The 144,179-nt window shown below is 33.7% G+C and overlaps 1 protein-coding gene across 3 annotated transcripts; it reads right to left on the reverse strand.

Annotated features, from left to right (window-relative positions):
• Window positions 1–2,508: 2,508 nt before the first annotated feature.
• On the reverse strand, window positions 2,509–76,193 carry BCHE (butyrylcholinesterase). Of its 3 annotated transcripts, none has more exons than XM_036017636.1 (6): window positions 76,044–76,193; window positions 68,058–69,582; window positions 39,285–39,451; window positions 33,562–33,678; window positions 28,572–28,597; window positions 2,509–2,620 (listed from the first exon to the last, which is right to left on the reverse strand). In XM_036017636.1, exons 2-5 carry the CDS (start codon window positions 69,572–69,574, stop codon window positions 28,590–28,592), a joined length of 1,809 nt encoding a protein of 602 aa, XP_035873529.1. In that variant the 5' UTR covers window positions 69,575–69,582; window positions 76,044–76,193; the 3' UTR covers window positions 2,509–2,620; window positions 28,572–28,589. The 3 variants fall into 3 exon arrangements, with proteins under 3 accessions (XP_035873529.1, XP_035873528.1, XP_028361058.1); XM_036017635.1 differs by lacking the exon at window positions 2,509–2,620 and adding an exon at window positions 25,945–26,739; XM_028505257.2 differs by lacking the exons at window positions 2,509–2,620; window positions 28,572–28,597 and having other exon boundaries at window positions 33,554–33,678.
• Window positions 76,194–144,179: the final 67,986 nt, after the last annotated feature.

Genomic DNA, 144,179 nt, shown 5'->3' on the forward strand with positions numbered 1-144,179 from the left:
AAAAAATAAAAATAAAATCAATCATCTGTTAGTGTAGATGCTGGACAGTGGGCTTAAATCATGAACAGAGTATGATCTCTGTACTTTGGAGATCACAGAAATATTGCAGGCTTTGTGACAGAACAGAGGAATATTTGACTGTCTGGTATTGTCAGAGGAGGTTTCCTGGATGGGGAAATATCTAAGTTTGATTTTAAAAGAGGAATAAGAAATATCCAGATAGAAAAGAATGGACTTAAGTAAAACACATGCAGTTCTAGCTCTATGAAGCAACCTCAGTTTAACTAGTTGGGTTAACTGCCCTCTGTGAATCAGTATAACACAACCCCAAAGCAGGGATGGAATAGAAGATTGCTTCCTGATGGAACCCGTGCTCTCCAGCTCTATACAATTGAGTTGTGTGCTTGTCACATGCTGCACTTATTCTTAAATAACATGATTTTATAATTAATTGCATATTATATAAACAAATGTAGCAGAACAAAATAAAAATCTCTTATATAAAACATTATTGGAGCATTTTGAAAATAATTGATTCTCGAATACATTGCTGTCAATTTAGGTATAGGACAATGCTGAAAGAAATGGTGGAAAAAAAATGAAAGTAGTTACCCTAACAGTTTTTTTTAATGTTGTTCAGATACAGTTGTCTCCATTTTCCTGCCACCACTTTACCTCGGCTCACCCCCACCCAGCCCTCACACTCCATCCTTCACTCCTTTGGCTTTGTCCATGGGTCCATTATACATGTTCCTTGATGACCCTTTTCCTTCTTTCCCCAGTCATCTCCCTCCCTCCTCTCCACTGGTTACTATTAGTTTGTTCTCTATTTCAATGTCCCTGATTAGATTTTGCTTGCTTGTTTGCGTTGTTGATTAGGTTCCACTTGTAGGTGAGATCATACAGTATTTGTCTTTCACCACCTGGCTTATTTCACTTAGCATAATGTGCTCTAGGTCCATCCATGCTGTCATGAAGGGTGGGAACTCCTTCTTTCTTTCTGCTGTGTAGTATTCCATTATGTAAATGTACCATAGTTTTTTGATCCACTCTTTTACTGGTGGGCACTTAGGTTGCTTCTAGCAGTTGGCTGTTATAAATTGTGCTGCTGTGAATATTGGGATGCATAGATTCTTTAGAATTCGTATTTCAGGATTCTTAGGATATAATCCCAGCAATGGAATTGCCTGGTCAAAAGGCAGTTCCATTTTTAGTTTTCTGAAGACATTCCTTCCTGATTTCTACATTGGCTGCACCAGTCTGCATTCCCACCAACAATGTACTAGGGTTCTCTTTTCTCCACAACCTTGCCAGCACTTGTTGTTTGCTGACTTGTTTATGATAGCCACTGTCACTGGTGCGAAGTGGTATCTCATTGTGTTTTAATTTGCATGTCTCTGATGGCTAATGATGCTGAACATTCTTTCTTATGTCTCTGGGCCCTCTGTATGTCCTTCTTGGAGAAGTGTCGTTCAGGTCCTTTGCCAAACATTTTTCACTTTTTAAATTTGTTTTTGGAGAGGGAAAGGGAGGGAGAAAGAGTAGAGAAACATCAGCGCATGGTTGCCTCTCACATGCTCCTCACTGAGGACCTGGCCCACAACCCTGTCATGTGCTCATGTGCCCTGACTGGGAATCAAAACTGCAACCATTTGGTTCATAGGCCAGTACTCAATCCACTGAGCCTCACCAGCCAGGGCACAATTTTTTATTGGAGTATCTTCCTGGAGTGGAGTCCTTTGAATTCTTTATATATTTTTCAGATCAATTCCTTGTCTGAGATATCATTGGCAAGTATATTTTCCCATACAGCTGGTTCCCTTTTTGTTTTGCTGATGTTTTCCTTGGCTATGCAGTTTTTATTTTGATGAAGTCCCATGTGTTTATTTTTTCCTTTATGTCCCTTGCTCTAGGGGACATTTTGGTGATAACTTTTTTTTTTTAAATTCAGATTGCTTTTTAGTAGAGTCCTATGCTAATTCAAACATCCCAAATATAATTGTTTATGGATGTGTTTATTACAAATCATGGAACTGTAGTCAGTGGGCCCACAGTAAAGAAATACACTCAATTCCACATCAGAATATATATATTTTTAACTTATAGCACATTTTTAAACTTTAAATGTATTTTATTAATCATTGTCCACCTAGCATTTTTTTTCAATAAATTTACCATTATTCATTTTGATTTTTTTGGAAAAAAACTTTTTAAAAATCAGATAAAGTAACCAAAGTATGGCACCAAAAGCCATCGTTGTAGAATAAAATAAACATGACTTTTTTTTCTTTTTTAATAATTAGTGTATGTTCTCATTTGATTCTAAAACAAAATTCAAAGCTAGTTTTTAATTAAACACATTATCATGGAGAAAAAAGAATACCAAGAGAAGGAAGTTTTATTGTTTTTTTTTCAAAAGAGATACCATCAACTCCGTAGTAGACACAGAAAGTATACAAAATGTGAGAGTAATAAAACTTTTGCCATCGTGAACAAAAGAATGTTCTCTATTACCAGATCACTGAAAGAGTACTTATTCTTCCACTCAACTTATATGCCAAGCATTGCACAGGTTGCTCAGGGTATTCAAGAGGGGTTCCTCTCTTCTGGGAAGTAGGATCTGGTGGAGTCAAACAAGCAGAACATTATAATTCTGCATTCCAAGTAAGTTCTCCAGTTATAAATACTACATATGAGTATTAGATTACCATTTCTGTTTTAACAAATTACTACAAACTTGGTGGCTTAAAACAATACACATGTATGATCTTACCATCCAAAAATCCAGAAGTTCATAATGGGCAGAATTAAAAGATCTCTGTACCACTAATATCAAGGATCCATTAATCAACACATGATTATTAAGGACTTTCTATATTCAAGGCTCAATATATGATACTGTCAGTGTTCTTGTGTAATTTATAGCTCTTTAATAGATGAGGTAGACATTAATAAAATGATCCCCAAAATGTAACATTGCAGTTACAACAGAGTAAGACCCATGAAGATAAATTTTGTGAGAATAGGGGAAAAACCTATTACTGGGGACCAGGGAAGGTTTCCGTGAGGATTTAGAACAGGGAGGAGGGGCAGGGAGTGCATTTAACCCAGAGGACAAAACATGTAAAAGACCTGGCAGTAAAGATTGAGGTTCAGTTAAACAATTAAAGGAAGAAAAGTGTAGGTTTTTAAAAATATCTCTGTTCTTAACACTTTAAGGTATTTTGAGTAAGAATCTTGATCTGATTAGACTTGTTTTGTGAACTAACTTCACTAGTAGAGACAGGCAAAGGTGGACACAGAGGGACAGGTTAATAGAATTTCATTGTAATAGCCCAAATAGGAGATAAGAGTGTTTTGTTTTGTTTTGTTTTGTTTTTCAGGGATGAAAATGTGGAGAATAAAGAAAAATGGATGGAGTCTAGAGATCTGCAACAGGAAAGACCACGAAAACTGCTGGTGAATTTGAAAGATGAGATAAGATGAGCTATAAACAATGATTTCTAGTGTTCTATATGGGGAAAGTGAATATATGCTAATGCTGTGCAGGGTTAAGTACCACCTATGGAGAACTGAGTTTGTTGGGAGAGGATACAGAGTTACTTCTCAGATGTGTAGAAATAAAAATCAATTTTCTCTGAGTTATGATGCATTTCTGATTTGTGGGGTAGTAATCAAATCAAAAATAAAAGGATATCAGTAATGGCTTAGAACAGAGGATGTGAAGTGCCCATTTTTCTACTATTAAGTATGGTTTTATCGGGGGTGAGTTGAGGGGTGGTGGGGAGAACTTTACACACAATAGCATCTGGAAATTTCATGTTTATATAGCAGGAAATAGAAGTGTAGGGATTTTTCTACTTTCTGGTCTAACAGTACAGATTTAGAAGTGTGAAAGGAAGGTGGATTGCTAATACAATAAGTAAATTAGGAAATTTTGGGTTGAAATTGGAATATTAGATTAAAATTTCTACAGTAGAGTATATTAGTAGGGCAATATCAAGGTTTAAGTGTTGACCATGGAGATAAATTAGTTGCACTTATTGTTTGACATTGGCTCTTTTCCCAGCTGTGTGACTTTAGGCAGGTGACATAAATACCTTGCACTTATGTGTCTTATTAGAAATTAAGGATAACAATAGCTGTGTTGTAGGCTTATTGTGAGTATTAAATTGACTAATATATAACATATGTAGCAAGTACACAGTACATGAGTTCTGCGTGTTATTTTATTGTATATAGTATATGGATTTTTTCCATATTTTTACTATAATATCCCCTAAGTATAGAAACTTTTATCCACTTAGTAGAATGAAATGATACAACCAATTTTACTAGATATTTCCTGTGTAACTCTTTCTTCAAGGAATAAGAAAATAGTAATATTATTTTTCAACAACTTAATAGAAGTTTCTTTTCTTTTTTTATTGCTGTTCAATTCCAGATGTCCCCATTTCCCTCCCATTATTTTCCCCTGCCCTACCCACCCCACCTCCCACATTCTATCATCCCTCCCCCATTGTCTTTGTCCATGGGTCCTTTATACAAGTTCCTTGACTTGAACCTTCCCCTTATTCCTCCCATTAATGACCTCCCTCCTTCCCTCTGGTTACTGTTAGTTTTTTGTTTTTGTGTCTCTGGTTATATTTAGCTTGTTTGTTTGTTTTTTTGATTAGGTTCCACTTATAGGTGAGCTCATATGGTATTTATCTTTCACCACCTGGCTTATTTCACTTAGCATAATGCTCTTTGGCTCCATCCATGCTGTCACAAAGGGTATAAATTCCTTCTTTCTTTCTGCTGTGGAGTATCCCATTGTGTAAAGAATTATTCCAAATAAGGAAAAGCAAAGGCCTGCAACCAAGACTACTCCACCCAGCAAGGCTCTCATTTAAAATGGAAGGTGAAATAAGGAGTTTCCCAGACAAAAGAAGGTTAAAAGAACACAGCTCCACCAAACTGGCATTGTAAGACATACTAAAGGGACTGCTTTAATAGCAGCTCCTTAATTGCAATAGAATTCTAATGGCTACAAATAAAATGGTTACCTACTTGTTTGAAGCATGATTTAGTATATTTCCATAGGTACACTTTATGGTCTTATAACTCTTACACTTTCCTCCTTATTGTTATTGCAATTATTAAAATTTAGCTGCCACTGTACGTTTTCAGTATTAAAAACTCTTTTTTAAAGCAAGAGCACAATTAAGTTGAAATTAAGCCATTAAGCTGATATTAATCCTCTCCAGATATGAACAAGGCCCTCTGTAAATAAAAAAGGGAAGGAGAAATATCACTCTTGAAAAACTTACCACTTCCAAATTATCTGCTGCGTACGTTGTCTTATTTAACCATCATAAGATCCCTATAACTGAGGCATTACACTGAGAAAACAAATGCCTGGGGACAAAATGTATTTGTCCAATAGTATTTACATATCTGTTAAGTAGTGGGCACAGTATTCAAATTCAGGCATCTAACTGGTTTCGACATTTGATTTCATTTTTACTAGATTTGTCTTTATTTGTAGAAGAATTTGAGCTATCTGTAATGGGAGTTAGGTGTAATTTAGACAAGAGAAAATTATTTCATTTTATGAAAAATTTTCTAGTAGCATTCTGGATATCAGAAACTATTCTTCAGGGAAATAAAACACTCTGTGTTGGCAACACAGGAAATACACATCTGTAGATTTCATAGTAAGTGTCGCAGAAATTAGGAAAGTTGCAAATGATATTTTTAGAAGTGCACTTGTGGCAGATCAGATTCCTGAAGACTAAAAAACGGTTGTCATAACACACTTATCGAAAAAGCATTAAGGGATGACAAGTACAAGAACAGAAAATTGGTTAGCATAACATACATTATGGGGGAACTACATTAGAAAACCAAGTACAAAGAATAAATGCTTATAAAAGCATGCCACATTCAAAATGAAAAATAAAATTACTTCAGTATTGCCTCAACAACTTATTTCAGTTATCATTTCAGACACAACTTCCAATTACCTGTGGAATATCCACAAATATTTATATTTATAATAGTTTGCCACCTAAAACCATGCATTTATAATTTTCAATACAGCAAATATGTTCATGGCTCAAAATAAAGAAGCACATAAGGTATCAGTAGCACTCTCTCAACTAAATACATTAGCATGATTTTGTGTTTGCTCTTCTTACAAATATGCCTGCCAACCAGTTATCTAATAGGTAAATGTTAGTTGTATAGATTAATAGTTGCTGCATATCCAGCCATTCCAAATTCAATGGTTTAACAAAAAAAAATATTTTCATGCCACTGTGCCTTCTACATGTGGCAGGGAAGCTGTGCTTCGTGCTGTGGGTTTAGTTGGGCTTAGCCATAGAGCTCTACATTAGGTGTGTTCACCTTGGGGCCCAGGCTATGGAGGTAGCAGCTACCCACGCATGCTGGTTAATTTTAGGTGTCAACTAATCCCTGAGCCATGGGGTACCCAGATAGTCATTCAGTATTATTTGGGGAGTTTCAGATATCGTTAACATCTGAATCAAACACTGGGTAAAGAAAATTGTCTTCCCTAGTGCAGGTGGCCTTCATCCAATAAGCTGGACATCCAAATAGAACACAGGGTCACTCCCGCTCAGGTGAGGAGGAACTCCTTTTTTTGACTACCTTGATCTGTGACACGGATCTTTTCCTGCTTTAGAACTCCAACTGAAACATTAGCTTTTCTTGAGTTGTGAGCCTACTGGCTTGCTGACTGCAGGTGGGTAATCTCTCCTTATGAAAACAGCTTACTTAAGGCCTAAGCACAGAGCTTGCTTACTGGGACTTTCAGTTCTGTTTTATTAGCCAGAACAATTACATGTTCAAGCCTAGAATCAGGGGGAGAAAGGGACACTATGCTTATTACATGGCCTTGGTAAGGGGGAAAAGTGGCGCTATTTATTCATCATACCATTATTTTGTGATCAAAGGAAAAAAAGAAAAACATAGGTTTGTAATTGGCATAATTGTTATGAATTAATTAGACCAAAGTTTGTGTAGAAAAATAGAATATTACAAACAAGTCTGAGGTGGAAGAAAATGTATATTATACTGTACTTAAAAATGATAGTGTTAATGTAGTATAAAGACAGTAAAGATAGATAACCTACAAAAGAAAGTTTGGAAAAATTGGCAGAAAGGATGAAATGCTATCTTCTGAGTTAATTAAAATGTTATCATTAGCTTAAATGAAATAAGATGGCACCAGAGAGTTTTAAAGAGTAGGGAAAAAAGTGATCATATATGTTCAATTATGAATTACATCTGATTATGATAATTTAATCAATTTTACTCTCTTAAAGGATCATCTGTTGTTTAAGCCCTGGCTGGCGGCTGGCGTAGCTCAGTGGATTGAGCATGGGCTTCGAACCAAAGTGTCGCAGGTTCGATTCCCAGTCAGGGTACATGCCTAGGTTGCAGGCCATGACCCCCAGCAACCACACATTGATGTTTCTCTCTCTCTCTTTCTCCCTCCCTTCCCTCTCTAAAATAAATAAATAAATAAAATATTTTTTAAAAAGAATCATCTGTTATTTAATTATGGGTCACAGAGAAAATGTGTACTTAATTGTGAGGATGAATCTGATCATGGATCAGAGGATTTAAGTTCCGTATAGACAGAACAGGGGATAACCTACACTATACATTTCACAGACAAATAGAAATTACTTACCTAAAGTACATTATTTAATTTATTTATTAATTCTTATATTCCTCCATGCCCCTAACCCCAGTGTAGGTTACAAGAGGCAACACATGGTTCTTAATTTGCATTAAAGAGCAAAAGATACATAAAACTTTTAAATTGTTTTGTCAAGGTCATTTTTTCAGTGAATTTATCAAATCCTTCTTTTAAAGATCTTATTCTTACTTTTCAAGACTTATCTTCTGCTCTTTTTTCCTTTATGCAGCACGATCATTAGCTTCACAGACACTGTTTTGTTTTTTGTTATTTTTCCCACTGGAATTTGCATGCCAATTACCCTTTATATATTGTAAGTTGTTGGAAGACAGAGTCAGTAAATTACTTTTTTTTTTTTTAAAGAATTTTTTTTTAAGATTTTATTTATTTATTTTTAGGGAGGGAAGGGGGTTGAGAGAGAGAGAGAGAGAGAGAGAGAGAGAGAGAGAGAGAGAGATATCCATGTGCGGTTGCTGGGGGTTATGGCCTGCAACCCAGGAATGTACCCTAGCTGGGAATCGAACCTGGGACACTTTGGTTCCCAGCCCGTCCTCAATCCACTGAGCTACACCAGCCAGGGCAGTGAATTACTTTTTATCTTATCATTGCTCAATGAAATATGTGTCAAGCATATTTTTTTTCAGATACTAATGTAAACAACAAGGACAAAAAGAGATTGGATATAGTTTTGTCTTGATTCTAGTAGTACTGGCCCATAGCAAGTGCTAAATATATATGTCTTGGTTGCTATTATGTACCAAAAATAATTTTGAATAGTTTTCTTCAATTAGCTTTTTAATATTTAAAGCTTAGTTTGTGGCGATAAAACTTTATTCTTAGCCAAAAACATATTTGATGTTTTTTCTTATCAAAAAATATCTCTATAGTAAGCAGAAATTTTTCATCATGATTTTTATGCTCGGTGTCACATCAGTGAATATATTACATTATGGGGCAAAAATAAAGCTTTGCAGATGTAATTAAAGTTGCCAATTGATTGTATTTAAGATAGAAAGATTATCTTGGATTATTCAGGTTAACCCAAAGCAATCCCGTGAGGACTTAAAAGCAGAAGAGGAAGCCAGAGAGATGTGGATAAAGGGTCGATGAGAGATATGTGAAACATGAGAAGGCCTCCATCTGCTTTTGCTGACTTGAAGATGGAGGGAGCCACATGAAAAACATGAGTATTCCTCGTGGAGAAGTGTTCTGCCAATGACTAGTGATCTCAAGAAAGGACCCGAAGCTTAGATTGACTCACAGCTCTGCAGACACATTGATCTTGACCTTGTAAGATTCTGGGAAGAGAATCCACTTATGTTCTGCCAGACTTTTGACCTACCCAAACTTGAGATAATAAATAGGCATATTTGTAAGCTGCCACATATTTTGGTAATTTGTTATGCATTAATAGAAACCTACCGTATGATCTAAATCAATGTTCATTGCTATCATGGTTTGAGTCTCTGAGGTAAGATTTAAATATTGACATTTATCACATAAGATTGATAAATGTATTTAATTCTGTTTTTAATTTATTAATTATAATAATGATACTATATTTACTTTCAGTAAAAGCATAATCAGTGAATGAACAGTATATAAATTTATATATCTTTCTAAAGAGGACTTGTATTATAATAGAAAAAGGACTGGAACAACTACCTAAATAGTAGACTTTAAGTCCAGTAGTAGCCTGTGACACTGAACAAATCTTTTGTCTTCTCAGAATACTATATTTTTTATTTTAAAAATAGGGGTCATACTAGGTCTCTTCTCTACTCAACAGGATTGTAAAATTCTAATGTTATAGTATGTTACAAATGTGCTTTGTGAAGTATAAAACATAATGTAAATGTAACATAATTAAACTACAGCTAAGTAAAATATTAATGTTTATTATTTTCTTAGTTAATTAAAAATAGTTTCCATAATTCCATACTAATTATTTTTCATAATTAGATGTAGCTTTCTCAAAAAAATTAGATGGACTGATAGATGGTTTGGTGGATATTTTAAGGTGTATGTATTTAGAGTTTAGAAGATGTGTTGGAAGGAAGATTTAAAATGCATTTAGAAAACTCCTCTTTCTGCATAAATGATTTTAGAGGGTTAATACCATTGCAAATGTCTCACTCTTTAAATGTCACTGTATAATTTATGTACTTTTTTAAAGCAAAGTTGCTCAAGCAGCAAATTCAAAGTGACAAGGCTCTTTATATCATATATGCAGCATTATTAATTTTGCAGCATTTCAAGGAGATGCTAAAAATAGTATGTCATTAAACCACAAATGTACATAGTTTCCTAAGGTCTAAGTACTTACAAGTCTAAACTCACAAAGAAAAGATGAAAGCATTACAAAGTTCATAATATAAATAACAGAATGAGAAAAACATATATTGCCTTAGGCATTATAATTATTGATCAATAACTCCTTATCGGTTGTATATATTATTATCTAAATTTTAGAATTTCACATGTTTTCCTTTAATGTGGTAATTATTTTGTACACTGGGACCTTTCTGCTATTTTCTGGCAATCAAATTAACCTAGTGAATATATAACATAAACAATCTACATGTGAGAGTTTTCATTAGATCTTTATTAATACAGAATTTTAAACTTTTAAGATTTTTTCTTTTTCACTGGTTTTGAATATATTGCTATGATGTACTTTTAAAATATTTACTCTGAATGGGTTTGCTGAACTTCTTTTATCTGTGGTTTGTAGTTTTCATCAAAGGTAATCCTTGGCAGTGATTTCTCCCAATATTTTTTTCTTGTTGAGTTTTGTTTTCCTTGTGTGCCATTCTATTGCTGCATCTTCAACTGCACCGATTGCTCTGCACCGCTAAAAGTTCCATCGTCTTACTTTTTTAAATTGTTGGTCTTTTTGCTGTTTTTAAGTTCCCCTCTCACCATATTCATAGTTGTGTTTGTATTCTTGAGCATATGGGGCACGCACATTATTTCTATTTTAAGATACTTGTCTACTAATTCCTTCTTCTCTCTCATATCTGCATCTCTTTCATTTGATAAACTTGTCTGTTGGCTAGATGCCATATGTTTTTTCTTTCTTCTTTATTCACTTAGTAATTTTACATTGGATTCTGGATATTATGAATTCTATATTGTTGGGTGATGAATTTTGTTGTATTTCTCTAAACAGGTTTGGGCTTTTCTTTTTATGTGGGTAAATTAATTGCCATTGATGTGAGCCTTTTGGAATAGGTATTAAGCATTGTTAGGGTGGGTTCAGAGAAATCTCTGGTCTACAGCTGATTTGACCTAACTTCCAAAGTGATACTAATATGTAGACTGTCTGATGTCCCATAAATTTAAGTTTATTTCTCTTTTTAACAGTTTTTGAGCTCTACTTTTTGTTTAATTGATATTACCCCAGCTACTTCAGGGAATGTCACCACATTCTGGTAAAGACCAGTAAAATGGGAAATATTCAAAGAGACCTATCTGTAGTTCTCTGAAGCTCTCTGTGCCGTGGACTCCTCCCTGCTATCGTGCCTAATGCTTTTGAGCCTGCTTTGCATCCTTTATCTCTGACTTCTGGCTCTTCAACTCATTGAGATTGCTTGCCTTCGTTTGGTTTCTCTTTCCAGAACCACAACCTGGAAACTGCCCTCAGAAAGAACTGGTGACAATCCTAAGGCTGGCTTATTTTTTGCTTCTCTCCCAAAGATCACGGCCCTGTTCTAGTATTGTCTAATGTCTGAAACATATTATTTCATACACACACATGTGTATGTGCACACACACACATAAATAACAGCAGGGGTATTCTTATGGCAGTGCTTTATGGGAATACCCTTAAAGTCGTTTAAAAAATAATTTTCTTCTATCCTTCACTGAACATATCCAGAGATAATGGTATATTATAGGCATAGGACACCCAGTGCCCAGCTTTTTGCTTGAAAATACTATTATGCACCAACATGAACCAGCACCCTTGAGGGGTGTCTAGCCTTTTGGTGTCTCTGGGCCACACTAGAAGAAGAAGAGTTTTCTTGGCCCACACTTTAAATATACAAGCAGTATTGAAAACTGATGAGAAAAAAGTTTTAAATAAATTTATGATTTTGTGTAGGGCCACATTCATAGTCATCCTGGGCTGCATACGGTCTGCGAGCTATGGGTTAGACAGCTCTGCTTAGAGCGATGATGACTGATTTCAAATATGGGACAGGGAAAATAAAAGATGACTCTGGAAATTCTCATTACACTAGGAAGTAAAAATGCTAAACAGTAATGATAAAGCTGATATGATTATACTTAGATAAAGCAGACTTTATAACATGGGGTATCACCAGGTATAAAAACATTCATAAAGATAAATGTGTTAATTTAATAAGATTTAAAAATATTAAACTTGTATCTACCTAATAATAAAGTTCAACAAAACATGAAGTAATGATTTTCGGAACTAAAATGAAAACAAGTGAAATCCATCATTATTGTTGGACACAATGTATGATTTTAGTTTACATATATTTCTAGAACATTAAAGGCTAATCTCATCTAAAGAAAATCTCAATAGTGGCTGCTCTTGGTGGGACTTTGAAAATAAAAAGATTACGATATTCTGTCATGGTGATGAAAATACATTTTTTTCTTAATTGGGATAGTTGTTTAACAGGAGTCCCATTTTTTAAACATCTCAAGTCATACACTTAAATATGTGCATTTTATTCCATTGTAAATTCTCAGCAAAACCTTGTATCACTGCCCAGTGTTCTGCATAACGCTCTTTTGTCACTTACCACATTTAATATTGGACTTTCTATGTATTTGCATCTTACATTGGTATCTTGATACTCATCATTAATTCATTCCAGGACTCATAATGAGTTCTGTAAACCCACAAGTACTGAACAATGAAACATTTTCTCTTGCAGGATGGCATCATGACTCATACAAGTTCTAGCAAGTGCGATAAGTCCCAAGGAAAGACCCAGTGCTGAAACATTTTATTTTTCCTTTTCAAAATGCGATGAGTACAAGGTTTGATGGGTTTTGGTGCTGACAGTATCAAGGTATGACTGTATTTCCCTGTTGTGTTTGTGGGGTCTTGCCTGAGCTATTTATTTACCTTTGCCATTTATCTATCTATCTATCTATCTATTTATATTTTTAAAAGATTTTATTTATTCATTTTAGAGAGAGGAAGGGAGGAAGAAAGAGGAGAGAAATATCAGTGTGTGTTTGCCTCTTGCACGGCCTCCACTGAGGACCTGGGCCACAAACCAGGCCTGTGCCCTGGCTGGGAATAGAACCAGCGACCCTTTGATTGCCAGGCCAATTCAATCCACTGAGCCACACCAGCCAGGGACCTTTGCAATTTATTTACTTTGTCCAATTTAGATAATTAAAATATATCAGTTGAGAAAATAAAGATTAACTATAAATATTCTACCCAACATTTTAAGTTGGACTAACTTTGTTTTGTATTACATAGCAGGGACTGGGAAACAGTGCCCCACACAGCCCAGTTCACCCACTGCTTGACTTGGCATGGCCTACAAGCTCAGAATAGTGTGTCTGCATTGTAACTGGTTAGAGGAAAATAAAGAAGAAAATTGTGTATGGCAAATGAAATTTTATATGATATTCAAACTTCAGAATGAATAAAGATTCATTATAGCACAAGAAAGTAAAAGATGAAAAAAGATATACCATGCATATGCTGAGATGATAAAGCTGATAGGGCCTTAGGATTCAGGGCAAGGGGTAATGCCAGATATAAAGAAGGAAAATTCATAAAGGTAAAAGTTGAAAGTGTTATTGCCAGTGCTAAGATAGATTTCAGGAATCTGGTTTTAACAAGCTCTATGTAACAATACCTGCTGTAGGGTAATTGGAATAACAAAAATAAATTCTAATCATGAGCTACACAAATAATCAGCTATTTCATAAGATGCAAAGTAACAGATGGGGTCATGCAACAGATTTAATAAGAGGAGTGTAAATGATTATGTTGGCTACAGAAGACACAATTTAGAAAGCTGTGAGATAAGGAGATAACTGGTTTCTGCCTACACAGTTTCAGCAGCTTTGCAAAGATGAGATTTATAAATACTTTATAAATTAAAGAAATTGACTACAGCATTACTAAACTGAAAGTACCACCTACACCACTTGTACGGTTTTCTATTAATAGTGAGTGAAGCATTAGCTGCCAAGGCCTTGGAATAAATTATTATGGAATTAGAGCTTGCAGAAATGAGTTATTGCCTTTCATATGCACATTACTTGTAGCAAAAAAAAAATACCATATTTGGAGTCAATCTCTTGTAGAGTCCAAGAGCTACACAGTTACAGTGACATAGAGCTTAAACTTATAGCCTTATTAATGTTTTATAGAATTGGGGTGGGGAAGATAAAATGGATAATAATTTAAATGAAGATGAGGTGGTTCTTCAGTACATCTTGATTCTTTTTTGGTCTCTTAGCTACTTCTAAGAGTACAAGAAGGTACTTCTTGTTTTAAGAAACTCATTCTGTGACATTACTTATTAAGGAGGGAATACATTCAGCATTGATTACATGAAAGATTTTAGTTAGAAAATGTTGAGGTCCATGCTTAATAAATTGTGATCTACCTCATCTCTGCCATGTGGGTGAAAGCAGGTTTCATTTCAGGATCACCTATCCATAATTAATGCAGTGATTGTAACTCCTACTGGCAAATAACAAACCCACAGGGGATTTGCTTAATCAAAAAAGGAAAATTTATTAGCAGAGTACAATATACAAGTAATTCACAGTTTACAAGGACCTCATGTGCCCAGGCCTCAGGAAAAGAACCCGAACCACCACCATCATTGCCATTAGGGCTATCTGTCTCTTCCATGATTACTCTGGGTGGTTTTCTTGTTCAGTCTTGCTCCCGATAAACCAGCTCTCATAAATGATAATGCCTGCTTCCGGTTTTCACGTTTAGACTCTTCTATGGTAGAGAGATGCCATAACTAAGATTAAATGTCTAGAATCTTTGCTAAGGAACTGTTTGGCTCAGTTGGTGTCAGGTAGCACCTCTCCTATTCTAATCACAATGCGCCCACCCACAGCCCTGTCCAAAATGAGAAGTCTCACTGTCCTAATTGGACAAGTACTCACTAGTCAAACTGGAAACTAGAAAATACAGTACTAAGATCAAACTGATGAAATACCAGTTGTCTAAACACTACTCTCACCCATAAAACAAGAATGTTTTGCTTGTGTTGGTGACAACTTTATGGGGTTGTGGAGCAGAAAAATGAAATGACGTATGTTAGTGATATTGGTAATTTGTTTGGGCACCAATCATACAAAATTCCTCACTATATTTAAAGAATTTCTCCCTTTATGGTTCTTGTTGGGAAGGTAAGCATGCTGTACCCACTATAGGAGCTCAAAATACTAGATTCTCCTATTCTAAGACCTTCTGACTAGGCATGGACACATAACTGGGGTGGGGGGAGGGGGCGCACCCAGGGACATTCCACAGGGACTGTGCATCTCCATGGAGATTTTTATGTTGGGCCATGGCAGCTCAGGTAGTCATGTCAACTCACCCTCATCTTAGTCAGTGCCGATGGCGGAGCTGTGGTGCTATTCAGTGTTACATCGTGACCAGGTTTAACAATCCCCCTGACCAGGTTTAACAATCTTATTAGACCTTGGCTCTACTTACAAACCTGGCCTTCCAGCTCCTGGTGGTTTTGTTTTATTTTTTTCTCTCTATGCTCTTCAATTGAAATACATAAACTCAATATATTTTTCAATAAATTTATTTTCTGCATAGGCAGAAAAGATCTAGAGCCACTTGAATTGGTTTCCATTGCTTGCAACTTAGGACTCTAGTCAAAAATGAAAACTAGTAAGTAGTGAAAATGCTCATGAAATAAAATTCATTAATGTGGAAACTGATTTTTATTTAAATGCCTCAATCCACCAACTGAGAAAGCTGTTGAGAAAAAAACAGTAAGAAAAATAGCTCAATATGAGTCCATGTCCCTTTTTTATTATATATTTTTACTTTAGTTTATTTACAGTTTAACTTTAATAGTGGTTTCAGGTGTACATTGTAGTGGTTAGACAATCATAAACTTTACAAAGTGTTTCCTCTGATATTTCCAGTACAAACTGGCACCATATATAGTTATCACAATTTATTGACTATATTCCCCATGCTCTACTTTTTATCCTCATGACTATTTTGTAACTACTAATTTGTATTTCTTAATTCCTTTACTTCTTTCACCCAGACATCCAATGCCTCCCCCGCATCTGGCAGCCACCAGTTGGCTTTTTGTGTCTATAAGTCTGGTTTGATTTTTTTTGTTTATAGTGTTCCGTCGTTTCCACATATAATTAAATCATGTGGGGGCACATGCCCTTTTAAAATTAACACTTAGATACGTTTGTCAGAATTCATTAAAAAGACATTCAGTATTTACACATTGAATTGTATGTAAATTATACTTCAAAACAATAAGAAAAAAAACACTGGAAAATACTGAATGCTGATTAATATATATGCATAGTGAAGTATTTATGGGAATGTACTGATGTCTGTAACTTTATTTAAAATGCATCAGAAATAAGATAGATGAATCCATAATCAGAAAGTTAGGCAGATGAATGTAGATAAATAGATATACAATAAAGCTAATACAGCGTAATGTCAATTCCAGCAGAAACATAGTAAATACATGAATTTTAACTGTAAAATTCTTTCAGTTTTTCTGTGTGTTTTAATAATATGTTGGAATAATAATAATAATATGTTGGAATAATAACAAAATAATATGTTGGAATAATAACAAAAATCTAATGAATCAAGAATCAGCACTTCCTAAGATTAAGAATGCATTCTCAACTATTATTTTTTGCAGTTGAGAATCTAGATGAATCTCTATTTATACTGTTTTCATAATCATAATTTACATTGCTTTAACTCTTGTACTTTTGGAGTTTCTAAATGTAATGTATACCAACCTCACTGTTTACCATGGCTCATCTTAAATATTCACGTTTTTAATTTTGCAATAAATAGTTACGCATTTTAGAAATACAAAAAGAGCAAAATCTGAAAAATATAAATGATGTATATACTCACTAGTAAGAGATACTTGGTATATGTTCTTCTAGAATTTGCTCTAATAAATGCCCTGTTAAAATCTGGAGACCAGGTGGTAAGGGATAAGTACCATATGATCTCATCTTTAAGTGGAACCTAATCAACGAAATCAAACAAGCAAACAAAATATAACCAGAGAAATTGAAATTAAGAACAATCTGACTGTAACCACAGGGGAGGTGGGAGGGGATAAACATGGAGAAGGGGGCAAGAGTTTTCAGGAACATCTATAAAGGACATGTGGACAAAACCAAGGGGCGTGAAAGCAGTGGAGGGAGGTGGGGACAGCTGGAGTGGTGGGGAGTGCTGGGGGGTGAATGCAGACAACTGTACTTAAACAGCAAAAAATAATTAATTAAAACATTTGGAGAGGCTAAAGCAAGTATATAGGAAGCATGTAAAATATTATCTATGTCATTTAACAGATCTGGGCAGAAACACTGCTTTTTAAAATCCAAATTTGTCATTTTCTACCTGAACCTTATCATGACAGATAGTTGTTTTTATTCTTCAGATTTCTCATTTACCTATCCCATGGTTATTTTGTTTTATTGATTTCCTCAGCTTGCACAGTATTGTACAGATACTTCATAATACAATACTGGTTTATACTGTCTCAGTAGCTTAGGGACTGAAATATTTATCAAACACTGCTTAAATGGCACCATTATGAACAGTGCCAAAATAATATTGAGGAAATAAAATTTATTTTAAGACACATTAAACAGGTCATTGTCTTGAATGGTTAAGATAAGTAACTTCTGTGAGCCGCAGTTCTTGAAACTTTAAAAAAGTAAAGCTTGAAAGCTTTAAAAAAATAAAATAAAATGCTGTAGCACCTCACTGGGTGCAAATCACATGCTCTGTAAATATAAGTGATAATTGCTATTAGGATGTAACCTTTGATTTGCACTTGTTAATACACTGACACACAAAAGTGCTCAAAAACAATTTTGTGCTCAAAAGATGTTTCAGCATTTTCCAATAAATGTTTTGCACATCATTGATATTTCTATTAAGCTCCTTTTCATTGATAATCGTGTCCTATCTTCAGCTTAGATAATTACTGAACCCACAACCTCTGAATTTTTTGTCTCAGCAAATGAGATTTTGCTATTTAAGAATCTAAGAAAATGAACCTCACCTAATGTTCACAATTCTTTAGTAAGACATGATTTCTTTTTTCTTTTCTTTTTTTTTTTTTAACTTTAAACAGGACTAGTGACTCTGATACTCTATTTGTGAGTAATGGGTCATTAAAGTAAGTACAGGTTTTGTTCCTTATGTGTGTATGTGTGTGTGTGTGTGTGTATACATATATATGTATTTTTTCTTCTTGACTTCAAGCATTTCCATTTGTCATGTAACAGCAGTTACTCATCTATTCAAATCCTTTGTAAAATTCCCACTTTCCATCAATGCTTGCTGTATTTCTCAATCACAAACAAGAACAAATGATATGTTAATTTTGCTGTACCCCTTATCTAATGGAATTTCCCTTCCAACCCACCTTATGTGAGTCAATTGACATGAGGCAGGTACCAGCTTCACAGATGGATTACTAATGGCAACCACACAGTTGCTGAGTTTTGCAACACAGGTGCTTGGATTGGCTTTGTTTGCCTGCCAGCAATATGCAGATTTTTTGGCAGACCCCTTCGATTGTAAAACGAAGCAAAGACAGAGCACATACCCAGTCAATTGACACTCATTTTATTCTGCAATGGCACTACAAAGTTGAGTCAGGCTTGCTGCTATTATTACCTCTTAGTCTCTGACTCACTGTCATGTTCTTGACCCCTATGTGCAACTTGCAAGGAGACCATTTTGGTTTAATTACAAATGTGCAAATTTAGTATGGAGATAATGTGTTTCTTTATATAATATTTACTAACAACAAAGAAACTTGAAGACAGTATTTTTTCTTCCCAATTCATAATGAAATATTTTGACCATGTGTGTGTATGTGTATATAGAGAGTTTTTAAAAATAAAAAAGCATGTTTGCTATTAGTTTTCAAATTAAACTTTTGATTTTTAAAGCATACCTTTGTCCTTTGTACTTGAGAAAGAGTGATTGCTATTTATATGTATGTGGGTGGGCCTAAAAATACTGCTTGTGAGCTATTTTTCAGCATGAGTGCATATGAAAATTTGTCTGTAGTGAGAATTTATGCACTGGGCTGGTTTCCAGGAATACTAATATGAATTAGAGATAGCTCACCCTTGAGGAATTCATAGTAGAGTTGATGAGAATGTTAGTGTGACACTTTATATTAGAAAGTATAAATAAAGTGAAGTGATACTGCTAGGGCAAAGACACCTGTCTGTGATAAGGGTCAAGGAGAACTGTAGAAAAGACACTGACGCATACTTAGGGCCTATAGGATACATGGTACTTCACTAGGAAATTATGCAGGTGCCGGTAGTTCAGAGGAAAATGGAAGAGCAGGTTTGTTTTGAAAATGAGATTTCTGTATGTTAGAAAACTAGTCATACTAGAAATGAAGATCTAGGAATTTATCCTAAATATGGGATTTATTTAAACATAAGCTGGGTAAATTTTAATTATCTTTGGAACAGAGCACTTGAAGTACACCCTCAACTAATAAACATGTTCTGCGTCCTGAGTTTTCCCATCTCAGCTGCCCCATGTAACTGTACCACCATGTAATGAGTTAATTAGATCAAAAATCTTAGATTAATTGTCAAGTCTTTCTTTTTCTTCACACTCATATTCAATACATATAACACTTTGATCATTTCATCTTCAAAGCATATTCTATCTTCTTATTTGGATCTTCACTGTGATTATTCACCTTCATGCCACCGTCATCTCCTGTCTACTATTTTGAAAGCCTCTTTACTGGAGGCTTATCACAGCCTCCTTATACTGCCTTTCCCAGGAATCTACTTGCCACACAGCAATCACATGAACTTTTAAAATATAATTGAGAACCTGCCAGTCCTATGTTTCTTACCCTTCTAATAGCTCTTCACTGATTTAAGACAAAATGCAAATTCCTAATGCTCTTTTAAGACCCTACAAAATTCAACTTTATTTCCTGTGGTTCCTGCTATCCTTGCTAAGCTCCAATCTTTTTGTCAAACATAATAAGCTTATTTTTGCCTTGATGTTTTGGCACTAGCCTAGAATGCTCTTTCTTAGATTATTTGAATTGTGGACACCAAGAAAAATATTCATTTGCTGTGAACCTCAAAAGGAATTTATTTCTTGAGATGGACTCTCTATGGTCAATTAAGGACCCAGATTTTATAAATAATAAGAGCATAGTGGCTGTTTGCTTACAGGGGCTTCTCACAAACTCTGTATTCCAAGAAACTCAGACTGACCTCTCGCCTCCCACGCTATGCCCTGGTCAGTTGCGCCTGGCTGAATAAACTTTACAAGGGAGTTCCTGCTCCATCTAATCAGAACTGCTCCATGATGACCAGCCAGAAAGTGCACACATTTGGATACCTCATGTACATAAAATGGACCTAACTGGACCATGGGCAAGAACTTTTGCCTTGTTTTCACTTTGTCTTACAGAACACAATTTAGGGTGCTCACTGAGTCTGTGTCTCCTAGGCTATAGCTCCTTTTGCTCAAATAAGGGTTTTTCATTCTTTATTACAGTCTAAAATTAATTTTGGTTAACAACATGAAGGTCTTGTTCTTGTTATCTGCATCTCAGATTTAGGTCATGACCACTCAGCCTAGGTCATCCTCCAGGCATAGGTCATCACAGTGCTCCCTAAGTAAGACCTCTGGGTAGTTGGCAATGGGAATAAGGAATTCATGACAGAATATAAAATGATGTGCTACTTTCTTTATAGAGTATTTTTGCTGTGTAACAAAAATGTCAATGATAATGTCTAATATGTAAGAGTCATACTTGTTTTATTCATAAACTATACATGCCAATATGGTGGAAATTCTAGAAAGAAGTAGCTTTTTATCTTTGTGTGTGTGTTGTCTGTTGTTATTTTCTTAATTTATTTTTTATTTTATGTTTTCCCATCACAATTTATCCCCCATACCCTCTTCTACTTACACCCATCCCCTATCCCTATAATCATCATACTGTGGTCCATGTCCATGAGTTCTTTCTTCTTTTTTCTTTTCTTTCTCAATCCTTCCACCCCCACCAACTTCACCAACCCCCAGAGTTGTCAGCCTGCTATGGGCCTGCCTCTATTTTGCTTATTTAGAGTTCAGTTTATTCATTATTTCTACATGTGAGTGAAATCACAGGCTAGAAGTAGCTTTCTGTTGATCATAAATCAGTCCTGATTATCTGATAAAGACCTGTATGAACATGATGTTTTTCTATAAATTATGAATGCAGCTATTTTATTTATTTTTTAAATTGTATTTTTAATTAGAGTTGACATTCAATATTATTTAATATCAGTTTCAGTTGTACAGTATAGTGGTTAGACAATCATGTACTTTGCCAAAGTATTCCCCTTAGTATTTGCAGTACCTACCAGGCACCATACATAGTTATTGTAATTTCATTCACTCTATTCCCTGTGCTGTACTTTACATCCCTGTGACTCATCGTAACTACCAATTTGTAGTTCTCAATCCCTTCACTTTTTTCATGGGCATAATATTCTTACTTTCAATCCTTAGTTACCATCTTATTACATTTTATCAGCTGAAAAATGGAGGAAGGACGTGTGTCTGGGTAACATGAAGGTCAAGGGAATTCTGTTAGTGTGTAGTTACAGGACAAAAATGTCAGTGCTACTTTTCCTTTATCTTGTGAGAGGAAGAAAGGACAGAGGCTCGGCAGGTCCACATGCCCATTTTATCTATACCAACAGCCTAAAGTACAGATACACTCTGCAATTGATTGAAGTAAATTGTAAGTGCTTATTTGAACATTGCATTATGGAAATTAATGACTATAAATTGCATTTTCATTTAAGGAGTTTTAGTGTATTTTTTCCCCCGTAAAAGAATTAATGTCCTGGTTGAGATTCCAGAATTATGTGCCACAGAGCATGGAAGAGCCATTTTGGCCTGGAAATGTTAAGGGCAGGTGTGATCAGTTATCCATAGACATTGAAAAACTTTAATAAATCTCTTGCAAGTGCATAATTTTCAAAAGCACAGCCTTCGTGAATTAGTTAGCAGTAAAATGCTATTCCAAGCAGTTGAAAATATTAACATTATGGATGGAATTATATCTCATCATTCATTATATTTCTGAACAATTCCTGCCAAAAAACAACTGTGTTGGTATTCAGTTGTTGTTATTGAATATTTTCCTCCTGAGACTAATTAAACAACAGGTTTAGCTGCCACTTTAAAATTATGTTATTATTTGGTTCAAATAGGTGATATATGTACATGTTATAAAGTATAAAGGCACTCAAGTGTAGAACATGCAAAAAAATTCTCAGTTCCATATTTCTATCAAGCCATTTAGTTCTTCCTCAGAGTCATTCACTGTTATTCTTTTAAAGTGTGTTTCCAGAGATAATTGTTTTCATTTATTGATTTTTTTGGAGAGGAGGAAGTGAGAAACATTGATTTGTTGATCCACTGATTTGTGCATTCATTGGTTGATTCTTTTTTTTTTTTTAAGATTTTATTTGTTTATTTTTAGAGAGAAGAGAAGGGAAGGAGAAAGGGAGAGCAACAGCAATGTGTTGTTGCCTCTCGCACGCTCCTTGCTGGGGACCTGGCTGGCAACCCAGGAATGTGCACCGACTGGGAATCGACCACGACTCTTTGGTTCACAGGCCCATAGTCAATCCACTGAGCTACACCAGCCAGGCATTTGTTGATTCTTGTATATGCCCTGACCAGGGATCAAACTGACAGACTTGGAGTATCTGGACCTAACCAAATGAGCTACCTGGGCAGGGCCCAGAGATCATTGCTTTCAAACAAAAATCACAATACATCCATAATGTTATGCATGCTGACTTCTTCCAATTCAAAAAATTGGAGACTTTCCCTATCGACACATAAAGATTTACCTAATCTAACTGCTAAGTGGTATTCCATCTTATGAGTAAACCAAATTAGCTTCAATACTATCTTATTGCTAAACCCTTATGTTTGTTTGTTTTTTTCTAATCTTTATATACAGAAGAAATATTTTACAGTCTTGTTGAATTCCTAGGATATGCAAACTACTCTCACTCTTTCTTTCCAGAGAAATAGGGTCCTTTCTCAATTTATAGAGAAAAAAAAGTTGTATTTACCATACTTTTCCTTGATTTATAAAAAACTCTTCTGTCCTCTTATTTCAATTTTCACATTTAGTAAACTGATTGTATTAGATCTTAATCTTTTCTATTAATCTTTTTCTCATTTTTTGTACTTTCTTTAGTTTTATTTCATTTACTTTTCAATCCTATTGCTATTTTCACTGTGTTTTCAGCCAGGACAGCTCTCTTTTGTGTTGCTCCTAGTGTGGGATTTACACCTGAAAATTGTTTATCCCTCTTACTTTTTTCCTCTGATTTACTAACACATGTGCTGTCTTTCTCTGTTAAGTGCCACATCTTTTTAAAATTCTTGTATTTCTGCTGTGAAGTATTGGTCATACTATCTCTCATTTTATTAAGATTTAAACCCTGGCTGGCATAACTCAGTGGACTGAGTGCTGGCTGTGAACCAAAGTGCGGCAGGTTCAATTCCCTGTAAAGGAACATGCCTGGGTCACAGGCCATGACCCCCAGCAACCACACATTGATGTTTCTCTCTCTCTTTCTCCCTCCCTTCCCTCTCTAAAAATAAATAAATAAAATCTTCAAAAAAGATTTAAAAAATTTTTGTGGCAATTTTTTGTCATAATTTTATCTGCTCCACGAAATCATTTTTTTCCTTCTGAATGTTTTTGTCCATTCTTTATTTTTCTGTTTCCTTCTTTTTATTCCAGCGTTTCTCTGTAAATCTAGTGCTGGTTTCTTAGTTTCAATGAGTTGAATTCTGGGATCAATAATTTGCAGAAATTTTTTTGTGTAAGGCAGGAGTTTTTCTTAGGGCATTATTGAATTAGGGCATGATTTACTTAGTTTATTATTGAAGAAATATATTCAAAATATATATTTTTATATTCAAGGCATTTAAAATGTCTTAGCTTACTGACCCCTTCATGTTCATTTTGACCTTCATCAGCCAGGAGTATCTTAAAATAATCAAAAGAAGAGGTATTCGGTAAATTTAATGTCTGAGCAACAAGAATTTAATTTAACTTAGTTAGCAACATGATACCTCCTGGCTCTAATTAAACAGAGCTCAATAAAAAATGTTTTAAATTTTAAACAAATAATTATATAAAGTATATTTGAGAGTTATTGACCTATTATAAAGAAATAAAATCACCGGTAGAGTGTTACTCAAACTGGAAATATAATATTGTGAATTACTAAAATAAATTTAAAGCTTTTGTGGCTATTATCTGATGGTGTTAACATACATTTTTAAAAATATTTTTAAAGATTTTATTTATTTATTTTTAGAGATGGGGAAGGGAGGGAGAAAGAGAGGGAGAGAAACATCAATGTGTGGTTGCCTCTTGTGTGCCCTCTACTGGGGACCACACCTGGGACCCAGGCATGTGCCCCTACTGGGAACCAAACCAGCAACCCTTTGCTTCACAGTTTGGTGCTCAATCCACTGAGCCACATCAGCCAGAGCTTAATATACATTTTTGATTGTCTTTTTTTTATAGAACAAAAGTGTGATCAACAATTGATAATCATTGTATTGAAGTTACTTTTTCTGGGTAATGTACCTCTATGAGATTCTAATAAAAATTTATTACCACACTGATTTACCTATAGTTTTTGAGAATGTAGGTTTCTTTTTTTTCTTCATTTCAGCATAGGAATTTCAGCATTAGCATAATACATAACACCAACCTATACCTCCATATATTTTTAAGATTTTTAAAAATATTTACTCTTATACATCAGCATCATTTGGACTTTACCATTTAAAATAGTCATATTTCTATTACTAAGGACTGAGTTAAGCAAAGAGCATAACAGACCTTTGAAGGTAAATCCCAGTGTATCCAAGGGTCATGCAAGGTTGAAATAGTTTGAAACAAAACAAAGAAATAAAATGAAAAACAATATGTAAGAGTCACACTTGCTTTATTCAGAAACTACAGAAGCCAATATGGTGGAAATTCTAAGCAGAAGTAGCTTTATCTTTCTGTGTGTGTGTGAATTGCCCATTGTCATTGTTTTAAATACATATTTTTTTATTTTATTTGTGTTCCATCACAATTCATCCCTCTATATCCTCTTCTATATCTACCCACACCCCTCCCCCCATAATTACCACATCGTTATCCCTGCCTATGAGTTCTTCCTCTTTTATCTTTTTTGCTCAATCCCTTCACACCCTCAACCCCCCTCCAGAGCTGTCAGCCTATAAGTCTGTCACCATTTTGCTTATTAGTCCAGTTGGTTCATTAGGTTCCACATATGAATGAAATCATATGGAAGAAGTAGCTTTTTCTTGGTGAGAAATCAGTCTTGATTATCTGATAAAGAACTGGTTTGAACATGTAATTTTTAAAGAAATTTTGAATACCACTATTTTATTTATTTTTTTAATATCATTTTTAATCACTATTGACATTCAATATTATTTCATATCAATTTAAGGCATAAAACATAGTAGCTAGACAATCATACACTTTACAAAGTATTCTCCTTGATATCTCCAGTACATGGCTAAAGCAATTATGTCTATCACACCTACCTTGGAGAAGAAACCTTCTGGAACTCACATAAGTATCTTTTTTGTGACAAGGCCTTCCTTTAGAATTTCCTCATAGACCCTACCATATGGTGGATTTGCTCACTGATAGGTTAAAACTATATTAAATATAATCTGTTTCCTCTTCCTTTTCCTGTTTCTTAAGTGTTAGACCAGGAATTCCCACCTATTTCTGCCACAATTTGTCAACACTTATTCACATAACACTGTATTACCATAGGGCTATGGGAAAATAATTCATCTAAAAGAAATGAAAAAAATGATTATGTCCAAAGAATATTTGCTTTTGAAATTGTTAATGCATAAAAATAAGAAAATTTTAGAATATTTATGAATAATAAAAATTTATTTTGAAAGGTTAAAAGGAATTTTTGCATTTATGAAATTACATCAACCATAAAGAGAATAAGTTGAAATGAAAACTATCTGGGAGGCAAAACAAAAATTACTACCTTTAATAACAGTGGTAATAAAATAATAGATTAGCTATAGAAGGCAAATCAGAGAGGAAGAGCAAATATCAGAGGGGAAACATCCCAAGTGAGAGTATTTCTAAGGAAAGCAATAAAGAAAAATTAAAGAGAGACTAAATTGGGACAGTTTGATGTAATTAGACTCAAGAATAATAGGACCACAGGAGGAGAGAATAGAGTGGACAGAGAAAAAATAAGAAACATATATCTAAAAATTATCACAAAATGAAGATACATTTTAACTAGTAGGTTGAAATACCTTTGAAGATTTAAGGAATAATATGTTAGATAAATAATAATTCAATATATTTGGCAAAATTATACATGTATATGTGTGTGTGTTCATTTCAGTTTACTATGACTGCTGTAATACATTAACACAAACTTTATGACTTAAACAATTCAAATTTTTCCTCTCTCAGTTCTAGAAATTAGAAATTTGAAATAAGCTTCACTAAGTCATAACCAAGGTCTCATCAGGGCTACCTTTCCATCATTGGTGCCAGGGAAGAATTCATATTTTTGTCTCTTCTAGATTCTGGTATCTGCTGACATTCCTTAGCTTGTGGCTGAATCTCTCCAATTTCTGCCTCTGTGGTCACATTGCCTTCTTTCTCCTCTTCTGTGTTGTCAAGTCTCCCCCCGGTCTCTCTCTTATAAGAATACATGTGATAGCATTTAGTGCCCTCCTGGATACTCCAATAAACAACCCCTTCTCAAGATTTTGTAACTTAATCATTTCTGCAAAACTTTTTTACACACTACAAGGTAACGTTTACAATTTCCAGGATTAAGAAGTAGATGTCTTTTGAGGACCCATTACTTAGCCTTATGAGCTACATGTATGCATGCATGCATATGTAAATCTTATCAGTACCCAAAAAGAGATATGGATTGTATGCATGGAAACAAAACTCTACTTGTTTTTAGGTTTTTATTCTCCCGATAATTCAATACAGTTGAAGAAAAATATTTAAATGGTGATATTATAAATTTAGCTAAATATTTATTTATTTGCAAAGGCAACCAAAAGATTCACTTAGCCATAAAAACCTTGGTTTATTTTTCCTAAAGAAAACATTTTGCTGAATTATAGATAGAAGGGAGATGAGTCAAGGTTACAAACTTATGGAGAAGAGAGTTGTTTTATAAAAGTCTCGCAATAAGCACTATGGCTTAACAGAGACTTAAACATCAAATCAAGTCTCAGTGCTAGAGAGCAGGCTCTGCTCAGTCCAGATTTACACTCAATCTCTAGGTAATCTCCTCCAGTCCAGTGGCTTTGTATAACATCTTGATGCTGGAGACAACTCAATTTATATCTCTAATCTAGACATCGTCCTTCAACTCAACTCTCATTTAACAAAGAGTTTTTTTTCTCTTTCTTAGATATCTAATAGGCATCTGGAAGTTAACACACCCTCAAACAAACTCTTGTTTCTTTTTCTTTTTTTTTACTTTTTTTAAAATTTTAATTGTTGTTCAAATACAGCGTTCTGCCTTTTACTCCCATCCCAGCCCACCCTCCACTTGTTTCTTTATTTAGACCTTCTGGACCTACAACTTTCCCTTTCTTAGAATATGATAAGCCTATTTAACCAATTACTTAGGCAGAAAATATTTATTTATACCTCTAAATTAACAATTTTTAATTAACACATTGAATGAATAAATAAATTATGAATTAAAATTTCTCTCAGTAAATACCAGCACATATTTTAATATATATATGTTATGTAAGCATATACATTTTTATAGTAGACAAAAATTCACATATATGTAACTATATATCAAAAAACTTAAAAAGTTTTCTTGGTATGATTACAATTTTTAAAAATATTTTCTAACATTTATTTTGATGAACACACATCTTAAAAATTTGAACCAACACTATTAACTTTTTCTACAAATAAGTCAAAGAAAAAAAGAAATGATAATTAATTGGGATGTGGATATGAATCATCAAATTATTTTCAAGATGGAGGACCTCCTCAGGTACTTGTCTTCTTACATGGTACAAGTAGTTTATCTCTAAAGTTGCCTTTAACATCTGTTGAGTAGGAGTGTTTTATATGGGAAAATATCCCAAAATATTACACTCTTGAATTTCTTTAGGTGAGATTCAGGTAGATTTAAGAAAACTGATACCCCATGCATTGGATTGATATTAGCAATGTGATACTTTTCATCAGGACATTAATATACAATAATTTAAATATTTCTTCAAGGAATAGGGATAATTTAAAAAGTTGAAAATATGATTAAAAGACATCACAGAAATATCAGAATGTTTTCCAGGAATTGAAAAATATATATATGAAATAGAATTCCATATAATAGTGCTAGACAGTGATCAGGAAACTTAGGTGTTCTGGAATTTGACACAGTCCTTGGAAGCCTTACATCTACTCTAAGAGAAATAAATAGTTGCCTCTCTACTTGGCTTTAATGCCAGGGAAATTGAGAGAAAGGACATGGTACTTACTCTCCATCTTTGAAATCTTCAAAAATCTAAAAAGAAAGAAGGAATAGTAGGGTTCTGTTAGAATTTTCACTTAACATTTTGCACATGACTTCAAAGAGAAAACTCCAAGGGAGATTATTAAAATTTTATTGTTCATGGTTATGTGAAAATGTTAATTCACTTACCAAAGAGAATATTATACACACATTTGGTTTAAAATTGAAATGCTACAGCAGATGTTAGCATTTGAGTTTTTCACTCACTTATTACCTTGCACAAAGAAAGTAACTTCAAAATTACAATGTTGTAAAACAAAGGCACATTTCAACTAAAGAAAGCCAGAGAAATATCTTTAAGAACAGTGGGAAAGGAAGAGTCTTCTTGCGTGAAAAATGTTGTTTTGGGCTTGGGGCTACAGACTAAAGGCTCATTTCCATCGCTGTGAAAAAACCATAGCTAAACCAAGTTATGTTCCTTCCAAACTCATGTTTCTGGGAATCACATTTCCTAAGGTCTGTACCCAAAGGTCTAACAGTATAATGAAAATTTGCATTATACATATAAATGTAATCCTTTATATCACAAGGACTTCTAGACAACAGCACAAAAATCTGTAGCTATTACTTTGCATTAAAGAAAATTAAAGGAGAAGAGAAAAAGGAAAATAAAAGAAATATTATGTGAAAAATGAATTTGTTCCCAGCCATTCTATCAGGAAAACAATATCATCATGAAAAGTTAAATTTAATGTAGAAAGGAAGAAGAAAATATTCTGAAATATTAAGTAAATGGTAAAAATTAAAAATGTCAAAAACTTAGAACTGACACAAATATGCAAACTATTATCTGCTTAACTTCTTACAGGGGTGTTCAACCTTTTGATGTCTGTGGGTCATACAAAAAGGCAAGTTGTCTTAGGCCACACATTAAATATATTGTGACACGTAATCACAAAAATATCTCATAACATTTTAAGTAAATTTGCCATTTAGTGTTTGAACACATTCATAGCCATCCTGAGCCACATGTGGCCCCTGGGCCACCGGTTAGACACCCCTGGAAGATACTAGGGGAAAACCAACAAAAATAGGTATTCAATACCTCATAAATTCAAGTTCTGCCACCCTTTTCATTAGGTTGTTAAGAGAGTCATTGTTTCTGATGAATATCTGCTGCAATAAAAATATTTGCATTTTCCTAGTTAGAAAGTGGAAAATTGGTAGGATTATAATGGTTCCTAGGTCTTTTAAGAAGTCTTGGCTGTTGGTTTAAGCTGTTAAAGTAAAAATTTAGTGGACAAAGTCAATGGGAAGGGACGATTTTATTCAAGACTGCTGCAATAGAGGAGAGAAATTGAACTCCTCTGTAACAAAAAGCTGTGAGGGTGTTAAGTGCTAAGGTGAGTTAGTTAAAAATTTCTTGAGGACATTGGGAATGGGTTGACCAGTTGGTTGTGTTGAACACATTGAGTCATTATTGAATTTGCAAATGTTTTTTATCTATGATTAGGCCATCTGTGTTTGGTAATCGGCTCCCATCAAAGTTATGATCTTACCTTTCCACAGAGACTGGCAGATGAAGGCACTATCTTTTTAATCCCTAGTTTCAAAGCAATAGCTCCCAGGTCTTTGAGAAACACATGTCCTGTGTAGTAAATCTGACAAGAGGCTGGGAGATGTACCTACATCTCCAGGGGTAGAGAAAGAATTAACAATTGTCAGATTTCTAAAATAGGTCAGAGGCCTGCAGTCTGGAAGAAATCTGTCCAAAGTTTAGTCAAACTGAGGAGAACATAAGAGAAGGAAGGAATTCCTATCATTCATGACAGCATAGGTGGAACCGGAGAGCATTATGCTAGGTGAAGTGACCCAGGAGGTGAGGGACAAATACCGTATGATCTTACCTATAAGTTGAACCTAATCAACAAAACAAACATGCAAGCAAAATAGAAGCAGAGACATGGAAATAAAAAACAAATGGACAGCGACCAGAGGGAAGTGGGAGCGGGATAACAGGGGAAAGAAGGGAAAGAGTCAGGAAACTTGTATAAAGGACACATGGACAAAGACAAAAAGACAATGGTGGTGGAGGAAGGGTTGAATGTGGAGAGGGGAGGGGAGGGCAGGGGCAAGTAATGGGAGGAAATGAGGACAACTGTAACTGAACAACAATAAAACAGAAAACAGAAAAAACAAAAAAGGAGTATCTTGGTTAAGGCAATGACTGAATTTATAGTGCAGTTGAATTAGCTATATAAGTAATATTTATCTGGTGTTTTTCTTTTTTCTCCCCCTTGGTTAAACTTAGGTATAGCTATCTTAGGTAGATAATCCATGCACAGATAGATAGATAAGCAGCCAGACAGCCAGACAGACAGATCATTCATTCTCTTGGCATATTCATTTCAAAGATTTTTAAAATTCTTAACATTGTTAAATAAAAGTTTATAGTTTATTCTCCAGAGAATTATTTGTTAAGTATATTTTTTCCTCCCTGAACTGTTGAAGGAAATCTAAATAAATAAATAAATAAATAAATGCAAATTAAATGAGGGGTTTTTTTTTTTTGCTTAATCCTTTTACTTTTTTAACACAGCCCCATACCCCCTCTCCTAGGAGTGTTAGTCTGGTCTCTGTCTGCGACTCTGTTTCTATCTTGTTTGCTATTGTATTATGTTAATTAGATTCCACATGTGAGTGAAATCACATGGTACTTGTCATTCTCTGACTGGCTTACTTCGCTTACCATAATGCTCTCCAGGTCCACCTATGCTGATGCAAAGGGCGGAATTTCCTTTTTTATGGACTTGTGGTGTTGTGTAAATATATCAACATTCTTATCTACTCATCTACTGGTGGATACTTGGGCTGCTTTCAAATCTAGGCTATTATAAATAACACTGCAATGAATATAGGGGTGCATATACTCTTTCAAATTTGTGTTTTGGGTTTCTCTGTACATATTCTCAGGCTATATCTTACTTTAGTTTTTAATATGTGACATATGATTAGATAGCCATCATATAGTATAATGCATTCTCCTTATTTGAATATGGCAAAATCTCCTTTTTACTCCATCTTGGAATAATTCAGTGAAAGTTTTTATGGTGATCTTTTGCTGAACATTAATAGACTCCTATGTGTATAAATGCATGCATTTATGCATCTACCTCTGTGTGTGTGTTTGTGGTGGTCCTTTCTTTATTCTTTGACCTTCTGATGGTTCCACCAAGATTGTGTCTGTAAATAACCTATTGGTTTATCTTCACATTAAGTACATTCAATCAAAAACCTTGTATTTCGTTTATTTCTTACCATCTTAATTTTAAAACAAACTATAAAGAGAACATTTTTTAAAGATTTCATAAGACTACAACTACCACAGGAAATTTGCTGAGTTTGTCTTCTTCAGCAATGTTGGGAAGGTTCCATTTATTAGAATATTCTGTTAAAATGTCACAGTGGATTACATTAAGATTTATCCATGGAATTTATTTTCTGATTGATCATAAATTAATTACTTTACTTTTAAAAATTATACCTTTCCTCTTGATATTTCATATATTAAAGATTCCACATGAAGAGGAGGTTCAAGTGATTCTGAGAAGCATAGTGGATCCTGGAAGGACCCTGCAATGGCACCTGAAATCAAAGCCTGATAATGTACCTACCACTTGTGTATGTACGTTTTTCCCTTCATCTCAAAATGAGAAAGAACTAGAAAGCCAAAATGTCCATTTCTAGCAATACTGAAATGCTGTCAAAAGTGACTTGGCTTTTATACCAGCTCTCTCTAATCAGCTGAAGCTGATCAAGTACCATGAATTTTGAGTGAGGATGGCAGACTTGTACGAGCTCTAACTATAGTCACACAGGAAAAAAGAAAATGAGACTGACTTAAACAGTGTATGGACATGTAGACTCACTTTGTTACATCTTGAGTACTAGTTTTCAGTTCTTAATATAATCAACAAGTCTGCAGGTTTCTAAATCTTAACTTGTCCCCTTTAGTGAACTACAGTGAATTTATTCACTAGATATGATCTATTGCCATGCAAGTTAGTAAATGTAGTTTTGTAAATTTTAGGTTTTAAAAATAATATTACTTGTCTGTCAAAAGTATAAATATTTGTCTCTTAGAATTGAACAATGTTCTTATGAAAACTGAGCAATTGTTCCTAATATTTCTGGGTCTAGCCAAGTTTTCTATCCGAGATAGTACATGACTTCTGACTTTAGATTTCTGTTCATCTACTATTTTTTTTTTATTAGTTAGTTATAGGAAGAGCAATTTACATAAGCACATGTTTAGGGGAGGTCAAAGAGTGGGGAGTTGCAACAGGGCAAGAGTTGAAAGAATAAAGAATATAATTTGGTGACTCTAAGCATGTATGTATTTTAAAAAGTATAAAACTGATGTATATTGTTTTACATTTTTTCTCTTAGTAGCATCATTTTGTTTCTACCCAAGGGATCAGTCTTCTTATTTTAAGATTTGTTCTTGCTTTATGGTGAAAAAAGGGAAGCGCAAATATTCTGTTTCTTTTTGTAATTCACATTGACATTACATTCATAAATTAATTAGATGAAACAATATTGTAAATTATAGTATCCAATGTTTCAAGATCTAATCATTTAAAAAATACCCATCTATGAGTAGTAATTCAAATAAACATCCAACTAAAAAGAGAATAAAGATACTTTTTAGGAAATAAATGTTGAAGTTATTTGGGAAATAAAGACTTGAAGCTGTAAATCATTTTAATGTGAATATAATTAATTGCCAATTTTAAATTGTGAAATTTACTTAAATATGTTTTAGCTTTTTGGGTTTTGTAATGCTAGATAAAATGCTAAATGATAGATGTGAGAAGTCGATATTATCCTTGTGGCATTTTTGTTCAGCTATATAATAGCTTTCCTAGTAGGCATGTAAGAGAGCAACCAATATTTTTGCCTTGATTTACAGGAAAATGAACATTCTATAAAGGGTAAATATATTAATTAGAGACCTGTGCAACTTTCTTTCTTGCTTGTGTAATCGTTAAATTGATTTTTCCAGTCCACCATGTAATTGCTCCACCGATGGAATCCTGCTTTCCATTCTTGTTCTGCTTCATCAATATTTCCTTTAAAACATAGAATAAATTGAATTAATCTAAATTTAATTTTTCTTTATGTTAATTGTAAAATAATTTTTATAACAGATGCAACTTTTTTCAAGTACACTGCACAGCAATTTTTATTTTTCATTATTTATTATCAGCCTTTCTTACTACCTGAATAGCTTTTAGTAAATTGTATGTCATATAATAATGCACATAATGTATTTGTATTAAACATATATAAGGTACAAAAATGTATAATACATAAAATGCAAACATTGGTGTATAGATCATATGTTGAATTATATTGCATTGCATATATTTGTTTGTGTTTCTAAAAATATATATAATATTAATTTTCTTGATTACCCTGCTCATAACAAAAATTTTAATACAACTTACATAAGTAATTATAATTCAGAGTATTATTTCTGATGAAATATGTATATCACTATATATTTGCAGAGATAACTTTGCAATTGGCATTCTGTATCAATTTTGCACTCATCCAATATCCATATATTTTAATTCCAAACAACAATTAGTTGTTAAAAATAGTTTATTGAAACTAGTATTGGAAAGCCATTTATTAATTGCTTTGCAAATTAGAAAGACTACTAAAATAATCTCTGCATTCCAGTAATTTGCAAAGTACATGCATGTATCAAGGGAGAGAGCTGTTTTTGTCAAAAATAATGTGAGGCAATGAAGCAAAAATGGCCTATGTACAACAAAAATCTTGAAATCCTGACTTATTTGAAAGCACATATCTTGCATTAAAGAATAAAGTTTGTGAACAATAGAAACTTTTAAATTATAAACTTTTAAAATCATATATTTATACCCCAGATATAAATAGTCTAGAAGATGCTTTTCATTATTTAAATTAATAAGTGGTTTATACCTCTGTAGCTATCTTCCTTTGTAAACATTTAGGATGGCAAGCTAGACAATTTTAAAAGAAAATGTTACCTCTATTTTCTTAAAAATAAGACTTAGACTTTTTTAAATATATAATTTTCAGTGAGAAATTTTAAATAAATGATTATAAATTTTAAGGTATTAATTTAGAGAAGACAGTTTATATGTTATACTGAAATAAAATATACATAAAAGTACCTTTCTTTCATTTATACAATAATGAGGTGCATCCATTGATTCATTTTTAGTTTATATAAAAATCAAAATACTTAAAACATTTGTAGTGCCATCAAAATATTCTCTGTAATTTAGATTAAACTGAGGTTTGCAATGTTCATAATGTTTGCAAATATTCAAATATTTGAGAATTTATACAAAAATGTCCAATTTTTATGCAAAAATTACTTCTAAAGTTCAATGACTATAAAGACTCAAAAACATTAGATGTGAGAGAAAGATGTTTAATATCATAACCAAATTAGCCATTTTATATTATTTCTTATGATAACTATTATGTTTAAAATGCTATATGCATGGAAGAAGGACTAGAAAGTTCAGAAAGAACAAAGTATTTGATATAACAAATAAATTATTGGTAATTTAGCATTTAGATAATAAATTCAAATACTTAGAGAAATTGTCTCAGATATGATTTTCTTTTCTTATTGGGATAACTCCAAAACTATTAATTCATATACAAGCAAATTTATTTGCTTATGTGTCATAATCAAACCTCTGTGTGATATATTGTATTGACATACTTTATATTGTATAAATGCTCTGCAAACCTGACAATATTTTTCATTTGGAAGTACTGAACTTTGACTGAGATGATAAAATATAATTAATTTAAATATTTTTAACAGATTTCAGAGAAACTGAATATGCTGAAATAATATTTTGAGTCTCATGACATAAATCAAAACCAAAACTGAAAGTTTTTCTCCTCCCCTCACCTTCTCCAAAACGAGACTATTACTTAAATGTTCATAGATTTACCATCTGTGAGACATAGATTACAATGTACCAACAGCTCTAGCCAGTGTGGCTCAGTTGGTTGGAGTGTCTTCTCATGGGTCAAAAGGTCACAGGTTCATTTCAGGTCAGGGTACATGCTTAGGTTGCAGGTTTGGTCCCCAGCTGGGGTACATTTGAGGCAATTGATTGATGTTTCTCTCTCACATCATTATTTCTCTCTCTCCCTCTCTCTCTCTCTTTCTCTCTCTCTTTCTCTTCCTCTCTAAGCGTGTCCTCAAGTGAAAATATAAAAATAAAACAATCCCTCCAAAAAAAAAATATGCAAGGTACTACAGTGTGAAATAAAAAACATCAGTTTAGACTTTGTAGAGACATAGGTTGAAATTCCAGATTGACCACTTATTGTATAAGTGATAGAAAGAATTTTCAACTTAGGTCAATCCTTCCTCCCTACAGAAACAGTGATAAAAATAAAACCATATTTTGTCTTGTCAATTAAAAAAAGAGCAATATTTCAAAGGAGCTGATTCTATTTAGTCAAGCCTGACAAGTTAAAAAAAATAAATCAACACCAAGAGGTAAGTCAACCCAAAATTGTTAACAGAGTTCACATTTGAAGAAGAAATTAAATTTTTATTGAATTTTGTTGAGCATTATAAGAAGACTATTTTATGTATTTCGAGAGTTCACTGAAAATGTCTTCTGCTCCTCTTACTACTTGCTTATTTCCATATTTGTTGACAAATTATTATAATTACTGAGAAATGCATTTTCTTTATGCAGTATATCAGAATTTATTAGTTGTCCTGCTATAATTTTGATTATGTGATGATGTGAAATGAATTACATAAACTCAGGCTAGGCTTTGTAAAGATTTCATGTACTTACAAAGTGAAACAAAACTGGAACTTTATTTAATTATAGGTTACTCCCCATTTTTGGTGTTGTTGTTATAATGTTTTGTTTTGCTTTTAATGAGGGATAGAAAATCCAGAATTTGGAAACAGAAAACATTTTGATTCTTTCTCCAAATCAGTTTTTCACTTTCATTTTTGGTTTTCATTCTTGCTAAATGATTAGCAAACAGAAGTACATGATTCTTTTAAGTGACCAATCTGAGTAGTAACTCAGGTCTTAAATTTATATGTGGTCTTTTTTAGTTTTGACAGGTAACAATGTGTCATCATTTATTCAAAGGCCAAAGGAGCCATTGGATATAATATGTGAAACTCAGATGTTTTCTTTTCTTTTAAATAAATACACTCTTTTGCTTCTAGTGAAAAATGTTAATTTCTTATTGACATTGACTGGGTCATTTCTCCATTTTCCTCCCCCCCCCCAATGATTCTGAGATTTTATAGTTACATTTTTAATGAAAACTCTGAGTGTGATGACATTTGAAACAAATATTGTACATTTTATTTCTTGCAGGTGCACATAATAGCAGCATAGGCATGTGCTAATGTGTAGTTGGAAAGTTAAGTGCTAGAATTCATGTGTTTAAACAAGTTTTAGGGGTTGTTTTATTTGAGAACATTTATTGCTCACATGTAAACTACTACTTATAAAGCTTATTAAATTTTCATCTCAAGTGAGGTAAACATTATCACATTTCTCCTTTTAAAAAATGCAGTCTTGAATCATTCTTTGAAATTTTACTTGTAGAGCTTCATTTTTTTAAACAATATTTTCATTAAAGTTTCCACCCAGGTTATCTGAATAACTTCAATGTTCAAAACATCAAAAATTGAAATGTTTGAAGTTTTGCAACTTGAAAAATATAAAGTTTGATAAAAACATGCTTTTAATTTTCTAAACACCTTCATAAAATTATTTATAAAACCTAAAAACCTTTAATTTTACATTGTTTTTCTTTGTTTAAATGTAATTTTATTGTTAATGAATACATTGTTGATATTATAAAACCACATGCATTTACTTTAAAATTTATAAAATACGTTTAATGTATCTTTTTTGATGAATTATCTGAGATAAATAGTGCTGAGTTATTGTTATATTTTCAGGACACATGGGATTATTCCCAGAGCATGACAATAACCCAGAGCTAGCAGGACATTTCCCCACAGTGCTGCTCAAACTAAAAAGCTGTTCAGCACTGCATAAGAAGGAGCAGAAACTAGCTAAAATTTTCAATGTTTGTTTATTAAATCTACTTTATGGCAGTTTAATATTTAGAGATAGAGATTTTGAAGTACATCTGCAGAAACTGCTAATTCTTAAATTTCATTTCATCAACAAATAAATTGCAATAGACCATATGTGCCTGAACCAGAATGGCTCAGTTTGGCTTATAACAAATTAGTTAGTCATTTACAATCCCTCTAACCCCTCTCTTAATTTTTCTCAAATCATGACCTTCTCATTTAAAATATTTTAGGTAAAGATTGGGAATGTGTAGTGTGTGATATGTTAAATGGTACCTCTTCTCTTGTCAGATTAAACATGTTACTTCATTGTTATTCACACCCAGAGGACACAAGGGCATCACTGTGTCTCAGCCAAGGGGTGTGGAGCCCATCTCTGGATATACACTATGTCACAGAACATTTGGTAATATGCAGAATGCTGGTATATAAGAAACATTTCCCAAACAGATGGAGCACATAATTATAATTTTGGTGAATAATGTGTGATAATCAGAAGGCATATTAAATAATAAAATATAGCTCGGAGGTTCCCCCATTTGCCTGAAACTAACCCCTTCCCTCTCTAAGGGGGAGGGGTTAGTTTCTAATAAGAAACTAAACATATCTATTAATTTATGATATTTTATATATAGTCTGAAAATTACAGTGTTACGATAAACAGAATGATAAAGTGTAAAGGAAGTGGCCAGCAATATGTCTAAGGTTGAAAGTCAATTACTTTTATTTGAAAAAAAATAGGTAGAAATTGCCTGGAAGAGTCACATGTATTGTAAAACAACTGGTCATTTTAAACCCAGGCATTGAATTGGATGTGTACACTATTTTTTTTTACTATCACAAAAAAATGTGATTATTCACATTGGATGTTCAAGTTGATTTAAATAATTTTTCACTAATAAATTTTCAAATAATATGATAATTTGAACCAATTTTCTTAGTATTTCCCTACATAAGTCTAGGAAACCACTCCTTGAAGATTAGTTAACTAAATTACTATCCATTTACTGCATTATGCAATATATGTACATGTTCTTAGATAAATATCTCCAAGTTCTGAATACATTTAGAAATATCTGCATTGTTTTAAATGTAAATTTTAGAGTTTTTCTCTTTTAGAAATTAAAAGTTCCACTATTTATCAATAAATTTGTTTTTATCGCTCTCTGAGTATAAATTATACTTTGTTCTAGTTGTAGTTATAGATATTATTTAGTTTATGTATTTGTTTATTCATTATCCATTAATTAATTTCACAAAAAAATGGCTGAATGGCCAACAGTACCCTATTTTAGTTCCACAACTGTTTTATGTTCTTCTAGGGAAAATTTTATATTTTAGGTTTATTTGTTTAACTACAAAAATGCTACTTATGTAGTAAGCCTTCAAACATAGCCAAACATACCCAAACTTGCTGCAGGAAAGTCATTAATATAATGGACTCATTGGAATCAAGTAATTAAAATGTTACAGATTAACACCATCACCGTGGCCTGGATAGTCTAACTTTTCCCCCTTTTACATAATGCACAACCAATTATTGAAATAAATACTAAAAACACACACTTGTTATTTCCAAGACTTTGGGAAAAAACAGTGTCCAGAATCGGCATTGTTGATCACGTAGCTTAGTAAATACTTTTGGTGATTCTGTGTTCAAGGTTAAATATTTTTGTTCAGTGCTTTTGAAGACAGGCCAGCTTGTACTACTATTCTGGGTCCCATCTGGATTTCTAAATCAAAAGAAAAAGACATTATAGCTCCACTGAAATCATTGTTAGATAAAAAATATTGTTTTAAAAAACCAGAGGTTTTTAACAAGTCAGAAAAAATTGTGGATCTGGTTTAATGAAGTCGAGCATAATTGAACTCGGATGAATGTTTTCAGTACCTTGAAGCAGTATGTTAGTTAAAATTGTAGGAAGTAAAATTTAGAGAACATTTTACATGCATTTCTGCATAACATTCATGGAGAAAAACATATTTTCTATTCAATAATGATTTTTTAAACATGCTCAAAAGTTAGTGTTATTATTTTTTTCTCTTTTCCCTTATCCCAGGCTCAGTCTTTTCACAATGAACATTAATAACATCTACTAAACATCTCTTGCATCTATCTCATTCTATTTGTTGTCCTTATTGCCTGAGTATGGGACCAATTACATATTCCCTTATTATGTAATAAACACATTCCTCTAGGAAACTGCCTTTAGTCCCACTTTTAAGTTGATTTTACCTTCTTGAAGATCTGTTCACAGAATAAAATCCTTTTAAGAATTCCAAGTGAGTTCAGACAAAGGTTAATAAATATGATGCCACTCATGCTTCCAAGCTTATTTTCAGATATTTTCTTCATAAGCCAACCAACAAGAATTAGGAATAGTTCCTTAGTAATGTCCTTCTTTATTTTGATTTCTTTGCCTTTGCTCCAACTATTACTTCTGCTTGAAAGTATTTCATTCCCTAACATCAATTGTCTGATTCAAAACTTGTATATTCTCTTTTTGTGATGAAAATTTTCATACCTCTCAATGTATTTTAATAGTCCATTTTTATTGTTTTTCCATTACTATTTTTCTCATATGCCCTCTTCTACCTACCCTCTACCCCACACAAAAAGACAAACACCCTATGTAGAATCTTATGAATAAGTAGAACTAACAAGCAAAATAGAGACAGATTCATAACTAGAGAGCAAGGATGAGCAGGATGACAGCAGGATGTGGGGTTGAGGGATGGAGAGACCCATCAAAAGAAACAGAACTCATGGACAAGGACAACTGTGTCATCGTGCTTTTTAAATCAATAACACTTGACTCTATTTTTAGAAATTTATAGTTCTGGCTTCATTTACACCTTTGCAGCACTCATAATACAGTACTACCTTGGTCTCACAAATGGCAACCCCAATAGTGAATGTTGTGAAACTGGCTCCAAGTAGAAAATTCATGGGTTTTCCTTTAATATATATTTTAAGCAAGAATTGCGAGACAAACATTGCTCTAGGCACTAGAAATAGAAGTAAATATAGGAAACATAGTTTCCATCAGCGAATGTACAAACAAGAATATCCATGAAAACAAAGAACCACGAAGATATGGTAGCCTAAACCAGACATAAACAACAGGCACATCATCCGAAGGGGGAGCAATTGCTATGTTTGCAAGCACAGTAACTGAAGGAATGAACTCCAGTTGAAGGAGAGAAGACGAGGAATTGAACAAGAATGAATAGTTGGGGAAACTGAAGAAAGGGAACAGAATTACAATGGGCAGAAAGAATGAGTGTTCACTTCAGTTCAAAAACTAATGAAAACCTAGTTTTCTTGGATGCTAGGGTAGGGGAGATACTATTAAAGTTATAGCTTTAAGATGTTAGTGTTATCACATTAAAACCTGACAGTACAGAAAAATGGTTCAGACTTTAGCCTGTAGGTATTTACTATTCTTGGGAGATTTTTTTTTTACTAAATGGCTTACTGTGAGCGAAACATTTTTGAATTATTGACCTGAGGGTAATATCTAGAATAATTAAGAAACCTGTAAAGTAGTCACAGGTACTTCCATCATGAACAGAAGACTATAGTGATAAGGATTAACAAGCCATTCCTTTCTCTTAGAGGCATTCTGCCTTAAGCAAAATCATATAAGAAAAATTCCAGTTGAATTTTCCTAAAAGTTCAGCACATAAAATTCTTCATCATTCGATACTTTGTGTATGGAAAGGAAGTTGGCAGTAGTGATAGCAAATGTATTTTCTTTTTTACCACAAGCCTGTGAACACAGTGGGTTTTGGAAAGAGAAACAGACATTCATCCAACATGATTATCTAGAGGCAGATTTTCCATCAAGAACTTATATCAAATAAGCACCACAAATTTATATTTTGTAATAGATGCAGACATACTCAACCATGAATTCAGGCACTTTAGCAATACATAGCTTTTGATGGACTAGTTGATTTTACTTAAGAATTGGATGCCTTAATAAGATTTATTAATAAGCAGAGCTATTCAAGCTAAACCCATAACATAACAAGATTGAAACCTCCTGCTTTAAAGTATTATTTGAGAGAGGTCCTGAAGCAATTTCTCCAGTTCACAGATGGCACACTTGTCTAGGTGAATTATTGAGTCTTTCTCCTTTCCTTCAAAGCTTTAGAAACTAACAAGTACAGCTGCTGGAGGCTGGATGTTACACCAGGATAACCACCGGTCTGATTCGGTACAGCAATTCTTATGTTCTTAAATTGCCCACTTGCCTTCTAATTCCACTCTAATTAACTTATGGCAACATTTTAACTGCACATTCATTTCTGGGTTCTGCAAATGGTGACTTAAGCAGAGCTGACTTGTACTTGAGTTCAACAGTGAAGCAGTAATGACACTGCCAGTGTTGATTTAACAAACTTTGTCTCATGAAATAATTCATGACACTCCAAATTACAATTCAGAGATAATACAGTTCCTTTGCCTATGGATGTGCAATGAGTTTTCAAGAAGTGATTGAAATAGCTACTGAAAGGATGAAGCATTTTACTTTGTAATTTGAAGAAATATCCAAAGACTTTAAAGTTTAACAAGAGATATTATTCTCTTCCTATCTGTAACAATTAAAAAATTTTGTGAAATACAACATATTTTCCAGATACACAGTTTTAAAATACATATAATTTTAATCTCAACGTTGTAAGATGCATTTAAACATCTTAACTTTGCTATTTAAAAAATCTGTTCTTGTAACAAAATAGAGTTTAAAATGATAATGCCTAAAATTTTCCATGAACAAGAATGATTTTTGTTTTTTCACTATCATATTATTTATGTACTTTGCAATATCTAAAAATCTATTATGCTTATCTTATATAGGTTTGAAAAGTTTTACATTTTATTTTATTTAACCAAAAAAGGCAGATCATCTTTGTAACATCTGTTAGATGCTAGAAATAATAAAGTGGAGAGTAGAAATAATAGGTAATGACCAGTAAGTATCAGTGAGGAGGGGCGGCAGTGAGCGGGGTGTAATAATGACAGAGGCACCAGTGAAATAGTGACACTAATAAACAGCGAAGGATACACAAGACGATGTTTTCCTAAGGTCATATTCTTGGCTTCATTTTACATACAGAAAACTCCTAAAGATAAAGAGAGACATTTAAAGAAGTTTTCAATTTGTTCTAGGGGAATTTTCTGTGACTGCAATACATTTTTGAACTTAACCAAATTTCATTACTGATTTGGTTTAATTATGTGTTCTAAAATCTGCAATATTATAGCTGACTAAAAGAGAGTTTTCTTAAATTAAGTTATTAATGATTATATTTATTCTTAATTATATAAGCAATCAAAATAAGTTTAGGACCCACTGAATTCTATTATAGCAACTTTGTAGTAATTCATGAATTCATTTCCAATATCTCAATCATACTGACTCCACTTTAATCTACAAAGCTAATCCTAGATTGATTGGTTTTATAAAAGTTCTTATATTGAACTTCATGGTTTTCTACAGGCTTCTAAGATGAATCTTTTAAAAAATTGAATAATTTAAACAATTTTTCTTTGCATACATATACAAATATGCCTGTTTCTGTTTGAGTCTTGTATATTATACATATTGCATATGCATATTTGTGTATATACATGTATGTGTTGCATGTGTGTCTGTATTCTGCAACTCAAATATTAAAGAAACCAAATACAATTGAACAAATATTAGTTACATAAAAATTTAATTTATATTATAACATTCTATTACACCTCACCATAAGGATGACAAATTATATAAATAATGAGTATATTTTAAGCATTTTGCATGCTCAGCATCTATCATAAACAGAAAGTTCAAAAATATTTGTTAAAATGTGAAGTGAATAGCCTTCAGAACCTTGGATATATATTTGCATTAATTATCTGTTATAAATTATTAATTTTCACAGTATTAGTAAAGAGAAACTCACTTTATTCTCATATGTTAAGATAAAAAAGTCCTGTAAACATTACTTTAAAGATTAAAAACTTGAAAACTCACATTGACCCTTTAAGTGCCTAAGGATATAATAATGCTATATTTACCTTCAAAGTCCTATAGCAGCTAATGAAAAATAATAATATGCATGTCTCCTAAGCCTGTTCTATTGTGTCCTCCATCTAGACTCACTGTCTATACTGTTTTCCCTCTGGATGAATAAAGACAATAGTATCAGTTACTAAAGCACCTTGGAGTGTATAATAATGTAGCCATGCCTAGAGTACTCTTTATAAGTGGATTACTTACAATTTAGATTATATTTAATGCAAATATCTAAATCTAGTTTTTATTGGTTATTTGCTCCCTTCTATTACTCAACATTTTTTTTGAAAACTACAGAAATGAAGGCAGTAATTTTCAAAGAACAGTTCCCTAGAGTCCTTAGTTTGTTAAGTTTCCTCCTCACTCCAACAGGTTTGTTCATCTAGGCAGGAATCTAGTCAACGAAGGGCCAGAATTGTGGTTGCTACAGTGGGGACATCAGACATTGTCTACAAATGCCTTCTTGAATCTAAATATAATATGGAGGCAGAGTCCATGTTCAATTTGGTTATTTTTTATTATTTTATCATTCTTAACTACAGATTGGGATACTTTCTGAGCTTCTTCATGGAGTGATTGGAATACAGATCTGCATGAGAGAAAGAATAGAAGGGAAAGGAAAGGACGAGAAGGAAAGGGAAGGGAAGAAAAGGGAATGGAAGGGAATCCAAAGGGAAATATATGAACTGTGATTTTGTTACCAAATTTTCTGAAAAAGTAAAATACATCAATGAGCCAAACTTTCTAGTGGAGGACAAAATGGGAGAGGAATATTTATTTCCACTCAACACTAATAAAAAGAAACAAATTACATTTCAGGTTTAAAACTACCATTAGAAAATTGAAGTATATTTAGCTGTACATCATCTTTCAATTTGAAGATTAATTAGCAACTCTAGTAACTTGAGACCTGCATAATATGGGGTGAGATTTCAGCACTAGAAATGGTCAAAGGCCATTTACATTATAATGCGGTTAGACATGTGCTATGAAAATGGATGCCGGGTAAAGCAAAAAGAAACATTGGTCTAAAAAATTATTTTAAAAATAAACCTAAATACAACATACAAGGTGAAAATTCTTAAGTGCTGCCTGGTGTTAGGAACTTTGTCTAATTATTTAAAAAAGATTTTTATTACAATCATCTAACAAAGGACCTGGCACCAGTTGTTAGTAAGTGAGGTAAATTCAATCATATTTGCAGGGAAAAGTAGTAAAAAAATGACTTACACACACAAAGATTATATGCTTTTTAATCCAAATCTAAATCTTCCAACATATTTTCACCTTTGCTAAGATGTGATTTTTGTTCTTCTAAACTTTCAACTAGGAACCAAATGTCCACTTTAAAATACATTTTTTATGTTTTGTTAGAACATTTGAATTTTCATTAGTAGTTAAAAGAGGTTTTGTACTCAACCAACTTTCCTAAATACTTCATGGAAGTCACTGGGGGGAGTCATGCAAACAAATTGATTCCCAGTGCACACATTTTACAACTAGGTTGCATTGTACAATTCCATGTGTTGAAAGGGCAAAATATTGTCAGGCAAAGGATCTCAAAGATCTTTATTACAGTGTTGGTATGATGGATTAACAAAACTTTCATTGTCTGGAAGATTATTTCTTCTTTCTTCCTCATTTTTTGGGACAGAAGTTTTGCTTAATTTCCTGGAGAATTAAAGAGGAATATTAGGCAAAGTTGAGCCTCTAGCTCTCCAGAAAATTAACTGGGCTGAATAATGGATTAATCTAGAGAGAAGCAAGAACCTTTCTTTACTTCTTTCCTTCCTTCCTTCCTGCCTTCCTTCACACACACACACACACACACACACACACTATAGAAGTCGCTTATATAGAATATATGCTATAATGCAATAACATATAATAAATATAATATAATATAATATAAGATTCCTTTATCTAATATATAATAATATTTCTATACCATAGTATAATATCTTTATATTAACAAATTATATAAGTATACAATGTATGTTATATATAATTGCATAATATAAATTTTATGATATATTATATAATATATGGCTGTATAATATTTAACAGTATATATTTATATAATATGTACAATATATGTGTCATATTATATAAAGGTATATATAATATATAGTATGCATATAGTTATATAATATATTATATATAATTATATATATATAATTCCTTTTATATACCCCTCTTTTCCTCTTTTATTTTCTTGCATCTTTTCTCTATTTATCAGTTCAGTAAATGTATACAGGTATCTTGCTTAATTTCTAAGTGTGTTCACTAATGACAGAAAAAGTACTTTTATAATTTTGTTTGCACCTACTTGTTTTCTAGTGTCAGTAGAGCAATTGCTATCTTTGGGAAGGAATCACATGAATCTCAGAGGGGCCTGGAGGTTTGTGGAAAGTTCCAATGCATTTGCACATATGACACTAGAGCACTTATTTTAATAAGAGGGCAGACAGCAGGGATGATAGATAAGATAATAACCCCAGACTTGAAACAAATTAGTGTTTTTTTTTTAGTCCTCCAAATTCTATCAGTTGTGTTCTTCTTCATGACAATTTGTTTTAGTCTGTGCCATAAAGTTGATGACAACAAGCCCACTCTTCTAGAAATAAGCCTGAGAAATTCCAAGGAAAAGTTATGAAAACTTAATTTTGTAGTAGCATATAAAAGTATTAAAATAGCTTGATTTTAAGGAAACATGAATATTACAAGGGGCTGGGGAAATCAAATGCTCTAAAAAATTATACACAACTTTAAAATATTGTAATTTTTTCCTCTAATGGGTAATTTGAGCTTATCAAATATTTCTTCTTGAATTCAAAGTTATTTCCTTTAGAACACTATTTGCTGGAAGGAGGTCCCTATATGCACCTCCATTTGACAGAAAAATTCCATGAGAGCCAAGAGTGCACCTGTTTTTACCCATGTAACCTAGCACAGTTAGTGTTCAATGGAAGCTGCTTGGCAAAAGTTTTGCCTACCAGGAAGCTTGCTGAAATGAGGAGACCATTGCATTGTAGTTGAATACAGTGCAATGCTATTATAAAGGTACACATAGAAGCATCTCCACTTTTCAAAGAAAAGGTTTAAGTAATATGATGAACACATTGCAAACTAAAATTTTAACAATGTATATATTTGATTTTATTTTTATATTTACAAAATACCGTTTCTGGGGAAAATAAGGTGAAACGAATATGTCATGCTAAGTTGTATATAAGAAAAGGACACTATTTTTGAAGGAAACTTTTAGCACAACAAACAGTTTAAGTTTTACTGCAATACAAAATAAACCCCCAAATCATGCTTGATAAATTTGCCACAGTGAGCAGCCAACCATATTCCATTTGTAATCATTAATATGGTTATCGTGGAAAATAATACTATTTGAATGGTTAACTTTACATAATTTAATTAATGGATGAAAACACTTTACCAAAGTAATGTTAAATCTATACTAACATTGAATAGATAACAATAAATATTTGCTACTTACCATATAATATACTGTCTTATTTTTCAATATGTAGTCTTCTATTATGTTGTTTGACAAATACTTATTAAATTAAAATTATCTTATATTTTTCATTATTGAACATGTTTATGATGTTTCAGTTAAGCCTTCAATTATTAATCATTTAAGCATCATATTTTATTAGCATGGAATTGAAAATATTTTATAATCAAAGATGTCCATTTCTTACATTGTTGCAGTTAACTTTTTTCTGGAGATTTTCCCTAGAATTTCTAGTCTTTATATCATTTTTATTTTTTTTTACTCAAAGGTACATATTTTGTTCTTTAAATAAACTTGAACTTTTCTTGAAGTAATGTTCTCTAATCTATTTAGTATTTTATTCTCTCTAGGAAATATGCAGAAAGGTATTCTAGCTTCTAGTTGTTCATTTTCCATAATTAGGTATATGTCATTTTCTGGACAAGATCATTCTAATCTCAGACAACTTTACTCATTACTAACTCTAGTTGTTAAAATAGACCTGTATTCAAGCCCTACTGGAATTTCAGGCGCTGGGGTTACTTTTTCACTCGTTCTTGGAAAGAACTTTTTTATACTAGTACTGGTACTGGTCTTTATATAAAGTTTACCCAAAGGTTCTCTGCTTTTGCCCACATAGCATATACCTAACATTTCCTTAATGACAGAGATTTTGTTTTACTTGAAAGTAGAAACATTTAAGTCTTCACACAAGCACCTTTTTGTCCTGAGGACCAGAGATAACCTCTTCATTTGTGAGACAATGAGGCCTTTGTATCAGGAGATGTATTACATGATATGGCCAGTATTCTGTTGAATATTTTTGAATCCGTGATAGAATATTGAACATTTTTTCAGGAAGCGGTTTGTTATTCATTCATTGAAATTTATTAACTTCTCTATGGGCAACACACAGAGCAGTGAATAAAACTGATGAAGTCCCTGATCTCAGAGGTCCATCAACTTAATCTGTGGAAATAATAAAATAAAAGTGCAATAAGTATTTAAAAACTCAGATGGTAATATTGTCTATGAATAAAGACAAGAAGTATAGCCAAATATCTGTAAAGAGCATGTAATAACACATAACAGGCTACTGAGTCACAGAAAATTGTTGTAAGAGGAATTGGAGAAGGATTATGCCAGTGAATCTTAAACCTTCCTGCCCTGCATCTTGGCTACAGCTTCCTGGCTCTTACCTAGAAAGAGGAATGCGAGAAGGAGGAACGGAGTGGACTTTGCAGACTCTAAATACAGCTCAGGCGATTTCTTCCGGACTCTTCTTTAGTGACAATAATGTATGACTTATCATTAATTACAGCTAAGTCAGTCACAGGATTTCACTTCCTATATCCAAGGCAGAAGGACTACAATAAAAACTACAATGATAATTATTCTCTACTGAAAAATATGATTTACTAACTTGTGAATTTAAAGGCAGTGTTGCCTGAAAGCCATTTTATGCAAAAATATCTAAGGTAATGCTAAAGAATTAAAAGTATTGTTTCCATTAAAGTGTATGCTTTTTTAAGATTAGAGCTATATAAATATTCCTTGATATGATCAGATATGTTTTCAGCAGTTTAAATTAATATACAATTATGAGATTTAAAATATAAATATGGGACACAATATATAAAAGTAATAAATATAAATTTTTAATTAGAAATATGAAAATATCCTTAATCTGAGAAGTAAAATAAAATTTATTTTACATGTAGAGAATGGTAGTTTTATAAAGATATGCAATATCCCTGCAATATATTCATTTTATGACTTAAAGTTTGTTATTTTTTTCTGACACTAGGTGCTCTAAAGCATTAATTACTTTAGATAGAATAATTTGAAAACAATTTTAGTATTAAGAAATGAGGTAGAAAAAGCATTTATTAAAAATATTACTTGGTGTGTGACCTTGGGCAATTTGCCTAACTCACAAGTCATAGATTTATTTGTAAAATAGGGATGTAAATACATTTTGCAAAGAGTGATTGTAAACTATACATAAAATATCTCTTCAGAGTATTCAGAACCATGATGGATCTTATTAAAATGTTAAATGAGCCCTGGCTGGTGTGACTCAGTAGAGTGAGCACCTGCCTACAAACCAAAAGGTCGCCAGTTAAGATTCCCAGTCAAGGCACATGCCTGGATTGCAGGCCAGGTCTCCAGTAAGGGCGCTCGAAAGGCCACCACACCTTGATATTTCTCTCCCTTTCTTTCTCCTTCCCATCCCCTCTCTAAAAATCAATAAATAAAATCTTTAAAAAATAAAAAATAAATAAAAACATATTTATAAAAATATTTAATGAGGGGAAGCATGGATTTGATGAGGATGACAGGGCAATAGTGAAGATTGTAGTGAACAGTCCATTCCAGCTGTCGCTTGCAGGCTTTCCACAGTAGCATACACATTACTGGATATGTTTTCCCAATAAAGCTGTGAGGTAGGTTTTATTAAGGAAATACAGACACAGAGGAATAAATTGCCTTAGCAACTACATGGTAAACATGGACTTCAAAATTAAGTATATCTTCCTCTAGTGGCTATGCTCTTTCTAATCCCTAATAGTTTGTTGGAAATTTAAAAAAAAAGCAAGGTGTTTGGTTTTTTTTGTTCCTTTTTGGAGATGAAAGAAACATCTAGCTATTCATATGTAAGTGAGCATTTAGATTTTCAGTTTTTAATTTGACTTATTTCAATAATTTTAGGATTGAGAAATTAAAATTAAATAGTATTTCATTTTTTAAAACTGTAATTTAAAAAAATCTTCAACCCAACTCTTTCTTAAAAACACATTCTATCAAATATGCATTTATCAGCAGTTTATATTATCTGTACAATGTTGAGAATAATATCCATGAGATAGTTTTTAATTTAAATATGTATTTATTTTTATGTTGTGTCTCTTTTGCTACTACCATTATTTTCTCCTGTATTGTTGGCCTGCTCTTGTGTGTATAGTTTGAAAAAAATATTTTAGGTATATTTTTCCTTCCTACATTATAAATTAGTCATCCTCTATCTAAAGGGAAGTAAGAGGAGCAGAAAACATTGGTGATGAGGAGACACATCTAATTAAGGGTCATACCAAATGCATTTGCAAGACTTTTGAAAATTGCACTTGCCTTCCTAGAAATTTTTGATAAAGATACCCGTCTTATATCTTACCTTTAAAATCCCTGTCATTGTGACCAGAAGCAAGTAAGATCTCACTATTTAAATGATTGTAATAAATTAAAAAAAAAAAAAACCTGTCATTTAGATTCTAGTTTCCCAAGGCATCACTTTAACTCAAATTTACTTTCTGCTTCTATCCTCTTCCTTGACAAACTTATCCAGTCTCAGTTTTAATTATCTTTATATGTGGGGGACTCACATATCCCCAAATTTCTCTCATCAACAACACCTTGCTGGGCTTACAACAGTAATACTTCATATTTTTCTTACCAAGTCATGATTTTTTCATTTAGTTAATAAAATGGAGATAAAAACTCAAACAGTAAATAATTTTTAGTTCTTATTTTTGAGATAGATATTACAGAACAACAACAAAAAAGTTTCATTAGGTTCCTCACTTTAATTTCTTTAACTTTCTAGCATCTGGTATATTTTTGGAAGTTTAGAAAAAAATTGATGTACTAGATGCAGATTGATGCAGATTGATGTACTTTACAGTTAAATTATAATCTTTGTTTATTTTTGACATTATCTGATATTCTTTTCTGTTTCTTTTTTTGCTGCAATCTCTCATAATAAAGATCATTTTTCAAGTAAGTAATATTTTCTAGAAGATTGTTTGCCCAATAAGTTTCCTTAGGAAATATAGCTGAATTCTCCCTATCTAAAACACAATAATATTTAACACATTTGGAAAAATTTATAGTTGTTTTTAAAAAGGTATCACTGCACAGTACACTGAGATATTCATTTAAAAGTTATTGCAATCAGAATGAAGAAATTTTATTATTAGAAATTTTATTGTAAGCAGTATATTACTTACAGTAATATTACTGTGGTTACAATTTTGTTGATTTAAATTTCACTAAAAAATCTGACTACCAAATATGGTCCTGCTTATTTTAAATAATGTCAAGTATTTTGACACCACCTATTGAAAAAAGAGTGATGGATATGTTAGATACTGTTTATGAATTTAAGTATGCTGATAAAAAATCAATTTAAAAAAATTGGACTTGTCACATACATACTTATTCTATATACCAGTTATAGACATCATTAGGAAACTAACAATTTGCATAAATCTTTAGTCATTTTTATGTTTAATTATTATTTTATAAGGAGTACTTTATAAGGGGTATTATTTTATAAGGGATATTTTATAAGCAAATGCTACATAATTCATTATTATAAGATTGTCTTTAAGAAATATCTTCTTTTTTAATTAGATATCAATTTGCTCTTCTTTTATAATCTTAATTGCTAAAACTTTAGAAGACTTAATTTGATTAGCATTTAGACTGATATGTATATATTTCTAAAATGCTATTCATATCAATAAAACAGAGGCATATACTATAAAAATGCTGAATATAACTTATCTATGGGCAAGTTATGAAAGTGAAGTGTAGGAAAAATCTATCATCAATTATAGAGTGATATAATTAGAGTTATTTATTCCTTTTGATTTTGTACATTATTGACTTTCAATACTGAGAAAGCTACATTTTTTACCTTGTACTGTACATTTAAAAAGTAAACAATGCATTTGTATTCCTTAAATAATTATGAGATGATTTCCTGTTATGATAAATGGATGTGCATAATACTATGATATTTATCTTGTGAATGACAAAACAATGATACACTTTTATTTTTCTATAGTGTAAACATGTTTCACCTTAATTTTATGGGGGCTATTTGCAGGTTTGGGTAGGTGACATAAAGCCAACATGAGTTAAAATATTAAAGTCTAGGTTCAAAAAATAGCTAAATCCAATTTCCAGGCAGTTCTAATTTTTAAAAAATTATGAAATATTCAACTTTTATGTCAAGACTACACTAATATTTAATTTGAATATTTTAAAAAAAGATTTTAAATTGATATTTAGAGAGAGGGGAAGGGAAGAAGAAGAAAGGGAGAGAAACATTCAGTCCTTTGCCTCTCACACGCCCCCACTGGGGATCGGGCCTGCAACCCAGGCATGTGCCCTATGTAGAATCCAACCCACAGCATTTCATTGTGCAGGGCCATACCCAACCCACTGAGCCACACCAGTCAGGACCTCAATGTGTCCTGTGTCTCCTCTGTGACATAATGAATACAGCTTAAATACTTAAAGAACACTTTTATTTGTAAAATGTTATGTAATAAAAAGCTAAGATGCATAAATAGAGTTTAAAGATTTTTTTTACATTAAATGTGCTTTAAAAGATATTACTTCCCATTATGTATATGCCTGTGTTCTCTCACATGTGTAGCTATTTTGACCCATTGCTTATATTTAAAATCAGTTTATCAGTGGCACATAAGGCAAATGTTTGTTAGGTGTTTTCCTCTCTAAATATCTCACACATTTTAAAATACATTTCTTTGTAATCCAAGGGTAGCATATTTTCATATTACAGTACCTCCTTAGGTAAAGTACATAATATGATACTGTAAGAGTACATAGTTCTCCAAAAAAAGATGGCATGGTTATTATGATTATTAAATTTATAACAGTAGAAGTTGACTTTAAGCATGTCTACTAGGACATGGCCCCTCTTTAAATTTCCTTAACTGTCAAACTTTTTTTAAAAAGTGTCATCAAGCTAAGCATTATTTTATTATCATCACATTGAAAATTGCCACTATTTCTTTGATCTTTCACAGAGGTCAGTAGAGTTTTACACATCTTAGAATTTTGTATGTTTACGATTCCTAGTAATATTTACATTATCATTGTTAATCATGGTTGCTGTGTGATAGACATTGTGTTAACTGATTTAAATGCATTCTTTATTTTCACTCCAGTTACAGAAGTTGAGATTTATTTGGGAGACACTAATAGCATGTTTTAGGTAGGCTAAATTGTCGCTTACTGAATTTTTAAAAGTATATATCTAACAGGAAGAATTAGTTTTAATATCTACAGTTATACTCAATATAAGCTACAGATAATTTATTTCTATGTTGTGATTTTCTAGCAGCAGATTCAAATTCACAGAGAAAATGTCTGTGAAAGTTATCCATATTGTCTCTACTAAGCAGATTATGTCCACTTAAAATATCTTCATATGTGCTCTACATAGTGTCCTGGAAGAGTGTTTATTTCTAATACATACGCTTCCACCATCTGTGTGGTAAAGGTGTATTTTAAGGGATTCACTGCAGACTTCACATAGCTTTATGATTTTATACATGTGTTCCCATTCTGTCCTTGAGTGTGTTCCTTTGTCATCAGCTTTCCACTTGAGGGAAGGCCATGTCACTGGGGCAGCGATCATCACTAGTCAAATTGCCCCTGAGAGCAAGGATGCATGGTGCCATCGGCTCTGCTCCAGTGCCCACCCGGAGAACCGAGTTCTTCCGTTTGAAATGAGTAGTAACCTGTTAAATACGGGTTTCCTTGTCGGTATTTGAGGCAAGCTGTTACTCCTTTTCTCTCTTAAAAATGTTTTTTTTGTTCTTTAGTATACCATAAAATGAAGAACTGGCACGGTTATTTTGTCTTATATGACAAACTATGGCAAGATCAAAGGATAAAACAGAGGGGGAATTTCTGGAAGAATATAATAACCATCTGAGGCAAGGTTAATACATGAAAATATGCAGTTAGTGATAGTTTCCCCCTTTTTTTTTTTACAATTTACTTGTTATAAGTTAACTTTACTGAAATTTATTTCACAACAATTATCAAATGAAGCTGCTGCAGAACACTATCAATAACTAAGATAAATACAATTATTCTTTTATTTTTTAAATCAGCCATGGAAAAAGCAGCTATGTTAAATTTTAATTAGTAGACCATAACATAAAAACAAAAGCAATGAAACAATTTTGCTCAAAAAGTGGATTACTCAAACTGCATAAATACAATTATTTTTATATTTAATAACTATGTATTAAGTGTATATTTAATAGTATAACTCGTATGTGCAAAAAGTAGTCCTCAAGTGCTATTATTTTTACTATATACAGTCATTTTATTTTATCAAATTCATTTTTCTACATTGCATATTTCCCTGAATGCTAAAAGACACATAAAAGACCCTATATAGTATGTTAACATGGTCTCTGGATCAATATTTTGTCGCTATTTTTACTGGTTCACATATCAGAGGTTCTTCCCCAAGCTGCTTGCCTTGTTGTTGTTAGTCTCAGACCTCTGGGTCTGTTGTAAACTTGTTTGCTTCCTGCCTTAGTTCTCAGAAAACTGCTGCTTCTGATTTGTCTCTCGCCTTTTTTCTTTTTTCAGAACACCAGGTTGTTTTTTGTTTTTTGATTCAATTACAGTTGACATTCAATATTACATTAGTTTCAGGTATACATCATGGTTATACATTTATATAACTTGTGGAGTGATCCGCCAATAAATGTGTCTCTCATCTCAAAAAATAAAATAATTCTCTAAAATTTAGGGCGCATTACAAGTCAATAGGGTCCAGATGATAAAATACAGCCCTTTATGTGGAATAAATACAGGGGTGGGTAAAAGTAGGTTTAGAGGTGTGAGTATGAAAAACATAGTTTATTCCTGTAGTATGACTCGATTGTTATAATATTTATCATTATTATTAATCTACTTTTGTTCCAACTCTGTATCAAATAAATGTTTCATGATAAATTGTTCTGGTGTTCAAAATATTTGGGTGCTGTTTTTTTCCCCATTGTTTCTTATCTTTGATTCCCTTACTTTGTTCTCCACAAAATCCAAGTTACAAACAGTCTCACTTCTAAGAGCTTGCACTGTATTTAGATGCACTGTTTTCTTAAAAGAAAATAAATAATGTAATAAAATTAGGTGGGTGATTATGATGCTGATGCAAAACCAAATTAGTCACATTAATCACTGTACCTTTCCCATCAGCATAGAAACATGTTGTGATATCTCCCACATAAAAGCAAAAACAAAAAAACCTCACTCCCTCCCTTGTCCCCACATACCTTGATTTGATTTCCTGGCTCCACTTCAGAGTAAAGTTCTTTGTGAAAGTTGTTTCAAATTGCAATTCTAATTATTCTCCTCCTGTTCTTCCTGGAATCTTCATTAAAGTTTTTGTTCCTACAAATCCTTCAAAACATCACATATTTCTGCTACAAATAACATTCACATTTCCAACCCCACAGACCTTTATATAGAGTTCCATGTAGTTTTCATTTTATTCATCCTATGTTTGATAGATATATTAGCGCCCTCCTTGAAATGCTTTCTTCATTTAATCTTGGGGAGATATTTTGTTCTCCTAGCTGCCCTTCCAACACATTGGCTATTATTCTCCCTGCTGTCATTCTCTCAGGTGGCTCTTCCTCCACCTGACCTCTAGTCATGGAGTACTCAGACATCTGCTCTGTCTGCCACCGCCATAAATGACAGAATCCTGTCTCATGGCTTTAAATGTCATCTTCATGCTGTTAAGCACCAAATTTGTATCTCTAGCTCCTACCACTCTCTTGATTTCCAGACTTCAGAGTGCAAATAGCTATTTTGTTGCTCCAAGTGTCCGCAAATAAGCGACTTAAATTTAAAATGCAATTGTGACTACACAATCCCAACTATACACTTCTGTAGTCATTCTCCTTTCAGGAAATGACACCTCTGTTCATCTGGTAAGTCAGGTCAAAATCCAGGGAGCATCCTCATCTCCACTTATTCTTTCATATCGCATATCCAACCTATGGGTAAATATTGCCACATCTTCTTTCAAACCATATCCTGAATCTGGCCATTTCTTTCCACTTAAACCAAATGCAAGACACAATCATTTCTCACCTACATTTTTATATGGCCTCCTAGCCTTCCTGTTTCACCCTTATTTACCTACTGCTCAGAGAGATGCTTGCAAAAGTTTAGTATAATTATAAAATTTAGTATCATTAACACAACTGCCCCAAATCTTCTGTGGCTTACTGTTTCATTTAAAGTAGATTCCGAGGACTTATCTAAGCTTCAAATCTCATATACATCTTGGTCTTCTATGCCTCTCTGACTTTACATTCCACCACTTACCACTCACGTATTCTAGCTTTCTTGTTCTTTCAACATCTTAGAAACTTCAGTCATAGGCATGTCCTCACTGTTCTCTCTTCTGAGAAAACTTCTCCAAGATATTCCCATGATAACTTTACTTTCTCCTAGATATCCACATGATTTCACTCATATCATGCTCTATGCTTCTAACTGTGTTTAGTCATTTTAGAGTTGGTCATTATGAAATATGTTATACATTTATTTATTGTCTTTTTCCTTCTATTAGATTGTAAGGCCCTGTGAAGTAGAAATTTTCTCTGTGCTTTTCTTCCCAATATTTTTCTTTTTGTTCTTTTTAACCTTTTTTTCCTGCATATTTTTCATTGTTGCTATATCCCCATTACCTAGGTAATGCTTGCTGCATATAGGCTTTCAAATATATTTGTTGAATGACTAAATATAAACAAATCACCATGATACATGATACATCTGCATACAAAAATTTTTAATTTGTGATTAGCAAGTGCCCTATAAAAATATAACTTCTTATTTTAAGGAGATTGATAAAATGTGTAATCCTGCGTACTTCCAGAAATATTACCAAACCAGCAAAACCATAACTGACATTATGGATTTTAAATAAAACATGAAATCTAACATGTGACAACATTGTTTATTGGGTATTTTGTTTGAAATGGATTATCAGAAAATGTACTTTAATTAATATTTTAACACTAATAAAATAAACATTATTTTGATGTCAATCCTTTCAAACTGATACACCAAAATAATTCAATTTAATATATATAAGGTAAAGAATCACTTGCTTTTGCGTAACAGTGGTCTATTGGCAAGTAAATATTAACGTTTCATTTATGATAAATCTGTTAGTCACCCCAACAGGTTAGCATAACTATTATAATAATAGGAAGAAGCCCCCCTGGCTGGCGTAGCTCAGTGGATTGAGCGCGGGCTGGGAACCAAAGTGTCCCAGGTTCGATTCCCAGCCAGGGTACATTCCTGGGTTGCAGGCCATAACCCCCAGCAACCGCACATTGATGTTTCTCTCTCTCTCTCTCTCTCTCTCTCTCCCCCCCCATTCCTTCCCTCTCTATAAAATAAATAAAATCTAAAAAATAAAAAATAAAAATAATAGGAAGAAGCCCAGGAAGTGTATTAACACATAGAAAATAAAAAGAAAATGCAGCTGTGCTTCCCAGCACTCTGACCTTGAGTGTTACTGAGTGGGACGGCAAATGTGAGCAAGGATAATTTCTTGGAGCACCCTCAATCTAGCCAAACACATTGTAGTTACTTTTGATGAAGAAAAAGTAGAAACCAGATATCAGTTATACAGTAAAAATATTTAAAGTCATTACATTACATTCTTTGTCATTTGAAGCTATTTTGTATTTGAAAAGTTGTTTAAAGTATTACATATTTTGTATCTCACAAGTTTTGTTAAGTATTACATTCATATTATATTTTTATTATACTATTTATATGTATATATTACATTTATATTATCAACTTAATTGCAACTAATTGATTAATTCTGATGTGAGACTGAAGTTAAGATTTACAAATATGATACTTTTTTCAAATATAGAACATACTTGGGAAAATATGGAGAACAAATCACATTACTTCCAAGTATATGGATCCTATAGAGATGATTTTTCATGTTTTAATGAGCCTCCTTATAGTGCAAAAGCATTACTTTTCCCCCTCTTCCCTATGGTAGATAGAGTATTTTCAAACATTTAGCCAAACGTATTTTACTTTTATAGCTCTTTTTACAGATGTAGCCCTTTGGGGATCTGATTCTTCCACCTCACTCCACTGTCACTGACCGTAAAATATTGCTGCACTCCTAAATGGCTTTGTAAGTGATCTTATGTACACTTTAAATTGCTTCATGATGTAATCCTTCCTTTTCAAATAAGTTACATGAATGAATATACTTTTTCCCCCACCTACATATGTATTTTATCTGGTAAACTTGAAGTACTTTAGCAGGAATGCTGCAGCTAATGTTTACAGTTTTATTTCTTGAAAAATAATCCCTTACCTAAGTCCTTAGCAGGGATAAAATGACTTGAAATAACAGAACATTAATGCCATCATGATAGCTAATAAAATAAATCCAAGGGGGTTTGAACCCTTGCCCTTTTGCAAAGCCATCAAAATGTTCCAGTTAGGTTAATTATGATAATGCACCACAATAATTATAGAATCAGAGGGTAAGGATTTTTTCTTTACTCTGGAAACTACATGAGCTATTAGCTGTCAGAAAATCTAATTATATGCCTGATAATAATTGGACTAGATGGCCAGATGACAGACTTTCACAAACTTAAACTTGTCTCTATGTCATGATGTCTAATTTTAGCCTTTTCTCTGTCCTTAATTCTGTAACATTAACCAGGCAGGTATCAGCATGCTAACATGTGAAAATTATAAGTTTGCAACCAAATGCATTTCCTAAGCATATTTAATGAATGCTTTCAATAATTCACAGTGAAAGCAGCCTGGTAAATGGATAATACAAGGAAATGAAGTTAATAGCCTTGAGTCATAGTTAATCTTTGTTCTGTCCCCTATTTGATCCAATTCTCTTTTTTCTACAACCACACTTTTCTCATCTGAAAAAAAAATGTTTGATAGTGTCATCATTTCAGCATGTTTTATTCAAATTCTTGTATTCTATACCTCATTGGTGCAATCGTAGCATTCATTTAACACTAAATTTAACAACTATCTTTTTGCTATATTTTAAAAAATGTGTTGTCATGATATCCTAGAATATTATTTCAATATAATATTGAAAGGTATAATAATTGAATAAATTCAAGTGTAACTTTAAAATTAATTTCTTAGTGAAGGGATTTGCATAAAATCCATGCACTGAGTACATACACATGCTAACTTCCTATATGGAGATTTAGAATAAGGGAGTGCTGAGTCTCCACTTTCGCTTGTTACTTTTCCTCAGTTTTTCTATTACTTTTAGAAGCACAAAACAATGCCAGGTATGAGTAATCAAGAAGTACATGAAGAAAACACAAATATACCCATTTGAAAAATAAGTAGGATTAAAATATTGTGTTTTAAATTGCTTTATTTTTCTTTCATATATAAGTAAGTAAGCTAGGAACATATCTACTAAACACTATATATTATTAAAGCAACTTCACATTATACACATTCAGTATGTTATTATTCAGTGCATTTCTAGTAGTAAATGCAGCTATAGTAATGCACATGAAACACCCATCCCTTCATGTGTGTGTGTGTGTGTGTGTGTGTGTGTGTGTGTCTGCATCTCCTAAACAATTCAAATCACAAAGTGCATTGCTCTAGGAATCTGGAAAATCTGTAACTTTAATGATTACAATTACAATTTAGTACACAGAAAAGTCCTTACTTTTATATTATCTCAATTATTTTACAAATATCTTGTGAACTAAGAAATTAGGACGTTGCATTTAATTTAACCACACCTAGTTTCTAGCACAAAAATCAAAAATTGTTCTCATTTTTAAGTAGATTATTGAACTATGAGAATGACAGTTTAATTATATAGTTTTATTTCTATTTAGTAAATCATACCTTCTGTGATAAATTCCCTTGCAGTGTAAAGGAGTAAACAATAAATAAAATACATGAGAATAGCAGCAGTCATGATGGTGTAAAGATACTTACAACTACTTTAATTGTTGTTTTTCAGGATATCAAAATAGGATAAAATAAAAGCGACTTGTGCCATAACATTTATTTCTAGCAAAAACTTGTTAGGAAACATTAGTCATTTCAGAGGTTCTCTAAATAAATTAATTATCACCAAAAAAAGAAAAGGAGAAGAACCAGAAGCATGTTAACTGGCTCAATTTTTGTTTACCTTTATTTGTTTGAAAACTTAATTGATCTATTAACATTAAGCCAAAAATTGTACATTTTTAGAGTGGAACCCAAGTTTAATGTCAGGTAAAAATAGATTAAAGTAGTTTGTGCTAGGTAGAGGAAAAAATTAATTTTTTCATGGAAAAGAGAAATACAATCCCCTGTCAATAATAAGGTATATTTCAATATGTCTCTAAGGGAGGCATATTTATATCCCCATTTTGCAGGTTAAGAAAACAGTAAGAAATTTTACATAACATGCCTCAGTTTATGTATACATAGGATCTGTAGAAAGGTTAACACTGGACACATCAGGGCAATCACATATGACACGGAAGACTGCATTGCTACTCAGGGAACGGCTGCCCTTGAGTTAATCCAGGAGAGAAGCTCTGAATATGATACCAGAGGGTATCATATTCATATAATATTCATATAATAAACAAAAGTGTTTCACTACAACAGTAGGAGGCAATTAGAAGGATACTGGAATAATGATCTTCTTCTGTTGTAATTGTATTTGGTCTTATTTTCCTTCTTTAGCTCTTCTGGTTTTGCTGATAAATCAAGTCTGATTCACCAATTTCCTGTATCACTGGGATAGTGTTGGAAGGATGTGACTAGGTGATGCTTAATTTAATTTTTTGGTCACCAAGTTATTGCCTGGATGAATAATTGATGGATATATGGTATACTGACATTTCAACATATACTACTACCATATATTGGATACAATGCATATATGGACATCTGTGCTATTTGTGTAAGATTTTAAGTTCATTCTTAGAGATGGAATTGAGGTTAAAGCAGGAGCAATCAAAATATATATGGATGGTAATTCCAGCTAGCAAAGGCCTACTTATGGTTCTGTTTTGTAACTAATAAACACTGCAACTAAAGATACTGAATTTGAACAACATAATGTTACCACAGAAAGTGTTTTCTTTATTTTTGTCAAAGACTCAAATAATAAAAATTTTTATGTATGCTTTGGAAATTAATTCAATATTTTAAAGTAACTGAAAAAATCAGTTCTTGTAACTGAATGAGAAATGAAAGGTTAAGTTTCCCTTAAAATACAGATCTGAGAGAGGCTGGGCTTTCATCTTTGTCCATAGTGGAGTGACTGAAAGTGGATTAGCATTCCCAACATGAACAATTATAATACTTGGACAACAACAGAAACAATGCAATTGGTTTCAGGAATTTGATATTAGATGGTGCAGGAATATGATGATTGAAACCAGGGGAACTTCTAGATGAGTCCATGTTTACTATGGCTACTTATGAGGATAATTCCTTGTCCAACATGCAGGATGCTTCAGCCTCAGCAGAGTACAGTACCTCCACTGAGGTTAAGACACAGAAATAAGACTTATGGAATATGGAAGAAGCTAGAGTCTGTAAAGGCAGAGCTCCAGAAAGAAGAGAACTAGGCAAAGGGGTGAACTAGAATTCTCTGCAGGGGTTCCCTGTAGATCCTTGGCTGAGATCTAAGCCAAATATATATACACACATGCACACACACACACACATATATACATATATACATATATAACTGACAAATTTTGTTTACATTTTATTAATACCTCATTTATACTCAGTGTTCAGCTGAATGAAAGCTCATGCCTCACTAGTAAGGAATATAATGGGACTGAGTCTATACACAACCTAACAGATTCTTAAACCAATCATCTGCAATATCCTCAGTGAAGACAGACTTTTGAGTTTGATGGGCCAAATTGGAGGGCTATAAAGTATCTTGGATGTTCCATGGATCCACTCTAACAAAATATAAAACTAAGCCTATTATATATGAGACCAATTCAAGTGTATACACATCCTTTAATTTAAGTGCCTGATAAAATAAAACATATTTTTCAGTGGAAGCATACATTCTTCAGAGGAGGATAAAATAATAGAGAATTTCTACTGCATATCATTCACAAAGTTTAGCAAAAATTTGAAAATTATTACACATGTAAAGAAATAGGAAAATAACAACTAAACTCATGAACCAGATATTAGATGAACAGACAAAACCTTGAAATTATTTTTGATATGTTTACTAACTTAAAGAACAATGTCTTCTAACATAGGAAACAAAGAGGAATCTTTAGCAAAGAAACGAAACTACTAAAAAAATGAAATTTTAGATCTGAAAATTAAAATAAGTGAAATAAAAAAGAATTCAATCGATGGGTTCAACTAAAATTGGAGAACATAGAGAATCAGTAAGCTTACAGGAAAATCAATAAGAATAATCATTTGAAAAGTAGAAGCAAAACTGAAGAAAAGGGAAGGGGACTTTAGTGACCTGTGGAATAAAATTAAGCAACTTAGAATACATATAATTGGAGATTTAGGAGATTTAAATGTGAATGATGCAGAAAGAATATTTGATGAAATACTGACCCAAAATATCTCAAATATGACATTACAGTTAACAGGAAGTATCTTAGAGAACCCCAGAACCCCTAAAAATACAAAGAAATCATACTTCATAACATTATGAACAAATAATTGAATATCAGAGGTGAAGAGAAAACTTTAAAATTAACTTTGGGGTAGGGAGGGAGAGGTTTTGTATGAAGGGTATAATTATAAAAATAAATGCATGCTTCAAACCAGAACTGAAAAATCAAGAAGGCAATTGAACACACTTTTGTACTAATGAAAGAAAAATATTTTAAAAGATCAACTCACAAAACTCAAAATTTTGTATTATTAAAAAATATCCCTCCCAGGTTCATTCCCAGCCAGGGTACATTCCTGGGTTGCAGGCCAGAACCCCCAGCAACCGCACATTGATGTTTCTCTCTCTCTCTCTCTCTCTCTCTCTCTCTCTCTCTCCCTCCCTTCCCTCTCTAAAAATAAATAATTTTTTTAAATATCCTTCAATTTTGGTAAATTCAAGATATTTTTATATAAAAGAAAGCTGACAGGATTGTAATGAGCCAACCTGCACAATGAGAAATCCTAAAAGTGTTCTTTGGCATTAAGAAAAATGACACCAGATGAAAACTAGAATCCACAGGAAAGAATCAAGAACACTGGAAATGGTGAATATGTAAGTAAATGTAGAAGACTTTTTCTGTTTTTATTTCTGCAGTTACTGATTGTTTAAAGCAAGTAATATTCAAGAGGGATTTCATATTAATGCATTGCCTAAATATGTGACAACAATATAAAAATATGGAGAAGAATGCATGGGATACTATTAATTTCTTACATTCGTGGAGTAGTAAGAGTAAAATAGGAAATGGGAAGCAAGAATTGTGAAGAAAGTGGGTAATGTCTTGCAAAGTTAAAAGTGGTTCAATATTAACTCTAAGTAGACTGCTCTATGTTAAATAAATGATTATTGGTACTAAAGCAACTACTGGAAAAAAGTAAAGGGGAACAAAACATTTATATAAAAATGAAAATAAATTTAAAAATTTAATTAATGCAAAAATAAAGCTGTAGAAGCACAATAGAAACAATGAATTAAAAACAAAATAAAGCAAGGTTTTTTGCTTTGCCAGACTAAAATAAGCCAGACAGTGAAGGACAAATACCATATGTAGAATCTAAAAAACAAAATAAATGAATAAAATAGAAATAGACTCATAGGTTCAGAGAACAAACTGATGGAGGTTAGAGGGCAGGAGTGCTGGGAAACAGGTTAGAAAAGATGATGGGATTAAGATGGGCTGATGCTAGTTATAAGAGAAGCATGGGGATACAAAGTACAGCATAGGGAATACAGTTAGCAAGACTGTTATAACTATGGTGCCAGGTGGCTGCTTGTATTACTAGAGGGAACACTTGTAACCTACATGAATGTCTATCTACTGCACTGGATATCTGAAACTAATACAAAAAAGTGTTGAATGTAAACTGTAATTAATAAATAAAATTAAAAAACCAAAAATATAACAAGGTGATATGCTTAAAGAAAACCATACTGATAGCTACATTAAATGTTAATGGATTAATTATACCAACTCTAAGGAAGGTTAAAAAAAACAGAGGTGGGTTAGATGAAAAGATGGAACAAAATGCATTATGTAAACATAGCAGGGGAAACTTTATGCTTCTATCAGTATCAGACAAAGCCAATTTCAGAACAAAGAGAAACATTTCATTATGATAAAACAATTAGGAATATGTAATCTTTTAAATGCGCATCTAATTGAAGGCATTGATTTAAGTTGTAAAAGGAAAGAAAGCACAGATAAATGGAGAAATAAATGGAACCACAATTTTAGTTGAAGATATTAATACCTATTTTTCTAAAAGTTGAAACAAGTAGACAACAAAAAGAAAGAATATCACAAGACCTGGTGGGGTGAAAATGGAGACAATTGTACTTGAATAACAAAAAAGAAAAAGGAAATAAAGTTCCAGACAAAATGATTCAATAAATAACCAGTTTTAAGATAAAAAAAGAAGACCTGAGAAACCATGAATTAGTTATTTACAAACACACCAATACACCATGTCGAATAACTGAAGAATGCACATTTTTTTCCAAGAGCACAAAAAATAATCACCCATATTGATCATATATTAGGTAATGAAATAATTCTCAATATATTTCAAAAGGGAAATCTTACAGAGTATAGTACCTTACTAGAAGCAGGTTAAATTAGAAATCCATAAGAAGATATCTAAAAATTTTACCAATATTTGCAAGTTAAATAACAGACTACTAAATAACTCAATGACACAGTAAAAAAATCAGAAAGAAAAATTTAACATTATTTTGAATCTAATTGTAATGAAATATACAGTATATGCCTGACATTTTTTAAGAAGAAGCATTTATTAACACATTCTATAAACCACAATCTTGAATCTTTCTGAAAGATAATTATAACTCCTAGTTCTACTTTTACCTTTCTTAATGTATGTTTTTGGAAAATGTGGAAGTATATATCTGCAATTTTTCAATATTCTTATTATTGCCATTTAGAATGACTAGTTCCTTGTAATGGGGAGTGTCCTGTGCATACCAGGAAGTTCAACAGTTTCTCAGGCCTTTATTTACGAGTAGCAACCACATTTCCAATGGTGACACTTAATAACAGCTCCAGATGTTATTACCTGGATTGAGAATCAGAGTTAGGTTTCCAACCCAAACACTTACCAACTGTTTTCATTGGCGCCTACTTAACTATTCTAAGTTTCTATATTTGTTCACAAGTTTGCTTTGAAAAAGGATAATGCCTGTCAGAAGATTAACATTATGTTTGCCATAGTGTCAACTCTTAACAAATATGAAATATCTCTGTTCAGCTGTGTAATCATTGACTTTACAGCAACCTATCAACTAAAATGGTGTCTTGTTATCACTAAACTACTTAAAAAGTTTAATTTAATCTTTTGGTTTATAGTTTTATGTACATGAATTTATCATTATAATTAAAATGTGTCAACCCTCATTTATTTGCCATTAACATATGTTAAGCATAGAAATAGATTAAGATTGAACAATCTGTTCTATTAAGTATCACAGATTCTATTGCTTGATCTGTCACTAGCCAGTGCCATAAACAAGATATTTACCTCATCTGACTCTCAGTGTTCTCCATTGTGACATGAGAAAACATAAATTTCTTGTTCATTTCAACATGCAAAATACAAAGTGCTTTAAAATTATAGGCATCAATAATTTTAAGAAATATTTCTCATTAAATTGATTATAATCTCTAGAGCTGTAAGAAGTAAAAACATATTTAACTAATTTAATATGAATATAACCTTTAGGAAAAGAACAGAATAAATTATAAGTAATTCTAATTCAGCTCTAGCAACAAGATAACTCTTAAGCAGACATTTAAATTAATATTAAAAAGACGCAAGATATTGCACAATTTCAAATAATACAATAATCCATGTATCTTATAAAATTATATTTTTACTCATGCTAGCTTACAGATTCTCATTCAATCATTAACTAAATCTTAGTTATGTATATATACCCAAGTCACTACTTTAATGAGTATCCGATATTACCACAGTTTTTCTTTCAAGAAGCAAGTTTAGTGTAGTTGAGGAGGCTCAGGATACAATAAAAGATAGTGTAAGGACTAGGAACAGTCAATAACTTCTGTGAGAGCAAAAAGGTTGTCTGAAGCAATTAAAACTCTAAGAATTATAAATACACTTGATGAAACATTAGTTGTTGAGGACCTTAAAAAACAGCAAGACCTGTATTATTAAAAAAAAGAGGGTAATTGTCCTAAACAGGGCACAGAGCAAGAACAAGGTAAAGCCTGAAATCTTTGATACCCACGACATAACTGCCCTAACAAGCAGCCAGGCCCTGTTGAGGAATATGATTGGCAGCAAGATTAGAGAGACTTTTTAATGCCAGGTGGAAGAAGTTTAGCTTTATGCACAATGAGTTAGTATCAACATTTTTAAAGAATTATATCACAAAAAGCATTTTGTAGAAAGATACACAGAGTAACATGGATTACAATAATTTTCAAGTGGGAGTAGGAAAAGAAAACCAGAAAATAGTAATACCACTATCAACATTCTTTTCAATTATAAAAGGCAGTATGACTGATTGGATTAATGTATCGATTATTTGGTGATTTCCAATAAGTACTCTTTTTAAAAAGCGATGCCCACATTTCTATTTTTTTTATTATTCTAAATGACACAAGTTATTCCAATGTATACCATAAAATTCATTTTTGGTTTGCAAAGGCAGTTTTTTAAAAGTCTTATTTTCTATATATAGAAAATATACAAATTAAAGTATATATTCAAGCAGATTATTTTTTCTGACTCTTGCTTTAAAGATTTTATTTATTTATTTTTAGAGAGAGGGGAAGGGAAGGAGAGAGAGGGGGAGAGAAATATGTGCAAAGCTGATCAGTTACCCCTCACGCACCCAGAACTGGGGACCTGGCTGGAAACCCAAGCATGCACCCTGACTGGGAATCCAACCTGTAACCTTCCAGTTCACAGGCCGATGCTCAGTCCACTGAGCCACACCAGCCAGAGCTGACTCTTGAGGATATATTATACTGTTTTTATTATATGAGGGAAAACATGTTATTGTGTAAAGTTCTGTTTACTTATTATCAGCCATATGACACCTCAAGTGGAAAAACAGTTTAGCTAAACACAAGGAATGTTGTAGCTCCTGGCACATGTCACCTGAAAGTTCTAAGCAAACCTGTTATGGGGAAAAATTCAACAAAACGGCAAACTCTGTATATCAGGCAACCTAAGAACCAGCCCCATGCCTGTGTTGCCCTGTGGTTTCCCTGAGCCGGCGTGTTTCTGCATGTGTCAGTTGCCACTGTCCCCCTGCTTAAGAGAATAAGAAGATAAATGTGTACTCTTTCTGAAACCTGTGAACATTAAGAACTTTCAGGTTAAAAAACACAGTCACAGTAATTTCAATTCTCAAGGTAAACATCTGTTTTTGTACCAACTCCATCTTACATTGCTAAAGTGTTCTGCACTGTTTGGGAAATGATATCACAAAATATTGTTTCATAAAAGTTTGTTGATGGTTTCTTTCAAGCATGCCAATGCAAAGAACTGAAATCCACTATGCAATAAAAAGCAAAACCAGCCTAAAGTACAAAGAGAATAAATATTTTAAATGTTTCTGCGCTTTTAATGAAGTCTGCACCAGACACCAAGCAAAGCTAAGCAAAACAAAACAAAACAAACAAAACCAGACTAATTACAAAAATTGGCACTTACCCATATTTTGCAAAATTTGCCCAGCGTTTCATTATGGATCTACTCAAAATTTCCTCAGCTTTTGTGTAATTTACTCTTCTCTCCAGAGGTAAGCCAAAGACAAATTCAATTTCATAACCATGCATCACTCCCATCCACACAGGCCAAGGGAGTTTAGATGATTGGTGTTCAAAATAGTAGAAAAAGGCATCATTTCCCAAATCTGTGAGCTTTTTGGTGAACTCCAAGGCAGGGCATATGAAGTTGTAATCCCCAACAACGTCATCCAGGGCCTCCCGGTATTTTTCAGCTCTTTGATCATCTAAAAAGTCCGCGTAATGGAAAAGTATCGATTCCCTTCCAAGTTCACTCACTCCTTGAAAAAACATTTTTAAACCTTCTAGAAATTCTTGTCTAGTTATGATACTGTCATTATCTTTGCTGAAACCAGGAGAACCATATACCAAAAATGCTGTTCCTTCATCTTTGTTAACACCCACCAAGATCTGGGTTTTTTTGAACTGTCCAAGTTGAAGTAGTGTGTCTGGCATGTCAGTGAGAAAATCACCATCCACCAGTGGACCAAAAGGTACTTGCAAGAGAGTACCGTAGGGAACAATAAATACTTCATTCAGAAGAATTTCCTGGGGGTCTTTATTTCGGAGACATTTGATTATCTCAGTTTCATTGTCTCTAAAGCAACCCATGAATTTAGCTAAGGTCAATGTTCTGTTCCTAGCTTCCTCAAGAGAATTGACTGCCCAACGAGCATTAGAAGATCCACTTTGCAGAATGGCTCTGGTAAACAATGGGTGGCTTCTAGGGGAGAGTAAATGAAGGCTCACTGAAGCCGCTCCTGCACTTTCTCCAAAGAGAGTTACACTTTTAGGATTTCCACCAAAAGCTGCTATATTCTTTTGGACCCACTGAAGTGCCAACTGTTGGTCAAACAAGCCCATATTACCTGGTGCCTCAGAATTTCCTGGTAAAGCTAAAAATCCCAGGGCACCCACCCTATAATTCATTGAAACCACAATAACTCTTTCCACTCGTGCCAGAAACTTGCCATCATAAACAGGCAAAGATGACGTTCCAGTTTGAAAACCACCACCATAGATCCACACCATCACAGTAGCGTTTTTGGGCTTAGGTACTGGAATCCAAACATTCAGGTACAAGCAGTCTTCACTGAGGTCAGTATTTGGATTCCACATCTCTGACCCAATAAAGCCTGGGAAACTTTGATCTGTGTTCTGATAGCAAGAATTTGAATATTTTGTGGCATTCCAAATATCAGACCACTTGGTCAAGGATTGTGGCTTTCTGAATCGAAGTCTACCAAGAGGTGGCTGTGCGTAGGGAATTCCAAGAAAGGCTGTCACTGTGCCACCAAGAACTGACAAGTTTATCCCTCTGACTTTACCACTCTTGGTTGTAATGATGATGTCTTCTTCAGAGTGTGATTCCCCGATAAGCACCCAGAGCAGAAGAAACGGCAAAAGACATTGGGTGTTTATGATTATACCCTTGCTCTGCATATTGGTTTCTGAAAGAGATAAGTAGCAAGTTTTAACAGCCTCATACATCTGGCACTATATTTTGTTGATGATAACTAATATATCATCAGTATAGTAGCTCTAATTTATCTTATAAATGATGAAAACTAATATATGTGCAACTACTACAAAGGCTTATATAAAAAAAAAAAAAACAGAAAACAGTTGGAGATATTTTAGTTTTCAACTTCAAAAACAAGTGGAATGAGAAGGAAGAAACTATTTCCCTTTGGCAAAATTTATTATCAAACCTCTATAAGGAAGATTTAGTATTTCATACAATGGAGACCCAAATAAACTGGAATTATTTTCTGGAGGGCAGACCCATTGTAGTACAGGCTTCCCCCGCTAGGTGAGTGTTCTAGGGAACTGTCTCTAGAACAGTTTACCAATTCCCGCGCAGTGTACCAGCTGGAATTGTGAAGCCAAGCTGCACTTGGCTTCAGTGAATTTTTCTGAAGACTCTTTGAATGTGTTTGCACATTTCATGATGGGTGATTTACAAGCACCTCTGCCCACACCACGCTGAGCGTTCAGCAGTTTTTAACCAAAAATGGCATGAACCACATGCCCCACCTTCCCCAAGCAATATTTTTTTTGTTCACTTCCTGGAATGAAGAAAAGGGAAACCTTTTGCTGAAGTGGAAGAGGATAAACAAGCAAACAGAAAAAAAAAAAAGAAAGAAAGAAAGAAAAAACTGCAGAAGCAGAAAAAGGCATCAAAATTAAAAAGCATCAAGTTCAAGAACTGTTTTGAGCAATGGAAAAATGTCTTAATAGGTGTATTGCATCAAATGGAGAGTACTCTGAAGGTGATTGAAGTTTAAAAATGTAAGAATAAATACACAATTTTTTATAAATAAATTCTAGGATTTTTGGATCTCTGCCTTGCATAGGAAGTTTCTCTCAAGCATGTACTAGTTTGTATACTTAGCATACACAACACTACCACTAGTGGCATTAAGTTGTACTGTATTTATTACAGGTATAATTTCTACCATGGTTAGAGGAGGAAATAGAAGCTCATGCAGTCTGAAATATTTCCAGTTCTAATCATGGTTGGCTGGCTCTCAACATAACTGTGAAGTAGGTTAAGAACATTTAAGGATCTTAAGTCTTTTTCTGTTTCCTTCTGTGGTCCTTTTTGACTAATGGCTTATTCCTCTATGCAATCTCAAAGAACTTTTGCTTCTCCCACTTTTTCTAGGAATTTCTCAGCTTTATCCTTTTCATAAACTATCAAAACACAAGTAACTCTGACCATGCCTAACACATTTGACCTCACTAGCTGCACATACTTTAATAATTAACTAATGTACATATACACAGTGAATAATCCCTGAGTGTAAAATTCCTTCTAAATCAGTATCTTCTCCCATATATTATCAGCCACTGGTTCTCTCCATTAGCACTGTAATTCAGGTAAAGAAGACTACATGATTTTTTAATTTATTCAATTTTAGAAAAATTATCTAGCATATACCCACAGCCCTACCTTTCCAATTTTTCCCATAGTTCTTATAGTGTTAACAAATTAGTTTTCATACTGTAAAGAACAAAAGGCAATTTATTGTATTATTTGCCATTTAACAAGCAACAAATAGATTGTCCAAAATCTCTTCTGACTATACACTGAGATTATATAAAGGAAGAAACCTTTAGGCAAAAAGGACCACAGAAAGGACCATGGAAACAGATGAATTTGTATTTTGATAGTTAAAAAGACTATAGTTGAGAAATCACTACAAAAAGTGGGGAAAGATTAAGTAATCTTTGAGACCAACAAAATTATAACTGTTCAGCATTTTATTAAATAATACTTATTTGAAGACATGAAAAGACCATTTAGGGAGATCAAATTTTATTAAATATTCAGAGTGAACTCTCAAGATATTAAAAATAATATAATTAAAAATCAGATTCAGAAACTTTCTGTGACAAAGAGGGAAGGAAAATATAATCCAAATATAATTTTAAAGAACTTACACCTTTATATAACTGAAAGAAAACCTGACTCACATCATCAAATACAAACAGCAAATTCATCCATATAATGGTAATAAAGGAGAACAAGTATACAAACTATTCTTTTTAATACTTTTTGATACTATAACTAAATCCAACTAATGTGTCCAAGAATCTTCTGAGGATTAATAATTTGTGTTATAATTAGTTATTATCATTATTTTTGAGATTGTCTTAGAAGGCAGATATAAGGTCCTATCCTTATAACCATCCTAGATATAAGATACTCATATTCTAAATCAACCTAATTCATCACTGCTCATAAGACAGCTAATGATCAACAAGTACTTTTGATTATCCAAAAGCATCTGAATAACCCATTGAATATATTTTGTTCAATGTCAAGTACTCATGGATATATCTGTATCTCTATGTGTTTCTATCTTTGTTGATACCTATGACTGTGTCTATATCTACATGTCTACTCCATGTCTAATCTCCCTTAATATATGCATACACATAAATATGTATATGATTTTTATATTTTTTAAAGATTTTATTTATTTGCTTTAGAGATGGGAAGGAGGAGAAAGAGAGGTAGAAAAACATCAATATGTGGTTGCCTCTAATGTGTCCCCCACCAGGGATCTGGCCTGCAACCCAGGCATGTGCCCTGACTGAGAATCGAACTGGTGACCCTTTGATTTATAAGCCGACACTCAATCCACTGAGCCACACCAGATAGGGATGATAATATATATATATCATATATATATATATATCATATATATAGATATTTAAATTAAATCATTGTTATTTTTAATGTTCTTAATTGTGGTACAATTGAGTTTGTGCCAAGATCAATTAAATGTGTTATTGAACCATAAATATTTTAACACTTTTTATACTGTTGTAATTTTAGGTATTATAACTATATTAAGTGGAATATTTACATCATAAATAATAATAGACTTGACACTTACTAATAAAATTTTATACTTCTGAAAGCTTAAGAGTTTTAGAGGTAGTGCTAACACAGTTCTTTTTCCCCCTTCGAATAATTACTTAGCCCTTTCTGTTAAATAAATAGAGGTGGGCATCTGGAGTAAAACAAAACACTGTGATGCAATTTTTTTTTCCTTTTTTAAAAACATGCTTTGGAAAGAAAAAGGAATTAAAACACAAACCTGGTTTACTTTGAACTGCATTTCAACAGATTAACCACAGCATCACTGGTGGGACACATTTCTCTCTTCAGTCTACCTCAATCAATGTTCTTCTGGGTCTAATGTAAGGATTGTTGGATTTTTTTTTCTTGGTTTTATATAACTATTTTTTGTGTTTAAAAACCAAAAGTAAAATCTTAATAATTTTTGGTTTCTGATAATTTTCTAATTATTTTTATACAATTTACCAATTATTACCAAAATATTTTCTTTTCCTATATAATAAATGTAAAAATTTTATTGCATATGTTAAAAAATGTTTACTGTATCACCTAAAAAGGTTGTAGTATCATTCTAATGCCACTTCCTTTGACTTTGCTTCTTGTATGTTTTTATTTATAGTTTATGCTGAGTGGATCTTATATATAGTATGATTTATATGAATAATTATCTTTCTCTTTCAACAATGATATATATGAGTAATCACTGTGTAAACTACACAATTAGTAATATTAAAAATAATTCTAAGCATCTATTTTTTAGAAAAATGGCAATATAATTCTAACTCACCTTTATGCTACCTGCTGGAAAGTGTTACATACCATATTATTAAATATAAATTATAATACTCAAACATTCATCTGTTCACACACTTATTGTTAATGTAGCCTAACATTTTTCTACTTAGCTGCATTACTTTATTTAAATAAGCATTATTTTGTCCATTTATTAATTTGTTATTCTCAAACCTACCTTGTTGCTCTGCAGTTTTATCCTTAAGAGTGTTTATACTTTTAATATGTGCCATCACATGATCAAATAATGAAAGCAGAAATAATAAAAGGTAGCTATGAAAAGGTCTATATCTCTAAATCTTCACTAATAATTAAAATATTCAACAAAACTTTATTCTTTTCTATTATAAATTCTGGTACAAACTGACTACTATCACATTAAATAAACACTTTAAACACAGAGAACACATGTTGATCCTAAAAATACAGTGAATTTTCATGCAACGTACAACTAAGTATCTGAATTTAGGTTAATTAACTTACTTCCATAGTGTTTAATATTTGAAAGAAAGGTTGCAGTTATTGTTAGGATGGCAAAAGGAAGCGAATGATGAGAGTAGGAAGAGGGGAAACCTGAAAGATAATGAACACTGTCGTGTTCAAAGTTCATACGATGCTCCAGGATATAAAAGTCCACTGGAAACTTTTGGAAAACATTCTAAACTCTTAAAAATATAACTTACAAAATAAAGAAGGTACAAAAATAATTTTCTACATTTCGTATTTTAATACAAGTTTTTAAGTAGAATCAGAGTTCCTTGACCCATTAGTAGTTACAGTCTGAGACAAGGGCATAAGTAGAGGATTGATATACAGAGATATGTATTTGCCACATTTTCCATAATTGGATACCAGCTAAATTTTCTAAACAATGGTGCATCTAAGTAGTTCTCAAACAATGGTCACGTAAATATTGATAATACTTTTCTCTGAATGTATAGTAATTTTCCTATATTTTAAATGGTTATAATAAAATACATTTTTATACATAAAGAATGGCTCTTAAAATTGTGGGGAAGTGCTACATGGATAATATGATCTAACGCAAGCACTACTAAAATGAATTTGGTTAAATTAAAACAGCTATGTTATTATACTAAACCTTAAAGGCTTGTTTTGTTGCAAGCGAAATGAAGTGGGGAACTGAGGAAGTTTGTTTATAAATAGACTATAGCACTGTCTTTCATGGACCCTTCAGATACCGTTAGGCAACAAAAGGATGTGTGTAGATAGATGACAGTACATTAGGTATGAGAAACATAAGATCTCTATCTGTCCTCAATCAGGAAAACATTCACAAACTTTTTAATATGTGAAAAATTTAAACATTTACTATTAGAGAGATATCTTGGATCTCCTTTGAAAGTTGAATTTGTTTTTAGGTTCACAACTATTCAATTATAATTCTCTAACATTTGGGACAGTTTTTATAAGAATGAGCACATTTTGCTAGAAAAGCACTAAAATAAGACAACATATAAATATGTTTCATTAATCATTACTGAGGAATAAGTCAAAGCTCAAACTGAATGTGTTAATAAGATGCCACTTACAAGATATTATTAGCTTGTGTTTGAAAACTGAAATGCAGGGTAGATCCCACATGTTTTCTTAGAATTAAAGAGCAGGACATTATAAACAAACAATAACAACAAATCTAGGTAAATAAAGCAAAACTTTGCAAATCAAATTAGAAATTTTATTTGGCATCCAAAGAGCCTTGTTACTTAAAATTAACAGAGAATTCTAAAGATTCCCATTTTAAGGATAAAGCCACTCTCTGAAAGCTCATCCTCATTCCTTTTAAAAAGTAACTGTACAGATCAAATATATCTATTATAACTACAAGGTAGTTTATATTATGGAAAGCATTACACAGACTATTAATATCACCTAATTGAGGCATACTCTAAAAACTAAAAAATACAAATAGAAATCACTAGCAATGACATAATTTTGTTTACATTTAGTTTACTTTTAATAATTCATACATTTTACTCAATACCTAATTTTCTGGTTATACAAGAACTGATATCATCAAAATAAAGATAGGTTTACAAGACCAGGCTACAGATAAAAGTCTATATTTGCTTATAGACTATAATAAAAATCACAATAAATATAAAATACTATGATATAATTTACATATATATTAAAAGAGGACTACAAGGCATATGGTCCAAAAGTTTGTAAATCAAATTAGGAAATAGATTTTCCTTTTAGATATAAGGAACAGATTTTCCTTTGCCTATTGATACTGTTCAAGTTTCAAATGGCAAAAATGTTAAGAAAAGTACCCTATCACGCCAGACAAGAGAATTATTCTTTTCATACAACTTAGAAAAATACGGTAAAACTGGTGAAAGACCATTTTTGTTACTCTTTTAAGGAGAAATTCATTAAACATTTCATTTAAGGGAAAAACAGCATAAAATGTTTGCACTTAGGGAGTGTGCTAAAAACACACATAACAGTGATTCCACAAGTGCTACGACCCTTTATGTAAAGTTGAGCAAATTTATTATTTCCTCAGCAGTTAAATGGACTCAGTCTGTGTCCCCTGAATAATAGGAAAATTTCATGCATATGTCTGCTCACTTGTTTCATCTGACCTTTTCGCTATGACTGTCCCCACAGTGCACCAAAGGGGCACAACAATACACATGAAGGTATCACACTCTTCTAAGAATGAGCTTTGCAGTAACTTGCGTTGCTGCACAGAAATGCAAATTCAGAGCAACTTACCCGACTAACTGCAACAAGATGATAAAGTTTCAAGGAGTGGAAATCATGTATTACTTCAGGGAAATGCAGTATGCAGCTGCTGCTCCAGCCTGTAAATTGGACTGCACTGACATTACAATCAACTGTTACTGACAAAGCTCGCGAGACTTGGCAGCAGCAGCTAGATCTAGAAGCAGCCAATCTTTACTTTCTGACATCTGTTCAAGGCTAATGGTATGAATGCAATAGTGAATCATTTACAAAGTATTACCGGATTCATGGTTTAAGATTGCAGGCAGTCATCTAAGAAGGAAGAAAAAATAGAAAGAAATGCTTCTTTAAGAGAAGCTGAAATCAAATAGAAAATGTAGGGTTTTTTAAATACTACCAGAACTTTTAAGAATTTTTCCTCTTTATAGACTATTTTCTTAGGATCATGTTAAAATTTAAAGATGTACATGTTCTAAAAAATGCTGTTATTGAAAACTTTGTGCCTTCAATTTATGTTAGTGATAAAGGAATGTAAAACATAAATTAAGAAACAACACAATTACTCTGAGGGCAAAGGTATGAAAATCAAAAGATCAGTTATATTAAGTGAGTAAATGTCTCTTATATGCATGTCTTTTTAATATACATGAGTTAAATATTATTAATCATAATTTTAGTTGATGAAGCTACATAAGACTTAAAAAGATCACAAACTTGCTATATATCCTTCATTAGTAGTTTTGAAATCAGCATTTTAACCTAGATTTGTCTGATGTCATTTCATGTCACCTGTTTCCAAGCCAATAGCTATTTTGTCTTTTAAAGTTATCCAGGCTGGGAAAATTATTACATAAGAGGTATTTATTAAACTTTATACTGTATACTCATAATAATTTATGGTTTGTTTAGAATATAGTTTATATAATGACAACTGTTCTCTAAAGGAGAAAACTTTTTTGAAAATGGTACACTGACAATTTTTCAATGTTTTTTACAAAGATGGCATTTTTGTAAAAATGTAGTCATTCTGATGGTCTGCAGGAAAAATAATTCATTGGTTTAATATATGTTATTTTTTATGCAAATGCCAAAATTCTTCTCTCCAACATAGTTCCAATGCATTGATGTCTCTATTATCTATGGTCAGTCTCATTCTCAAATTCTGCAATTTTTGAGAGATGTTTTACCCGTTGACAAATTCAGCAGGGCATTTGGTATACTCCCAATATCTATCTACTCACTATTCTGTAAAATATACTATTAATGTATATGTGTATACATATATACACATATTTTAATTTTAAACAAGAACCTAAACAATAATCTCTTATAAGAAAGTTTTTTTTTTCTTCAACACATTTCCACTGGCTGCCTAACAACATCAACTGATCATAAAACCTTACAAGTTTTCTCTGCTCAGGTTTTGCTTCAGGGAACTGCCTTTAGCTCCTGCCCCTATAGTTCATGATTTCTTGGTTGTACCCATTATTTAATGCATAATTTCATTGCATTCGTCTTTCTGTCTTATTTGTGGGTTTCTTTCTTTGTGGCTGATCTGCTGCTTTACTTCTGTGGCGTCATAGTGGGAGGATGTAGACCCAGGTGGTGAGTCTCATTTCAGGGTCATAGGCAAGTGTTCCCTGACAGCCTGATGGTTATATGCTCCTGCTGTTAGATGTTGTGTATGCCTTTAAGTGACACTGCTGAAATACCGCACAACACCACACAGATTTAACACTGCTCAGATTTTGCAACCATGTATGTTGAAGCTCAGGCAAGATAACTGAAATGGTCTTGACCATGGTTATTGCCAGTTAGCCTATTTCAGTGACTCTGCTTTTAAGGTTTAGTGTAGCTTAGTTACGTCTGGGCTGGTTGTTTTCTAGATAGCGGCATTCAGGAAAATTTGAAGCAGTGTGGGAAATATTAATTTGTAGTATAGATTCGTCTTGCTTAGGCACTCTGATGCCACACAAGTACTCTACCTTTGTTAGTAGTTTTTTACAAGAGCAATGTATTCTCTAAATAAAATATGAATTACAAAATGTATATTTCTACATTTTACATATAACAGAGATGAAAAAGATCAAATGCTATATTCCATTGTAGCTTTTTAAATCTATGTAGAGTTGGAGTTATATATAACAATAGTTAAATAGGTTGTTATCATAATTTTGTTTCCTTTTTTAATGCATTTCATATTATTTTGATTAACATTTTTAAATGACTGAATCATATATCAGCAATGTGAATATCATTGCACTATTTGTTACTTATATGATGACAATAATGATTTTAACTATTAACTACTATGTGCATACAGTATTCTGAGCATTTTGACTACATTTTAATATATTAACTCATTTAAAACTCAAAACCACCTTTTAAGTAAGTACTATTATTATTCTTATTTTATGGTGGAGGAAATTTAGCCACAAAGCGTTTAAGTAGCGTGCAAAAAAATCATACAGGTAATGAAAGTGATTTCTAATATAATTTTATGCAAACGCTATTACATTTGGCAATTTTGTGCATGAATAATTTAATTACAAATTTTGCTTATTATCTTAATATGTCCTTGCAGAAGTTAAGTAACTCAGTATGACTTGTACAAGATAGTGGTTTTCTTTTCTTTTTTGCAGTCTTCTAAGATCCTCCCACTATAGCTGTTGAATAAGAATAGGTTTTCAACAATTCCTGCAAAAAACAGAAAATGTTTTTACTCAGAATAAAACTGAACAAATCCCTGGAGCCAAGAGATCAGACATGCATACCTGGATGTGGCATGCGTTTAAAGTGGATTTCTTGACAGGTTTTATAAGTGAGCCCAACTCTGCAGGCAATACAATTGTTTAATAGTATGGTAGCGGCTAATATAGAAGTGCCTGAAGTCAGTCGCATCAATGAGATAAAACAAAGATTTTTAAAGTGAATGAAGAATGAGTGATGGGGGTCTGAGCTAGCTTGCTATGTGACACAGATTCAGGAAGTTCCCAGACCACACTCCAAGGAGCCGAGTCCCAGGGCTGGGCTCCTCAGGGACTTGTTATTCCATCATGTATATGGTTTATCTTTTTTTCCAATTTAATAATGTTCAATGATACCTTTTACTTTAAGCCTATTTGAAAATGTGTCAAACATAGTTTTTTGACATCTATTTTCATATAATTAACATCATCAATTATTTTTCTTTGACTCTAATTCATCTAACTCACTTTTGTTGTAAAGGCAAATTAAATTTGTCATGGAAATAGTAACAAAAAATGAACAAAACAATTATACAGATTTTATACATTTATTATTTTTCATGAAATAGTTACTTCAACCAGAGTTTTTCCAAAGGATGTATACTTTTATGGCTAAGGTACATGTGACTAACTACCTGCACAAAATATTGTCAATTTATCCTCCCACCAGCAAGCTAAAAAATATGTCTCCTTCATGCTCAAAAGACAGACAAGAGTCTCGTGCTTTCCAGAGGGAAGCAGGGGAATAGCAAAGGGGGGTCAGATATATGGTGACAGGGAAGGATTTGACTTTGGGTGGTGGGATCACAATGCAGTGCATAGATCATGTATCAGAGAACTTTATACTTGAAACATATATAATCTTATTAACTCTCACCTCAATGAATTTAATGAAAGAAAAATGAGCTATCAAACTACGAAGACATGAAGGGAAATTAAATGTGCATTACTAAGTGAAAATAGAGCACAGATGTTAATGATTTCAACTATATGATGTTCTGGAAAGGCAAAGCTGAAGATATAGTTAAAAATATCAGTGGTTGCCAGATTTTGGGTGGAGGGAGGGATAAATAGGCAGTAATACTATGATATAGGATTATACTCTGATGATTTCAAAACTGTGGATACATGTTATTATCTGTGTGGTCAAACTCAGACAATGTACAGCACCACGAGTGAACCTTAATGTATACTGTGGAGTCTGAGTGATGATGATGTGTCAACATAGGTTCACCCATTGTAACAAATGTCACATTCTGGTGGGGGATGCTGATGATAGGTAATACTATGCATGTGTGGAAGTGGGGGTATGTGGGAAATCTCTGGACTTTACTCTCAATTTTGCAGTAACCTGAAACTGCTCTAAGAAATAAATATTATTAAATAAAAATACAATTGATTATTGTTCATTTCCCATTTTTTTAATTTTACTTCACAAAATAGAAATTTACATTTAACTGATTTGCTTATTACTGTGATCAATCATATTTTCATGTGTTTATTAGTTTCCAAATGCTACTTTTATTTAGATATAATTTTCAACTTATAGAAAAGTTTCATAGCAGAATAAACAAGTCTCATATACTTTTACCCAGATTCACAAAATGTTAATATTTTGTCCCATTTCCAACAGCATGCTCTTGTTTCATATATATCTAAATGATAATACATATATTCACCCTGGCTGGCATAGCTCAGTGGATCGAGTGCTGGCTGGGAACCAAAGTGTCCCAGGTTCGATTCCCAGCCAGGGTACATTCCTGGGTTGCAGGCCATAACCCCCAGCAACCGCACAATGATGTTTTTCTCTCTCTCTCTATCTTCCTCCCTTCCCTCTCTAAAAATAAATAAATAAAACCTTTAAAAAAATACATATATTCAGATATGTGCCTATTTTTTCTGAATCACTTTGCTGTTATTTGCTGACATCATGTTGGGAACTGCCCTGCCTGGTATCAGAGCTGTAACCACCCCCCCCCCCCCAAAACAAGGCTAAGGCTGAGGGAACAACCTTGGACCATAAGCCACCGAGGAGACAAAAGCTTATCTCCCTGGCAGGAGCACCACTTCTGCTCCTTTTACTTCACCCTGCCTGGCCCCCAATGCTTGGTTGGTTAGCCAATGACGGGTAAGATTCCCCAAGGGGGAAACAGTCTTAAGACAGACATGATCATGTGGGAGGCCCTCAAGGAAAGACTTTGGGGGCTACAGCAAAAGGGGGTGATAGACCCTTGCCCCTTGGCTTTGACATAGCCCGAGTCCTCATTGTCTGCAAGAAAATCTCCTAATCTCTTGGCTGCCTTACTTTCCTTGCTCCACCTAAACCTGAAATAATGACAGAGGGTGGTAGAGCCCTGTGCTGGAAAGGGCGGGTTCCCTGGTTGATCAGGCCTAAGAAAGAAAAATAAAATCCTGTCTAACCTGCTTTGTTTAGAATGCTCTCAATTAACTGATAAGTGTCCAAGGAAGAAGTTAAGTTTGTTCCTCAAAGTTTTACAGCTCTTTAGCTATCTGACTCTAACTCAAAATAGGCCCTCAGAGTTCTTTGTTATCCGTTGTTTGATCCTTACTTCCTGGCAATGATTAATGAGCTTTACCTGAGTTCTTGTGCAAACAAACCCAATAAAAGCCATTGAGGAAAAGACTCTTGGTCCCTCTCCTCTGAGAGATCGGCCACCTTTTCTCCCCAAGCAGATCATGTCTTGGTAGACTTATTCTCATCCGTGGCAGATGGTGGGGGGGGGGGGCTCCTGTAAGATCTATGGATACAACCTGCTCTCTGACTGTATAAATAAGAGAATTCAATCATCAGTCTAATAAATAGAAAACACAATTAAATAATGCTCTTATTGAGGAACGATTCTAGTTTAAGAAGACACCTAGTATATATAAAAGGAATAATATGTCAGAAAAAAATTCACAGACCCCGATGAAAATAATACAGACAAGTATTAATTTGTATTAACAAATTTGTATTAAAATCTTTAGGTGTACAATTGATATGGAACTGGAGATTCTATATTCCTGAGAAACCACACAGGTTACATTAAGAATTTTATAACTTAAGCAAAAGGTAAAACTTAGCATCATGGATGATGGAATCAATAGAATATTGGGCACATAGCAATCCTTAATATACTTAATTGTTTTTAATTGAACTTTTATCAAACTTTCAGATATGCCTTACACTTTACATAAAATAAAACAAATAAATGAACAAAATAAACTATATCACAATGAAGTAACCAAGCGACTCCTGAAGTTGGCATGACCCGACCTGGTCATTTCAACAAAACAGGTTCTGGGTGAGACTGGACAGTGCATCCAGGACCAAACCAGATGAAGTGGGTGGCACAGGCTAGAAATGGGTTGGGATGCCAGAGAGGATATTTGGGAGTCACATTTGAAGATTTAAATAATTTCTGGGTATTAGATTAATGTGGTGAGAATAATGAGAATAAGGGGAATAATGTGGTGAAAGTTCTTGGTTAAAGGAAGTGAGTCACAGAACATTATGAAAATATAATCCCATTACAGTATGCATACATACACACAGAAAGATTTGGAAAGACATGAATTAAGATATTAATGGTGGGCCCTGGCTGGTGTGGCTCAGTGGCTCTGTATAATATACAGATAATATATTATATTATCTGTAATGCATGTGTATGGTTCCTATAATTATTATTTGTATATCCTCAAATAGAAAGTGAAATATAACTATAATAAAAAATTTCAGCTTGCAGCTCAGCGGAATGAGTGCGGGCTGCGAACCAAGTGTTGCAGGTTCGATTCCCAGTCAGGGTACATGCCTGGGTTGCAGGCCATGACCCCCAGCAACCACATATTGATGTTTCTCTCTCTCTCTCTTTCTCCCTCCCTTCCCTCTCTAAAAATAAATAAATAAAATCTTTTAAAAAAAATTCCAGCTTGCACCTCATGTTCAGATGATCTAACTGGAGTTTTTGTCTTGTGTTAATTGAGATGCTGAAGAATTGAAATGATACAAAGCTGCCCATTTGACATTATTGAAATTAATATGTATGTATGGAAAAATAACATAAAGGCAAAAAAAGTTGCACTGTGAAGAGGATGAGGCAAAGAGATTTTATGGTGAGAGGAAGTGAATAAAGCGAGAGGCACATAAAATTTAAGAGACAAGAGTGATGTGGTCACTGTCCTCGAGCAGAAATTTTGGGCACAGTCACTGGAATGACTTTAGGAAAGTTTGGTCTTTGTGGGGAGGTGTAAATCCCTCCTGACAACCCTCAGAGATGTTAGTAGAGACTAACATTGTTTTCCAATGATCTCAAGCAAGTGTGTTAATCTGTGTGTGTGCCCCCAATAGAGACATTGGCTGAAAATATAGGCAGACGTGGGTCTAATATGAGGGGAAAAAGAGACTTATGTAATAATGTAAAATAAATTTGTTATGCTGCTGTATTATAAAGTGGACATTATAACATTTGACTCTCCATTTCTACAAGTATAATTTGACAAGTTTCCAATTTGTATACAACACATTTCAATAAAAATAAGCTTTTATAAAATATTTTTGACCATTTTAAGAGCACATTTTGGAAGCATACAGTGACTTCTGAGACAAGAGTTTCAAAAAATCAACTGGTGGCACTTTCCCCACCAAGTTCTTGCCCTCATTCCCAAGTAATCTCTTCTCATTTTTTCATTCCAGACAATCTTCTGTCTTCTCTGCTGTATTTAGGGGTACCTCTTTTTTTTTCTTTGATTTGAAATTTTATTTTAATTACCCCAGGATGATTTTGCAAAGACCAAAAATAGACTTTATTTTGGGGAAGAGTAAGAAAAATAGCCAAAGCCACATGTAGAAATTGTGAACTGCTGAGACTCATTTCTGTTTTGCAACTAGCTTACAAATGCACTGCCAAGTAGTCTGACACTTAGCTAAGCATTGGATTGCCAGTGCATTACTTCAGTTACTAAATATAATCAGGACATTAATAATTAAACTTGCTATGTCTTATTACAGTCAGTGTCTTCATATTGTTTTTCAGTGTTTTCATATTTGATGATTACATTTATGGAAAGATTTTTATCATGCAAATAAAATGTATTCAGAGTCTATTACTAAATATGGAGAAAAGTATTTTGTTGAACATGAGAAAACTTACATTAAGATAATTTGCTGCCTCCAAGTAATGATTCTACCTTTGATTTCCTTCTTAAACCCATCAGATGCCCCTTTAGTCTTTCTCTGTATAATCATTTTTCTGATGTCAGATTTCTGGTTTTGTTTAAATGATCAATATTATATAAAACAGATTAGTTCTGAAAATTCTAAGAAGCATGATTTGAAAGGGTGACCTATCTAGACCTAACAAAGTATTCCTCTCCAGGTAGATTGATATACATATCTAACTAATTTTTATGCAGTAATTGTTAGGACTATGGATGTATAAGCTTTATGGACATAGAAAAGTGATTACTTCATTTAAAATGTCTAAATAGGTCAGTGAAAGTGGTCAGACAATAAAAGAAAAGGTGCTTTTAGAGTAAATACCTTAATATGTAGTTCCTTATGTGTTAATTTTCTTATGTCACCTTCTTATATTTGAGTTGATAAAATGAATGTCAGTTTGCTTATCTTTGTATTCACGGCACTTTGTGAATTCGTTGGCACCATAGTAGATACTGTATAAAATCTGGTAGTTGTTTTAATGTAAATGTAAATGTAGAAAACATAATTTTTCCCAAAACCACTTTAAATGTACAGTGTGTGTATTTCACTAAGAGTTTCACTGTTAGAAAGAGAAACCATACTTAAAAAAAAAAAAAAAAAAAAAAAAAACAAGAAATGTTTCTCATCACTGGAGATATCTTTGCAACCACTCATCTGTCATAGGTGATTATCTGCTCTGGGATTTGTCAGTCCCTTTCCTCAAAGGAGCTTTCTTGACCAGTTCAATTCCAGCTGGGTACACTCAATGCAGCAATTTATTAGAAGGTTAGTTATACCTCTCTTGTCTAAGGAATAAAATTGAAGATCTGAAATGTGAAATTCAGGAAGGTGTTCTTGAACTAGTCATACGCATCTCCAAGTTGAGTTCGGCTCTTTGTGGGAGCCATGAAATGCAATGGCAAAGAGGGACTTAATGGAGCTTACAGGTAGACCACGATTAGCGCTCTTATGCATTGGCAATTATAACTGAAATCCACACCTTGCTATTCTTGCTTTTACAAAAATCTGTATAAGATTTCAATGCACTCAAGCTTAAGAACAGCTGATTACTTATGATACTTTGAAGGCAAACTATTAGTTTGAGAATATTTTTATGAGAACTTAAGTTTTCACTTACATTTTACATTATGTAATGGGACTCAGTTTTTTCAATGTGCAGATTTGTATTATATTTGTCTGGGACACTACTGGTAAAGGCCTCTTCTTTGTGCATAATTATTAATAATGCTGTTTTTTTTTTACTCTCAGGAATTTAAAGACAAACCATATAGACCTGTATACATAGGTGAAAATGAGCCAATGAGAAGTATTATACATATATAAGTGGTAAAAAAATAAATACGAAGTCAGAGTTTTCAGTAACATCTTTTTCTGTAATGATATAGCTGTTAATGACTTGTATATATTCAATCCAAGTGAAGAAGAGTATCCTTTCTTATGAGGTCACTCTATAAACAAAGCATGATTTTCAAAATCTCATTAGAGTAATTACTTTTTACCATATTTTCTTCAATGCATTGCCAAAGTATTTCTTCACCTAGAAGGATAAGCCTGACATAGGAAGGATTTATTGACTCTGTAGTCTGGACTGTGACATCGTGATGAACACAAGCCCGGCTTCTCACCACTCACACTTCACCTTACAGGGTTGCAGCTGTGCTTAGCAACAGAATGCCAGATGGCATGGGGACATCAATTGATTAGTACTCAAGAACAATGTCACCTACCGGAACAAACCACAGACAAATTGACAAAGACAATGCTATGTTTGCAGGCCTGAATGATGAAGCCCTTTAAATAGGTTTATGCCTGCAGTTTTTAAATGTGTGCTGCTTGGAAAATTTTGTTCTAGGGAGAAGGGAGAATCTTAATTATATAACTATGCATGTTTTTTCTGGGAACTTTTCTTTGATGCTTAATCCTCTTTACTCGCCTGCACATCTATAAGCATAATATAACATATTAAAGCTATTTGTCGTCTGTCACTGCAAATCCAAAATTACCCAAACTCTCTCTTTAAAATGCATCCTTAGCCACCTTATCGTGGGCCAGAAACAATGGCAAATAGAATTACCTAAAGAGTTCTGGAATTCACAAGCTGACAGCATGAGTTATCTTTTCACAAATAATGTCTTTTCTGTATGCCTTGTTTTATAGAAGGCATTTATTATGATGTTTGGCATCATATGTAGCATACCTTGAATCATTTGCATTCAGACCTTGGATACAGGTTCTACCCGGTTGGCCTTTGAATAGACGCAGTGTTTGAAAAGCACACACACCAGGTTATTCAGCTTAATTTCAGTAAGTAAGTCAGACTGATTTTTCAAAAATATTCTTGGGGAACATTTTGATTGTTGTAGCTTCATCTCAAATTTATGTGAATTGATGCTAGTACAAATAGTGAAAATTCTATTTCAACAAATGTAGTGTACTGCTGCTTTTATAAAATCATGGGTTGCCTGTAACTGTTGTTTCAGGTAAGTAGGGTGCATTTACTTAAGTGCAAATATAATATTACTCTGGACTAAAAATTGATTTACTGTCTGAGATGTTCCCAAAGTGCCTCACTTGCTGCAGGAGAGTGCTTTACTGGGACAATCTACAAAGAATTATCAGAAAAAAGAAGTCTGTGGATCCTGACTTCTGTATCTACGTACATATTTTAACTCTGAAAATGTGACTTTAATATCTGCAACCAATCTTATTGTCTCCTGGAGACAGACATTCCTGCTGATGACAATGACATAGGAGGGGACATTACATTTCCTTATTAAATGTAGGTTGACCTATTTGGGTTTCCTAGTTACTTTCACTGAAATATTTAGTAAACACGGTTTAAGCATATTATTACTGCCATTTTCTACTTCAGTGGTTCTTTCCTCACCTTGACTTTCTAGTTTGATACCTTTGTTCAAACCCAAGCTTTCTAATCTTCATGGGAGACATTGTCCATGCACATCTTGTTTTCATTGAACTTGACCCTGACAATCACTTCCAAACTGCTGTCTGCTCAGCTGCACCTACCTGGTTTGGCTTCATTTTAGATCATCGGGCTGGTACTCACATGTGACTAGATAGCTCCCCACTGTCTCACATCACAGTTACCAGGTTCTGCTGCTCCCTATTCCAACTTGGGGCACCTTGCATCTACCATTTCTCAACATTGCCATGTTCTTAAAGAGCACCTGTAGCTTTTGCATGTTTCAAGAAAGCTCTGTTCAGCTCTCTCTCTGCCTATGAATGTCAACCTGCTACTTCTACTTTTCTGTGGCTCTATCATGCCTTGGGCACCAGGTCTCCCCTTTTAGCTTGTTCTTTGCCCTATCTTGCATTTATTTTTATCCCCCTTCCCACAGCACCCCCATCACCCTGCTACAGAAGTAAGGGTGTTGGCCCCTTATCAGAGGGCTACCCAATATCTTAACAAGCTCTCTATTCTATATATTTATATTTCCATCACTGCTTACACATTTACTTACTTTCTAAGTCACAGTAAATCTGTCTTAATTTATATATATATATCCTTTCTACACTTTGGCTTTGACAAAAGCTATTCTCAGATCTCTGAATTCTATCTTGATATTTGAGAAGAAATTTCTATAAAGTAACAAAAAAGCAAATTCTATTATTTTCCTGTAGACTAAAAAAATACTTTCTGATTTGAAACCAAAAATTGATCAATAAATACTTTATTTAGGCTATAAATGAATTTCCTCTGATACGATGTATATTATTATTTCAATGGGTATGGAAGTTATGATACAACTGAGATAACAGTAGAATAATACTGTTTTCATCTGCAAAAATATTACTTCAATTTCATCCTATCCTAGTAAAATGTTGTTTCCTTGAAAAAGACACTTAATCTTATATAAAGATGCCATTTCATTATAGAAATTGAAAGCTAATGTTATCAACTTAATTTTTCTGTTACTTACCATGCTTCCAAAATGGAAACAGTAGAAGACACTGTGTCTCAAATAAATTGTGCATGGGAATCACCAGAAGGGCTTGCTACAGCAGATATCTGGGCACTACTCCCAGAGGTACTGATTCAGTAGGTTTGCAGTAGGAGCAAGAATGTTCATTTCCTTCTCTAGGAGGTTTGCCAGCAACATAGGCAAAGTTTTCTCTGAGCAATTGTCTATTCAGTTGTGAGGCACAATTACATCTGATGTAAGAGTGATGCCAGTGTCCTCCCATCCTGAAATATGACAAGAGTCTGTTCTCTCTCCCCAAGACATCTCCAAAGTGACTTAGTGTCCACATTACCAGCTACACATGTTCTTCCTGTCCTGCTTATAGAGAGCAGCCTTGCAACCTCTTCAAATATTCTTTAGGCCACAAAACTTAGGAACTGAGCTGTACAAATTTGTATTATATACCTGAAAACAGGTTCCAAAATTCAGAAAGATGCTTTCAAGGTTTTTTTTCTTTTTTTAATCTTCACTCTAGGACATGTTTGCTGTTGTTTATTTTTTTATTTGAGAGAGAGAGAGATCGAGGTGAGGAACATTGATGAGTTGCCACCTGTATGCATTCTAAATGGGATTGAACCCACAACCTAGGTATGTGCCCTGACCAGGAAATGAACTGCAACTTTTTGGTGTATTGGATGACACTTCAGGCCAACTGAGCCACCTGCCCAAGTCATTTTCTATGTCCTTTCTTTTTCTTTCTTTTCTTTCTTCCTTCTCTCTCTCTCTCTCTCTCTCTCTCTCTCTCCCTCCTCTCCTCTCCTCTCCTCTCCTCTCCTCCTCCTCTCTCTTCTTCTTCTGAATAATCAGTTCCTTCTTCCGTGTTTTAGTGTGGTTGTCCCCTAAAACATTATGACCTTGGGTTCAAATGACTGTGTTTCTAACTTTCTCTCTCTTTCCCTCTCTCTCTCTTTACCCTAAGGGTTGGTAATAACTCTCTCATGATGACAATATTCTCCATAAGCAACAGGTCTTGGATGTTCACACGTTCATTTTTGAGTAGCTAAGTTCTTTTCTTACATATCACTCCAACTTCATACATTTTCTGGTGTTATTAAAAAGATCTACAAGAGGTCTAGAAGTAAATATTGAAGCTCCCACATTTGTCATTTTGAATGGTGCTCTGAATTCTTGCCACATTAGAAAGAATCTTCTCTTTGTGATGACTCATGGCAACCTTGAGGAAATTGTTGATGATGGCCTTTATCAGCCAATGAGGAGAAGACGTTGTAACCTATGTGACACCTCCACCCAGCACTTATGAGGCACGCCTTCATGTAGGAGCTGATGTGCCTCAATCATGGTCATGGATCCCATTAGCTCCACAATGACAGTGTGACCCAGGCTGGCCAGACTTATCATGTGGCATCTCCTTCTCCATGTACAGCCTCCAGAAATCTTATTTCTTATTGCAGGGTTTGGTGTCTTCTTCCAATCCTCATTCCAGACCAAATGAGATCATCTTTCTGGGGTTCAAAAGCCTTCCTCTGTTACCTCTCCAATTCTTGTTGTGACATAAGCTTACATTTTACCATGTTAAATGCATAGTAACTCCACTTTTGCTTTCTAGGAATATTTTATTCTCTTCATAAAGCTCAAACTTTGCAATCAAAAACTTGGACTTTGAAATAGACTTCTAAGGCCTACATTGTAAGGGTATCTTTCTTTCTTTTTTTTTTTTCTATTCCTCCATAATAAACTAAATTTCTTGAAGCAATGTGCATAACCCAGGTGGAATCTGTATCTTCTATAACTAAGGCACCATGACCTTGGCTGTATGCAGGCTGTCACATCGATTGTTTGCTATAATTGCAGATAAAGACTAGCCAAGGTCTGATAATTAATGTAAAATGCCAAAAACAGTATTTCAGTAAACAATGCTTCATATCAGACACATGCGGACATTTTATAAGAGGATACCGACCTCTGAGTTGTTAGAACATGATAATCCAGAGCATCGTTTCCTTCTGTGATAGACGCAGCATTTTATTAAACATCCAGGACCAGTGCTTAACCTGGTGATTTGAATATAAAAGTCTTAATATATTTTGGTTGAACAGGTTAACAGAAGACAAGAGATGTACACACTAAGACACCTTGGTCACTTTAAATGTTTTACATTCATACAGAAAATGGCAATGATATGAGGTTTCGGGGGTTAATTTATGGCAGAAGTTCTTAAAGTTTGGGAATTTGGGATACTGTTATATACTTAAAAATTTTTGAGGATTCCAAATAGCTTTTTATATGACTTATAGCTATTAATATTTACAATGTTAGGACTTACAACACAAATTTTAACATACTTATTAATTCATTTAAATAGATATAAACACACTATATGTTGGGTGTTTTTCCTCTTTTTTAAAAAATTGTTCCTCAAATACAGTTGTCTCACAAAATAAATAGATTTTTCAGATCTAAACAAAGTTAATGAGAAAAGTAGCATTAACATTTTTGAAAATCTTTTAAATGTTTGTCTTAATAGAAGATAGTTGGATTCTCACATCTGCTTCATATTTAATATGTTGTAATATCATATGTTAATGGCCTCTGGAAAGTTCCACTGTACTCATGAGATAATGAGTGTGAAAAAGGCAAATGAGGTCTCAGTGTTATGAAAACAGTCCTGACCTTGTAGAACCCCTGAAAGGGTCTCATAGAAACCCAGGGATTTCCACACCATACTTTGAAAACTGTTAGTCTGATCATTTCTTGATGGTTTTCTTGTTTTGTTATAGCTACTAAACACAATACCTCAAAATAAAGTAAATAAGTAAAAGTAAAGAGTAAAGAAAAATTAAGATACAAAGAAAAAATGTTTTTTCTCCTCATATCTATTTAACCCATCCTTTGAAAATTTTTCTGTATATTTTAACATTTTTCTTAACAAAACTATATTTAACTTGAAATATAAACTGAAGAAAAAATACAGCTTCCACAGTTTTCTATTGAACCAATAAATTATTATTATGTCCCTTTAGATCAGAAAATGACTCTTTATGGGCCACATTAAAGAAATAAAAGTATTAACTATTTGTAAGTTCTAGTTTTAGTATTGACTGTCACAATTTTCTCAACGCAAGTTCCTGAGAGTATTTAAAATTTTTAAATGGATACATAAAATTTACTTATGTCTCTAAAAATACACCTTTTTAAACAAATCTCAAATGTACCTAGTTAAAGAGTGCCCATAATTTATCTCAGAAATGTAAAACTGAAAGACAGTTGATGCATAATTGGAGTCACAATTCATCCCCATTGTTTCCTGGATTTAAAGTGTATTGATGACTCCTAATACAAGGAATATGTAGACAAATGAGAATTTCTCATGTGTAATTTTGAAATATCTTAAATGAGTTGACATAATTAGTAATATATATGTTCCCTATGGTTCCATATCTACTCCACAGAATTTTTAGAAAGTGTCTACATGGCAATTTGTGAGCAACAGACACACACAGAGACAAAGAGACAGGCTGTAAATATAAGGGATGGATTAGAAAATGCTAGGGCCTATGTGTGTTCCCACAGGTAAATCGGAGCAGCCCTAAAACTGTGTTCACATTTGAGACTCAGACACCAGAATATTAGAGAGTTAGATATTCTATAATTAAAGAACCAAGAAATAGATCGTTATGATACATGTTTCTGTCAGTGATTCGTATTCATATTATATCAAGTGATTTATCTGCCTTCCTTGGGAATCATCACTCAAACTTTTAAGTCACTAGCTCCCTGTCAACATCATCTTAAAGCACTTTATAGCTCAAGTTGATTAGGTTTGTGCCTTTAGAATACATACATATATACATACACACATACATACATATACATATATACATATATTTGTCTGAATTGTCTGTTTTACCTGGAATTCTGTAACCTGCATTTCAAGGAGAATTAACATAGCACCACAATTCACATGTCTTAATACAAATATCTTATTTTTTACTTCAAATGATATTTTCTCCATATAACAAGATGAAGTTTTTCTCCTGACAGCCTGGAGAGTTCTGTGACTAAAAATTAAAATTGTATTGAGATCTGAAAAGCCAGTTTTGTAAACACCTTTAAGCCCAGGGTATTTTTCACTTCTTTGGTTAAAATGAATGAACTCTAAATTAATATTTTCTTTCAAAAATTTAGCGGAGAAACATTTCACCTTAAAGCTTAAAGATTAAAACCACCAAATACAATAAGTCCATTTTCTGGGGAATATATCACCCTTCAAGCAAAGTACAACACAGCACTAAACATTACTGAAAGCAACCGCACCATATCAATGCCTTTCACAACAGAAGGCTGTGTCCTTCTCTGAATGTGCAAGTGGTATGTGATCATGAACATCGCATTATAAGCATCTGTGCAAAGTTCCCAGATTCATGCCATGATTTCTACATATTGGATAATTTATCATAGTGCCATCTGTTTCAAAAACATAGTTGCCAACATAGATGGATTATCAAAAAATACATTATTTTGTCTTTATGTAAATGCTTCTGACGATACGTGCATGCAAATTCTGCTGAGATCATTAGCTTTTAAAGGCAAAATAGCATTGTAAAGATGGCATAACCATAAAAATAAATATAATTTCAATCAAAGCAATAACTAAACAAAAATTATCACCAAGTATCAGTCATTCTGGTCAGTATATAAAAAAATGTTTGATAATAATAAAATAATTTTGGGGGGGAAATCTAGATGTTTGTCCTCTCTCTCCCATTTGCATTTGGTATCCTTTGGGTATAAACTTATTTCCTTAGAATCAAAGTGTACGTACATGGTTGGTTATTTTGTTTATAAATACAAGTGCTGTCCTCTAACACTAAGGATTATGTTGTAAGTGATCAACAGTGGAAATAGAAGGTAGCTACCTAAACTATTATATATCACAATTTTTTTTCAAAGCATAACCTTAATTGTAGCTCATAGAAATTCTGACTAAAATGGGTTTTGAAGTCAGCAAGTCCAATTCCTTTTTATGGTTGGAAAATTGTTATCCAAAGTAGTTTAATACTTACTGTGACAGAAATAGTTGTATTAGTCAGGGTTCTCCAGATAAACAGAACCATTAAGCTATGTATGTATATACAATTTTATTTTAAGAAATTGGTTCACATGATTGTAGAAGTGCAAGGCCAAATCATCAGGACAGGTCAGCAGGCTGGAGACCCAGGGGAGTATCACAGCCCAAGTTCCAAAGAAGCCTGCTCACAGAATTTCTTCTTGCTCAGGGAAGGTCAGTCTTTGTTTCATTTATACCTTCAACTTCTTGGAAGAGGTTCATCCACATCATGAGGCTAACCTGCTATGCTCAAAGTTCAATAATTTAAAAGTTAATCTCATCTAAAAAACAGCATCATAGAAATCTCCAAAACAATGTTTGGTAAAACATCTGGACTCCAGGGCCCACACAAGTTGTCATGCAAAAAGAAATGATCACGCTAGTGTATGTGCTGTGCCTTCAGTGTTCTATGAACAATGATCAGGGAACCATTTGGGTAGTTCCACAGTATTTATTACACACCACCCACCGTTTAATGAGTCTGCTATGAGACTGCTCTTTTTAAAGTGCATTTTAAAAAGATATTAAGTATATAACTTCTTTATCAACTGAACTAAGATGACCACTACATTAAATGACCAGTTTAAGGATGTTACATAAATATTAAATAAGATGTTTGTCTAGAATTTTCACACTGCTTATAAAATTTAAGTCTGATCTCAACTCTAGGGCTATTTTGAAACTAAAAGAATCTTAGTGTGTTAGAGTAAAAAAAAATTACACAAATATTTACACCACAAATCACAAATGTTGAAAGGAAGCTTCTCAGAGACTTTTTTTAATAGTTACTGTGTTTTATTTTACTTTTTTTAAATCATTCTTTTTTTCATAGTCTTTTTTTTAAGATTTTATTTTTAGAGAGGGAATGGAGGGAGAAAGAGAGAGAGAGAGAGAGAAACATCAATGTGCGGTTGCTGGGGGTCATGTCCTGCAACCCAGGCACGTACCCTGACTGGGAATCGAAACTGTGACACTTTGGTTTGCAGCCCGCGCCCAATCCACTGAGCTACGCCAGCCAGGGCTTATTTTACTTTTTTTAAATTTTTATTTTAATAGCTGTTCAAGTACAGTTTTCTGCCTTTTCCCCCATCCCAGCCCTCCCCCCAGCCCTCCCCATCTCCCTCCCATTTCCACCCCTCCTTGTTATTGTCCATGTGTCCTTTATACTTGCTCCTGCAAACCCTTCCCTTTCCCTCAGAATTCCCTCCCCTCTTTTCTCTGGTCACTGTCAGCCTGTTTAACTAAAGGTAACTATCGATCCTTAATATGCCATTATTTTATATTTCTGTATCTGTATCTTTGCTATTCCTTCTCTGCTTCTCAACACATGCTTACTCTCTAAAACAAAATTTAACTAGCTCCTGAGCTTGTAATTATGTTCTGGTGGCTCCCCTCCTCCATGCTCCCAGAGCAACTTGCATGTATCTCAATCCCACCCCCTCCTGTGACATAGTTTAGAAGCTTAAGTGAATCAATATTATTTTGTACCATAAATATTCTAACATTATTTTGTTCTTTATGACAACTATATATTTCTGGAACTATAAAAAGAAAACTTTAAATATTTTAGGACTAGTCCTGGGCAATTTTATTAAATGAAATAGATAGGATTCAACATTTTGATGAGCATAAGTATAGCTCTCACTGTGATATCTGTATTTGTTAATGCTTTTTATTTATTAAAAAGTAATATCTGTCCCATGCTATATTTTAAACTCTAATGTAAAAGTTTCACAGTTTTCTCATTTGCAAACAGTGAAAGCAGTGGCTTTTTATTTTAACTTTAATTTTAATCAAGGTTGAATCAAATCATTAGGGATGTATAATATTTATCACTCTAGTTGTAAAATATTTGATAAAAGGTATTGTGTTTTATTCACCTCTTTATTGGTGGCACATGCCATCTGTTGTCATAGGTACTACTCAGTACTTGGCTATTTTAAAAAGCACTCATAAATTATAAATACTGTGTGACTGTTATTAAAAAATTTGATTTTGGATTTTGTTTACCCAAGGTAAACATACTAAAAGTACATATTTATTTTTCTATGTCTTCACACCATTTTTAAACACCCATTTGGCTACTAACATGTTTTTTATACTTCACTACGTTTAGGGATCCCATGTCGTCTTTCTTTCTTCACATCAGAAAGAATTCTAATTTAAATATCTCATTAGAGAATGTTTAAAAACACACATGGATATGTAACAGGGTGCAGCCAAGAGGGGAGCCTCAAATAGGGATCTGTAATAAGATCCAGAAGAGCCTAGAGATAATTGGCTCCACACCAAAGGGCCACACCTGCCCAGAATCTGGCAGCTGTAGCCAATTGTGAGAGGAGCCGGAAATGGAGCTGCAGAGGAAGATTGGTGCTGGGATTTAAACTGAGACATGGCAGCCACTGAAGGGGGAGAACCATGTGCAGCCCTGAAGGAGGAGAACCATGCACAGCCCTGCAAGAAGGAACCACACAGCTTTAGCAGAGTGAAGACTCTCGCAGCCCTCGGGGAGAGAGCCACGTGGCCTTGACGGAGTGGAGACTCCCGTGGTCCGGGGAGAGAGGACCACGTGCCTTTGCCAGAATAGGGACCCCCGCAGCTTTAGGAGATACGGTACTCTGGACTGGGCAAAGGGGGGAGGAAGGAAGAACTGTGTCTGTTTGTGGGTGCTTTAAGGGACTTTAGGATTTTTGGTGAAGACATTAGGTCCCTACTTTAAGTTTATATAGCATTAAATAAATGTTTCCTTTCCTTTTCACAAATCTCTGGCATTAAGAGACGTCTTTCCTCTGGCGGCGGACATAACAGACCTGGAGGCTTCTTTCAGTAATAGTATATTGTCCCAGGCCCCCCTTGTTTGTTCTGTAACAGATACATTGCCAATATTTTTTTTAATTTACATAATATGTAACAAAAATTGATAGGGATAAATATAAATTCATGTTGATTGTCAACTGTCACACTTGACATTTAGGTACATTTTATCTTGAAATTTATAATAAATAAAATATAAGCTTTTTATATGTGTATAGAATTGCATACTATAATAAACACATTCATTTGTATTCTCAAAACTGATTCTCTTCTCAAAAGTATGTGAGATGTTTAGGGTACTTTTTAGTTTTAATGGAATTAAGATAATCTAATTAGCCCAGTTCAGTTTTCAAGCAGGAGCACCACCTGTCTTAGTTTAGAAAATGGCAGTTGTCCAATCTTGGTTTAGTAAAATGTAGCTAGAAAAGTAGAGAAATGGCTTCATTGGTAAAAATTTGGGGGCTGGGTTGGTACAGGAGATGTCTATTTATATGACAGCATCTTCTAAGTGCATTTACATAGGGAAGCCACTAAGATTTGCAAATTCATTTTTTTTATCATCTATTGCTATATAGCAAATTCCCACAAACTTACAGGTTTCAAACAACACACATCTATTATCTCCAAGTTTTTATGGTTCAGGATTCTGGGCCCAGTTTAGCCACCTACATTACATAAGGTCTCAAAAGGCTGCAGTAAGTATCTTGATTATCTGGAGGCTGGACTGAGAAAAAAATCTGTTTTCATATTCATATTTCCTATGTGTTTTCATTTCATAATCCAAGGTTTTGAAAACACTCATTTCTTTGTCGCTGTGGGATTGAGTGCCCAGGATGCTGTCTGGCTAGAGGTTGCAGGTCATTCACAGCTGCTAGAAGCTGCCCCCAGTTCCTAGCGATGGCTACCGTTCCTAGTCATGTTGGTTTTCTCGGCATGCCATTTTACTCTAGCGAGTCATGAAGGAGATTCTCTAGCAAGACAGCTAGCAAGATGGAGTGTTATTTAAAGTAACAGCCACAGGAGTGACAGCCATCAGCTACTTTTGCCAAATTTTGTTGATTAGAATCAAGTGACAAGTCCTGTTCGCACTGAGGGGGAGAATATTACACAAAAGCATGAGGTTCACTTGGCCGAGATCATGGCACAGGAGTGGAGGGACCCTAGGGTCTGTCAGCCATAGTTGGTAGGGACAGGTTTTGTCAGCCCCAGATGAAAACAGCAGAAGTTAAAGATTCTGTCAAGTCTTACAAGACTAGCAAATGATGACGCTAAGACTTAAAAATAAATCTTTCTTGTTCCCAGAATAAAAACCTCAAGGTGATGAAAAGTAGATATCTGGCTTTTTTTTTTTTTGGCTCTAGGACTTCTGTTCTACATCACAGCATCATGAGCCAGTTCAGTCCTGGCTCCATTCCCGACACCGGCTTCAATCTTGGCCTCCACCCAGTGTTCACCACTGCATCTTGTTGGCCGGTGAATTGTTTCAGATGCCTGCACCCTGCACCTGCTTCTGGAATTCCACATTCAGAGAGGCAGAGCATGGGGAACAGGCCCCTGGGACAATGTCTGGAAAGAGAGATCCTAAAGCAAGCAGAAAATAACTCAATAGAGAGCAGAGGAAAATCTACTGAAGAACAGAGAAAATAATAGGATTAAAATAAAGAAAAGTGGGGGTTCTCCTCCTCCTTATATTCTACACGCTATATATTGGATTTTTTAAATTACAGACGTTGTTATAAATAAAAAAATTGTAGGTGGCAAATTAGTACCTTTGAAGGCTGCATATTTTAAGAATGTAAAAGTGAAGTGGGCTACTGTCTACTTCCCTCCCTTTGGACAGAAGACAAAGGTGATCCTTTGTGGATGATGAGCAAGGATGTGGCATAGAGATTAGAGATTAGGAACCCAAACCAATCACCAATATGAAGGGACCAGAAATTGAGGTATAGTCCTGAGGTATACTGAAGCCAAGAACCAGAGACAGCACCAGAGGAAAGGCTAAGCAGTAAGTCTTTCAGAATGTTATCCTGGGAAAATACTTAATAACTACGTTGTGCTTGAGGATGATTCCTTGCTCTTCAATTAGCTGGATGCATGTGTCAGGAGTGTAACCAACTCGCAGATGGAAGATGTATACCCTATGGCATCAGGAAGTCCTGAATACCCATTACTTTATTCGTTCTACATGAGGCTACAGTCATTCATCACATATGGCAGTGTGTAAGAGACAAAAATACCTGCTTTCATGGAATTTCTATTCCACTCAGGGGATTCAAGTGCCAACATACTAAATACACATATTATACAGTGATAAGTGATAACTCCCATTGAAAACAAGTAACAGGAGAAGGGAGTCAAGAAGTGTTAATTATTGGAAAGTGACATTTAAATAAAACTCTAGAAGGAAATAAAGGTGTGAGCTAAATAGATACACTTTGAGGTGGGTTCTGCTTGCTGTGCCTGAGGGATCACAAAGAAGTAAGCATGTCTGGAGTGGACCAAGCAAAGGTAATTGTGGATGAGGGCAGAAAGGTTATGAAAGGCTTTATCAATTTGGACATTGTAAGTCATTATCAAGGTTTGGGCATTGACCTTGAGTGAAATGAGAAGCCATTGGAGAGTTTAGATAGAAAATAGGAAGCCTGAAGAGATTTCATCATTGATATGTTACATCTACAAGCAGGCTTTAGTGTTCTCCATTGTGACTGATTTCTGTCTCTACTCTTTCCTACCTCCAAGTAATAATAATCTCATTAGAGTTACAGGAATTTCCTGACATTGCATTTGTCTTTTTTTTTTTTTTTTAAAGATTATATTTATTTATTTTTAGAGAGGGAAGGGAGGGAGGGAGGGAGAGAGAGAGAGTGAGAGAGAGAGAAACATCAATGTGCAGTTGCTGGGGGTTATGGCCTGCAACCCAGGAAATGTACCCTGGCTGGGAATCGAAACTGGGACACTTTGGTTCCCAGCCCGCACTCAATCCACTGAGCTACGCCAGCCAGGGCTTCATTTGTCTTTAATTCAAGCAACAGATAATCACTTGTGTTCCTTTAACATGGTTTGGGAAATAATGTACAAGAATTTACAAACACACCTTTAACCGAGCAATACCTGAGGGGTACTTTATAATTTTACTTTATTCATGGTGATGTTTTGGTATTGTAATAATATCTTTAAAATCTAAGTCTGCAAAAAACTCTCTTGATGAATTTGTAAGTCACCAAAATCCAATGATAGTAATCTGCATTACATCAGGTTCAGGACTAGGTCAGTGATGCCTACAGTTCATATTCTGATTTCACATATTTTCTTTCAACTCATTGTTAAATATAAAATGACCCTCCTTCATATTTCCAATTGTTCTGATTTTTCATACCTTCAATGTTCTCTAAACTTTTTTCTTCTTCTTTTCCCATTACTTTTACTCTCACAGGTATAGCCAATTATCTGGTTGCTAGATAAGAGCTATTGTTATGCATTTTTCTACTTGACTGAGCAAATCTATCAAAAGATATAAGCATTGAGGATTTTGTCTCTTTTTCCATCTCCATTTTAAACCAGTGTAAGACAGAGAGAACTTGCTACACAGATTTAAACCCTTTCCCAGTTGGGCCTTCCTTGGCCTGGAGTGAGGGTTAGTCCATTTGACTCTCATTTAAATTGTATCCACTAACATAGCCTTGGAAAGCTGACATTTTGGCCTTTTCTGGTCTTTTTCTTAATTTGTTAAGACTGTTGGGAGTGGTGAGGAATGTTTGTTGAGCCCCTTCAAATCCTAGATACTCTTTGTAGATTAAAGTTTTATGTTGGCTTGCAGACACAAGAAATTAGGAGCCATGGTAACTGCAAGAAGGAGATATATCACTGAGAAGCTATGATTTTCTAATGGTTTCAGCTATGGGCTACAATTCTCCTTATAAATCTCATTTCTAAAATGGTAATATGCTGTTACTAGGAGACATATTCTAGACTGCAAGGCTTAATCCATTTTGATTGAGCTAGAAGAAATAAGCATATAATTTTTGTCTCTGTGTTAAAAAAAAGACCAGTGTAAAACTCCATCATAAAATGCAAACAAAAGACATGAACATGGATCACTCTATTTTTAATTGAAGAACATTTATGTACAGGGAATTTATGCATCAGTTTTAATTGTATAATTTTATGAGTTTTGACCAATGTGTAATCCATAAAACCAAAAGCTCAATCAAGATAGAGAACACTTCTATCACATCAGGAAGATTCAAGTCATTTTTACAGAATATGATTTTTCAAAGGGGTGGAGTACAACAAAAATAGAGACAGACCCAATTTAGAAAATATCAGAGTATCCAGGGTTAAGTATAGTTTAAAAACCATCCCTCATCACAAATCACATGGAGTGTGGGAGGTCGGTGTCTGAATGTATATCGTTCCTCTGCCTTCAGAGTGTTACTTACGAAAGTGTATGGTGCAAGTCAATGCTCTCGGACTGGAAAAATGAGAGAGAAGCCTAAAATATATAATGAAATAGGTTCCTAGAAACAATATGGCACGTACTCCAGTGCTTTTCAACTAAGATTTCCTTTAATCTCAGACCTCACCCATTTGTTAATTTGAAGGCAGAAATTTTCCCATGAGGTCCTTAGCCTTCTTATTGTTAAACCAAACTGTGGGGTAGGTGCAGGTTAGCTCAGTGATCAGGGTGTCTCTCCACATTGTCAGTTGTACCTCGTTGGTAGCTCACTTGTTAGCGATAAGCGAGTCAATAGCTGTCAGTGTGGGTCCTTTTGGCAGAAGAGCTACCACCCTTGTAGTCTGATGTTTGCTTCCCCCACCCAGCTTTACTGAAATATAATTGACATGTAACATTGTGTAAATTTAAGGTGTGCAACATAATGATTTGATACATGAATATAATATAAAATGATTATCACTAAACATATTTCATCATCTCACATAATTACCATTTGTCTGTGTCTGTGGTTTGAGAATATATGAGATCTATTATTTTAACAACATCTATGTATATGATACTGTTAACTATAGTCAGTATGCTATAACTTAGATCTCTGGAACTTGTCCATATTAGAATCTGAAGGTTGTACCTTTTGACTAACATCTCTGCATTTCCCCCACCCTCAGCTCCTGGCAACCACCATTCTGCTCTCTGTTTCTATGTTTGTTTGTTTTTTTTTTTTTTTAAATCTACATATAGTCGGTGTCACACAGTATTTATCTTTCTCTGTTTGACTTATTTTACTTAGCATAATATCAGGATGTTTGCTTTTGTAATAAGGAAAGAAATATAAATTCACTCATGAAGATGAACAAATTACAGTTTCTAGACATTTCAGCTGAATTTTTACATCTAGATATAATTTGATATTTTGGTTTTTGCTCCCCTAAGATGGCTTAGAAATCTGCAACACTTATAAAAATGCAAATTTCTTTGTAAAACAGCTCTAAAGTTTTTGTCTTAGGAAAACAAAACAACAGCAAAAAAATTCAAACAAAACATAAGAGCAAATTAAATAAAAGTTTTTAAAAATATTATCAAAGGAAATAGAAACCATTAAGGGAAGATTCTTCTTAGTTTAGAGTGCTATGCTATCTGTCTGTTAGGTGATGATGATGATGATGATGATGATGATGATGGTGCCAAAGATGATAGCAGAACTTAATGGTTCCTTCCTAGTACCAGCCTCTGAATTAAATGCTTTGACTGCATGATCTCATTGCATATCTACCACAACTCTAAGATATAGGTAGCAACATTATCTATGGTTTGCAGTTAAATAAAGCAAGGCTTAGCTACTTAAAATAAGTAATGTCTGAGATGCCTGAATGAAAAGTGGCAGATACAAGGTTCAAGCACAAGCTGTATGACTCCAAAGACCTTGAACTCAGTTTCCATGGCATGTTTTTCTGTGTATGAACCATGAATGATCTACGTCAGTGTCAGTGGAAAATGCAGGCTCTTTGGCCTCACACCAAACCTTAAATATTTATGTTCAATGCTAATAATTAAAATTGACCAACTTCACATTAAATATTAAAGCACACTTTCAGTGCATATGCTCATTTAACATCTGTATGTGCATCTGTAAAAACAGAGAATGAATACCAAAGAATCATTTCATCCTTAAAATACACTATTAGACTGAAACAGAGATAATCTGTGACTACTTGATTGTCTACGAAAATTGCCTAAATATCATGGCTTGATAGAGAATGACTTGTTTTTACTCTGTGTAAAGTTCTTTTAAATGTATTATAATCCAGTGGTTGTCAACTATTTGCCTGTCCTTCCACACACCCAAGTAAATAAAATGCAGCCCTATCAGAAAGACTGACTAAAACAGTGATTGCAAATGAGTAAGGAAGAACGTGTGTGCGAAAAAGAACGTATTGGTGGAGGAAGTAGTTAATTAAAATGACTTCCCTACATTATTCTGATATAACACCTAGGCTAGCTGAGAATCTTTGATGTAATTTTTGTTAACAATTACTACTGCTAATTTCAGTAACATGATTTTTTTTTTCATCTTAGTGAAAAAAATAACAGAAAACGTTACTGGTGAAATTTATAAAAATATTTATCTATAAACCAAATATCACATATATAATAATAATATATACAAAACTTTCAGATATTAGCCAAGATGAGAGTCCTTTGTATCTTATTTTATTAAAAGGAAATATAAAAATTACTTGCTATTCAATGAGGAGGAAATAATATACTTTCAATACAACATTATAGTTAATACTTTTTACCACGTAGTCAATATTTAAGAGAAAAAAGGTTTATAATATAGTGTCTATGCTGATACAGCATATGACTTTTACATGAATATATAATGTATAGAAAATAGCCATTTCAGAGATTATTTTACATTTTAGTACTGTAAGTTCTAAATATTTTGATGCTGAAAAATCAATGATCAATTCCAGTTTAGACTGACAGATGTCCTCAAATTAAGACGTCAGATATTGAATTAATCATTTAAAATAAAATCAGAATACCAAATGTTGCTACAAATTGTAATGGAAATTGTCATATCAATTAAGATGAAATCAGTAATGATCCATATGTTATAAAGTCATAATTGTACGGCTGAGTCATTACGGAAACACTTAAGTTTTATGTGTTCGTGAATAGACCATTGACATTTTAACTCCTTTCCTATTTTTGGTTCTATAAAAATAGTGATACGAAAGAAAAATACACTATTTTTGTCACCAAATTTCATGGTGTTTTGAGATAAAAAATAACTTATTGCAAGTGGATACACCCTGAAGGTCTCCATAATCATAGCTCTACATCTCCATAAGAGTGCACGGTTACCACAATACAGTGCACAAAGTCATCATTTTCTTTGTAACTTTTACAAAGCCTCGTGAAATCCTGTCTGTATTGAAGCCCTCTGTGAGCATTACTTATCAACCCTACTGAACTATAAGTTCTTTGAAGGTAGAGTCATAGCATTCATCTTTGTTTTCATATTTGTAGCATAGAGACTTGAGAATGGTGGATTTTGAGTAAAAAAAAAAAAAAAGGAGTTTTCTGTGCCTGCTCTTTCCATAAATACCTTGAGCAGAGAGGTTATAAAAACAGCTATTTCATTTCCATGCTGTAAACCATAAGAGAGCCAGGACCTGTGGTTTCTGCAAGCCGTTATCACAGAACTATACTATTTGTAGTTGTCATAAACACTTACTTCAATAATAGAAAAATTTAAAAAGCATTTTCTTGTGTGGATATGATTTCATTAAAATTTTTCAAGTTTCTTCTCTCCAATACATTGTGAGAATTACTTCATTTGCTTATTCATCACCTACCATATGCAAGGTTCTAAAGGAACAGGAGAGGAAAATATAAACATGTCCCCTGCACCACGCACATGCCTTACCGAGCATCTCAGAACTAAAGCAATCAGAATTCAGTCTTAGGATGCTGAGGGAGGAAAGAAACATTGTAATTTAGGATAGAGGAAGTAAGAGGTGGGGTCAGGAATGTAAGACACTGCTCTGTGAGCCCCACCAAAGCAGTGCAGGATTCTGCTGTAATGTAGACTTCTAGGTGCATTGTTTGCAAAGTCAGTTTCTGAAATAGAAATTGTAAATTATGCTTTTTAATATAAAGTCAGCTCTCCTTCTTGAACATTGCATATAATGAAACAGGCTTTTATTGTTATTAAGGATTTTATAGTGCAGATCTTATGCCAAAAGAACCAATGTCGGGGGTTATGTAAGGTGGGAAAGAAGAGGCTGAAGTAGTAAACCTACTGGTGTCTCATCTGAGCATGCTTCCATGTGTCTGGAATCATGTCACCAATCCAAAGTCAGGAAATCTCTAAACTTAGTTCAGAGACAAGGGGTATGGATATACAAAGGTAGACTTGGTTAATAACCTAAATTAAGTGAATATCATAAAAAACTATTAATTTTGCTAAAGTACTTAATTTAGGTAACCCAAATTAGACTAATATGTTGTATATTAATGATCTAAATTATACTTACATTCTATGGAAGTAGCTAATAACAGAATTAATCAATTTCTTATGTTAATTGAGAATTATAAATCAAATTATATCTTACATTTCTGTTCACATTGGCATTTTAATTATTAAACCCCAACAATTAGATATTTCAGTTAATAAGATTTCTTATTTTTACTAAAAGAGATCAAGAAAAATATAATAAAACTGATTTTTAATTCCAAACTACAAAATGTTTTTGTATGTAGCTACCCTTCTAAACAATACAGAGTGTGATCTTTAATGACTGTTTATAAATGTAAATCTAGGACACATACATAGCATAATTATAATATGCATGTAAACTTAATTAAATTTTACCTACAAAGAGGGAAATTTAGTTTTACATAGTTTAAAAATATGTATAATGAGTGCTGAAATAAAGAAATATTCCCTTTAAACATAAAGTTTCCCAGAGAAATTAGAAGTAGGATTGTTTTCTTTTATTAAGAGAAACTGGACTTGACAAAATTTTCTAGTGCTCATCTTAGGCAGAACTCACTTCCTCTGTATCAGTAGTTTTTTGTGAGTTTTTATATGCATTCTCTCTGAATACAAGAAAAGAGAGACATACTCTGCAATTTCTAAATAAAATCATCACTGTCAGAGTTTCACATATACCTTAATGGTAATTTTTCTCTTTTTGCTCCTACAACCCATTTAACTAATGCAATAAATACTTTAATACCTTCTGCTTTTGATTCCAGTAAAATGTCCTTGAGCCCCCTTCCTTTCTTTCATGGCAATATTAAAATCTAAATATAATTAATAATCAATCTAACAGTTGGACTTGAGAATCTGTCTTATCTCCCCTTATATTTCTTATACAACTTTTTTTAGGCTCACAAAGGACATACTTCTGAAAGCAGACTGAATGGACTTCCAAGAAAGGGCTAGGGTGAGACAAGTATGAGAGGTGAAGAAAATAACACTCTCATGTCTTGAATATTGTCATTATATGATATGATCTTGACTTTTCAAAAATTAAGAATAAAATAGTTTCCAATAAAAATGAATATAAATTTTTCCTTAATCAGAGGAGGAACTTAGGATCAACTAAAAGAACCTCCAAATTCTTTTAATCTTGATTTCATCAGCAGAGTTAAATTAGAGAAGTCACTGTAACTCTAGTGGTGCATTAGACAATTTTACAAACAAAGATTTAGTCATGCATTGGACTACTTTAAAGTTTTCATATTGTAGATATGCTAAATCTCCCCAACGTTTCACCAATGTACAACCAATATTCTAAAGTGAACAAAATGTGTTCAAGCTTTTAGTCACATTGAAAAGGTCAATTTAAAATTTAGGTAATAGAATCAGCCTGCATTAGGAATCTATTTTCCAAATTACTGGTATGGGTATTCTCGTAAATCTTAATGTTGACAATAAACTTTTCTGTAGGAAAATGGTCGACTCTAAATATATGAAATCAAAGCATATTTATGCTGAGTCATCTTTGAAAAAGGCATGGTAATATCAAAGTCTGGTTGACAAGATTAAGCTCTGTTAATAAAGACTGAAGTGGAAGATGGTTATTAAAGGAAGAACAGTATCACATAAGTCAATTCACATATTGTATGTTCCAAAGGCTGTGCTAATTTCTATCCTCCTGGTCATAAAATTAAATGAATAAACAAACAAACATATAATAAACAAACATTCATAAAATAGTTAAAACATATTAATGTAATAAATGTATAAAGTATATTTATACATTTAGATATATTCTTGCTGTATGTATATGCTGCAAGGCAAAGTGGGCGAGTGTAGCAGATAACAGTTTTCTACTTTAGATTGAGCTGTCAGGGAACATAGCTCTTGGGAGTTACTACACATGCTAATATCTGAAGGGTAAGCAAAAGCTAGCTAAAAAAAAAGTAGAGGACCATTTCATGCAAAAAAATTTTAAAAAGTGAAGTGAGATAAAGATTTACCTGTTGAGAAAAGAAAAGCAGATCATCCATACTGGCACCTAACAATGAAGAGAGCAGTCAAAATTAATTTCCAATTATCTGAGGGCAAAAATAGTGCCACCTTTGATTCTTGTCTAACACCTCCATATATAAACTATCAGTAATTCTTATAGGAAGCACCTTCCAAATATTTTCATGTCTGCCCTCTCTTATCAGAAGTGCACCAGCTATCATCATCTTTCACGTGGATTATTGCGAGAGCCTTCTCAGTGATTCTTCTACTCCACACTTGTTCCGCTTGTCTATTTTTAATGCAACTGTCACTTCTGTGACCTCATTTCTACCTCATCTTCTATCCTTTTTCTTTGCACATGCAGCTGTAATCACACTAAAAAGCCATAATTATGTACTATTTTTCCAACCTTTGGTTCATCATATCTCTCTCATGGAATTGTTTAAAGAATTATATAAAAATACATGTGTTTGCTGTATAATTTCTAATTTCTAATGAAATATTAGCTGCTATTAAGTTTATTTTTTTGTTATAAAAATGAATAGTCAATGGAGACAAAACATGACAGTTATAAAGGCTTTTACTTTCATTGTTCTATTTTTGGTTGTCGCCATAAGTTAACATGCTGCCATTTGAATTTAAACAATATATTTTCATCTGTAAGTCACCTACTTTAAAAAGTTATTATTAATTTTATATTAAATCTGGATGGAGTAGAAATACAATAATATTGAGACTCAAGATTCAAGTTTTAAGTGACTGGAAAGGTGCAAAACTAATAGCCTTTAAGGACAGCTGCCTTATAAGCTACAGGCACAAGGGCTTGACATATTGAATGACTCCTATATATTAATGGAATATGTGAACAGTGACATGAGAATCTTAATCTCCACAAGCACTGAAGTTGAAGGGAGCTATCAAGAGGAGGTCGCAACAAATTTGTGGGCTGTTATTATGTATTTGCAATTTCTCATGTTGAGTCCCTTATCCCTGTATTTTACATCTCAAAGAAAGTAGAAAAGGGACTTGGAGAAAACAACTTACTTCACAGTGACATTTCTTATCTTATTTTCAGACTGTTTCTTGCTCTAGAGATTTCTTTTCATGCTATTTTTATCCTTTCTATTTAAATGATAGAAGGAAGTTCATGATAAAGGACCAATCACATTTTAAAAAAACCATGTGCTGTATGTGGTAGTGAGAACATTATTGTCAACTCATGGTCATTGGCACAAATTCAACACCAACAGGAATCCCCAGTTTGTGGTGTGGAAACTTTATCCAGTGCAGAGCAGTTCAGCTCTTATGACACAGCTCTTCTGTGAAACAGCCAAGGGGCCAGAAGCCCCTCCAGATAGACAGTTCTGCTCTGCTTCTTACTGTACCGCTTGACCTTGTGCTGGTCCTTTCCACTCTGCTCTGGCAAGACCTGGTCAATGTTTCATCTCCAGCTAGGGAAATGCAGTCTTCAGGGAAAAGCTAAAGGGCTTCCCAGAACCAGGGGGGAGCTGACTTATATAGACAGAAGTTCCCACCCCTGGTTCCTGATTGGTCCATCCTCATGTAAATGAGGAAGCCAAATCCCTGAAGTTTGGTCCAAAAAGCACTGTCTTGATTGGTCAAAATGGAGACACTCTGGTCCATGAAGATGTTGATGGGGGTATAGCTGTTCAGCTCTGAAAAAATGGGCTAAGCCTCAGTCATATTGGTTGAAACAGAATTCTGGGAACTCTTAATAAGGTCTGGCTAAGTTGGCAGAAACACTGTGCAGACAGGCAGGTCAGTGTAGAGGCAAGTAGTTCAGTGTAGACTATTAGGTTCTGCTCTTTTACATTTGAGTGCAGTTAAGTTACCAGGAGCCCTTCTCTGTAGGTATCTTCTTTTTTAAAAAAAAGATATTTTATTGTTCAGTTACAGTTGTCTGTGTTTAACCTCCACCATTCCATCACACCGCTACCAACCAATCCCACCTCCCTCCCTTAGTTACATCCCCCCCTTGGTTTTCTTCTTTCTCAGGGTCCACACTATCAATTTCACTTTTACACTATATTGCCTTATCCAGTTCATTCTAAAATTGATGAAGTATCGCCACTCTCTGTATTTTAAAAAAGTCACACAACTCATGTATTCTGTATTCTAATTACTCAATTATTTATGAAGTAGTAGTACAATGCCTAAAATTAGAGAGGACTATTTATACCAAGGTACTTAAACTCCTTTTATAAAGAATCTCTTGCCAAGAAAGAATTGAACTGTAAGTACAATGTTATAGAACATGCTTTTCTGAACATATTTGAGCTATGCAAGGAGAATGGTATTTTTTTAAAATCCTCAACCAAGGACACTCCCTTATTGCTTTTAGTAAGAGAGGAAAGGAGAGAGAAAGGAAGAGAAAGCAAAGAAAGTTTGACATAACAGAGAAGCACCAATTGGCTGCCTTCCATACACACCAGACCAAGAGCACACATTCGTGGACCTGGAATCAAACACGCAAGCCACATTTGTCGCTTTACTAAGAATCTGACCCACAACCCTTTGGTGAGAGGATGATGCTCCAACCAACAGAACCACACTGACCAGAGCAAATGGTACATTTCTGATAAATAATAACAGAAATACATTTTCATTTAAAATTCATAAAAGAAGTTCCTAATCTGCATGTTTTATGTAAATCAATGTTCTTTTTTGGTAAAAGTGTAATTTTGTAGACAGAATTAAGTTTTGTTATACATGAATGTATAATATATCTATTATAAGGCACATCGTCATTTACAATGACAAAAGTGCAAATCTTAGTTTATCCTGGAGTCTATTTCTATTTTCTTTCTTATTTTTTAAAAGATTTTATTTTTCTTTTTTAGAGAGAGGGGAAGGGAGGGAGAAAGAGAGAGAGAGAAACATCAATGTGTGGTTGATTTGTGTGTGACCCCCACTGGGGACTTGGCCTGCAGCACAGGCATGCACTCTAACTGGGAATCAAACCAGGGACCCTTTGGTTAGCAGGCTGGCACTCAATTCACTGAGCCACACCAGCCAGGGCCATTTCTATTTTCTTTATAAAAATTATATTCAAACATATAAATTAGAGTTCAATACTATATTCATTGTCTAGGAAACTAATCATTTATCTCTTAGTAAAACTGAAAACATTATATAATGGGAGTTTTAGAACAACAGTACAGTAGAACAATATACAGTAACATAATGTATCAGTTTTTATATCATTGTTAGCATATTACACAGCTTTCTACAAAGTTTCCACATGTTGTTATCAGTTTAAAAGAAATATAAACATCTGAAAATGTGTAAAATTAATGAGAAACATGCTCTTGTGTTTTATAAAAAAGAATGCATAAAACACATACTTTTATTTCATAACATGGATTTTTTAAATCAAAATTCTTAATAAAATATTTACTGATTAGATATTTTAAATGGGGAATCAGAAAGAATAAGTATATTTTTTAACTTGAAATACTATAAATAAGCTATAGAATGTTTTCACTATATACATATATAAATGTATATATCTTCATTCCTATACACATATACATATGCACATTCATGTGCATATAAATATTTATGTGCACATATAATATATACACATGCATATCATATATGTATACATACAAATGCCATGCATACATATATGTTCATGAGAACCAATAAACATATTTAAGAATTAAATTTGTAGATATCACATCTACCTTATATTAAAGAGATAGCAGACTTGGCAGGATTGATGGCAATATTTTCAGTCTTCATTACTCAGTTGATAAAGTAATTAATTAAAACCTAGATAAGTTGAACACCATGCCATGTGAGGGTGAGTTAAAAATATGGGGCCCTAGATATCAAATTCTCATAATCAGGCTGTAGAAGCAAAACATAAATATACCTACAGTGACCTGAAAGTCAGATTTGTGCCAGAGTAGTTCAAGCCAGTAAAACTATTGCCAGCTATGAAGGATAAAGGGACTTGATAAGGAAGCTGAATTCAGATAAAAGCATTCGATACTATCTGGACCTTTTGAATTCTCTTCCTCCCAATAGGCATGGAGATGTGGAGATAAGGATAGGCATTTGGAAGCAGAACTAGGAGATAAACAGGAATGTCTATGCATAGACATGTGCATAAGTCAAAACCACAATAGAATAAATCAAGTCATGCAAAAACATAAGCTAAGATTGAGCAAATGCCATGAAGTGCACAGTTTATATGCAGGGGAAGAGGTGAAGAGTTAGTTAATAAGACTCACAGGAAGGGTATAAGCAGAGGCAAAAAAAAATGACTCAATTTGAATAATGAAGTATAACATTTTCATACTATTGTGGAGTTGTTTGAAAAGCATTCAAGAATCCATGAGACAGGTTAAACACAAGATGCGGGGACTGGGTCCTGTTTTGCTCCTGGGTAGCATGACGTGAAAGTAGGCTCTGTGGCTGACACTCCTTCCCTTTCTCTTTCTCCATGTGAATTTACAATACAACACCCGTCTCACCACTACATATGGTTACCTCATGTATTAGTTTTTTACTGTTGCTCTGACAAATAACCTCAAAATTGGTAGCTTAAAACAATGCAAATGTATGTTTTATACTTCTAGAGGACAGCAGTCCTGAAACGAGCCTTTTAGGGCTGCAATCAGGGTGATGGCAGGACTGCACACTTTCTCAACAGAAGACTCTCCGGGGAATTAATTCCCTTGCCTTCTGACACTGCAACCTTCCTGACCCAGACTCTTCTGTCTCCCTTTCACAAGGACCCTTGTGATTGGCTGTATCACCCACTCTAATCTCTTCATCTCAAGAAACTTTAATCACATATGTGAAATCCATTTGCCACATGAGGTAACATAATTCACAGGACTTTTGAATTAGGAGGCAGGCATTTTTGAGGATCTTTATTCTCTGTAACACAGCTCACACAATGAAACTTCCAGGAACTAATTGGCAAACAGTCTTACAGAATGCCATGTCATGAGAGTTGGTTACTAGGAGAAAACCTTGGGGTTTGGCCTGTGAGACAAGTTGTTATAGAAGAATGCAAGTTGGACAGACAGCAAGAGTTCTTTATTGTCAAGGAAGGGGATGGATTCATTTCCAAGGTGCATGTAGAGAAGAAAACAGCATAAGCTATAATGTAGATGAAGAATGAAGTTCAAAAGGGAGGAATTTCAGTCAGCTGGTAGAAGCAGAATACTCACACAGGAAAATAGTTGGAGGGCAACTGGACAAGTTAGGTTTGGAGAAAATGTGGGATGTTTTAAAAGTCTAACAAAATCATTCACTTGAAGCCGTAGTCATTGACTTTCCACCATGGTAACAGTGGTAGGCTGAGGTAAAGAAATACTGGAGAGAGAATTCCAGGTAGCTATCACAATGAGAAGTCATGAAGTACTAAGTCCTACCTAAACTGTGGAGGTAACATATAGAATGGAAGTTAAAAGGCAAATGTAAAAATGCCACATTTGCTTTAAATCTAACGAAAAAAAAATACAGAGAATATTGGTTAGTCACTTAGTAGTTGTTTTGGTTATCAGAAAGAGATAATTTTCACATAATTTTATTACAGTATATTATTATAATTATTCTATTTTATTGTAATTTTTATCTATTTATTACTGTTACTAAATTTCAAAATTTTATCATACGTGTACATGAAAATCCAGTGCATGTGCATATTTCAGTATTATTTGTAATTTCAGTTCCAGGCATTCACTGGGGGCTTGAGGGTAACTCCCACGGATAAAGGGGGACTAATGTGCCATCAAACATCTGATTTAATTGGTCTGTCATGAAGACCGATAATAATGTTTCTTCCTGGTTGTCAGGTCTACAATATTTATTGCTATTACATTAAATTATTAGGTTAAAAGTGGATTCTTCAATGGAGAATAGACATGCTAGACATTATAAAACATAAAAGGTTCTTACTGCATGCCAAAAGATAGTTCTGAATCCTTATGATAAAAAGATAAGCATAGATTATTTTTTATGAAGACCATAGCAACAAATACAATTTAAACAATGTATTTTTTTTTTAACTCTATGATTGTCTATTTTAAGTGTTGCTTGTTTTTTCAGTAGTAGCAGTGGATAAAAATATTTCCAGATTATAAATTTCCAAATAAGCAACACTGTATAAAATGAAAACACTGTACCTGGTTGGTCATTTATTAAAAGGTGAGTGGCCAGAGGGAAGGAACAGTGCAGGGAACTTTTGTCTTTGTTTTCTTGATTTACAACAGTGGAAGGGTATGTCTCGGTTGTGTTTTCTAAGATGACTTTATATTTTTATACGCTCCTTCCAGGCTTCTCAGAATGTTGTTAGTCATTCTGTTAAACCTGTGTCAAATAGACAAAGGAAAGCCCGAATGGACATAACTGTTCTTGGACTGGTTCCTTCTAAAAAGTGGTGACTTGGGCTTTTGTTTATAATTTGTTATTTTTTTTAAGATTTTTTTTTTTTTCAGAGAGAGGGGAAGGGAGGGAGAAAGAGGAGAGAATCATCAATGCATGGTTGTCTCTCATGCACCCCCAGCTGGGGGCCTGGGCCTCAACCCAGGCGTGTGCCCTGACTTGGGAATGGATCCAGTGACCTTTTGGTTCACAGGCCAGCACTCAGTCCACTGAGTCACACCAGGCAGAGCTGGGGTTTTGTTTATAATTTAAACGTTCACATTCCTATTGCTAACAAACCTTTGTAAAAATGAGAAATACTAAAGGCACTGACTATCCTTTATGAATGTGGGTCCCCCTACAAGCGAACATTTCCAGATCTGTGGTTTATATTTTGAAATTTACTAGCTCTTGTGGTTAACAGAATTAGATGGGTGATGGACGATCAAAGAGATTGTTTCCTAAGTGCAGGACTGCCAGCCACAGACTCAGAAAATAAAACAGGATACTGTTGTTTTATTTAATTGAATTTGGGAAGCCAGTGTTTTTCTGGGTAACGATGGGTAAATAAGAGTGTATCTTGTGAGTCATATGTGATGTCAACTGGGATCCATCTGTAGTTGTTTGGTTTTGATATTTTCCACATGAAAAGAATTAGAAAATTGATACTTTAAAAAAAGAATTTGTTTTTATGAATAATGAAAACAATTTTTTAAAGCCTATTTGAGATGAAACATCTCAAGAATGTCATCTTCTGGAAGAGTAACTCTTAGGAATAAATGTTGTCAAATTGGCGAGTTCCCTTGTTCATAAAACCATCATGGAAAAATGTAAGTGTTTAGGTTCAATTCAACCAACTTTCTGATCCATAATTTTGCCCCAGTTATTAAGCCTCTCTCATAGGAGGACAGACTGACCTTTATTGTAGTCCTCATTTTGGCAACTTTTCATTTATGTTTAACTGTAAACTCAAATACCTGTAGCAGATTCCCCTGTGATTTTAATGCCCCTAATATTTTTGAAACTAGAATTAAATAATTTAACTTATAGTCAGGCCCTTGTTCACATGTTAACTGCTCTTCCTGATCAAGCCCTTCTGTTTTCAGGAATGTTGTCATAAGTTACTGATGTGGTATCTCTTTGTCAAGCAGGAGATAACTTCAAGGTTGCAAGGAAAATTTAGAAGTATGTTTTCAAAGCAGCTGCTAGCAGCTGCTTACACCCAGAAGTCTAATGCAAAAAGTATATTTTTGACTAAGGTAACACAGACTTCTCTCTCAGTTCCCTGGAACTCTCCTTCTTCCTTCCTCCCCTTTAAAACTTTTCTCCTTGGTCAGGAATTTTAGAGATGGCCTTTGGACATTAGTCTGCCATCCTCCCAGGTGGTGGGCTTCCTAAATAAAAGCAACCTTTCCTTTCCATCTAACGCTTGTCTCTCCAGTGTTGGCGTTCAAGAGGCATGCAGCTGAACTTGGGTTTTACTTTCATGATTATCCTTTATAATTATTTCAACTTTCCCCATCCTTCTTAAACCGGTAGTGACTTCAACTTCACCCACCTATTTCAGTAATTGACCTTGCTGTTCGATTGGATTTTCTATACTCATCCACATTTATTTTAATTTGCTTTTTATATTTTCCACCAGTTAGGGTGCAAAGGTATGGTTCGCCATCAGAGCCATCCTTACACCTGTATTCTGGCTCTCATCTTTGCTCTCATTACATAAAATGCATCACATGGCAAATGTCAATACTACATTGGGAGGTATGAGGGTCTCTTTGACAGAGAACATGTGATTCTTTGCATTAAATACAAAGAATCAGCTTACATGAGGGTATTGGTAAATAATTAGGATTTTACTAAGAATTGTTGGGCGGAAATTGAGGAATCATTTCATGTAAACATTGAACAGAATTTCACTCAAAAACCCAATCAGTCTAAAGTGTGTGTCATCTATTCCTCAGTCTCTTTAAACAGTTGCCAACGGTATGTTCCTTTCCTTTCCTGCCTATATAAAGACCCAACAGTTTCTACTCCCAGATATTCTACACTGGATCTTAAACTCTCTCCCTCTCTCTCTCTCCCCCTCGCTCCCCCATTCAGGTAAAGTGAGCTACCTCTTAAATATATACTTCCTTAATCTCTTAAAATTCTTCTCTGCTAACTAGAAAGTCACTCTTTTGACAATAACAACTTGTAATGAATAGTTTAAAGACTCTGCTCTTACCAGAAATCATTCTCCTGAGAAGGGGATGGATAATTACAAATACCAAAAAAAAAAAATAGTTCAGCTACAAAATTATTTCAATACTGTACTAAAAACCTTTTTTCATTCTTTGGTTCTATCGTCACCACATTTAAACATGCTTTAGCTGCTTCCACTTTAAGGGAAAATCAAGCACTGAAATCCACACCCACAGATACACATCCAATCCAGAGGTCTCAGTGCCATCTATAAACAGCTAAGTCTCTAATTCTTATCCTCTGTGTGCTTAATGAACAGCTCACATAACTCAGAATTAGAATGTCCAAAATCAATTTATCAATATTTCTCACAACTTGGCCACCTAAGTAAGCACCTGACAAATTTATTGCATATATCATAATCCCCTGGTACAGGGAAGACTAAAATAGTAGAAGGGAATACACAGGGAACCACTAGGGAATCCAGTGATATTGAGTGGACTGCAGGTGGTCATATGTTCCAGTTACTTTCTGAAAAGCATTTCTAATGGCAATTATTTATTGGATCATTTCTATGAATATTGAATACCGAATATGGAAATATTGAAACTTGTCTTTACCCAAGGTACACAGTGGCTCTGAGAAGCAGCTGGGTCATTATGTCATTATGTACAGACAAAGGACTCGACAGAAAATGATTAGGACCTGCCTCAACATTTAGAAGTGCTATCCCTGGATTCCACACAGTCTGTGAATTTTGAATCACTGGAAGTCATTCCCACGTACACTCCATGAATAAAAAAAGTGAAAGTGTGGAAAATAAAAATGACACTATCCCTGCTCTTCTAGATTTCTACCAAGCGATCATCCCCAAAGGCCCTAGTCCAGATAAATTTTATTCTCAAGCTATCTGAGAGGCAGAGATTGAAGAAGGTATTGCCACATCTTGAACTATGCTCAGAACAAGTGATGTAATATAGGTCTTCAAGATGTTTGTCACTTTAGGAAAATACTGTGGTTTTTGAAATGAAAGATTTGTGAGAACACAGAAAAACATGCACATATACTGCATATTCCCTTAGTCCCACAGCTCCATGCATTCTCATCATGCAAGTGCATTAAAAAAAGTCAAGAATGATATGGCTGCAGGTAGACCATGGCAGTCTGAAGGGGATCATTATTAATAAATTGTCAAAATATATATTGACTTCAGTATGCCCTGAGTTGTTTATGAGGAAGCCACTGGTTTTTGTCACAAAGTTTGGAGAACAAATACAATTAACTACTTATGGTTAATGACAATAAATAAAAATGCCTTTGTTGTCTCAGAAAGTTTTATCATTTTGTATGCTTACAGGCCATGTTTCCCGATCTTCTTCATGAAGTGGTGTGCAAAGAAAATAACATTTCTATGGGGACACAGATGTTATAGTTTCTTTGGGTATACTCTAGTCTCTTTAAAAACATTTTTGAGTTGAAGCATTATTCATTTTAAGAATATATTAAGGTATGATCTACATATAGTAGATTTCTCTTTTTAGTGTAAAACTCTATACATTTTGGTAAAGGCATACCATTGTATGACAACTACCACAATCAAGATATAGAAAGTTTCATCATCCTTCAATTCCTTATGTGCTCCTTTGTGGTTTTCATTTTTCTCACCCCCAGTTTTTAAAAGCCCCTGATGTTCATTATGTCTCTATCGTTTGTCTTTTCCAGAATATCATATCAATGGAATCATACAGTATGTAAGCTTTTGCGTAAGACTTCTTTTATGAGGCATAATTAAATGTTAATAAATACATGTTGTTTCATACATTAGTAGTTTATTTGTCTTTATTGCTTAGTATTCTTCCAACTTGGGAAGAAATGGCCAGACCATAGTTCCCTTGCTATACTCATTGACTGGGGATGCATGGGAAGAACACAACTTCAACTCACATATTTTGGTAGATCCCAAAGGGACTGGACTTGGAGATGACCAACAAACTTCACACATTTATGGCAGGTTTCTTTTTGAGGTAAGATCTGTGTGGCACATTTCTATTACTGCCACAGTGTATCACTTGTGCTAAGGGATAATATGCTTTTAATAATCCATTGTTTACATTATTACAAATGGAGTTTATCCATCATTTTTAAGATCCTCTTTCTTCTGAAGGGAAACTTAGAAGTAAAGGCTTATGGTATAAAAAAACAGCCAAGGGTCATGACTTTTATTCATCCTTTTCCATCCATTTCACATCTCCCTCACACTCATAGATGACCTCTACAAGTCTTGGTGGTTTATCTGCTGATGTGATCCAAACCCTCATTTTTAAGAAATCTGAGTGCATGGCATATATATGCTTCTTAAGCCAAAGTTGCTGCATTTATCCTTTTACAGTTACAAATGGGAAAGAGAAACCCAGGAGGCATCCAAATAAATTATTTGAGGTCCTCATATACTTATTCTCTGCCAGTGGTGTGCAGCAGTTATATCTCCTCTCGCTGATCAGTTTCTGTTGTCTCTGCCTGGATGGGATCTCCTCCCATCTTTCCTTTGGACTAGTCAATGCTTTCTTAGAGCTTAGTCACAATGAGAGGTTTTTCCTATTCCACTTCCTTCCTTCTTCAGCTTCTCTCACAGGTATCAGATCTGCATCATGGTCTGAAAGATTCCTCATCTTACTCCTGCTCCTTTCTCCTTTTACCTTTCACAGTCATTACCCCTAGTAAATGCTGTGCAGTATTCACTCTGCCCTGGCTTTTACTTCCCAGAGGACATAAACTGACACAATGACTATGTGTGGGGAAGGCTAGGTCACATGAGAATTTCAGAGTCTGCTTTAAAAGATAAAGACATTTCCATTGGACTAAAATAAATTTAAATGAGATAAATAGGTCATGTACTGGGCTTTGCAGTACCTAGTAGGTAGTCTTCAGAACCTTAAATAATGACTTTGGCCATTATTGAAGAAAACATTTAAAGAAACTCAGAGTTGAGTCTTTAACCCAAAATTGTGGAGGATGTTTTGTATAACTGACTCCTAGTATTGCACTTGTGGTATTTATACTCTTTGGCTATAAGAGATAATTATTATGTAATTATTAATTATTTCAAATTAATTATTAATACTAAATTTTATGAACAATTATTAGCCATTATTTTCCATGTCTAGTACTTGGACCAGTGGCTAAGATGTTGTGATACTATTCTCTAGTAAAAACATCTACATGGAGATAGAGCCTGAAGTAGAGTAGTAAAGAAGTGAATACCCCATTATAAACATACTATAGATGAGGGGTATGAGTCCTGTTCTCAGTTAATCTGACTGTGAGTGCCTATTTTGTGAGAATCGATTGCTGGGTTTTAGGAATTTAGATACATTACAGTGCTTTCCATAGAAAAGGTCATATATAAATTCAGTAATAATATAGTATAAATATAGTACACTAAAGAATACAGTAGATATAATTATGTGTTTTTATTAGTATATACAAAAATTTCCTAACTTAGCCTGTGGTAGATGAAATGAGGAGGTGATGTGTGTGTGTGTGTATGTGTGTACATATGTATGTGTGTATATATATACATATATAGTTTTTATTTTATTATATAAATAATTTTAAGGTGATAATTCTAAGTGAGTAGGTGATATATATCATTTATTATATATATAATTGTTTTACATATATATAATTTTCTAAGTTTTAAGATGTTTAGGGAAATGAAACATTATATTCCCCATATTGTTAAAGAATAAAATGAGAAGTGTGGAGTATTTAGACATGTGCCTGAGGAGAAATCAAAGGCATAAATTAAGTTTAGTATTGGAGTTAGATTTTTTTAACAGCAATGTGAAATAATTATATTTTTTAAAATGTTATTTGTAGGTAGTATAAAGTGAATATACATTTTTCTAATTTATCATCATTACCTTTCTTCATTACTTTTTAGTCAAGTGACTCGCAGTTTAAAAAAAATCCTTCAATCATGCTGTCACAAAGGGTAGGAACTCCTTTCTTTCTGCTGAATAGAATTCCATTGTGTAAATGTACCATAGTTTTTTCATTCCATTCATTTACTGATAGATGTAACTGGAAAGCATTATGCTAAGCAAAATAAGCCAGGCTGTGAAAGACAAATGCCATATGATCTCACTTTTAACAGAAACCTAAACAGCAAAATAAACAAGTAAAATATAACCAAAGACACTGAAATAGAGAGCAGGCTGACAGTGACCAGAGGGGGAGAGGAGAGGGAATTTCAGGGGAAAAGGAGAAGGGTTTACAGGAACAAATATAAGGGACACATGGACAAAAACTAAGGGAGGGTAGAAAAGGGAGGGAGGTGGGGAGGGATGGGAGAGTGGGCCGGCCTGGGAGTAAAATACAGAAAACTGTACTTGAACAACAATTAAAATAAAATTTTTAAAAAGAAGAAGACAAAAAAAATCCTTTAATCAAAATGGGACCACTTATGCTTCTTTGGAAGCATCAGAAAAGGGAGGCCTGAAGAGATTTATCATCATTCTAAACTGCAAGAACATGGAAGAAAGAAAAAAGACAGGGACTTAAATATATTGTTAAATGTTAAATTCATATACTTTTTTTACTGCTTAATTCTTCTTTCTGATACAAAACTTCTCCTCAATTAATCTATAAATCTTTACCTAATCTTTCTTTTCATACAAAAGAAAATCTAAAAATCATTTATTTATAAACATGTCTTATTCATTCAACTGTAACACTAAGAATCACTTTTAATTCTAAAAGATAAATCTCTTTTGTGTTTACATAAATATGTTACAGATGGGAGAGAGACCCAAGCCAGGAGGCTCTCCCTGGCACAGTGCTTGTCTTACCCTCGAGAGAATGATTCAAGTGAGAAACAAATGTGTATAGTGAAAATGAGACAGCAAGGTATTTATGACACACATGAGCATAAAGCTGTAAGCAGGCACCCAGCTAGTCTAAATGTCCCACATATAGAGAAAATAAAGTTGTTAGTAAATTTATTAGTAAATTTGCTCTATAAAGTTGAGCCAAGACTATGAGTGGGTACTTAGCTAATGTAAGTATGTCAGCTATTGGGGTTCAGCTATACACCTTAGCTGGTTTGTAGGTTCCCCTTACTTCTCTCCTTGGGGATAATGTACAGCTACACTGACTTTTTTCTCAGTCAAGGCTCTTGGTCTTAGTGAAATTGTTACAGAAGCTCCCTTTCTCAGCATAGGTTCTCAAGGGCTAGGCCCCTCTCCTGTACGATTCCTGCTTGTGACATTCAGGACACCAGGCAATCTTAGTAAAATTATTACAGGAGCTTGTAGAAGCCCCTTTTCTCAGCACAGTCTCAAGGACTCTCCCCTCCTCCTGTGCTATGTTGCTTGTAAGGCTCAGGGCACCTAGTAATGTTATAAAGCCAAGCTCAGGACTGCTGAGTCAATCAGTGAGAGGTGTTGTCCTCTGGCGTCCTGCCTCCTGGATTAAGTTCTTTGTAAGATTGTAATGGTGAGGGCCCTGCCTTTACTTCCTCTCTGGCTGCTTATTCCTAGCTGCTATCCAACAAATATATATTCAAGGTTAATTTTCAATGCTATTTTTCTTTATTCTTTAAAAAATATGTCAATAAGATCCTCTGTTATGAGCCTGAAAATGATTCAAACCTACTACTTTGATGATAAATAAAATCTAAATCTAGCTTTCTCAAGAGAAGAAGTAACCTTCAATATATATATAAATATATATATTTAAATCTGTAGTACTTAATATATAATTGTTCACAGACCCCTTTTAAAAATGTTTTATTTATTTATTTTTTAGACAGAAAGGAAAAGAAGGAGAAAGACAGAGAGAGAGAGAAACAATGTATGACTGCTTCTTGAGTGCCCCTTACTAGGGACCTGGCCTACAACCCAGGCATGTGCCCTGACTGGGAATCAAAACTGTGACCATTTGGTCTCAGTCCACTGAGGCACACCAGCCAGGGCCATAGACCCCTTTGTATAACTAATAAAAGTGACATTTCCTGTGCTCCCCATGAACATACTTTTGTTCATCAGATAGTTTAGTATAATCAATTGCATTGAAAATGTATTTCCCTCACACAGAAAAGAAAAATAATTCTTACATAGAGTTATATCCCTCTATTTTATCTTTCATGAAAAAAATTAAATTCACTTGTAGAGAAGTAAACCAATTTTTAAAAATTCTCAGTAAAACTGAAAGCAAATTATTTCTGCATGGACATAAAGTTCAAGAAAAACAGCTATGCTTTGGTTTGAATATGACATTGCAATTTTAAACTTCTTTTAAATGGCAAAATAAAGTGATCTTTTAATCCAATGAGTTTTGACATTTTACTTTATAAGTAATGGAATCTCTTACTCAAAGTTACTCATAGTAACAAGAAGTATCTGGAATCCTATCATTTGTTTTTCTAGATAACCATAGCCTTGTGTCAGAAATTACTAGGTTCTCAAATAATTTTGTGTTAGAATATGTATCTCTCTCTCTTTGTTCATGTTAATGAGATTATATCTCATGCAAGCTGAATTATAGATGATATATTGGCAAAAATGAATCTGGTTCAATTTTAATGCCAGTTTAACAAAAGTATCATTCAAAAGAGAATGAACAGTTCCCAGGTCTATAAATTTTGACTGGCATTAAAGAAAACAAGGTTCATGATTTTTTACTTCAACCTAAAATGTAAATTCCTCCAGCTTTGAGAAATTTATATAGCTCCTGCCTCTAACCTACAGTTCTTGTTCCATTTTGGTCTAAAGAAAATGTGATTTTTCAGCAACGTCTATTATCGTGATTGGAGAGTGTCTAATGGAAGATCCATCTTAACTCTGAGGTCAAAAATACATTCCAAATATTTGCTGAGCCTTTTTCTGTCAAATCATTCTGACAGTAGCTTTTGCCTATTCATAAAAACAGTGAAAGTTCTACCAATAAGTGAATCAAACTTCCACACTATCCTAGGATGAGCCTTCAGCATTCTGTGTGCATGAAACTTTATGATCGTTTTTTATTTCTTATCAAAGTGCTAATCTAATGCTTTGGTTTCATTGAAGTTTATAACATAACAGTGGGCAAAAATATTTGTTTGTTTCCAAGTAACTAAAACAAAATAAAAACTAACTGAACATAAAAGAAAGGTTTGTGGTATGGAATAAAAAGATGATTGAAATAGATGAATCACAAGAACAGAAATGCAGCTGAACCACAGTCACTATTGAAAATTCAAAACCCACAACTCTTTCCAATGTTTGTCTCTGTTTTCCTCTGCATTGGTTATTTTTTCCTTCACTTTTATAGGTTCATATTCCAGGAAATATGACCGACACCTTCCAGGTTTTCAATATAATTTCCACTTGGGGAGATGTTATCTAGAATCTCAGCTTCCAGAGATTATTTAATACAGACTGGATCAGGCAAATGTTATTCTGACCAATGTGGCCAGAGCCTGAGGTTATATAACAACTTAGGAGCTTCCCTAATAGTAACATAGGTCAGATACTTGTACCAATAAAATTAGAAAATAGCTGGGAAGATATTTTCATTGATGCCACTCACGATATTTTGAAATGAGTTTTAATTCTAAAGGATGTCGTACAGAAAAGAATACCACACAGCAGAGCTACCTACTCTTAAAATCAGAGAAACTAAGCCTCTCAAGTGTTTCCTCAGTGTTTAGAACCAACCGTTTTTATTCTACTGAATGTTTTGCTTGATGGAGACATTTTCTCACCATGTGGAAGTTGTAGATTGCCTTTAAAGTTTTCAAGAAAAATGGCTTAAAAATGGAATTTTTTCTTGACTATATCAATAGGAATGTAGTCTTAAGTTGGAAACAAGGGAAAAAATAAATAATCATTAATTAGTTTTACACAGTGCCTAAAAAAGAAAGCTGGCATATCTCTCAATAAGAACAAGATATACACAGTCTGGGGCAAAAGGAAGTTTACAGTTGTTCATGTCAAAAATAATACAACAATACATAATAACACAGGAATAAACTCTGCTTTGTGTACTTATAACTGTAAACTTACTGACATACCCAACTCTATATACATATGTTAGTAGTTCTTTAACAAATAACATTAGTAATTCTTCCGTAAATGGCATCATGAAAAAGAAAACTTTGTTGCTTTGTCATTTCAATTTTGTATTAAGAAATTGTTAAACATATTTGTTTGAATGAATAATATAATATATTGTCATGTACCCATTAAATAGATGTAATGATTTCCTATGTATGTCTAATCTTATTTCATCAGTATTTCTCATCTTTGTGTTTTCAAGTAAATACTAGGCATAAGACATTTTTTGTAATACTGAAATATGTGTATCAACAAGGAAATAAAATTTTACCTTAGTTTTACACAGTTGTTTGGATCAGATTCAAAAGCATTTTTATACATTGTGTTTGGCTGATGAGTCTCTTACATTTCTTCAGTTTTTGTTTTAATTTTTTGTTCCAGGAATGGTATGGATTTCTCACATTTTGAAATTTTTATCTCTGTTATAGGAGTAACTGCTAATAGATAAAGAGCTTCTCTTTGGGGAGATGAGAACATTCTGGAATTAGACAGTGGTAATAACTGTATAACTTTGTGAATAGACTAAAACCACTAAGTTATACATGGTTAAGTAATAAATTTTATGCTATGTGGGTTATTTTTTTCAAAAGGGAATTAAAGTTAGAACCTTTTACTGGAGTAGAATTAAGGTGTCTTCTGGCCCAATGGTTTCCAAACTGGTTGATTAATGAAGTCATGTGAGGAGGTTTCTGTAAAATATAGATTTTCTACACATTTTTATTTCATATGCCTGAAATGAGACTTAGGGCAATTATATTTAAAAGAGATAGTTTGATTATGATTGCCATTTAGGTTTCAAAACCATGAAGAGGAGTAGAAACCAAAGAAAATTGACATGCCCAACATCAAAGGGCTAGAAGCAGCTGGCTCCAGCAGCCAAGCCTTTCATTTGTTTTTTCTTGATCTTTTTATAAGGTTGTACTGCTTCCTATTACAGGCAGCTTCACACCAATTCAACCGATAGTCATTGCCTTTTATGTCTTTGTGTATCACATGATGACTCAGGAAAAACCGTCTAAGTCAGTGATGCAGACACCGGCCTGCTGTGTCCGAGTCATTATGGATGAAATGACACATTCACATGGACTACCGAGTCCAGTGGAGGAAAAGGGACAGCATGGCTCTTCTCTTAAGAGGAGCAAAAGCCTTGGCTCTTGCTGTGACCAGCCTTTATTGGGTTTCTCCACCCATTACATGATGGTCCTCATTTACTATGCACATGTTCACTTTAGGTGGTTACCTTTTACAGAAAACAAAGGAGCCAATGCTGCTAATCACATCATAGAAGAGGAATATTTGCAAGTGAAAAGGCAAAAGTGGTTGAATCAGTTACACTCATCCCGGGAAGGTTTAGCATGGATTTTAGGAAATTACTTTGCAGTAAATGTCCTCAATTCAGGATGAGGGAGTTTTTAGCAAGAGCAAAACTCAAAGCAGCCTAGGTACACTGCAGGCCTGATTCCCCATGGGAGAACCCATCCATGGGTGTGGGTCCTGTGCATCTCCAAGTGGGAGCTGGGCCCACACCATGCAGAATGGCCTCCTACAAGTTAGGTTTCCTTTTCATTTATCTTAGGCCAGTGATCCATCTCTTCCTGGTTTCTGCCCTTTTCCCTTGAAAATTCCTCCTTCTCCCTTTTCTCTGAGATAAGAAAACTGTGGGGTTTATGTTGCAAATTTGGGCAATAATTCTGAAGAAGAAGAAGTAGATCAAAATAAATCCTCACTTTTGTTTCAACATGATATGTGTTACTATATCATTATTATTGTATATTGCCCCTGCCTTTTTCTCTTTGTCTATCTGCCTTTTCAGATCTCTCCCTTTCTCTCTCTCTCTCTCTCTCTCTCTCTCTCTCTCTTTCTCTTTTTCTTTTCTTTGGTCTGAGACCATGTTCTTAATTCCTGAGAAGAATGTCAAGCAGTGCAAATTTAATATTACTATGTTCTGTCATTAATGCTTATGCAAATACTTTGTAACTAAAACAAATATGAAGTTATATGTCTATAAAGAGGGGAAGAAATAAAGGAAAAATTCTAGGGGAATTATTAGTGTGATTTTCACTTTGACCTGTCTTATTACAGAATCTTCATTCTAGTTGGTCTAAAGACCACATCTGCCAGAAAATAGTCTAACGTTCTTTATGTAGTTAATAAAAGGTGTATGGGGTTATGGTTTAATAGGGTGTTCAATTTAATTACATGAGTTAATGACTGTAAAGTACTTAAAATATGCATGACACAGAATGCTTTATAAGTGTTAGTTATTACTAGTATCCTTAGTATTTCCAGCAGACACACAGCAGATTTCCTTCTGTGGTGCACGTGAAGCTATGTCTTCTGCCTCAGTTCTTGAAACCACATGGTTTGCTTCTCTGTAGGGTAAGTGTAGTTGATTTTAGGGGATGGTAAAAAGAATTCTAGGATGGGATACAAGAGATGGAGGCAGGCAAGTAAGCTGATAGAAACCAGATCATTCAACAGGCAAAGCACCAAGGACTCCCATTGCTTCCTGCCAACATATGTTTCCACACAACTTTCCTCAGATATCCTCTTGGGAGGAAAGCAAGGAAAAGCAAGCCTATTGAAGAGACTCAGCATTTTTCTAGAGAGACTGAACATTAAATGAAAGGACTATTTAAATGATTGAAGAAAGAAAAGGAAATCCCTACAGTTATTTCTTTACTACTATATTGTATATGATGTTTTCTTCTGAGCATCTATTATCCTTTCTTCCTGCAATTGTCTCATTTGGCAATTTATCTTCTCACACTCTCAGTTTATATGGATGGACTAATTAATGGAGGCAGTCTGTATTACAAATCAGTGCCTGTCTTTCCAGTAGGAATAAAAATTAGCTGTAGGCATGTAATTTAAGCCAGCCCAAAATTAAAGTGATATCAGTCCAAGAATGGGATATTTAATAGTATTGTTACTAGAAAAGAAGTTGCATTTGTAATTTGCTTTGTATTTATTGAATGTGAGTGTATTTGAGATTTAAGGAATTACAACTACACATATGACTTCATTTTGGTGGTTTCACCTCTTTACTGGTGTTTTTGGATTTTGTAACATTAATATTAGCAGATGATATTTTTCTCATGTTGAATTCAATGAAAAAGATTTACTAGTTTAACTAGACAGTTACTCTTTTGAAATTTACACAGCAGCATCAGAGATAACTCTGAAGCAGCGTACTTGAAGTCACAAAATCCTCTCACATGGAATTTATTTGTACTACATTTTTATTAGTTATACATGACTAAGAGTAATATACCTTTCTAGATCATAAACACCATTTGAACAGAGATTGTGTGCTGCATTTTGTGTCTTTTGTTATGGGATAAAATTAATTTTCCCACTTGGATATATTTAACAAACTGCATGATCTTTGTCATCCACTGGTGTCTCCTCTACCCTCTTCATTGGAAACATCAGTTGCCTTTGATAAGAATGGCAAATGGGCAGTGTTAGAAAAATTCATATAACCATTGAAATAAATTTTTAGGCCAAATATGGAGCTGTTCCTGCCTGAGGCACCAAGTCGGCAAACTGAAACTTAGATAACTTTTTGTCCCTGTAAATGCTCCACTGGACCAGAAACACAGTATATCCAGACAGCCAATCTCCAACTGCCAAGAATTTGTAATGATTTTCTTGTTCGAAATAAAGTCAGATATGCAATTCCAGATAATCAGCTTAAGCCAAATACTCTTCCCTTATTTCTTGTCTTCCTCAGCAAAATGCAACCTCCTTCCTTGCTTTGAAGTTCTCCAGACTCTTGAGAGTGGAGACTGCCTTCATCATGAAATGTAAAATAAAATGTTCTTCTATCGATTAAATTGTTCTCTTTGGTTATATTAAAATAACCTTGCTGTTGGCAAAACATATCCAAAAGTTTCGTGCCACTTAGAATTTTGTGTTGCAAAATGATTCTGAGAGGGAAGTTTTCTTGTGAAAAAAGGAGCAGAAAAAGAATCAACAGGTAGAGAATCTTAGGAGTTCTAATCTGATGCATTAGGGACCGTAGCCTCTACCATTTCTGATATTAAGACAAAATGAGGAACATAAGATTGCTGTCATTAGGGTATTATGATGTTTCTAGAGAGACCCCACTGAGTCCTAGAACTGAAGTCTGGTGCCTTATCCAGAAAAATAGTAGTGCTTAGGAGCTTTAAGATTGTGCTGAGAAATGTTCATTCCATCTCATCCACTATTTGCTTTATAGATTTGGTTTCAACAAGCTTTCATAAGAAATGCATGCATACTACTCAAAGAACTAAGTGGTAGAAGCATAACTTTTTAAAGAGTTGAAATTATTTTTTCTATTGCTAAATGAATGAATAAATGAATGAGTGAGTGAACATCATGTAAAAAGTCTGAGCATTAGGACAGTTTACTTTGGTATTGAAAAATAAAATTAGAAGTCATTGTGAAATATTAGAGGCTATAAACTTCATCTGTGATTGGACTTTGGGGGTCATTTACTGTAAATTTACAAAGTTTAAAATAGTGATGCTTAAAAAAGAGGAGTCAATAAATGTTTGATATAATTAGTACATGGATACTTCGAATTGTGCAAGAAATATATAACGATGTAAATCTGAATGAGTACTGGCCAGTAATACTTTGCAGAAGTAAAGTTATTAAACAATCTTTCATTATGAGGAAGAAAACAAGTGACTTAAAGAAAGGGAATAGTCAAAGAACATGAATGAATGACACATAAACATGCACAGCAGAGAGGGAAGTGACTGTGGTTGGGCTGGGTGGAGAGGAGCAAGGGGAAAATTGGGAGGACAACTGTAATAGAATAAACGATAAAAAACAGAGAAAAAGAAAAAAACCAAGTCTCAAAAAAGATTTTAATGGACAATTACTATCCTCTTTTTGAGGATAATAATGAGTTCGGTTAATGTTACACTTAAGTGAAACCAGAGCGTAGAAAACCGGATTCTGCTCCGTGGACATCTATCTGCAGTAGATATTCAAGATTCAGGTAGAAATTTAGTTCATTAGAAAGACTTCAAGGTCAATGGCCCCCAGAATTGGAGTGTGCATATCCCAATTTCTCATTTTAATTAAAATATTTTAAAAAATCTTTTTAACTTGAATCCTTTTTTTCCCTTCTCTGATCACTGTGGCTATGACTTCCAGTTCTATGTTCAATAACAGTGGTGAAAGTGGACATCCCTGACTTGTTCCTGATCTTAGAGGAAATGCTTTTAGTTTTTGCCCATTGAGTATGTTAGCTGAAGGTTTTTCATATACAGTCTTTATTATGCTAAGGCATGAATACTCTATTTATACTTTGCTGAAAGTTTTTATCATAAATGGCTGCTGGATTTTATCAAGTAATTTTTCTGTAGCTATTGATATGATCATGTGATTTTCATCTTCCTTTTTAAAAAGATTTTACTTATTTGTTTTTAGAGAAGGGGGAAGGGAGAGAGAAAGAAAAGAGAAACATCAATGAGGTATTGCTTCTCACACACACCCTACTGGGGATCTGGCCCACAACCCAGGCATGTACCCTGACTGGGAATGGAACCAGTGACCCTTTGGTTCACAGGCAGGCACTCAATTGACTAAGCCACATTAGCCAGGCCTCATTTTGTTTATTTGAAGTATTATATTTATTACTTTGCAAATATTGTACCTACCTTGCATCCTTGGGGTAATCCCACTTGATCACAGCGAATGATCCTTTTAATGCATTGCTGGATCTTTTGTGTGCTAATCTTTGTTGAGGATTTTAGCATCTATGTTCATCAGACACATTGACCTATACTTTTCTTTCTTTGCTGTGTCTTTACCTGGTTTTGGAATTAAAATAACACTGACTTTGTAAAAAGTTCTTGTAAGTCTTCTTTTTTCTTGAAATTTTTGGAATAGTTTTAGAAGGATAGGTGTTCATTCTTCTTTGGATGATTGGCGAAATTTGCCTCTGAAGCCATGTAGTCCGAGACTTGTTTGCTGGGAGTTTTTTTATTACTGCTTCAATATCATTAGTTGTTATGTCTGTTCAGTTGTTCTGCTTCTTCTTGATTCAGTTTTGGGAGATTTTATAATCTAGAAACTTACCCATTTCACCCAGGTTGTCCAATTTCTTGGCATATAGTATTTTCTTACAGTCCATTGTATTTCTGTGGTATCAGTTGTTACTTCTCTTCTTTATTAATTTGGGTCCTCTCTTTTTTTTTCTTAATGGGTCTGGTTAAATGTTCATCAATTTTGTTTACCTTTTCAAAGGACCTGCTCCTGGATTCATTGATTTTTTTCAATTGCTTTTTTTTGTAGTCTCTATGCCATTTATTTCCACTCTGATCTTGATTATTTCCTTCCTTCTACTCCCTTTGGACTATCATTAATATAAACAAATCAACAAATAAGAAGTGCTGGCAAAGATGTGAGAAAAGAAAACCTTAGTGCACTTTTGGTGGGAATGCAGACTATGCAATGACTCTAGAAAACAGCATGGAGTTCCCTCAAAAAATCAAAAACGGAACTTCCTTTTGACCCATTGATTCTATTTCTAGGAGTATATCCAAAGAATCCCAATATACCAATCCAAAATAATATATGCACCCCTATGTTCATAGAAGCATTATTTACAATAACCAAAATTTAGAAAGAGCCTAAGAGCTCATCCTTAGATAAAGAGATAAAAAAAGAACTGTGTAAGTATACACATGGAATACTACTCAGTGGTAAAAAAGGAATTCTTACTTTTTGTGTCACAGTATGGATAGAACTGGAGACTATTATGCTAAGTGAAATAAGCCAGTCAATGAAAGACAGATACCATATGGTCTTACATATAAATGGAATCTAATGAACAAAATAAACTAATGAGCAAAGTAGAATCAGAGACATAGAAATGTGGAATAGACTGACAGCTGTAGAAGAAGAGGGGAATGTGGGGGTTGGTTGAAAGAAGATGAAGGGATTAGTCAAAGAATAGAGGAGGTCTGTCTGGAAAAAGTCTAGCCATTGTTAATATAATGACAATGGTTTCCATGACATCGATATAACTTGGCAACCAAAAAGGGCGGATTGGAAAGTGCATGCTTGAACAATAACAACTTCACTGAACTAGTCAGAGGGGGCGGTAGATGCCATTGAGTGAACATACGTATTGTGTGGCCATCACATTCAAAATGACTGAGTGAGTAGAGCAATGAAACTGCGTCAAACTGTGCATTGAGCTTGAACATTCCTGCACAGGAATTATTCAGAGAATTCAGAAGACTGCAGCTATGGGTAACTGGTGATGGGCAGCTTCATCATGACATGTTTCTTCATGCATCATGTCTCCTTCAGAGTGTTTTGGTGAAATATCAAATCACCCAGGTGATTCAGCATCCATACAGCTTAGATTTGGCACCCTGTGACTTCTGGATTTTTCCAAAACTCAAATCACTTTTGAAAGAGAAGAGATTTCAGACCATCGATGAGACTCAAGAAAATACAACAGGGAAGGTGATGGCTATGGAGAGAACTGTGTGAGGTCCGCAGGTGCCTACTTTGAAGGGGACTGAGGCATCATTGTCCTATGAACAATGTTTCTTGTATCTTGTATCTTCTTCAGTAAATGTCTCTATATTTCATAGTGCATGGCTTAATACCTTATGGACAGACTACTAATATGCATGACCCATGGACATGAATAATAATGTGATGATCGACTATGGGAAGGACAGGCTAAGGGGAGAAGGACAAAGGGGGGATTGATGTTACTGTAATAGCATAAACAATAAAAAATGAAAAAATAGTTTTAAAGTGCTGCGCCAGTGCATTATGTGAAGTATCTTCAAGTAACACTGAAGAGTAACCATATTCGCTCATCAGCATAGTTTAACCTGGTTTTGTTCTTTCTCCAAATCTTAAACAATAATTGCATATGAACAAGTCTTTCAATCACAGAATATTTGTAATACTGTGTGAAGAAATACAGAATGATGGAAACTAGTTTTAACCGGAGATTTACATGTTATCTCATAGTGAAATGAAATACTCAACAGATTTCAAATATAATGTAGTACATATTTCAGTAACAAAAACCGAAGTGTTCCAAAGTTTCTGGCAATGCCTTGATATCACATAACTAAAATGTTGTCTACAGTAGTTTACCAGGCATATGGTAAGAAGTAAACAAATACTCTTTAAGATAAGAGATTAATTTAAATAATACATAAGAAAGCAACTACTTGTCTTAAATTTATATATTTTTATTTTTCAATCATGGAGAAAGCAACTACTTTTCAAAGTGACATATACTATAATTGAAACTTTTTGAAAATAGAAGTCTGGTAGTGTTCTCATTATTGTTATTCCACTCCTTAAATTAATGTAATAATTATCTATAGAAACACAATTTTGTACAATAAAACTTAAAAGCATAACTTTTCTTACTTCAACAGTTTTGAGTGAAGGTTTTCATGAAGGTTTTCAGTGTGATTTGAATCTCTTTGTTGAAAGTATAAAAATATAGTATATGTCAACTAGTTATAAAAACAACCAATATAAAAATGAAAAGCGATAGGTTCAGTTTCAGCAAAACTTGGCCAAGTTGGTAGATAAAATTAAAAGAAAAATAATACTTATGAAGAAACATCAATGGTGACGTTTATTAATTTAGACCTGTGCATATCTACAGGTTACCTTTCAGGTAAGGCAATGAATATTAAACTAAACAAATTTAGGAGCAGAACTTCAATCATCACAAAAGGTTAAATCCAGCACATATGGTCACATTGATTTTATTTAAAGAAATGAGCTTATCTGAAACAAGATAGTTTTTGTGTTAACAAATGAACTAACAAATAAAATATTTTAAATACATATTTCATCCTGTTTCTTTAGAAACTTTTTTTCTGTGTCATTTAATAAAGTAGTACATTAATACAGTTCTCAAATAAATGCATACACATTTATTAGGGTGCCCATTTAAGTATCCAATTGATAAGAATACTTGTCAAAAATGTTTGGAGGCACATAACCCTATTGTCCCACTCCCTGGTTACTTTAAGCAGCAACAAGGGACGGCTCACAAGGCAAACATGCCAGGGACCAGGGCAGAATGAGAGAAACTATAGCAATTAATCACTAGGTACACTGGAACACCTCTGGACATGTTCTGTTATCCTCTTCATCTCTTTCTCTCTGCTCATATAAATATTTACAGGTCCTTCAAAACATAAGTGTCACTTGATTTTAACCAGTGTTTGATGAGATAAAGCAGAAATTGGGATTCTAATCAAACATATGACTTCAGAGCCAGTGTTTCTAATGACTACTCCAATTGTCTTTCTTTGTTTCTAGTAAAACGTGTATTTCATAAATTTTGTCAAAATTCGTTGTCGAGGTGTCAAGAACTATGTTAAATTAAACATATTCAGAGCATCATAGTCCTATTCCTTTTTACTGTGAATGTGTTCAGTGTTTCCTGGCTGAGCATGATGTTGGTTGCTAATTTGAATTGATATTGATACAAGCTGTGTAAGTGTGGATATAATCATAGTAACAAATATTGCTTGTCTTTTAGATGTTTAAAGAAGGTTGACAAAAATTGAGTGTTTATACTTATATGACATTTTGTCTTTTATTTTACAGGTTATACTCTTTTTCCTCCATGATTCCATTGGATTTATTAATTTGCTAAGTGTATTATGGAGCTATCCATATAACCATAATATAAAATTTAGCTGGTCATGGCATATTATTATTCTTAATATACAAGTAGATCATATTTAATAATACTTTATAATTTGTGTTACTTGTTATAGATGAGCCTGTGTATTTATTCTATATTCATCATTTTTTTAAAAAAATCCTTTATTTACCTTGCTTATCCTTTCCCTATGTAGTGCATTTTAAATAGCATAACTATATAATTTTTATGCTTTCAATTTGAGTGTACTTACTTATAAAATAACTTAGCATAGTGCATGTAAGTGGGGTGAAATTTTGATAATATGCTTATTTTATTCAGACATTATTGGACTCTTGAGGTTTCCTAAAACTTCTAAAGTTTATTTGGAAAATTCACATTTTCCTGGGAAACTAACATTTCATCTAAATGTAACAATTTATTTTATAATGCTATGTGAAATTATATGTCTGTGTTTTTATTTATTTATTTCTTTTATGTAATTGAATTTTAATCATTTAACACCTTGGCTGAAATATAATCCACACACCACATATTTTTCTCATTTAAAGTGAATAATTCTATGTTTTGGGGAGTTTGTTCTGTTTTGATTTTGTACTTAGAGTTATACAAGCACCACCATAATCTAATTTGGGAACATTGTTATTATTCTAAACCATTCAGTACAAATTAGCAGTCATTCTGTGTTCCTGTTCCCACCCTCAGGCCCAGTCTACCGCTAACCTACTTATCTCACAAATTCACCTCTGCTGAATATTTCATATAAATGCAATAATATAATTTTTGGCTTTTTCATCTGTTTTTTCACATTCATTATCATAATTTCAACCTTCATCTTTTTTGTAGCATGCATTACTTGATTCCTTGTCATGACTGAATAATATACCATTGTATGATATATGTAAATTTGTTTATCCATCCATCAATTAATGAATATTTAAATTTTATACACCTTTTATTTATTATTACTAATGCTGCTATGAATATTCATGTACAAGGTTTTGTGTGGATGTATGTTTTCATTTCTTTTGTATACATGCTGGATTGGAATTGTTGAATTCAATCTAATGTTTATAAGATTATAATAATGATAGTTAGAAAATCAACAAGAATTTATCTAGATTTATTGAATTCTTTCATGCTTTCATATTTAAAAAAGTAAATAATTTTCTTCTGCTTTTCATGAACTTTCCTGAAATTTGAAGAATAAATATATCTTAATATATATTTCTCATATATGAGAAATCCATATGGGTTTGTTACAGGAAAATAAGATATTGATTTTTTTCTTATTTTTTCCCAAAAGATGCCATGAAGATAAAAATTAGAGCCATGTGAGAAATTAAGAGTTGAAGCAAGGGGAATTTGTAGGATTTCCATCTGGAAATTATATAGCATCAAACAAAAATTAGTCAATTATCTGTGTGCTGAGTTGCAATTGATTTTAAAGTTTTAATCAGGTGACTGCTATATACTAAAATGTGATCTTACTGCTGAATTATTTTACAATTAAATATTTTAGATTCTGTTATTGAGTCATTTAGATGTATATATAGCCATATGTATCTATCTATCTGTCTACACACACACACATACTCATTCCATATATACATACACACACACACAGGATAGAGCAAAAGTAGGTTTACAGCTGTGAGTAAACAAATGAACAGTTATTACTCTTGGATAATTAATAATTACTATTAATTATTGCATTATTTTTCCACCTGAAAAATTATAAACCTATTTTGCCCCACCCTGTATATTAATCTCTGAAATAACAGGTCCAAAATAAAATAAATGATTTTTGCCTCTTCATTCAATATCTTTCTTTACATTCCTTACCAATGTTCTTAAAGTTCACCACAATGCTAAAACTTCTTTAAAAGAGAACAGTCTGAGTCATCTTGATTCTTTTTTCCCCCTAAAGAACCCTGCATGCTCTAGCTTCACCTTATTACTCCATAAGCAGTCCTATTTTTTTATAGGACCCACCAGCTCTCCATGATAATCCATAACTGGCCTTTTCTGAAGTTCCAGAGTACCATTCTCCTTTTGCCTGCAATGTTTGATTGACTTATTTTTGTTCTTTAAGAATCAAGTAGATTCCTTCTTTGATCACTAGAATTTCTCATTCTGAAACTTGTTTAATTTTTTCAGAGCACTCATCAGCAAAATGAATTATTTTTTTGTGACTTTACTAGGCTAATATGCTCTCCAATAAGGAAAAATATCATGTATTTTATAATCACCTTACAGAATTAACAGTAGAAGTTATCAAATGCATATTTATGGATTGAAAACATAAAATAAAAAGTCAAGTCAAGCCCTGACTGGTGTAGTTCAGTGGTCAGGTATCATCCTGCAAACTGAAAGGTCTCAAGTTAAATTCCCAGTCAGAGCACAAACCTGGGGTGTGGGTTTGGTCTCCGACCAGGGTGCCTACGAGAGGCAACTGACCGGTGTTTTTCTCTCACATCGATGTTTCTCTCCTCTTTTTTCTCTCCCTGTCTCTAAAAAAAAATAAATAAAATCTTTTAAAAAAATCAAGTCCAGTGAGGTTTTATCTTATCTGTTGGTAACCCATGGAAAAATTAATAAACAAATAGCATACTATCACCTTGGACTCAAAGTGAATGAGAGTTACTATTATATTTTTAAATAACACATTCTTATTTCCATATAAGAATGGAATGAAAATAAGTGTAAACTGCCAAGAAAAATATAAGGTACACTTTTGTTAATTTCATGGAATTTACAAAGGTAAAATAATTTCTTTAAAAGTTAATATTGCTTTATTCTGGTGTCTCAATTGGTTGGAGCATTGTCCACGCACCAAAAGGTCACAGACTTGATTCCAATCAGGGCACAAACCTAGGTTGCAGGTTTGATCCCTGGTCTGGGCACATGTGGAGGCAGCCAATAGATGTTTCTCCTTCACATCAATGTTTCTCTCTCTCTCTCGCCCTATCTCTCTCAATCTATAAGCATAGCTTTAGGTGAGGATAAAAAATTAATGTTATATGCAAGTTAAGACTATGAATTTTTTTTTCCAGGCAGTGATTATGAAGATATATACATTTATCCTTAAAATCATCACATACATTGCAGAAAGAATAGTGAATAGTGACAACACAAGGCCATGCATTTTTCCTAAAGATGCCGACATTGTGTAAAATATTTTTGGATCTTCTTTTTTAGGATTCCACTCACAGGCTACAGTACATTTTTTTGAATATTCACTGTCTTAGAAAATGTTTATCATTTAAAAGTGTATTCTACTTTTGGAAACTACTAAAAACAATTTTGAGTTAAGTTTGCTAAATGAAAGAGGGTCTAAGTTGTAAGATACTGCTTCAGGGAAAGAAAAATGCTATAACTAAAATAATTAGACTGAATATCAGGATCAGCTTACAAAATTGGATTTGAAGTAAATCCCAAGAAAGAAATTCCAAATTTTTTGAGAAAATTTGCAATAATACTGGAATAACTTTATTGCCTTATAAATATGAAGTACACAGTTCTAACAGATCTTTCTAAATATCAGCCTCTCTTTAGTATCAATATTCTGTTGAACATCCAATATTTTCAACCTGTTCAATGTCCTATATCATCATACCTAGTATCATCCACTTCTGCTTCGGAAACCTCTTGACGAAGTAACCATAGTCACTTTAGTTTCTCGATAAGACAGTAGGGATAGAGTCCTCTGATTCAGACTAGTCTTGCACTGGAGCAAAATTCTTTGAAGAGTCCACTTGAATCAAGTGCGTCCACTGCTTTTGACCTAGTTTTGGCCTAAAGGCTAAAGGGAATTTCCATGGGGCAAGTCTGGCTGCAAAAATGTATACACATATTTTGAGTCTGTTTCTTTAGTAGGTTACCTGCATCAACACTGGAAAATAAAGTCTGGAAAATAAAAGCCTGAATTCTAGTCAACGTTTTGTGGTTGGTGTACCACAGGAGACTTTTTCTGGGGGGAATTTCCCGTAGAGAGACAAAGTCCCCTATGGCAGCCAGGAACCACTGCCCAAACCTGTAAAACAAGGAGGCCTTTTACTGTCATGTCCAAGTGGATTTAATGTTGGCATGATAGGCTATAGGAAAGGCTGAGCTTCAAGACAGAACTACTATTAACATTCTTTCTTAAGGATCCTTAAGCATCTTGCTACCTCATTTCTCAAGTGAGCTACTGTATGGTCCAATGATTCTTCTAGTTTCTGCCACTAGCAGTTGTAAATCCTTCCCCTGTTCCATGCAGTGGAGGTAAACATCTCTGCAGTCTGCAAAAAGTCAGAACCATTGGTTAGCTGAGGACAAATCTCAGCGCTACTGTAATAGAGCAGACTACAGTCAGCTGCCAAATTAGAAAGGAACTACCCCTGCCCAGAGGAAAGTGAACAGCAACTATTTCAGCTATTTTTGAACCTATCCTGGGAAACACTCTATAACCACCTCCTCATTAACAGGCAATAAAAGGAAGAAAAATATATTGCTCACACAACCTTATAGCTTGGTCATCATTTTCACTGTTGATTGGATAGACTTCTCTCAAATCCTGCCAATTGGTTTATGAAGGCTTCAACCATTCTCTTTCAGAAAGTCATGTACATCACATCACATCCCCATGACTAAAACTGTCAAGAAATGTGCATGGTCATAGATTTAACCCTATTTTCAAGTTAATAAGTTAGTTTGTCACAGCTTTATAAGTGCTGAGAGAAGACACAAAACTCCTGGGTTGTAGATGAAGGGAAGATTACTACTCACAGCGACAGTAGTAGTCAGAGAATCAGCATTGATTGTTGCATTGGTTCCAAGAGCTATAATTCCTACAGAGTAGATAAAAGCAAGTATTTAACACTGGAGCATGCAATTGGTTGTGTTATAAGAAAGGAACACGGAAAGATTCCTAATATTTTATAAAAGGCAGCAAGCATGCCCATTTTTAACTTTGGAAGAAGAAACAATTTTTAGCTTCCAAGGTAGTAGGTTATATAAATATCTATCTATCTATATAATATAATATGTAATGTAATATATAATACATATAAAGACAATCTGAAGCAGATTGTTCTATGCTACAGGACATACTATATCAAACAGTACTGTCTCTCAAACAGTAGCCTTGTCAACATTCTCTCCCACAGGCATTTATCTTCTAATCACGTCCAACTTCATATTCAGCACATTCACTGTTTATTTATTTTTTGGACTTTCATCTACCTTACTTTGCATGGTAGCTTAATATTATAAAAATGATGTGCAAACTGAAACTGCACAAAATGTAATTAATATTCAGTTAAAACTGCCTTGTTTCCTAGCCTTCAAAATGTTTGTCAAAATATTAAAACTGTATTAGATTGGTTATAAATACATAAGAACAAATAGTAAAATTAATACCCATTTAGTATTTGTTAATTTCAACATTAGAAACATTGAGATTTAAAGTGTTTTATTTCTTTGCTAAAACAAAAACTAACAAGTAGTTGAACAGTACTTGCTTTTTTCTCATCTCATAACTTACAATATAGAGTGAACATTTTTCTCATTTTAAGAATGTTCATACTTCTAAGTTTCAGTTAACTACCAACATTTGTTGTTTATACTTTTAATGTTATAAAGTATTTTCAAGAGTTACTTTAATGTGAATGTTTTTTGCATGTGTCACTTCCTCTAGGACACCTACATTCCTTTTAAAGGCAATCACTCTATTTACTTTAATAAGTTTACCTTCACTGAGTTCCTCTGACCGCAGATCAAGACTCTTCAAATGCTAGATTTGTCAACATTTCCACAGGCACTTATCTTTTAATCACACCCAATTTCATATACAGCATCTTTACTATTTATTTTTCTGTTAGGCTTTCATCTTTGTTGCACAATTCCCTCTCTCGATCACCCATTTTTTGAAAATATCTGTAGGTTTATTATTGTTGATAGGCTAGGAAACAACACAATTTCACACATGGCTGTCTGTGCTCGTATGAAATTAAATGAATAAATGAATAAGAGATAAACGGTGACTAGTCAGCAGCAGACACTGAAAGACATAGCATGATAGGACACTGTTACACATTTGTTATTTACACAGTGATTATGGAATGAAAACCTGCTAGTAAAATTTGTACTTTATGCAATTACTAACAGTTAATAGTCCATGGTAACTGAAATATGGGAGAGAGAGAATGTGTGTGCTCTATCTGTGCTATTATTAATGGACTTGAGAATTTCTCAGAAAGACAGAGGTTACTGTAAGCCTGCCAGCCTTTTTCTCTTTATCATGGAGTGAAGTTGTATCCCACTGGCTTATTATTCACACCAGTTGAAAGACTTGTGAGATTCTTTGCAATATATATTAGCCGCCTCGATCCCAGCTGATAGACTGAGAACCTCTGCTAAATTATTTAATTATCAAGAAAAATTCAGAAATAATTTCTGATGCAACAAATTTACAAAATTATGTCAATTCAGTGTGCCATTTATTTTGGAATAACTTATCTTTTAAGGAACTCCAAGTAATATATAATATGAAGTTTTCTTCTATACTACATATGTTGTATATGTTTTATTGGTAGATTATAAAAATTTATTTGCTAATTGGAAACAAATGTATAGAATATTAATGTGTTTATGAAATAATTTTAATAACGGCATTCCATGTTTTAATATGTAATATTTATTATATTTATCTCATTACCATTTAGTCCCCTTATGCACCTCTCCCCCTGCAATCACCACAGTGTTGCCACGTCCATGAGTCCTTTCTTTTATTTGCTCGATTCCTCCACCCCCTAACAACCACCCCAGAGCTGTCAGCCTGCTCCCTTTCTATGAGTCTGTCTATTTTTGGTTGTTACCTCGCTTTATTTGCTAGATTCCACATATAAGTGAGATCATGTGGTATTTGTCTTTCTCTGGCAGGTTCATTTTCCTCAGCATAATATTCTCCAGTTCCATCCATACTGTTGCAAAGGGTAAAATTTTCTTCTTTTTTTTATAGCCGAGTAGTATTCCATTGTGTAAACGTCCCATAGTTGTTTTATCCACTCATCTACTGATGGATACTTGGGCTGATTCCTTATCTTGGCAATTCTAAATAATACCACAATGGATATTTTAATAATTTTAAAACAATTGTTTAAATGTATATGATTTCTTTCCCTTATAGTTTTATTTCTTAGTGTCATTTCCCCTAATTATAATTGTTGTAACTTGGATCAATTACAAAAAAAATGTTTCTGTAGAACATACACTATTGCAGGCATTAATGTTTAAAATAGAAAAAGTATTAAATGAAATTTAAAATAATTAGATTTGGTTTTTGGTATTCCAAAAAATGTATTTCGAATGAAGGGAAGTCTAATAATTTGTTTGCTATATATTTCATTACTTACTACAGATCACTCCATGTAATTTAATCATGATCTGATAAGAGCAAATAAAAGTAGATTTTAAAAAAATAATGCCAAGTATAATGTCACTGTATATCTGTTAGAATGATGTTTTTGAAATAAAGTCTTTTCAAATATCTCCCGCAGTGAAACAAGTAAAAGGACTTCCTTATATTTTGTTTTATGAAAGATGATTTTATTCATAACTAAGCATTTTGGAAAAATCTGTTCTTCCAACTTTTTAATATATTTTTTAAAAATAAATTACTTTCAGGCATATGAAAGACTTTAAGGAGGTCTTTGAATAATGATGGTAACAGTAGAAATTAAATAAACTTGATAGCTTATATTTGTTTTATTGCTAATACATTTTATGGCTCAACAGCATTGCAGTGTTTTCCTAATTTCTGCTACAAAAGGAAAGTAAAACAACAGTTTATTGTGGCAATACTTCATACTGGCCTACTTCTGTAAATTGTCTTTAAGCTCTAGGGTACAAGGAGGAACATTCATGTTTTTAAATTGGATACAAAAGCAGTTTCTATCCTGTAGCCGTTGTAGTATAAATTGTCAAATAGAGACTATTAAAGGTGTCTAAACATATTGCACTCAGCACATTATAAACACTTTTTGTGGTGTGCTCTACCTGGGGTGAGCTAATTTAGATTTTTATTGAATATTTTAAAGATACAATGTAAGTTATTAAACATTTTGAGTTCGCAAAAACATGGTTCTTATTGTATGTGATGTAAGCTCAGTGCTCTTCAACATGTGTCTTTTTAGAATGGAATGTAATCACTGAGAGTTTCTAGGGGAAAAAGAAAAGAGAAGAAAGCAGGAGGGTAAGAAGGAAAAAAGAAGGGAGGGAGGGTGGAAGGAAAGAAGGAAGGGAAGAAAAAGGAAGGAAACCAGAATAAGGAAGAAAAATAAAATTAAGAATTAAGCAATTACACACAGTATATTCAAGATGTGGGAATATATGCAGACATTACAAACATTAAAATAATGCCTTCACAATTAACCTCCATGTGTAATATTCATAATTAAATACCTTGAAGCTCTGCTATGGGGAGTAAAGGCAGTCAGGTTATTTCTGACACATTCTTTTCCATACAGATGGAGGTTCCTATTGCGATGGTTGCAATCCACTTTTTAGATAAATAGTGCAATGAGGCAATCAATCATAGTGTCCCTCTCTATGTATAAAGGCACTAATTTAAGATTTGTTCCTTTTATATATTAAGAAAAACAATTATTTTCATTTCTGCAGATGCTTATTTTAATATTCATAATTTGGGAGCTAAGAGAAAGGGAGGGTTGTGGGTTTTTTAATCCTAGTCTCTATATTTTCAAGTTTATACTGAAATTATAATAAGCAAAATTATGATTTTATTAGATTGGTTAATTCAGATTAAAACAAATTCAGAGGTTCTTGACCATATTTTCAGTATAATGATTAGTATTACTCTTTCCTACTTATATTCAAATGCATATTTCTGTGTAGCTATATGAAACCATTTGCATTCTATGTGAATTTATTTAATAACTTCTAATTGTGATGTAGAATTTAGCCATACTAATTTAAACATTGTGTATATTGCTTTACCTACTCCAAATTGTCAATATCTCTTCCAATTTTAATTTTTCTTTAGGTTATGAGCCACGTGAAGAACGACAAACATAGTGAGACTATTGTTGGTTTCATCACCTATTTCCAGCTAGCTTTTCAACTCTGAGAAGAATGTTTGCTCTACAAGTAGTAAGTATATGGCTAAGGAAAGACTTTCTCCTAATTTGTTTTCATGTGAACTACACTCTCAATGCCAATCACTTTTTCTTATATTTCCCTCTCTCTCTCTTTGAACTTGAGACATGCAGCTCTTGAGGATCGATGGGGATGTGCTCTCTAATAATATATCAGCTATCTGCAGAGGGTAAATGCCATAAAACTGACTTTATTATAATAGTAGCACACATATTTATGAATTTATTTTGGCTACCTTCTCATTCCAATGAAGTTATTCATTCTGATGATAGTTCAATGTGAAAAATGAATGAAAAGAGCATGTGTCTCTCTTCGTCATGAAACACTTATAAGTGAGCTCTAAATGCAATTCCTTAAGCGTTTAAAGACTCTAGAGGAAATATCAATCACTACATAACATACCTCACTCATTTCTCATAATAACAGCTCTTTCAAATTGAAAGGCAGGTCTGTTTGCAGTGGCATCAATGTATGCCTTGAGAAAGGGCAGTCTGTCAAGTTCAAGTAGAACTTCAAAGAAAGCACATGAAAGTTATAATGCCTGCTCATGCTTGGAAATTTGATGGTTGTAGATTACCTCTATTAAAGGATGTCCACGATACTGTCCTAAGTTATATCCTTAAGTGATTGCAATCCAAAAAAATTCAAAAATGAAATTTTTTAAGGCTTGTGCCCTTTGTGTAAAATATTGACTTTTATTCCAACTATATTAACTTTATTTTTGTTTGTATTTAAATTTCTAGTAGGTAAAGGGAAGTCTTTTAGGTAAGGATTGTGTCTTATTGATGACAAAGAATCACCCTATTTCTCTTTCCCCATACTTTCACAGTGAGCTGAAGAGCCACCATTTCTGTGAAGCTTTTCTTGAAAAGTAAGTCTACATTATTTGCTCTCTTCCCCACTCTGTCTCTTTTGAAATAATTTCCTTCAAATAATCAAAGTTTGTAATCATTCTTTACTAATATCAGACATACCCAAGAAAAATTAACTAAAGTGTTCATAAACATTTTTTTCCTCTCTTTGAAAGTAGATGTAATATTTGTCACTTAGAGAACATGTACTCAAATGACTTCTTACAGTGGCAGGTATAAAAACACAAGAAAGTGTTTAAAATTTAGAATCTGTTCTTGAGTCTGGGGTCTAAAAGTATGTAGATGTAAATTGTTATAGTATTATTTAAATAGGTGTTAAGCAAACAACAACAATAAACTTCAGTAAGCTTAAAGCTGCCCTTAGCCATTGTGTTAGGCAGGTAGGGCAACCATAATATGACATCACAGATTGGAAAGCTTAAACAACAGGAACATAAATATGTGCAAGAAGTGCAAGATCAAGGTTCTGGCAGACTTAGTTTCTGGTGAGGTTTCACTCTTCCATGCTGTGCAGACTACCGCCTTCTAATTGTGCCCTCAGGTGTGGAGAGAGAGAGAGATCTCTGGTGTTTCTTCTTCTTGTGACACCAGTCCTGTTGCATAAAGGTCCCACCCTATAACCTTATTTATCTTTAATTATTTCTTTACAGACCATATATCCAATATGCTCTCTTTGGGAGTTAGAGTTCCAACATACTAAATTTTGAGAAAACAAAATTGCTGAATATGTTATTGTCAAAAATCAATTCTAAACCAAGATAATGCTGGACTATTAAACAAGACCCAAATAGAAAAATATATGTCTGATTTATGAAATATGTCTCCTTAAGTCATATAAGCTAGCAGAGTTGACAATAAGCACCTATAATTTAGCATACAATTGCATTTAGAAAATGGGAATCCAGTTTGCTCTTATGACAACAAGGAATTAAGGGTAGCCTCATAAGCATTTTGAGCCTTCATCACAGACTGACCCTGCAGCATTACATCTGTTCTGTTAGGTAGATGTCCTTAGGACCACCCCCTGTCTTCTGGCTTTCAAAAGAATATTGTATGAGGACTTAAGCACCCAAATAAAGATTTCTTAATATTACCTTTGTAATATGGCACACACATCCTATGTATGAAGAGGTTGAGATAGAGTGATTGGTACAATTTTGTTTTCTTTTTTTTTTTTTTGGTCCAACTTCCCCCTCTTTTAACCATCTGCTGTTAAAGAATGCTTAACCTAAGCCCTGGCTGGTGTAGCTCAGTGGATTGAGTGTGGGCTGTGAACCAAAGCATCGCAGGTTTGATTCCCAGTCAGGGCACATGCCTGGGTTGCAGGCCACGGCCTCCAGCAACCGGCCTCCAGCAACCGCACATTGATGTTTCTCTCTCTCTCTTTCTCCCTCCCTTCCCTCTCTAAAAATAAATAAATAAGATTTTTAAAAAAGAATGCTATTTTAAAAAAGAATGCTTAACCTGACATAAGAGTGTGGGTGTTAGGAGGAATAGAAGAAAGA

The sequence above is a fragment of the Phyllostomus discolor genome, chromosome 2 (genome assembly GCF_004126475.2).
Source record: "Phyllostomus discolor isolate MPI-MPIP mPhyDis1 chromosome 2, mPhyDis1.pri.v3, whole genome shotgun sequence".
NCBI lineage: Eukaryota > Metazoa > Chordata > Mammalia > Chiroptera > Phyllostomidae > Phyllostomus > Phyllostomus discolor.

Bases quoted from the DNA above. Each gene is read 5' to 3' on its own strand.
- BCHE (XM_036017636.1), bottom strand. From the start codon at position 69,574: ATGCAGAGCAAGGGTATAATCATAAACACCCAATGTCTTTTGCCGTTT. The intron at 39,452-68,057 runs GTAAGTGCCAAT...CTTTTGATTTAG, and splicing joins GCAAATTTTGCAAAATATGG to AAATCCAGATGGGACCCAGA. The intron at 33,679-39,284 runs GTGTGTGTTTTT...TATGTTTTAAAG, and splicing joins CAAAGTCTTGGAAATAACAA to GAAATATTGATGAAGCAGAA.